Raw genomic sequence first — 109,095 nt, forward strand, 5'->3', positions numbered from 1 at the left:
AAAGTAATTTTGTGGTGTTTTGAAATATTTTAATGTGATTAGGTACTTTAAAAATTCAAAATTAGAATTTTCCTTTTCGGCACTTGAGTTGAAAATTTCACATTAACATGTTGTGAAACTTCCTCGTTTTACTGAGATTAATTTAAGTGTATTATAGCAACAACAACTTGTATTTATCTAGCACCTTTAACGTCGTAAAACGTCCCAAGGCGCTGCACAAGACTATTAAAAGACACAAAATTTGACACCGAGCCACATAAGGAGAAATTAGGGCAGGTTGTAAGGAGAATCTTAAAGGAGGAAAGAGAGGTAGTGCGGTGGAGAGGTTTAGGCAGGGAATTCCAGAGCTTAGGGCCTAGGCAACAGAAGGTGCGGCCACCAATGGTTGAGCGATTTTATAATCAGGGATGCTCGAGGGCAGAATTAGAGGAGTGCAAATATTTCGCTTGGGGGGGGTGAAGGAGATTACAGAGATAGGGAGGGGCGAGGCCATGGAGGGATTTGAAAACCAGGATGATAATTTTGAAATCGAGGTGTTGCTTAACTGGGAGTCAATGTAAGTCAGCGAGCATAGGGGTGATGGGTGAACGGGACTTGGTGCGAGTTAGGACATGGGCAGCAGAGTTTTGGATCAGCTGAAGTTTACGTAGGGTAGAATGTGGGAGGTCAGTCAGGAGTGCATTGGAATAGTCAAGTCTAGAGGTAACAATGGCATGGATGAGGGTTTCAGCAGCGGATGAGCTGAGGCAAGGGCGGAGACGGGCGATGTTACGGAGGTGGAAGTAGGCGGTCTTTGTTATGCTGCGGATATGTGGCCGGAAGCTCATTTCAGGGTCAAATATGACACCAAGGTTGCGAACAGTGTGGTTCAGCCACAGACAGATGTTGGGGAGAGGGAAGGAGTCAGTGGCTAGGGAACGGAGTTTGTGGTGGGGACTGAAAACAATGGCTTTGGTCTTCCCAATATTTAATGGGAGTAAATTTCTGCTCAGCCAGAACTGTACGTCGGACAAGCAGTCAGACCGTGGAGGGGTCGAGAGAAGAGGTAGTGAGGTAGAGCTGGGTGTCATCAGCTTACATGTGGAAACTGATGCTGTGTTCTCGGATGATGTCGCCAAGGAGCAACATGTAGATGAGAAATAGAAGGGGGCCAAGGATAGATCCTTGGGGGACACCAGAGGTAACAATAGCACTACTGATAACTCCTTCCCATCACTTTGTTACTGACTGGGAAGAGACTAATACGATGGTACTTGGCCACGGGGGAGGAGGCAATTGGGAGAAGGAGCACTTGGAACAGCAATTAAATGGAAATGAACAAGAACTCTATCGATTACTTCAGTACCTGGTTCTATCCTGTGCTTTCTATCTTTGTCTTTGGAACACAGTGAAATAGCACCACTAAAGTTTGTCTTACACTTAAACTACCAAATTAATTTAGAGCAGCAATGTACATTTTTACAGTAAAGTTAATACCATCACCTTAGCTAGTAAAAAAAATAGTTTGCAGCTCCTGCACTAAACTAGAATATAAAATAAGTGGTTCCTTTTAAGTTTCTCACCAACTAAGAAAATTATCCTCCAGATCCAATTTCTGCCACTTGAGGGCGCTTGAGCCTGTAAAAAATACATACAAGGATGTTCTCTTCGTATATTGACTTGGGGAGCTAAAATACATTGACATGCTCATGAATTATGCTGTATCTGTAGGTTGAGATCGACCTCTGAATTTAATATTTTGTCCCTTTGATGATTTTCCTGATTACCAGGTATTATCACGATACCCTGTGATTTCCTGTTTGGGGAAAGGGCAGCTCCCTGAAATTGTGATCCACAATCGTCCCCCTTTTTCAAGCAGTCGATAATTTTGTAGTGTAGCCCCTAACAGGATACATTTGAAATTTATACCATTATGTTGTATTACACAAGCCCTCTCTTGTCTCCTATTCCTTGTTAATCATATGGCTTACTTATCACACTTGTAGTATAAAGGATATTACTTGTATTTGCACTGAGAATCTGATATGATCCTTGCTCATGAGTTATCACTACAGAATATTATTTCTCATTCTATACAAAACATTTCCAACACAAAAACCAGTGAAGCTGCCTGCACTGCTAGCTGTGTGTTTGATATTAAGTTGTAACATACCCACTTCCATCAATGTTATGACATATCCAGTACCTAGCAATAATTTACATGTGTTGTTGGGGTTAACAAGTCACGTATGTTTTTGAATGTTCTAAGTGCTAAAATGGTATGTTAATACTGAAAAATGTATTTTTAAATGTTATGTTAATTTTTAACCTTTTTTTCCAAAAGAAAAACTCTAGGGGAGAAGGATTAGAAAATGAATAGCAAGAGTAATGGCATAGGGTATAACGGATAATTGCACCTAACCTTTTACACCAAAGCGAATTCTTCCCATCCAAAGAGCTCATTACTTTTCCCTGCTAGTTTTGTTTGGAGAGTCATCAGATTACTTGCCCTAAATAAAGAATGAGATGTTCTTGATCTGTGTGTTCAGCTCCACACCACTAAGCCATCAGAACAATTCTTACTTTTCTGGTTAATTTCTGTTAACTACAACTCACGTTTTCAGATGTTGATGGTTTTGCGACTTTTAAATCTATTTAAAATAAACATCTAATTCAGATCCAGCTTGAAAGAAACACAAGTGCATTATCAACACAACATTTGAAATGGATCATAAACCCGCATGACAACAATTGAACAATGTAAATAAATTTAATCCTCATGAGCTGCAACTAAGTTGGAAAATACCCCTTACCTGGAATGTGAATAAGTAAGAAATAAGCTGCTGCCTGCTCTGTGGTACAGTTGCTGTACTGTACCTATTTTGTCCTGTCCTCTTGTTTAAAAGAACAGACAATTTATTCACTGTTAAATATGTAAATGAACAGTATTCATGTACAAACAAACTTGTGTTAACTTTTAACATAAAATTGATGCTGGATACATGGTTGCTCACTTCTTACAGAGCATAAAGCTACCACAAAGTCACCACCTAGTCTGCTAGCTTCAGATTGACTGCTGAGCTGAGTACTAGCAACCAAATATAAGCCCATAATAATTGGAAACCCTGACCACAAAACTACTCATCAGAGGAACTGCTTATTTCACACACATCTTCACCCAGACACAGCAGCTCTGTGGTGCCTTGCCCAAGGAGTTATTATTTTGTGTGTGAACCTAGATTGTGACTGTCCGCAAACCAGGGCCATCACAGCTGAGCCCAATCTTGACATCACCTGAATTTCATAACGGAACATTTTCCTGCAGGGATTACCGGACAGTAATCAGGAATGAGAGCCTTTGCTAATTTTCTCTGCGCTAGACTGAGGGACGCGAAGGCCAATTGTAATTACTCACCATTGCCCTGGCTAAGATCCACTGCTGTAGTACTCAGCACGGGTACAGTAGTGTAGTAGTTATGTTACTGGACTAGTAGAGAACATGATTTTAATTCTTACAGTGAGAATTTGAGTTCAGTTTTAAAATATGGAAATAAAAAATGGGTTTCAGTAAAAAGAACCATGTCAGATGATCATAAATGCCCAACTGGTTCATTCTTGTCATTTAGGGAAGGAAACCTGATGATTACTCGGTATGTCCTATATGTACCTCCGGACCCACATCAATGTGGCTGACTCTTAACTATCCTCTGCAGTGCCCTAAAAAGCCACTCAGTTGTCATTGGTTTCTCAGGGCAACTAGGCAATAAATACTGGCCTTGCCAGTGACACCCACATCCCAAGAAGGAATAATAAAAACAAATTGAACCTGGGATCTTGCTGGTTTATATCACTTAATGTCACAAGTAATTTTTGTTCTCATTTTTATTCAAATAAGTAGAGAATGTAACATTAACATTTTCAAATACCTTGTGAAATGATTATGAAACTGATTTGTATGACAAGTTGTATAACAGTCAAAATTCTTCACGGGAAGATTTACTTTGGTACCAAGCAATGCATAATCTATCTCACAATGTTTATTAGATGGTTCAAGGGAACATTGTACTTGTTATAGAGATAGTCACATTAAGAGATTTCTACTTCAATATTTGCCATGGCCTGACCTTGTGAAAAAGGGATTGGGTACAATTTGCAACTTTTCTCTAGAACAGACCATTAACAAAAAAAAATCTAATCTACGTTAAGTCAATTTAAGTTCTATAATGCTAGAGTGCAGCCTATCTGTGATTAAAAGCATGATTAGGCAGATGGCTATTTTAGTAATTCAATTATATCTTCACCCAGTGCAAAGCAACATGCTGCGTGAGGTTGACGACAATATTGTATAGAGTGGGAGATTGAGTTTCTGGGAGATTAGGTTTCTGCAGGCTTCTAGTACATTCAGGACAGTTTTCTGCTTCAAATGATTTGGATAATGTACAGGAGATGGAAATATTAGTCAACTGTCTCCTTTAGATTTCATCTAATGTGGGAGATTGTGTGCAGAATTGTGTGGGGAGTAGGAACAAAGAACAAAACAGGATGATCATATATCAGCTGGGTGGCTGACAGTTAATACCTTTTCTTAGTTATTCAAAGCACCTGTTGACATTTATAGATTAAGAAGTTTAAATGAATATCTGAGGCCAAAAAATACAAAATTCAGTACATGTGAGCGCGTTTGTGGCCACAAATTCTAATCATCAAAATGTCCTTTATTAAAATTAGGATTTTAAAATGTTTTCCTTACATTGCTCCTAATTTGATTGGATGCAGAATACCAAGTGACTCTGTGTGTTGTATATGATGTGTGATATGTGCGAGATGTTTGTAAAGCCAATTCACTGTTAGGCTTATCCACTTGTTCCAATTTTTCAGAAGCTACTTATATTAGTAGCAACACAATAGGGAAAAAAATGGGGAATTAGTTGCCACATGTTAGATCAGGCAGTTGGGAAACATAGTATGAAGTGAATGAAATATTGCAATATATTACTAAGTCTAGTTTTGTAATAACCTCTCTGTACAAAGTGACAGACATCATGCAAGAATGTCTTGCAAGGAATATGTAGCTCATTTTTAAACAGAATTTTGGATAATATCATTGTGCAATGGCATCACTACATCTTTTATTATGAATATCAAAATCATTTGTTTTCTTTTGTTTAAAAACCACTGACGAAAAGATCGCATTTAAGTAGATACACCTGCTGCGGCATGATCTGTGAAAGTGGATAATTGCGGCTTTGCAGGTTAGACAGTTTGTTCCTAGTTGCTCTGGGAACAGAACCTAGTCTAATAATTCCAATAATGTTGACATACCGCCTTCAGAATGAGTTTTAATTTTTCTCACTTCTTAATGGAGCTTATATATGGTTTGCACTGTTTTCCTTTCCTTTTACCTCTTTCTGTCTCTATTGTCACAATATTTTGGTAGGTTTTCTGGCCTTATAGTGAATTATATTTTCAAATAAGTGAAAAATGATGCTTGACCAAAATACCAAAAAAAAATGGTAGGCTCAATACAGAACCAACGATTCAAATTTTAATAGAACTACAAGATCGCCAGTGAGGTTGCTCTTGGGTTGTTGTTGTAGTTCAGTCTGGGATGCAATTTAATATGGCTTCACTATGTAGCCGTGGATGGCCACTTACCCCTGTTATTGTAGCTCACTAAATTCCAGAGCCTATGCTGCTTCAAAGGACCGCTTATTGAATTGATGTGGTGCAGCCGAGGCAATGCCATCCCAGCTGGTTGGAAAGTATAGTTGTATAGCCGGCACCCTCTAGTGATGATAGAGCTGATACCTGGCTCTCAGATTGAAAGACCAGAGACAAGGCACCAGCAGGACAAGGGGAGGCTGGCATTCTAATATCTGCAAGGGTTGGAATGAGTCTTACCTGATGTTTTCCAATGTACCTGGATTAGGGGCAGTTTTGCCCATTTGAAATCCATTTTAAGGATATTGAGGAATAGATGACGAATAGTTGTTGAACCTTTTTTGACAATGTTATTGGCCCAAATATTTCTGGTGGAATTTGACTGGGAAAAAAATTAAAATTTGGGAGCAAAGTTTTGCACAATGGGCCGTATTTTGCGACCCCCAAAGGGTGCATACGAGCTGTGCACGCGCCCGTAGGGGCCGCGCAAGTTCCGGGTTTAGGCGTGCAAAGCGCATGCGCGAAAACCCGGCACTTACGAATCCTCTCGACAGATCCTCCGCATCCCCAGGAGCTGGACCTCTGCAGGTGGAGAGCTGCGATGTTTGCACAACTCCCGCCCACTGAATGCCTGTCAAATTCGTAAGGTGTAAGGCCTGCTTTTACCAGCATAAGAGTTTTAAAAAATAGAAAAATAAAATTTTAGCACTCATTTATAAATTAAAAATATTCTTCAATAAGGTAAGTTTATTTTTAGCCCTGTAAGAACATATTTTAATTCACCAAAAAATTAAATTTTTATTTAAAATACTTAATTAAATGGCATTTTAATTAATTTTAAATATGTAATTAAAAAAAAAAATTATTTCATGTGTTGGTGTATTTTTTAACTGATCCCCATTCATACTTATTGGAGTTCCGTACTCTGGGGATTCCCTTCTTTTATTGGCTGGGCTGGCCCACGTGATCCCAGAGACGCCTATGAACCACCTGTGCCCCTGCGATATGGGGACCTCTGCCCGCGCGGACCTGGAGAGGCCCAGGATCGCAAGCCTCCGTATCTCCCGGGCCACCAGGTACATTCATAGAATTTTTGCAGGTCGGAGGCATCCACCCGTGGGAGGCCTCCGATTGCAAATGTTGGCCCAATATAATTTGTAGAAAACAAAAGTAGCAAATTACCAATTAGAAAGAAGAAAAACAGGTAATCAATGTGGAAGAAAGAAAATTAAATATTTGCAACTGTGGTTCCCTCTCCTCAGGTACTGTCCGTCTGCTTTTCAAATCTGCCATTTGTTCTCGAAAACTGTACTGGTCTCGCTAAACGTGCTCCTATCTAGTTATCCAGCCAGCTAAACACTCATTCAAATAATTCCTCGAGAAGCCGGTTGCTGTTTTGAAGCTTTACTTGAACTTATTTTTGTGAAACTGTAAACAAAGACAAAGTATGTTTTGTACATAGAGCTGAGTACTATACATTAGATGTTACATAAGATATAAACATGTTTATGACAACAGAATAGACTAATTGTATAACTAAATAGCACTGAAGCTAAACCTCGGTAGCTAACAGCTAATAACTTCTTATAGACAAAGTATTGTCAAAATACTACACTGACAAGGTTGTTATCATGTTACTAAACAAGGATACTCACAGACATTGCGTCTTGCCTAGAGTATAAGAAGGGATGGCGTAGGATTAGAATGCCTGCCTCATGAGCTTTCTTCATAACTCAGCAGGTTCTTCCTGGAATACTACTTCTGGGTCAAACAGGAAGGTCAAGTAACACACTGCTATACAATAACACTGCTATACACTAACTACCACTAGAGGGTGCTATCTGCATGTAATAAGTCCAGAACACTCCCCGTCTAACGACCCCGCATAATCCTAACTCTACTTGTCACTGGAGTCCTCTGGCGACAAAAGAAGGACCATCTCTGAGAAGTCCGTCGGTGTCGACAATAGGATGCAGCTTCCGTAGACTGCTGTGAGGGGGTAGGTTGTGTTCTGCTGCTATGCACTTCAACTCTTCTGAGTAACACTCATGTTGGACGCTCTTCATCACAAGGATTTTGGCTCTCTTGAGCTCCTCTTCAGAGGGACCCTTATGACAGATGTGCCACCCATGGCAGCTACTCTCTTGTGTAGGCTGAGAGAAGGTATGAGCTATGTGGGTTAGGCGTGCTACTGTCTTTATGAGAGTGTTCCATTTGGAGAAACGCTCGAAGCGTTTGGTGCTCATCAGGTCCTTAGAGATTTGAGTAACGTTCGCTGTGACTTGTGGGCATATCTCGGAGTCAGAAACAGGGTTGAGGAGGTCAAATGACTCATTGAGTTCAGAGGAGTGCAGGGACTGATCCTGAAGAAAAGCAGGTCCTGACAGCCAAGTCGTGCTGCTGAGAAGGGACGCTGTTACAAATCTAGACCCATGGTCAGCTGGGTTCAGGTCTGTGGGGAGGTACCTCCACTGGTCGGGGGATGTGGACTGTCGAATACTTTGGACCCTGTTGTTCACGTATACGTAGAACCGTCTACTTTGGTTATGGATGTATCCTAGCACCACTTTGCTGTCTGTATAATACTTGATGCTGTCGAACTTCAGATCAATCTCCTCTACTATGAACTCTGCAATCTCAACTGCTAATACTGCTGCGCACAGTTCCAATCTGGGTATGGTGAGGTCTGGCTGGGGTGCCAACTTGGCCTTACCAAAGACGAAGCCGACCTTGCTTTGTCCATCTTGAGTGGTGACCTTCAGATAAGCCACACCTGCAATGGCCTTAGCAGATGCCTCTGCAAAGACACAAAGCTCTTTGAATTGGGCATTTGAGGGAGAGAAGGACATATAGGAATGAGGTATTTGGATCTCCTGTAAGGCTTGAAGTGAGTCTCTCCATCTGTCCCACTCTGCTTCCATCTCTTCAGGAAGGGGTATATCCCACTCTTCAGCGCATGTGGAGAGTTCCCTGAGGAGCAGCCTGCCTTGTATCATGACAGGGGCTAAGAAGCCAAGAGGGTCGTATAGGCTGTTGACTGTAGAGAGCACTCCTCTACGTGTGAAGGGTTTCTTGTCATCTAAGGCTTGGAACGTGAACGTGTCTGTTGCTATGTTCCAAGACACTCCTAGGCTACGCTGTAGGGGGAGGTCGTCAGTGAAGAGATCTGGATCCTTGACGTCCTTAGCACGATCTTCAGGGGGGGAATGCCTCCATCACTGCTGGTCTGTTAGAGGCTATCTTATGCAGCCTGAGGTTGGATAGTGCAAGTAGTTCCTGAGCTCATCCAAGGGTACTGATGGCCTCTGCTTCGGTCGGGAATGACTTCAGTGCATCGTCGACGTAGAACTCTCGTTCGATGAACCCTCTCACATCACTGCCAAAGTCATCTTCTTCCTTGGCAGCCCTCCTTAGTCCGTATATGGCGACAGCAGGGGACGGGCTATTCCCGAAGACATGGACACGCATTCTGTAGTCCACAATGTCTCTGTTAGGGTCGTTGTTGCGATACCACAGGAATCTGAGGAAGTCTCTGTGGTCTTCTCTCACCACAAAGCAGTGAAACATGTGCTGGATATCGGCAGTGATGGTGACGGGCTCTTTCCTGAATCTCATGAGTACCCCTAAGAAGCTGTTGTTGAGATCAGGCCCTGTGAGGAGTACATCATTGAGAGAGACTCCCTGATATGGTGCACTGGAGTCAAACACCATGCGGATTTGTTCCAGCTTTTTGGGGTGATAGACTCCGAAGGAGGGGAGGTACCAACACTCTTGGCCTTCCTGGAGTGGAGGAGCTATCTCTGCATGATCGTTGACAAGCATTTTCTTGACAAGCTCTAGGAAGTGTGCTTTCATCTTTGGCTTCTTCTCTAGTGTGCGACGGAGTGAGTTAAGACGATTATAGGCATACTCCCTGTTGTTCGGCAGCCGTCGTCTGGGGTTCTGAAAGGGTAAGGGTGCAACCCAGCTGTTAGAGCTGTCACGAGAGACCTCATTGTCCATAATCTGGAGGAATCTCATGTCGTCGATCGATGGAGCAAGTTTGTGGTCTTTGGTGGTGCGACAGAAGACTGACTGACCCGGGTTCTCTCCAGTGAGCATCATCTGTGTGCTGTTTGCGGAGATCGGCGCTGGGGGGTTCTGAGACTGGGCCGTATTACTGAACTTCTCTGTCACTCGGATCTGACTACTGCATGGGGTAAGGTAGCTTGGACGACCATTCTCCAAGATGGAAGTCTTGAGTGTGCTCACCTGAGATGGCTTGTGAGCACCCCTGAGGCACACGTCTCCAACAACGACCCAGCCGAGGTCTAGCCTTTGGGCGAAAGGGGTGTCATGTGGACCGTTGATCTGTTTCCTTATCTTATGTACCCTCAGGATGTCCCTTCCCAACAACAGGAGTATGTCTGCGTCTGGATCAAGAGGTGGGATCTCATCTGCAATGCGTCTCAGATGACGGTGGTGATGAGTTACATTCGGAGTGGGAATCTCAGAACAGTTGTCGGGGATTTGATTACATTCGATCAGTGTAGGAAGGGGGAGACTAATCTTCCCATCGGCTGACTCAACAACATAACCACAGGCCCTCCTGCCGGCTGTCTCTGAAAGTCCAGCACACGTCTTCAGCGTGTAAGGCGACGGACTTCCTTTGACCTTGAAGATGTCGAAGAACTCGGATCTTGCTAGAGAACGGTTGCTTTGTTCGTCTAGTATGGCATACATCTTTTCAGATTCCTGGCGACGTCCTGCCGGGTACACATTAACGAGGCATATCTTGGAGCATGCTCTTGCGCTCACTCCTTCTCCACACACCTCGGTGCACTTGGATGTAACCTCCGGGTAGGCGGCTCCCTCTCTCTCCTCGCCGTGCTCTGTGGCGGGAGGAGACGACTCTGACTTCCAAGGAGCTGGGCCTGGGTGGAGTGCTGAAATGTGCCGATCACTTTCACATTCTGTGCATTTTACATCTACCTTGCAGTTCTTGGCGAGATGGTTCATGGAAGAGCATCACTTGAAACATATAGAGTTCTCTTTGAGATACTGTTTGCGGTCTTCCAGGGACATCGCTCTGAAGCCTCTGCACTTCTTTAATGGATGGGGCTTGTTGTGGATGGGGCATTGTTTGCTCATATCCTCAGATTTCTTCTGATCCCTTGTGTTCTCGGTTGAAGACACTTGCGTTTTGTGGACAGATATTGGTGTCTTTCCATGTCTGTCAAACTTGTCTCTTCTGGCAAGTGCTGTGTGGGAGGAGAAGAGGTTGAAGCTGGGGTCTGTCCTGGCTTTGGCTTCTCTACGAATGAAGTTGGCAAACACAGAGAATGGAGGGAAGGTAACGTTGTGCTTTAGCTTGAACTCTGACCCGAATGATATCCACTTCTCCTGCAGATTGAATGGAAGCTTCTCAATGATGGGACTTACCCCTCTGGAAGTGTCTAAGTATGATAGGCCGGGTGGGTAGCCATCCTGCTTTGCGGCTTCGAGTTCCGACAGCAGATCTCCAAGGTTGCGGAGCTTCTGGGGTTCCTTATTTGTCAACTTCGGGAAGTTCTCCAACCTGGCAAAGAGAGCCCTTTCAATGGCTTCAGGCGAGCCATAGCTTTCTTCCAGCCTCGCCCAAGCCATCGTCAGCCCAGCTGGCGGATGCCTCACATTGACTGCTTTTATCCTGTGTGCCTGTCCGGCGGACTCTGGGCCGAGCCATTTGATAAGGAGGTCGAGCTCTTCTCCTGCTGACAGGTCTAAGCCCGATATGGCACCGTGGAAGGAAGACTTCCAGGCCCAATAATTCTCTGGCCTATCATCAAACGTGGTTAACCCTGTAGTCACCAGCTGGCTGCGTGCCAGGTATTTGGCAAGGTCGTAGGTGGTAGGGCCTGTGCCATGGTTGCCTTGAGTAGGGGCTCTGTTGGGGGTCTCAAGGAAATGAGAGGGGGTTTGCTGTTGACTTTCTCTCTTCAGTGCTCCATTCCTCTGCACGGTGTCCTCTGTTCTGCGGGGGAGGATCCTGTGACTTGAGGCACGCTGTCCATTTTGACCTTGGTTGGTGACATGGGGCATGTTATATGAAGTGCTTGAGTCTGTAGTAGAAATTTGCGGGTCTTCATCTCTCTCTCTCATAAACTGTGTCAGCTAGGTCGCTCACGTAATCTGTGGTGCGCTGTAGTCGACTCTGCCGCGGAACGGGAATTAAAGGTTTGTTAGCTGTCTCAGGATCAGCTTCCACCAAAACTGCCTCCAATATTTGTGCCCCAGCTAATGCAGCATCTATCTCTTTTACTTCCTGCAGAGCGTCTAATGTGGCTTGGAGATGGGCCTGTTCAACTTGGTGTCCAACTTGGAGACGGGCCTGGTCAGCTTGGAGTTCAACTTGGAGACGGGCCTGGTCAGCTTGGAGATGGACCTGTTCAACTTTTATTTCTATTTCTTTGTTGGCATAAGCAGCTCTGGCTTGGGCTGCTTCTAGCCTAGCCCGTGCTTTGGCGATGGCCATGCTTACCCTAGAACCACCTGATGACCGTGAACCGGCTGATGACCTGGTACCAGCTGATGACCTAGAACCAGCTGACGATCTGTAGTAATGAGAGCTTATAGACAGATTGTCACATTCTTCAGTTTCATCTAACTGTTTAAGGTCTTCTACTCGCTGAGTAGCGTTTTCGGTATTACCTTCTGCCATGATGATGTGAGGTAAGTGTGGTGTACAAGGTGAAGACTTAAGCTGGCTCTGTCGTGATGGCTTACTCTGCACCTAGATGACGGCCACTTAACTCTGAGTCCTTGCTGCTCCACGTGGAGGACCTCCTCTCTTCACAGCTAACCATAATGCTGTCTTTTCACTGTACTGGTCTCGCTAGACGTGCTCCTATCTAGTTATCCAGCCAGCTAAACACTCATTCAAATAATTCCTCGAGAAGCCGGTTGCTGTTTTGAAGCTTTACTTGAACTTATTTTTGTGAAACTGTAAACAAAGACAAAGTATGTTTTGTACATAGAGCTGAGTACTATACATTAGATGTTACATAAGATATAAACATGTTTATGACAACAGAATAGACTAATTGTATAACTAAATAGCACTGAAGCTAAACCTCGGTAGCTAACAGCTAATAACTTCTTATAGACAAAGTATTGTCAAAATACTACACTGACAAGGTTGTTATCATGTTACTAAACAAGGATACTCACAGACATTGCATCTTGCCTAGCGTATAAGAAGGGATGGTGTAGGATTAGAATGCCTGCCTCATGAGCTTTCTTCATAACTCAGCAGGTTCTTCCTGGAATACGACTTCTGGGTCAAACAGGAAGGTCAAATAACACTGCTATACAATAACACTGCTATACACTAACTACCACTAGAGGGTGCTATCTGCATGTAATAAGTCCAGAACAAAAACTATCGCCCTCATCTCCAACCTTTCTTTCCTCTCCAAAGTCCTTGAATGTATTGTTGCCTCACAAACCTTTGTCCATCTTTCCCGCCAGTCCATTTTTGAATATCTCCACAGCACTGAAATGGCCCTAATCAAAGTCACAAATGACATCCTCTGTAACTGACCATGATGCATTTTCCCTCCTCCAAATGGTGCTTAATTTAGATAAATATTGTTTCATGCACGTTGGTAGGGCCAACACAGGATACACGTATCATTTGCAGGGAACAATTCTGAAAGAGGTTAAGGGAGGAAAAGATCTCATTGTTATTGTGCACAGATCACTGAAGGCTCATGACCAATGTGGAGAAACTATAGCTGAAGCTAACGGGGTATTGGGTTGCATTAATAGAATCATTCAGTATAAATCAAAGGACACCATTTTGACATTCTACAGGTCGTTGGTCAGACCGCATCTGGAGTATTGTGCCCAGTTTTGGTCCCCCCACATGATGGGTGATATAGTGACCTTGGAAAAGTTCCAGAGTAGAGCTACAAGAATGATTCTTAGCTTAAAGAACCTCAGCTATTCAGATAGGCTCAAAGACCTTGGTCTATTTAGAGCAGTGTAGAGTTAGAGGTGACCTGATAGAGGTTTATAAAATAATTAAAGGGCTGGATAGTGTCCCTATTGATAGATTATTCCAGTTTAACAGATTGTGGCGAAAGAAGACATGAGTTTAAACTTTGTAAGAGTAGGAATAGACTGGATTTTAGGTAGTTCTTCTTTCCCAGAGTCTCTGGAATACATTGCCAGCTGGTGTGGTGGGTGCTGACTCTCTGTATGCCTTCAAGAGTGAGCTAGACCGGTTCTATGACTGGGGCAAAGATTGCATCATATAAAAGGTCTTTATAGAGAACACTTGGTCCATGTGACTTCCTGGACTGGTTTTGATCACCGGAAAGGAAATTTCCAGAGTATTTTTTCCCTTTTTGGCCCTGGATTTTTTCCTCTCTGTTTTTGCCTCTCCCAGGAGATTACATAGCTGTGAGGGTGGATTGGGGTTGGAAGAAGGACTTGCATTTATATAGCGACCACCAGATGTCTCAAAGCGCTTTACAGCCAATGAAGTACTTTTGGAGTGTAGTCACGGTTGTAATGTAGGAAACGCGGCAGCCAATTTGCGCACAGCAAGCTCCCACAAACAGCAATGTGATAATGACCAGATAATCTGTTTTTTTGTTAGTTGATTGAGGGATAATAGTGCCATGGGATCTTTTATGCCCACCTGAGAGAGTGGACAGGGCCTCGGTTTAATGTCTCATCTGAGATGACAGCACCTCTGACAGTGCAGCATTCCCTCAGCACTGCACTGGAGTGTCAGCCTAGATTTTTGTGCTCAGGTCCCTGGAGCGGGACTTGAACCCACAACTTTTTGACTCAGAGGCAAGAGTGCTAACCACTGAGTCACAGCTGACACTGACAGTGTTTAGTCGTGATGGTCTGGCCATCATGGTGTGGGGCAGGCTTGATGAACCAGTTGGTCTTTTCCTGCCTATCAATTTCGTATGTTCATTCTCCTTGCAGCCTTTGACTCAGTCGGCCAATATCCTAAAGTTAATCCAGCAAGTTTATGTCACAATTCTTTTTCTTTCTAGGGTACAAGTTGCACTGGATACCAAAAGATATTTGCACTGTTGACATTATGACACTTTAAACAGTTATGAAATTGATCTTATAACACTGAATATTTTGATCTAATGCTGTGTAACTTACTGTTAGTGGGAAGTTACACAATCTAATATACGCCATGAGATATTTTAACTTGGTGCTGTACCAAGTGGAAATATACCACTTAACCTATGCAAATGACTATGACTTGTAGTAGTTTGGTCGCACAAATGATGACTAAAGCCCATGTTTCACTGTTTGCTTTAGAGAAGCATTACAAAAATTTAAACAAGCATTTTTGGAGTCTGTTCAAAGACCTAAACCAGCATTACTTAAAAAAAGGTCAACACACGTTCTAAAGTTGTTGGAGCTGTAAGAATTGCAGAAATCATATTAAATATGTGATTAATGCAAGCTAGGTCACAATAAAAAAGATTCTGCAATCCAGTTACATAATTATTCTCACAAAATGCATTATATGGCAGGAAAAATATTGCTAAGTGGTTCAAACTTCTGAATGAAGAAATTAGCATATCCTCAGTCTTTCAATTCTGTTAAGCAACTTATACTGCTTTTTTATTTACTCTAAAATTAGAAATAAAAATCACAGCATTAATTGTTAACGTCATTAAAACATTAGGTAACATTGAGCTAAAGAAAAGATCATCAAACGTATTTCTTTTACAGACCTCATTCAATTTACCCTGTTGTAAAGACTGTTCGCCACTTATCTAATCCACTCCCCTCCCTTTGACACATCAGATCCATGAGTTATGTATTATTAATGTAATATTTCCATGTACGCCTGTTGGTATACACAAAACTTTAACACTTACAAGCCTCACAATCCTCTAGATTCTAAATTATATCTTTGTTTAAGATAATTATTGTCTTTTGCTTTTGAGTCCACAGTTATTATCGTCATGGCTATCAACTCTTGACTGTTAGCATTATTTAACAGATGTTGTGCTAAGAATAACTGGGAGCTCTACTTTTGAAACATTTTATGACCTCCTATTATCTTTCACAATATATTATATTAATGATCTAGACAAGGGAACTAGATGTAATATCTCCAAATTTGCAGATGACACAAAGCTGGGTGGACGTGTGTGCTGTGAGGAGGATGCCAAAAAACTACAAGATGATTTGGACAGGTTGGGTGATTGGGCAGAAGCATGGCAGATGCAATATAACGTGGATAAATGTGAGGTTATCCACTTTGGTGTCAAAAACAGGAAGGCAGATTATTATCTGAATGGCAATAGATTGGGAGAAGGGGAAGTGCAACGAGGCCTGGGTGTCCTTGTGCACCAGTCGCTGAAGGTAAGCATGCAGGTGCAGCAGGCGGTTAAGAAGGAAAATGGTATGTTGGCCTTCATAGCGAGAGGGTTTGAGTACAGGAACAAGGATGTCTTGCTACCGTTGTACAGGGCCTTGGTGAGACCACCTCTTGAGTATTGTGTGCAGTTTTGGTCGCCTTATCTGAGGAAGGATATTCTTGCCATGGAAGGAGTTCAGCGAAGATTCACCAGGCTGATACCTGGGATGGCAGGAATGACGTATGAGGAGAGATTGGATCGATTGGGCTTGTACTCGCTGGAGTTTAGAAGAATGAGAGGGGATCTCATTGAAACTTATAAAATTCTGGCAGGACTGGACAGACTAGATGCAGGGAGGGTGTTCCCGATGGTCGGGGAATCCAGAACCAGGGGTCACAGTCTAAGGATAAGGGTAGGCCTTTTAGGACAGAAATGAGGAGGAATTTCTTCACCCAGAGAGTGGTGAACCTATGGAATTCTCTACCACAGAAGGCAGTAGAAGCCAATGCATTAAATATATTCAAGAAGGAGTTAGATATATTTCTTAAGGCTAAAGGGATCAAGGGGTATGGGGAGAAGGCAGGGACAGGGTACTGAATTTGGATGATCAGCCATGATCGCATCGAATGGCGGAGCAGGCTCGAGGGGCCGAATGGCCTACTCCTGTTCCTATCTTCTATGTTTCTATGTTTAATTGTTTTCACCACCATTTTTAAGCAGCAATTTATTATGATTTGGAACGCACAGTCTGAAAGGGTAGTGGAAGCAGATTCAGTAATAACTTTCAAAAGGGAATTGAATAAATACTCAAAGGGAAGAAATTGCTGGGCTATGAGGAAAGAGCGGGGCGGGGACTAACTGGACAGCTCTTTCAAAGAGCTGGCACAGGCATGATGGGCCAAATGGCCTCTTTCTGTGCTGTAAGATTCTATGATTTTACAATTAATGTAGGTGATTGAATTACTGTATTTATTAGGCTAATGAATTAAGAATTAAATTGGAATATGAAAAAAATGAGTAGTGAAACTGAGACGTTTGAGTAATTCCTTTATATCGGAGATGGACCTTTCACAACAAACCTCGGTTTGACGTTGACCCAGGAGATCACAAGCAATATTTTAGAATCTACTAGGACTCCAAGTATAGTTGAACAATGGAAGATGAAAATTCTGTTTTAGCAGATTTCTTGGATAAAGAAGTTTTGTGTATTCTTCAAACATCTCACTATGAACCATAGGAATAAAAAATGTAGAAATTGAAAAAAAAACTATTAAAGGAGTGGGAAACACGGTACATAGCGAGTTGAGTGAAAAGTAATGGTTTGTTAAAAATATTTTTTAAATGCACACTAACCAGGTGGCAAGCATCTCATCTTTTTAACACTTTGTTGCTGCACTGAAACATATTTTTTAGTTAAAATCCTAATAAAGTAATTACTTGTATATTGGTATGCATTAATATATAATATTCATGTAGTTCTTTTAACAATTCAATGTAAGTTACCACCCACTGACTTTTAAAATATATATTGGGCCAGAATTTGTGGTGGGTATGACAGCGTACTCTCAGAGTATGCCATAATACCACCTTTGATATACACCAGAATGTAATGTAATGAATTGCAAAACTGTCTGAAAAACTTCCAATGATTAATGTACAGATTTTTCAGATCTAGGCTACTAATGCGATCATATTACTATAACATCAGCGCAGATTTTTATAATATCAGCGCAGAACATTGTAATCACTATTTCTGTGTTTTTACAATTAACTAATCCCAATTCTTCAGATCTTTGTTTGGGCTCTGTATTTATGTTTGTATCACCTGTCCATGTTTATACTGTCAGACATTTCCACTTCTTATAGATGCATTTTTAATGAAATTTCACAGAGCTTGAACCATTTATCAGAACTCCAATTCCTAAATTAGACTTAAAAATTAATTCCCAAATTATTTTTTTCGGTGGGTCTGTGTGAAAGGGAGAGAGCGGGTCATTTTGGAACTATTTATTCTCCTTATAATTATTCTGAAAATACATCCGAAATGAGAGACGCAAGGCAGCATAGTTTTAATTTGCGGTCAGTTCCGGGCCATTAATTCCTCTGTCTGTCGATAAGAACCTGCTCTTCAATTCCAAGAAATGGAGTGGGAAACTCAGTGCTTCCACTGATTGGAGCACCAGGCCAACGTGATCCCAGGTACTCTACCGCACACGCTGCGTCCCTGGGATCCGTGGGCCATTAAGCTGCCCTCAAGTACGCAGCACCGAAGAGCAAGTTCGCGCGAAGGAGGGGCCCCATCAGGTAAGCTCGTATTCTATTTAGATCCCGACAGCGTACTCCGTAGGTACGCCGCCGACCGCAAAATCTGCCCGTCATCATTTTCATAATTTCAAGGTGCCAATGTAAAAATTGCTGTTCTCTGGCAACAGTTGAAGAAAATGATTGTTGTGTATGAACATTACAAAAAAATATGTGAAGCACAAATGATCACACAGTGCCTAATTTTTAATAACTAATTTCACCATCTATCAATTAATGTAATTATGTATATGCAGAACAAAAAATATTTTATGTAACTCTTGGGGTAATTTTAACTTTTATCACCAGGTGAAAAATGGGTAATCGTGAATCAGCAGCCCATTTTACACCTTGAATGGAAAAGAAAATTGGGTGAGGTGTCAAATGGGCTGCCGATTCACTCTCACCCATTTTTCTCCCACCAGTAAAAGTTCAAATTACACCCTCTGTGTTTGAACGAGCTTAGAATGTATGAATTTTTATTTTATATAAAATCAGTTTGAGGCCTATCGCCAACTTCTGTAATGGTGCTGGGGGTTGCCTAGGAAGAAACATACATGAAGTGTTTCCATTCTGAGCTGCAAAAAATAGAAGGAATATTTCTACCAGTTATTAGATTTGTGTTTAATGAAAAATAATTGTCTGATATACTGAATTTCTGGAAGAGGCTTCCTGCGTGCGGATGCCTCCGATCTGAAAAAATCTACGCACTTACCTGCTGGCTCCGCAGGTCCCGAGACTTGCGATCCTGGGCCTCTCCTGGTCCGGGTGCGCAGAGGCCCAGGTATCCCAGGGGTGCAGGTGGCTCGCCAGCGCCCCTGGGATCACGTGGGCCCTGGGGAACCAATCAAAGAAGGGAACCCCCTGCACACTTTTGACAGGTCTCTACGCACAGATCTGTCAAACGTATGAATGGGGATCACTTAAAAAACAATTAAACATTAAATACATTTTTTAAAATCACGTATTTAAAATGAGTTAAAATTACATTAAATTAAATATTTTAAACAAAAATTTAATTTTTTGAAAAAATAATTAAAGTTTTTTACGGGGCTAAAAATAAACTTACATTTTTTTAAAAGTATTTTAAAATTATAATTGAGTGAAAATTAAAAAAAAAAACATTTTTTTAACTCTTATGCTGGTAAAAGCAGGCCTTATGCCTACTTTTACCAGGCGTAAGATTTTTAAAGGTTTTCAGCGGGCAGCGGTTGTGCAGAAAGCGGAACTCCCTGCCCGCAAAGGCCCTTCTCCCGGGCAGGCAGAGGATCTGTCAAGAGTGCCGGGTTTTAGCATATGTGCTTCGCATGCCTGAAACCGGCTCTTGTGAGGCCCCTACGGGTGCATACGCACCTCGTACGCACCCGTGGGGGTCAGAAAATCCGGCCCAATTGTTTGTTAAAAATGTCTTGGTGATCAATGTGCATGCAGTATATCTGAAAAAGTAATAACATTTTATTAACTTACACAATTGGATACTCTTTATTACACCGCAAATGTAGCAATTCTAATGCAATAAATCTCAATTCACATAATCACAAAATAATTATGGATGAGACAGACCATTTGGCCCATCTCAGCCCATCTATCAGAAAGACCCTAACATCCCCTTCTTAAAAAATCCAATTGAGTGATTCCAGGGGTTTTGCTTTCACTGCACTATCTGGAGGATTTGTGACTCCAAAGTTCTTTGCTTTTCTGTTAGTTGAGGTCAAGGCTAGTTAGTTCGGCCTCATCTGTGAGGATACCCAATGCTACCTCTACTCTTTACTATCCCTAGCATTACTACAAGAAGGTCAATTTTGCCCACATAGTCAATGTCGATGAATGCTTCCAAGCCCAGTTTAGCACCATTCATGCTTTGATTAACAGTGCGATCCCAAGATCTAGTCCATGGGTAGCAGAAACAGATGAAGGCCGATGACGCATCCTTGTCAAACTCTAGATCCAGTTGCACGAAGAAGGCGCTGGTATCATGGCATGCAACTGGACGTACCTTTGTAAAGAAGCCAAATGAGTCAGACCAATTTTTCCGAAGCGCCCACCCGCTTTAGAAGTAACCAAATTGAGTTCCTGTCCACCAAGTCAAATTCTGCCCAGAAATCGATGTATGTGAAACTATAGAGATGGCTGACAATCTCAACTAACTTGGGAGTTCAATATACAACTCAGGAGCCTCTGAAGGAGAGATACATCGGCAATTAGAGATCACCAGCGGTGTTAAGCAATCGCTTGATAAGAATGTGTGGAAGTCAAGAATCCAACTAGCAACCAAACCCAGATAATACAACTGTCTTGTTATCTCAGCCTTAACATATGGAGAAGACACATGGGTTCCTATAGTTAGTGAGCAATCAAGACTAGATGCCTTTGACCAATGGTGTCTCCAACAAATACTTGGAGTCCTCTGGCACAACTATGTCAGGAACACAGAGATCAGAAGGCACACAGCACAACTGGCTGTCTTCGACAATTGCAACTATTCGGGCAATCTCGTCTGCCCGGTCAGATGAGAACTTTGACGTGAATAGAGTCCTGCAGGCATTCCAGTCAAGGCTCCCTTACAGATTGAGTAGATCTTGAGGTGACCAAGAACCAGTTGGACCCATGCAGTCATGCAGGACCTAAAAAAACTCAATTTAGGCTTCCACACTGTGTACTATGCGCAAGACAGAGAAGCCAGGAAATGTCGCACACACTCCCATCGGTGGATTAGGGGATCAGTAGCAAAATTATTATGCTATTTGGGAGTCTATTTTCCCTATTATTTCCTAGTTTTCACTATGTTTTACACTTAAGAACATAAGAAAACAGAAAAGGCCCTGCAACTCATCAAGCCTGTTTTTTCCACAGACAACCTACATTCTGTTCTGCCTTGGACTCTGCCCATCTTACTTAATCACCTAAGGGAAAGTTCTACATAATTTCTCCAAATCCCAAAGGTAATTGAGAAATATCTTATGTACACTTACAACTTTATCATTCAAACCTGGCAACTTGCTTTTCACAGACAGCACTGGAACTATCTTGTTCTATTGAACATTCGATCATCTATGTCTAAATTTATCTCTTAAGAATTAATCTAATTCTAGGTCAGATATTTATCTAATTTGATTTTGAATACATTAATCCAGGCATTTTGCTGGCACTGCACCATGAAGAATAAAAATCTTGCTGGAGTCTTAACTTTGTGTGGTTGAGTCATGTAGTTCTGCATTCACAGTCCAATCTTCTGCTTGGTCAGATGCATACGGATAATGTTCAATCATAGTAACAGCTTCTTTCTGTGAGGAATCTGACAGAAAATCCCCTTTCATTTTCCGTTCTAAAATCCTGGCTTTGATATCCTACTTAGAACAAAAGTTAAATCTTAGGTCTACTTAGAAGAATACCTATTTTTTTACACCTTTTCATTTTAAGATCACTCTACTATTCTTCTGTCAATAACTTGCTGAAACAATAAAGTAATTTATTTTTTAAATCACTATCGATACATTTTAACTGAATTCAAATATCTAGAAAATGTAGCCTGTGCCTTTGACTTCGATTGGACCTGTTCTATAAAACCTAAGCTTCTTTATGGCTGATTTTATCATCAGGTGGCTTCTCGTGAGAATAAAATATAAGGACATTAATAAGTTGTTGATACATTCTAATTTACAGAGAGCTGCAACAGGCTGAGCTGTCAGCTGGTAGATCATTGGAAAGTATTCTAATTGAATTGTGGTTGTCCTCTAAGAATTTTTAATTCCAATCCCTTTCTCTGCCTGATAAATTCATCCATTCATGTTAAATTCATTCAACCTCACTTTTGTCAACAGCAGACACTGAATGTTGAGTGTTGTAAGAATGAATTAGGATTTTTCACTGACAATCAATATTGAAGTCACTTTTGGGTACCTCTGTTTTAACTATACGTGGTGTAATGTCCAATAAATAAATTCTGATTACTGGAGTTATTTTTAACTGTTTATTTGTAAAGAGTACAAATAATAATACAGCAGAGATTACAAATTGCAATGCCAGCAGTAATGAAGAATTTTCAAAAACAAATCAGAAAACAGCCAAACATTCAACTATTAAATATTAACTATTTATCCTTTGAACACTTGTTTCAAAGGATACACAAACAATATACTTATAACCCAGAAACCATAACAACAGTAATTAGCACTCACACTACATCTGGCTCCACCAGAACCAAACCACAAAGAGATTTAGTGCACCACTAAAGCTGTCTTAATTATCTGTTTATAATTAATTTTAATTAATTCTTTGACAGGCTAATTTTAATGTATGGTGTCAACATTTTGAAGATTCATGGAGTATGAATCTGCTTCAGACCAAAATTATTCTATAACTTTGTTGGGTATGAGTTATCAGATCAGCCCTCTTGTGGGATATATATCCTATCCACTTGTCTTCATAGTGTGTCCTCTACTTACATCATGTTAACTAATAACTGATTGCAACTTTTTGTGGAAATCTTAGGCATTACTGAAAGTGTAAGATAACTTCTCCCAGATTGATATAGTATGTGGCACATTCGGCATTAAATTTTACAAAATGTGTAAACAAATATTATGTACTGGATCTTTATATTGACTTATGTTCCACCTCAACATTGGCATTTATCTGAGTTATATTATCTTCTGTGACCTAGAAAATGGGATTGAACCCCCCAAATCCCAGGGGTTTTGTTCCTCCATTGTAATGCACTATAGAGTCAGATCACAAAAGTGAGAATATAACTGAAACCATAGGATTTGGGATTTGGGATAACTTTCTTCAGCCATCTTCAACTGAAATCCATCAGTCGCAACATTGGCTGAGATTGTCTCCTGTGCGCAGCTTAATTCAGTAGTGAATTATCTAGCTAGTATAAACTTGTACTGCCATAAACTGAGATAATACATTTCAAAAAATAGGTACTAATATTTACTATCAAGCAATGTACTGTTATATCATGTGTACCTCGCCTTTATGTATCACTACTGTATCATTCCTAGCTATCTGTTATTTTATCCCTGCACAATGATAAATGAAGGAGGATAAATGGGTAGGATGCCATGAGTAGCTGAATATGGAAATAAAAGTTTGATGATTGAAGCAATTGATGAATGGCACATTCTCAGCTAGTTCTGTACAGATGGTTATGTTATATGATATATTAGCATTAGAGCTGCCCAGCAATAAGATGCAAATCATATTTGGATAAAGGTGTAGTAATTACTTTCTGGCCAAACAACACCAACGCCACATTATGCACGGAAAATGGAGCAAAAAGGAAACACGTTTCCCAAAGCATTACCAGTGTGTACATTACCAAAGAAATACCAAGAGAGCCTGAAATCAGCCTTTATGATTCTGCACCTGACTCAATCATGTTCTGACGAAAGTTCATCGACCTGAAACGTTAACTCTTGTTCCTCTCTCCACAGATGTTGCCTGACCTGCTGAGTGTCTCCAGCATTTGTTCTTTTTATTTCAATCATGTGTTTATTGATTGCTAATGTTTTCCCTTCACTCAGTATTAATACTTTTGCATTACTTCCCAGAGATCAACTACTCCAATGCTGTTGAAGACGATCAGAATACAGAGGCGAATACTTGCTGATGTTCCCGAGTGGGTTTTTTTTTTGAAGCTTGATGAGTTTCTTTTAAATCGCGTTTCGCGTGTGTTCTTTTCATAATCTCCTAGCCTTTGTAAAACATAATGAAGAACTGCTGGTACAAAGGGTCGTTAATGGGGCAGAGCCGTGTTAGAAAGGCAAAGTAATCACAGGTGACCCGGAGAGAAAGAATAACGGTGAAAACGAACACCAAAGTCAGAAAATTAAAAAATAAATCACCAGATGCTCTTTTAATGACCCGGCGACAGATAATTAAAAAAGGAATCATACACGTGCGCGCTGCAAATGCCATATCGAATTAGCATAAGCTAATATTATAGTACAAACTATATTAATACAAACTGGTAAATAATCAACTAACGCGTATTCTAATTTACACTTGTTAATAGTCCTATTGTGTCGATTCTTTTGAAATTATGAATAGGTAATACTTCTATTACATATAATCGCGGTATTAAACTCAATATTGGAGTTTGAAATGAATAGTAATGTTGGCCATCGGTGATCTAAAACACGAAGAAGCAATGAACGAAAGCTGCAGGAGAGTTTAATTTTCTCTACAGTAAAAATGCGAAAGTTAAAATATCATTCACTCGTGCAGCGAAAGGCAAGGGGCTATTTATAAAATGATATCGCTGAGTAAACTTCATAGAGCTGGACTGAGGGAATAACAAGTAACGGTGGGTAAACTGACAGGAAATGATGGGTCGGGAAATACAGCAAGTTCCAAAGCCTCCGACAAACAAAGTACAACCGGATAAGAAAGGAAACAACTTAAAGCTGCACCTGAGGGCAGAGGCTTTTCTTTTTCTCATATACAATCAAACATACGATACAACCGTCGTCGTCTGAAATTATCAAAAGTCGCAATGAGCAGAGGAGAATCGTGTGAGCAACAAGGTGCGATTTACTTCCCGTATAAAATCAGTAACTAAACCCGCACAGACAGAAGCACACTGGCAGAAAGCGTAGCTCGTACAAAGAAAGGGCGAATGTTCAATTCAGTACGGTTCCCTTTAGGGGCCTGGGAAACAACGATTCACAATCTATTAAATTACATTCATAAACACGTTGGCTGAATTGAAATGATTAGTGATTATAAAGAAAATATCGCAGTTGGGTGCACAGAAAAAATACCCAATTATCGTTCCCCAGTTTTAACCTGCAAGATACCACCATATGTATATATTTTTGTCAATGTTACATATTAGCATTGCACAAGTCTTTACATTATGTCTTGAGTGATTAGTACACGAGGTCATACAGTTTGCCTCAGACAACCCGGCAGATTAAGATTTATATGTGTGAGTGTGCAAACGCTAGCTAAACATGTTTTATACTTCAGATTTGTTTCAACTTAATTAAACGACAGACAAGACAATATAACTGCACCTATTTCCGGACGGATCTGTGCAGTGAATAGTCCTGAAAACTCCACTTTATCAAGTAACTGCACATATTGCTTGCGGCAAACTTAATCGCACATGAATCAGACCGCAAAAGCGACAAGAAATTAGGTTTGGAGTATTTGGGTTTGGTGATATTGTGGGAAATTGTCAATGATTGTGATCATTAGGAATTCTTCTCATTGTTTGTTTATCTGGAATGTGTCTGACCATTTCATTGTCTTTTATGCCGCCGCTTTCCTCTAATCTAGTTTAGTTAATATGAACCTGGAGGGTTGAAATATTAATAACGGTGTAATATTCTGAACAGAGTGGGCTTTCTTTAGTGAAATTGTGTCACTGAAGTAGTTTGTGGCACCCGATTTTTCGACGTTATGTTGATCACAATAACGGCTGGCAACAAAGTCCTTCCTGTATATATCGTTCTTCGTTTAGGGTCAAACACGATAACATATGGAATTAAGTACCTATGGATGTAGACAAATATGTCTTATTTATGGCAATGCGACAACATCCACCAGTGTTTTTATGTGAAGGGCTGTCTGTATGTATAGGATGTATTCATGTATTATACTCGTACAGTCTATGTGTAATATATAAAGGGGCCACACTCTACAGCAGTGCAATAACATAAAGTCAAATAAAGATAATTCTAAATTACTCATAACTTTACAGAAATGAAAGTCACTGGAAGGTTACAAACCAAAAGAATTAAAATGTGTAAATAAAGTTTTAAAAAAACTATCTTCATCCCAAAATAATCGTCATCTTCAATTATTATTCATTAAAAAAATTATTTGAGGAAAAAGTGCACTCGATACTTTAGAGGTATTGTTTTTAAATATATATATAGCTGCAGACCCTTTAGCTATACTTTAAAATAACATACAGCTTTAATTTTAAAAAATCGTACATCCCTGCTGGGGACTAATTGAGAATGGTGAGCTCATTATAATGGCAGTGTGTAACAGATTGCTGCACCCGGACTACATAGAAAAGAACGAAATGGAGAATTTGTGATCAGCTGTCTGTGCAGCCGCTGACATTAATACAAAGAAACCAATAGCAATTCGGGCGAACGTCATGTGACAGGAGAAGCCAATTCGTGTAAAGTTTATTTTTAATCATCATCCAATGGTAGGCTTGACTTTTAATCGGAATGCTCAGTGCACTAGTCGCAGTGTTAGATTGTCTTGTTTTAGTTTTTTAATTTATTTCGGCTTGGCGTCTAAGAGTCTTGCCAGGCCAAGATGAATGAGACTGAGGGTAAGAGCAATATGGCTCGTTTGCTCAACGCTGTTGAGTGTGGGCTGGTGGCAGGCAGTGAGAAGGGGGATCCCACCGAAAAGCAATTGAAAGTCACTTTGGAAGATGCAAATCTCTGGCAAAAATTCAAAGCAGTCACCAACGAAATGATTGTCACCAAGACTGGAAGGTTAGTAACTTGTAGGAAAAAGCTAAAAAAAGATGGAATGGTTATATACCATACATACATATAAATATTTCTGATCTCACAAGGGTTCCAGATGTTTTGAATTGCTGTAATAAGATACATTCATAGTGAAATGGTGCTCTTGAAATTACTATTAATAACGCATTGTTTTGAATAATTAATAACACATATTCAATAGGCAAATTTCCATCGAGCATGGCACAAAAATATTGCTAAGAAATGCATTAGGATTGAGTATGCATTCTACAATGTTCACGTTCTGTATTCAGATAACATTGTTGTGTAATGTTACATTTCTGCTTTTTCCCTCAAAAGCTCCTCTCATGATTGGATTTTTTTATTTGATTGACATTTTGTTCATTGTATTTTTGTTCTGTGTGTTTGTCCATTAAAACAAGAAAAGCTGTAGAAGCAATGAGACTATTTCCATAAATTATGTTTTCACTCCTGTATATAAAGAATTTCCTTTCTTTTAATCTGAGATCATAATAGGCCTCAGTTTCTGTTTACTTCTCTTCTTAGCCCCTTTATTTCTCTTCGGTCAGTTTTCTTTCCTAACTCTCCTTGTGATTTCTGTATTTCTTTTCTTCTGGTTATTGGTTTTCTCTTTGATCTGCTTCTTGTCATTTCTTCCTCTTCATCTGTTCCTCTTGTTAATTTTACTTTTTATATTTTTACTTTCTTTCAGTCCCTGATTCTCTGCCTCCCAAGTGCCAAGATAAGCAGCACTTGAACACTGCAATGTTAATGGCTATTAAGCTTCCCTGTGAAAATACACAATTCGGTATATTTTTTCTGTGAATCTGGTTGGCACTGATTGTGTAGTTTCCATGAGCACTGAAAATATCACAGATCAGCAGTTCTCTGGGTTTTCTTGACTGTAACCACTTTTTGACTAACATCCTTAAAATACTGAAACCTTTTGTCCTTTTTATCGATAAATTTGATTGCCAAGGTTTGCTGGTGCTTGTCTCACCTGTTTCTAATTTCTATTAATATGGCAGGTCAGATATTCATATTGGCCACCTTAATAATGCCCCATTTTTCAATAAAATTATATTTCACAGTTTAAAAAGTGGTGTTTGTAATGTCATACAGCACAGAAGGAGGCTATTCAGCCCATCCTGTCTGTGCTGGTTGTTTGGTAGAGCTATCCAATTAGTCCACTCTGCTTGCTCTTTCCCTGTAGCCCTACGATTTTTTTCCCCTTCAAGTATTTATCCAAGTCCCTTTTGAAAGTTGCTATTGAATTTGCTTCCACCACCCTTTCAGGCAGTGCATTCTAGATCATAACATGTCATTACAAAAACAGTAGAAAACATTAAACGAACTCATCTATGGAATGAGTACTTTGAGGAATTGCAGGCAAAAATAACAAAGCAAATATTTTAGCTGTAGGCTATTGGCATGACCTCAATGGAAAAGTGACATAGAAACTAATTTCAAAATTAAGAGAAATGTGAAGCCTTGAATTAAATCTACCAAACACTAAATTCCCTTGCAATACAATAAGATTGAGGTGACCTGATTATTTGTATCTCCTTCTTTGACTATTTTATAAGAAGTAACCATAATATGGCACATAAGTTGGTGCGTTGCAAAGTAGTAACACAGTGAGAAATTGTGATGAGACCCTAAGATGCAAATGTGAAATTCAAACAGTTCATCAATGTCTTCAATGTTCTCGAAATATACTCCAACCTTTTCTATTCCATGTAATATATACAGATGGAGTTTGTGTAAGGTGGTTTTATTCCATTTTCAGGATTTCAATGTTGGTGGCAGCAGTTATCATGTTGGACAATGATGGATCATGTGAATGCTGCATATGATTTGATCAAAGTGCTACTGCAGCCAGATTAGGTTTTATTCCACTGCATGTTAAAGGAGAATAAACTACCCCACACTTATTACATCTTGAAGCAAAGTATGTGATCTCTGTAACATTAAATTCTCAAACTGAACCCCATTTTAATTTGTAAAAATGTTTTTCTATTTATTGACGAAAGAAAGAGTTGCATTTATAAAACAACTCTTGCATCAAAATGTCTCATAACAGATATGTAACGAATTACTTTGAAGTGCCGTGACCATTTTTGCATAGGTAAATATATTAATTCTGTTGTAATACTTGAACTAATGTTTTGATTACTTTTTTGTGATATTAATTTTGAAGTAACTTTCCTCCTTTTTTCCCTGTGATTCTAACCTTTTTCTTCCCCCATCAACTTAGAACGATGACTCCACAACTGAGACTCGGTAACTGAGAGAGTGGGTACATGGTCTGCTCTTAGGCTGCTGCCATGTAGGCAGCTTAGCTGGTTACTAAAAATCGGAAGTTTGTTCCCAGTGTGAGTTTTCCATCGGATTTTAACAGTTTGGAAAAATTATGCTATGTCTGCTGCTGGTAAAGGTAGTGTATAAATGGGTGGCAAAATAGAGCAGTACTTGTGAACTGGCTCACTTGTGGGTGCCTGAATATTGACAGAAAATGAGCAATGTACGTGAAGGGAGGCTTGTGCAATGCAATGACAGCATGCACAACCAAAAGAGGTGCACCTTTTGCACCCTTGATGGCAGTGCTGTCTCTAATGGCAGCATAAGCGGCATGCTTCTCTCGGTCATTGGTGGAGACAGTCATGTTTTTGGCTGTCGAGTGAGCTGAATGGCTGAAGGGCTCATTTCTACCCCTTTCTGACCAGTGAATGGCTGTGACCCTGGTAGCAGTTATGGCTCATTTCATGATGACCTATAGTTCCATCATTATTTGAAGAGACAGGAAGACTGGACAGAATACCTCCTTGTGGATTAATGATGTCTCCTTCAGCCCAAGCTCCTGACCCCCTTTGAGACGACATCCATGAACAAAAGCTGAAGAGCGATACAATGAAGGACACATTGCATCAGGATCATGGTTAAACGTGCCATCTGAATGTTGTAACCAAGTTCAACCGGGTTGGTGTAGTTGTTTGGATAGATGAGGCAGGCAGTTACACCCATTAAGGTCGCAAAAGATGATTGTATAGCAAAGTTGTGCAATAGGCAACAGATTACAAAGAGGCATCAGCATGAAGCAAGTAGCCCAGGGACAATCGCTGGCAGGAGAGTTCACTGAGACACAGCCAGAAGATGTACCTGCTGAGCCCATACATGCTAGCTGTCCGTTTTTACACAGACACTCAACATTTGGGACCATGCCTGTTCTTGCTGTTTGAGTTTGTGGTTAAATTAGTGGACAGTGTAAACTCCTCCACCCTTCATTCCACTCCTATCCAAGTTCAGTGGCTAACACACTGACTGGTCCCAATCCTGCTCTTTATGCGCTCCAGCACTATTGGCTCCAATTGCCACTTCTGTATACTGAAGGTGAAAACTTTATTTCTTCCCCATCCCCACCCCACCCTTAACATTTCTAAATCTATTACTACAAAAATTGCACTTTTGTGTATTCCAGTTTTTTCCCATAATGATGCAACTGATGGAATCATAGAATAGTACAGCAGAGAAGGAGGCCATTCAGCCCATCAAGTCTATGCTGGCACTTTCGAAGAGCAACCCAGTTAGTCCCACTCCCCTGCAATTTTTTCTCCTTCAAGTATTTATCCAATTCCCTTTTGAAGGCTACTATTGAATCTGTATCCGCCACCCTATCAGGCAGTGCATTCCAAATCAGTGCATAAAAAGTTTTTTCTCATGTTGCCTCTGGTTCCTTTGCTAATCACTTTATATCTGTGCCCTCTAGTTATCGACCCTTCAGCCATTGGAAACAGTTTCTCTTTATTTTCTCTATCTAAACCATTCATGATTTTAAACGCCTCTATCAAATCTCCTCTTAGCCTTCTCTGCTCCAAGGAGAACAACCCCAGCTTCTCCAATCTATCCATGTAACTGTAATCCCTCATCCCTGGAACCATTCTCGTAAATCTCTTCTGTACTCTCTCCAAAGTCTTCATGTCCTTCCTAAAGTGTGGTGTCTAGAATTGGACACAATACTCCAGCTGGGGCTGAACGAGTGTTTTATATAAGTTAAGCATAACTTCCTGGCTTTTGTATTCTGTGGCTCTATTTATAAAGCCCAGGATCTCATATGCTTTATTAACTGCTTTACTAACCTGTCCTGCCACCTTCAAAGATTTGTGCACAAACACCCCCAGGTCTCTCTGTTCTTGCACCCCCTTTAAAATTGTATCATTTAGTATATATGGTCTCTCCTCATTCTGTCTACAAAAAATGATCACCTCACACTTTTCTGCATTGAATTTCATAAGTCCACCCAGTCCACCAGCCTGTCTGTCTTCTCTTGAAGTCTCTTACTATCTTCCTCACTGTTTACTACACTTCCAGGTTTCATGTCATCTGCAAATTTCAAAATTGTGCCCTAGTCCAAGTCATTAATGTGTATCAAAAACAGCAGTGGTCCTAGTATTGAACCTTGGCAATGCCACTGTATACCTCCCGCCAGTCTGAAAAACACGCATTCACCACAACTCTGTTTTCTATCCCTTAGCAAATTTTGTATCCATGCTGCAACTTTTTTTTTCATTCACGGGATGTGGGCATCGCTGTAAGGCCAGCATTTATTGTCCATCCCTAATTGCCCTTGAGAAGGTGGTGTTGAGCTGCCTTCTTGAACTGCTGCAGTCCGTGTGGTGAAGGAGGGAGTTCCAGAGTAGGACCCAGTGACAATGAAGGAAAGGCCGATATGTTTCCAAGTTAGGATGGTGTGTGACTTGGAGGGGAACTTGGAGGTGGTGGTGTTCCTATGCGGCTGTTGCCCTTGTCCTTCTAGGTGGTAGAGGTCGCAGGTTTGGGAGGTATGTCGAAGATCCTTGGTGAGTTGCTGCAATGCATCTTGTAGATGGTACACCCTGCAGCCATGGTGTGCCGGTGGTGGAGGGAGTGAATGTTTAAGGTGGTAGATGGGGTGCCAATCAAGCGGGCTGCTTTGTCTTGGATGGTGTCTGGCTTCTTGAGTGTTGTTGGAGCTGCACTCATCCAGGCAAGTGGAGAGTATTCCATCACACTCCTGACTTGTGCCTTGTAGATGGTGGAAAGACTTTAGGGAGTCAGGAGGTGAGTCGCTCGCCGCAGAAAGCCACAGCTTCTGACTTGCTCTTGTAGCAACAGTATTTGTGGCTGGTCCAATTAAGTTTCTGGTCAATGGTGACCAGAATGTTGATGGTGGGGGATTCCACGATAGTAATGCCATTGAATGTCAAGGAGAGGTAGTTAGACTCTCTTTTGTTGGAGATAGTCATTGCCTGACACTTGTGTGGTGCGAATGTTACTTGCCACTTATCAGCCCAAGCCTGAATGTTGTCCAGGTCTTGCTGCATGTGGGCATGGACTGCTTCATTATCTGAGGAGTTGCAAATTGAACTGAAAACTGTGATGTTGGCTTTTGGAGGGTTCTCTGACTGTTTGTTTGTTATTTGAAGATGTTCATCAGCTTTTCCAAATTTTATAGGTTGGAATGTAGATCTATGTATGTATAATGTGAGTTATCAGTAGTATTCATAACTTAGAAATTATGGGGGAAAAATTCGGTTTATTTTCGCCTCCCATTAGCACCCTAAGAGGGCGCTAATGGGGCGCAGAGCAACTAGCGCCCGGGTGCGGCGATGTTTACGCCGCTCGCGAAATTGACCAGACATTTTGCGGCTGCGCTAAACACCACCGCCATGATCTTCTGCGCCCGCAGATCGTGACATCAGTCGAGCGTGTAACGCCCCGGTAGCGCTCTGGACTGGATATTGAGTGGCGCCCCCTGCCTTACCGCCTGCCGATAGCAATGACAGGTTGAGGGGAGCATTTTGCAGTCGGGAAGGGACTGGGGGAGCGCTATTTAAAGGCGACCGCTTCCTGCCTTTTTTTGTCAGCGACATTTTTGCACCACGCATTCTGAGAGAGAGAGAGATTCTGAGAGCGAGACTTCCGGAGAGATTCAATGCTGTGTGAAGGAGCTTTGGGTACTGAGCAGTACTTTGCAGGTTCATTTTGATTTGATCTTCCTTGCATCGATTTAGAAGAGACTATGGGGGCTGCACTCTGAGCTCCTTCCCATGGCCTCTCCATTGTTCTTTCCAGCAGAATTGATGTACAGGTCTCTCCAGGCCGAGATTCAAGGCTGCAATGAGCAGGGTGTGGATGGAGAGCAAGGTCAACCCTCCCCTTTAAGAACTGGCCGGCGCCAGTGTGTCTGTGTTCCATTGCTGACTGACATCACATGAGCTTCGCCAGCACTTTGAGGTTGTGCCTCGCTCCTCGGTGTTAGCGCCTTAAGAGAGGTGTGTAGCGCTTGATTTAGCGCTCCAATCACCTCCAGGGGCGATAGAAGCCAAGTTTGCAGACGGAGGCGATAATTAGCAGCAGGTGCTAAACTTTGCGGCCAGCCGATAATTGCGCCCCAAACGGGGCGATACCGAATTTCTCCCCCATAGGGTCCTAGTTAGAAGGGCAAGTAGAATCATCTTTTGATTGGGGTGGGAGTTGAAGAGATTGCACAAGACAGGTGTAAGTTTGGATGCACACATCTTTACTGATCTTTTCCACTATGGATTTTTTAAAAAGTCATAAACACATTTTAAAAACAAAGCATTTGTAGATTGGTTAAAAATACTGCTCAGGGGAAAATATTGGCTTTTGAGGAGAAAGGGAGAGATACCATTTTGAGTAAGTATCTTCTTGCAGTTCAGAGGATCAACAGGTCTGGCAGAGATAAAAATTGATGTTGGTCATAATGGCCAAAAAGAATGAAGCAGTGAATGAATTTTTTGTCAAGGTTATTGATATTTGTGTTGGAAAAGCAAAGTGTGCAAAAAAGCCCCCTTTCTTCATCATAGAAGATAGGTGAAAAAGAGGATTTATCAAAGTTACAAGATTCAACCTTGGCAAGGGACTAGCAGGAATGGAAGATGTAGGAGTAATAAGGGGAAGAAATAATTTGTATTTATATAGCAACTTTCATGTCCTTAGTGGCCACTGTTGCTATGTAGGTAAATATGGCACCTAATTTATACACAGTAAGGTTACACAAACAGCAATGAGATAAATGATCAGTTATTCTGTTTTTGTGGTGTTGGTTGAGGGGTAGATGTTGGCCAGAACAACTATTCTTCAAATAGCTATGAGATCATTTACATCATCTGAACAGGCAGGCAGGGCCTTGGTTTAACATCTCATCCAAAAGACAGCATATCCAGCAATTTAGCCTCCCCCAATTCTGCACAAAGTGTCAGCCCAGAGTATGTTCTGTAGACCCTGGAGTGGGCTTGAACCCATGTCTTTCTCACTTAGAGTCAAGTGTGCTACAACTGAACCAAGCTGCTAGCGGTTAATTTTTTTTCAATAAAGATGCACTTAGCTGCTCTAACAGTGGGCATATAGAGATAAGAACCAACGATAAAGTTGGCTACTTAACCTTTGGATTGATCAAGAAACCAGATGTAATAGACAGAATTTTTACGAGAGGTACCAGAAAAACAAGCTTGATTGAACCAAATATTAGTTACTTGACTCGCACAGGTGGAAGAGTCAAAAAAGTGAAAGCACCAATTGGATCAAGGAAAAATCAGGCAAGAATTTTCAAACGGCCATCCCAGCTGGCTGACTAAAGGGTTGGATTTGAAGAATTAACACACATCACACAGTGCTTTGCACAACAAAAGTGCATATTGTGAATTTAGGTGTGCAGGCCAGTGCACCATGCACAATTTTCAATTTACAACAGTGATTCCACTTCAAAAGTACTTCATTGGCTGTAAAGCGCTTTGAGACGTCCAGTGGTCGTGAAAGGCGCTATATAAATGCAAGTATTCCAGGTCTTCCTTTCATTATAATTAATGGACAGAAAATCATGACCTCCACATCTCTGTTTGCAAAATGCACTGCTGTCAATCAAAGCTCTGTACCAGGAGAGCTAATTTTTTTAATTTACCCCATTGTGCAAAGCATGATGGAATTAGTTTATCCAATGTGGCACACAGTAGAGATCGGAGATTCTTAGCCAGTCTGTGCTCGAATGGAACCCAGTTCCTATCAGTGAGGGGACAGTGTGCTAATTCACAGCACAGCCTAGTCCTCATAAATAATCGTTTGAATTCTGAAGGACATTTTTTTTTTAGTTTTAGAGAGCCAGTGGTTTACAACATGTATCCTTTATATTTAAAAAAAGCAAATTGCAGTCTGTGCCAAAATGATTTTCTAAACCAAAAACAATGCTAAATGCAGAAATGTATTGGATGAACATTTCTGTTAGACTATTGAGGATACATTAAGTGAAGGTTGACATATTTTCTCCCTTTTTAATGCACTCCCAGGAAAGCACCAATTTATTCTGTGCATTTTGTATGAGATGGGCTGTGTTGCACCTGACATCGAACTAAAGAACCAGTATATACTTGTGATCATGCTGTGGAGCTACTAGCCAAGCACTTATCGAGCTGGAATCTTCAAAACGTTTCTAATTTTGTTGTGCATAGTGGAACAGTCTAGTGCTTTTGTTCCGAATGGCTCCGCTGAAAATGTGGGAAACCCAGTTGGAGTGATTTTCAACTGACTCCTGTCCCATTGCCATTGGAAAATGGGGAGTCTAGCAGTTGAAAATTGAGAAAATTGGCCCACCCATCGTGATTTTCAGGCGGGCCTTGAAATGGGTGATTAGCAATTCTGGCCATAACAGGCGGGAGCCTTACTAAAATCTTTAAATTCGGGTCCTATGTCAGTTGTAGGACTCTACAAAATGATGCCATTTTCATGTAAGAATGCATGCTCCGTTTGTTGATACTGGGCATCAAGCAGCCTAACCTTAAAGGGACCACTGGAGGCCGCTCAGAAAACTGATTTTTATAAGGCCGGGGAGGAGCATTGAGGTCTGCTGCTGGCCTATTGGTGCTCCAGATTCCCTCCTTCCCTGTCCTAGGGCCTGACTTCTGGCAGTTCCATGGAGGTATCGCTGCATTCTCCGTGCCGCCACCTCACCCCCGAGCTGCCTGTGCGTGCTCCCTGAGTACTGGCTCTTTGCCCAAAATATTTAGATGAAGCCCAACCACGAAAATGATTCTGGCCTCTTGCAGGAGCCATCAGGCGGGTGTAGCGCACATCCTCCCCACCACCCACCCAATCTGTGCTCCATTTGAAAATCGTCCCCAATGTAACTAGAAGGTACTACATTCATTTGGCTCCATAAATGTAACACTTCTGCTTTTTGCAAATAAAACATTGTAGCCCATGCTAAAATTATTGTTAACGAGAGTATGTTTTGCTGTCCATTTTATTACCAGCTTCAATATACCTGGAATGGGTTAATAATTTTTTTAGACTGAGTAGAAAATCACTGAGTGCATCTAAAGGCATTTTGTATTATCAGTGCAACTTTTTCAATATAATGCAAAGAAAATGTAATTCAGATGTACCTCTTGAGTCTTAAAAGCTCAGGTACATTTTCTTGATAGATTAAAAATGTTGCACTAAAAGTAATAAAGGAATGAAGCATTCAAATATTACTGTATTGAATGGAATATGTGGTGCAAGAGGAATAATTACAGTTTTGCTTTGCCTTTTTTGCTAAACATTGGAACATTATGTAACAGGACATAGGGCATATAGAACATATTTTGTGGCCAGCGGTGAAGGGATGGCGCTCGCCACTGACCTCGAAGAAAGCTGCCCACAAAGATTTAGCAGGCTCTGTGGCATCAATTTCCCCTATTATGATCATTTCATTCTGGTGCCAGCTATAGGGGATCTGTGGCATCCAGGAACAGTGAAGTCATCAAGCTGACTGAGCAGCCAACCAGATTGAAGAATTCTCACAGACAGCAAACCAGGAAGTTAAAAGCACTTTTTAATCATTTTACAGAGAGCAAAATAAAGATTGGGATATACACATGGGATTAAGATAGAAGCAAAAAATCATAAACTTTTTTAAAAATTAAAAAATGATTTTTATTATATTTTAATAAATCATGGCATTTTTATCAGGAAATGGAGGGAATGACATTCCACACTGCTAAAATTAGTTTTTCAGAGCCAGAGAGGTTGTTCAGCAGTAATTATAACTTAGTACGCCATTTAAAAACTCAGTTACACCTCTTTGAACAAGGCTTAACTTTTTCAGAATAGTGCGTAAAAAGTTGTAGTTCACATCAAATCACTGATTCTGTGTTGATTGCACCTGCGAAGACTGCAACAGTGCACTCTGTGGAGGAGCAGGGTGTTACTGACAGCAACTTCTGGATTTCCCTGTTTAACTGTGCCTGTGCGGACGCCTTAAGTTGCTGTCAGTTTTACACAGTAATGATGGCAAATGCGTCATTACAACCGCAAATTCCGGGCCATTAAAATAACTTTTGCAGCTTGACACTGTGAACTGCATGGGTTTTCAGAGACTGGTGCCTCAGTATTACTACATCGCTACCATAAAAAGGATAGTATGAAGTCAAGAATACTAAAACCTGAATCATAATATTTTAGCGTACACCTTTGATAAAAAAACAACTGAGAATTAATGTGGATCAATGTTAGATTCCATACATCATGTAAAGAAGCCGCCAGTGAAACAGAATACTGCAAGTAATTGGTTAACACTGCAATGCCAAACCGCTTTAGGCTGTTGTAGCTGCTGGTACAGGCTAGTTATAGTACCATTTATTTCTTGTGCTCATTTCAGGAAAGAAATGACACATCACAACCTGTAAATGCATCTGAGGGACTATATATAATTTGAATAATTGTAGCCCATTGAAAAATAAAATACAATAACAATATTAGCTGAATATCAGCAAATTTAGTAAATTTCAGCAGTCCTTTTTAAGAATATGTTAACTCTGTGCACACAATCATTCATAATCCTACGTCAATGGATTATAAAGTTCTACTCGTCAGCTCTGCCTTCTCCTGTGAAGATCTGCTGTATTGCAGAAAGGTAACTGATACCTGGACATTCTTGACAACACGTAGCTTAGGCACCCAGTCATGGTGTTTGTGACCTGCTCCTATCAGGACAGCCTGTCTTTCTGCAGCCTCCTTGCCACTCTATCTGCATTTGTCTCGGCTACTCCACTGTGCCACATATCTGCGTTATGTGCATTGCCTTTCCTGTTGCTACTGTAATGGCAGCTCTGCACAGTCATTATATCCTCCCTGAAGAGTTTTGGAAGAAAATCTATTCTTAGCAAGAAGAAAGCAGTATTAAGTTAGAGTTAGTTTCCTAGTAGTGAGCATTACACCTGCTCACTACTAGGAGAAATTTTAGGAGATTGGCCAACCATTAGCAACCGCTTCATTAACATTTATGCACTTTCAGCATTTAATATCCATGGTACATCGAACATTTTTCCCCTTGAGTAAAGTATTATGCTGGTAGTTTTATTCATTTGTGTTATATTTAAAACAAAGGGAAAATCTTGTGTTCACTGTGGAGGTGGTGTCGTAATGCTACTGTAGTTCTGAAAGATTAATGCAAAAACTATTCCTTTTCCAAACTAGTTACTCCTCCTCACCACCCCCCTTGCATCTTGCATTTGCTTTTGAATCGATTGCTGAACACTTGTCAATCCATTTAGTTCCTATGTTGCCTATCTGTGTGCTTGGATTAATAGGAAAATTAGCCTCTGTATGTGAATGGTAGCCAGGCCTTTATTTTTGAAAAGGTTATTATGCTTTTTTCCTGGTATTCAGTGCAATTACCATTATGTGCTTCCCGAAAAGGAAAGGTTGATTTTTTTCTCCCCCCTTCTCTCCCTCTTTCAGGCGGATGTTTCCAGTTCTGAAAATAAGTGTATCTGGATTGGATCCAAATGCCATGTATTCATTCCTGCTAGACTTTGTTGCTGCTGATAGTCATCGTTGGAAATACGTGAATGGTGAATGGATTCCAGCTGGCAAACCGGAACCCCTGCCACAGAGCTGTGTTTACATCCACCCAGACTCCCCGAACTTTGGGGCACACTGGATGAAAGCTCCAATCTCTTTCAGTAAAGTCAAGTTAACAAATAAAGTCAACACTGGAGGACAGGTACGGCTTTCTCCTCCCATCTCATTTGCAATAACAAGCAGGGCAATTGGGAAATATCAAGTGTGCATTAATGTAATTATAGCAATCCTCTCGGCCTACTCTACTCATATAGGCTATTGTCTGAAAGGAAACCAAACGTAAACAAGAATAAACAGGTCTAATTGGCACTTTCAGAGTTTAATGGACATCGTGTTTTAGTCGGGGGGGGGGAAAAGGTTTTGCTTGATGCAGCCGAGCAAGCATTAAGAGATCTCCCAATGAGTACAATTTCATGTAAAAACGTTTGTAATGAGTTCAGTCATTTATGTTTTCCTTGGCACAGATTTTCCTAAAATTGACATAAACAAAAGTAAGTGCTTTACGCAAAATTACATAATTAGAGTTGTTTTGTAATTATGAAATTAACTGTGTATCCTTTTTTACAGCCAAAAAACAACAAACCATACTGAAAAATATACAACATATTTATTGGGGGCCAAATCTGTACCATTTTAGTTCTGGGACAAAGTTGCTTTAAAATAATTAACACCCAAGGTATAGTGCTTTTATTCTAGATTAGTGTTGTGTAACATTTTCAATATTTCAAAAGATCACGTGAAGTACCTTTTCTCTTTTACACTCTCTGTTTTAATAGGTTTACTTGTATACATGTAAATCCATTATAACTTTTGCTCATAAATTGGCATTTAATTTTTTTTGTGCTTATCAAGATTGGGTTGTCAGTAATAGAGAACAGAACACCTTTCCATTTTTGTCACTTACTGTCAGCAGCAAGTACTGATCTAACATGGCCAGATGCAAAGTTTAAAAATAAATCTTTAAAAAAAATTGAAGTTTATCGGGATGGAGAATGGCATTTTGCTGGGCAAGATCAGCTGTTACACTGCAGAGCTTACGTCTACCATGTAAGAGTAACTGGCTGCACAGTGTTAGTGATTTCCTTGTAATTATGTTCCAGTGCAGGACTAGGCATTCTCTCCACAGATTGCTTTGTGAGCGGCTGAGCCCACCTAGATTTAAATCTCCTATTTACTATTAAAGAAAGACTTGAAAGACTTGCATTTATATAGCGCCTTTCACGACCACCAGATGTCTGAAAGTGCTTTAAATAAATTAAGTACTTTTTTTGAACTGGAGTTACTGTTGTAATGTGGGGAACGCGGCAGCCAATTTGCGCACAGCAAGGTCCCACAAACAGCAATGTGATAATGACCAGATAATCTGTTTTAGAGTTGTTGGTTGAGGGATAAATATTGGCCACGACACCGGGGATAACTCCCCTGCTCTTCTTCGAAATAGTGTCATGGGACCTTTTACATCCACCTGAGAGAGCAGACGGGGCCTCGGTTTAACGTCTCATCCGAAAGACGGCACCTCTGACAGCGCAGCACTCCCTCAGCTCTGCACTGGAGTGTCAGCCTAGCTTTATGTGCTCAAGTCCCTGAAGTGGGACTTGTTTTTGTTTAATGTTTCCCCAATATTTTTTCCTGAAGGTGCTGACTTATGCCAGTGTACATTTCCTTCAATTCCTCAGGTTGCTCAGTATATCATCTAAATAGCCATTCTTCATGTGAGCTTAAACAGGAATGGGTTGCAGGCTATTTGACCAAGAGGGAAATCACAGCTGAAGTCAAATTATAACTCACTTGAACACCTCTCACACATTCACAGCAACAGCAGTCAATACGCAGCAATCAGGAGAAGGAACCGTTATCGATTTTAACAAGAAGTGTAGAGAGAGAGAATGACTTTCTTGAGATGATAGTGAGGGAGGGGTGTCGGAACTACACTTCAAAAGTACTTTATTGGCTGTGAAGTGCTTTGGGACATCTTAAGGGTATAAAAGGTGCTATATAAAGAAAGACTTTTAAAAAATTTGTTAATGGGATGTGGGCGTCGCTGGCAAGGCCAGCATTTATTGCCCATCCCTAGTTGCCCTTGTGAAGGTGGTGGTGAGCCGCCTTCTTGAACCCCGCAGGCCATGTGGTGAAGGTACTCCCCCAGTGCTGTTAGGGAGGGAGTTGCAGGATTTTGACCCAGCGACGATGAAGGATTGGTGATATACTTCCAAGTCAGGATGGTGTGTGACTTGGAGGGGAACTTGGAGGTGGTGGTGTTCCCATGTGCCTGCTGCCCTTTTCCTTCTAGATGGTAGAGGTCGTGGGTTTGGGAGGTGCTGCCAAAGAAGCCTTGGTGAGTTGCTGCAGTGCATCTTGTAGATGGTACACACTGCAGCCATGGTAGGTGGTGGAGGGAGTGAATGTTTAAGGTGGCGGATGGGGTGCCAATCAAGTGGGCTGCTTTGTCCTGGGTGGTGTCGAGCTTCTTGAGTGTTGTTGGAGCTGCACTCATCCAGGCAAGTGGAGAGTATTCCATCACACTCCTAACTTGTGCCTTGTAGATAGTGTAAAGGATTTGGGGAATTAGGAGGTGAGCCACTCGCCACAGAATAACCAGCCTCTGACCTGCTCTTGTTGCCACAGTATTTATGTGGCTGGTCCAGTTAAGTTTATGGTAAGTGGCGACCCCCAGGATATTGATGGTGGAGGATTTGGCGATGGTAATGCCATTGAATGTCAAGGGGCGGTGGTTAGACGCTCTCTTGTTGGAGATAGTCATTGCCTGGCACTTGTGTGGTGCAAATGTTGCCTGCCATTTACCAGCCCAAGCCTGAATGTCGTCCAGGTCTTGCTGCATGCGGGCATGGACTGCTTCATTATCTGAGGAGTTGCGAATGGAACTGAACACTGTGCAGTCATCCGAACATCCCCACTTCTGACTTTATGATGGAGGGAAGGTCATTGATGAAGCAGCTGAAGATGGTTGGGCCTAGGACACTGCCCTGAGGAACACCTGCAGCGATGTCCTGGGGCTGTGATGATTGACCTCCAACCACCACAACCAACTTCCTTTGTGCTATGTATGACTCCAGCCAGTGGAGAAATTCCCCCCCGATTCCCATTGACTTCAGTTTTACTAGGACTCCTTGATGCCACACTTGGTCAAATGCTGCCTTGATGTCAAGGGCAGTCACTTTCACCTCACCTCTGGAATTCAGCTCTTTTGTCCATGTTTGGACTATGGCTGTAATGAGGTCTTGCATTTATATAGCCCCTTTCATGACCACTGGATGTCCCAATGCGCTTTACAGCCAATGAAGTACTTTTGAAGTGTAGTCACTATTGTAATGTAGGAAACGCCGCAGCCAGTTTGCGCACAGCAAACTCCCACAAACAGAAATGTGATAATGATCAGATACTCTGTTTTAGAGATGTTAATTGAGGGATAAATATTGGCCAGGACACTGGGGATATCTCCCCTGCAGCTCTTCAAAATAGTGCCATGGGATCTTTTACATCCACCTGAGAGAGCAGATGGGGCCTCAGACATCTCATCCAAAAGACGGCTCCTCTGACACTGCTGCACTCCCTCAGTACTGCCCTGAAGAGTCAGCCTAGATTTTTGTACTCAAGTCTCTGGAGTGGGACTTGAATCCAGAACCTTATGACTCAGAGACGAGGGTGCTACCAACTGAGCCACTGGCTGACAAGTGCAAGTTCATTCGTTAATGTTCAGGTTGTATCTGACCACAACCAGAGTTCGTGATTTCCTTGTATTTATGTTTCAGTGCAAGACTAGGCATTCTCTCCATAGACTGCTGTGGAGCAGGTCAACAGTCAGTATACAGGAAGCAGCCACGATCCTCTTCCCGCTCTCTTCACCTGGTGGGAAAGCCACAACAGCTTCACCACTCAGACCAGAGTTAAATTTGCAGTCAAGGCCCAATGACATCATTGGACCCAAATCTGTATATTTAAACAAGGTCCCTGCCGGCTACAAGCCTCAAAAGACTAGGTTAAAATGATAGACGATGGGAAATCAGCAGATAAGTCAGTCAATTTTAACTGCGTCCCCACCCCGGCCTGGTTTCCACCGGGTGCGTTGGGTTAAAATTGCCCCTTCTGTTTTCCTGCTGCCATGTTCCATTCAATGGCCAGTGGTAGCCCTTTAAAAGCTGCTGCCTCACTAAATTTTGCACCCTCAGCCAACTGCTACAGGCTTGGCTCCCTGGGCATGTTTTTCATGCTGGAAGCCTGTTCAAATTGGGGGCGGTCTTGCATTACAAAATTCGGCCAGACTAGCTCTCTGAGCTGCCAGACCTAGTGCACCTGCACCATAGTTCAGCACAACCCCAATTTTGCTATCCTTGCAAAATCAGAGTTTACATGGGAACTTTTTTGCCATCTTTTTACAGGTAATTCTAAATTCTCTGCATAAGTACAAGCCTCAGGTTCATATAGTGCGTGTAGGGGGTCCTCACAGGATGATTTCTAATCACTCTTTTCCTGAAACCCAGTTCATTGCAGTGACTGCATACCAGAATGAAGAGGTCAGTACAATTGTCATTGCAGTATTAGTTTATATTGAGCTTTTCAGTTATTTTGATGCATTTCGTGTTTTAATTATTATGATTCATGATAGTTGGTTTAACGTGTTTCCCTGTTTACAATGGGTGTCATTGCAGGTTGTTCTATTTATTCAGCAATGATTATTGAAGGTTTAAGAAGAGAACACATTTTATTCCCTGGGGCAGCAAATCTAGGTCATAAAAAGTATATACAGAAGTGTCAGTTTGAGGCTCTGAATGTGGGGACAGGCCAGTGATTAAAATTGAGCCTTACCACTGCACTCTGGCATCCTGGCTCTCAAGAAATAGAGCATTCTTGCAGCAGTGCCTTCCTTCAGCTAGTACTTGTACTGCTTTTCCTTCCTTCTGGATCTAACTGCTTTCCCAGCTGGTCAACGGGAAAACCAGTTGTTTTTTATTCCAAATGTTTGCTGGGCCTGCCAGCATGATATTCCGAGTCACTTGGCTTTTGTCTCAACTGCTGACTTGGGACAGAGGTACGAATATCGGCATTCGGAGGACAAAGGGGAGCTATTGTTTTGGAATGATGAGGTTGCAGGCTGTGAGGAAGGACAGGTGAGCAGCAGATTGACTTTATTTCTCAGAAAAAGAACTAAGCACCTTCTGAGTTTAAAAATATCGGCGTTGCTGCAACAGTGTCCTATATGGCCAATGGCCAATTTTACCCTTTTTTTTTGGTTTGTTTACACCAAGGAGGCGTGGATGCAAGGTTTTCCTTTTAGACGCCCTGTGGGTTTTCAGCGAGAATGGGGGGGGGCTATTGCGAGCACCCTGTGGGCTTTTAGTGAGGTGGGGACTATTGCGAGCACCCTGTGGGTTTTTAGTGAGGATGGGGGGGCTATTGCGAGCACCCTGTGGCTTTTTAGTGAGGTGGGGGCTATTGCGAGCACCCTGTGGGTTTTTAGTGAGGATGGGGGGGCTATTGCGAGCACCCTGTGGTTTTTTAGTGAGGTGGGGGCTATTGCGAGCACCCTGTGGGTTTTTAGTGAGGATGGGGGGGCTATTGCGAGCACCCTGTGGGTTTTTAGTGAGGTGGGGGCTATTGCGAGCACCCTGTGGGTTTTTAGTGAGGATGGGGGGGCTATTGCGAGCACCCTGTGGGTTTTTAGTGAGGTGGGGGCTATTGCGAGCACCCTGTGGGTTTTTAGTGAGGATGGGGGGGCTATTGCAAGCACCCTGTGGTTTTTCTGCTGTTTAATTTTGGAAATCAGGAGGGTAGGGTGCTTTGTGCACCGTGCGCCTGTTTATCTTTTGCACTATTGCTTAAGTTTTGGACTGGACTCTGAGTATTTCTGGTCTAGCTATAAATCAGGAATTAATAGCTGCAGCACAGAGCCTGATCCCAGAGTGAAGCTGTAGCCAGGATCAGCAGTAAGGAGCAGGTTACGGGAGTAGAGTGAGCCCTTGTCTCCCCTCCCAACTCCACCTGCAGTTCAGTGAACCAAAGGGATCTTGGAGGGATACGAGTGCCTGTGTGAATTGGCTGGTAGGAGTGGGACAACACTCCTGTGAATTGGGAGGGCAAGGAGTGTGTACAAATGTAAATCTTCTCCCTGTGGCCCTGTTCAGATGCATATTAGTTGTAAAAGGAAGGAAAAAAGTGGCCTGCCACTATGGCAAGTGCCTTGCGCATTCCATCAAGCCTTGATTTTTAGTGTTAATTAGCTAATTACATAATGGCTTGCACTTTGGGTTTTATGTCTTTTTTTAAGGTTACAGCTCTGAAGATCAAGAATAATCCCTTTGCAAAAGCATTCCTGGATGCCAAAGAAAGGTAAGTCAATAGTTTGCAGCAGAACACACAATGACACTGTTTATTTATTAAGTTGCTTCTTGATATCTCTTTTGTTGTCTTTCTGATAGCACATTTAAAATAATTTTGAAATCGGTTGCATTTTGTGCATACTAGTAACACGCCAAGAGATTATAGGACAGTTACAGTTCATATAAACTCTACAAGTGTGGATACTGTGGGCCTAACTTAAAGAAAAAATAAACTGTACAAATCCAGGTGGGAGCAAATGAGAAGACATTCATTGGCATCAAAAGAAATACCAAGGTAAGTGTAGGCACCTTAGCATACATTTCTATTCCTTTTTTATAAGGCATGGCCCCAATGTATCTATCCGTTAGCTACACTCTCCGAGAGATTACCTGCCAAGCTAGCACATGACATTGATCCCTTTTCTCAGCACACCTTTGTTCCACAGAAGCTGCATTCCACATTGCCAGTTGGGACCAAATTCTCCATGTACAGCTTTCTTGAAAGGTTAACCATAAAAGGGGTGCCTCGAAAACCATTATTCAAACTCGTGGGAAATGATTGGGACTCAGAACTACTGTCTTTTCTAACCTGCCACTTTCTAACATCATAAATGTATTCTTTTATACCGGTCAGTGCTGCCTATAACTATTGGGAAAGAACCAGGACTGGGGGTGGGCCAGGAGTATTAAAGCAGTTCATGGATTTGAGGAGATACCACTCTCCTAATGTGGCTGTGAATCTGTTGATGTAGTTGGGGAGGGTCACTTGTAGTTATCATGGTACCATTCAGCAAGTATCTTCCATTTGCCATCCAGCAAGTATCTTCCATTTGCTATTATCTTTGATCTTCAGAGTCCATTTAAAAATCCTGACAGTAGGATAATCAGTTGCTAATCTGCTCTATAATGCATTAAAATCATATGAACTTGCTTGCCTTGGAAGCTGTTTGCAAGATGTATTGTAAAATGTGTTCCTTTCTTTTCATTTAGGTTTCCCAAGATGAGAACCTAAGGAATTGGTGGCTCACCCTCCAGCACTTGATAGCATATTGAGTCAAGAATTGTATCTGTCTGCATTCTTCTATCAGACGCAGATTATAGGGTCTGGGCCACCCAACATCAAGCCTCTGACTCCCTTTTGAGCAGGAAGCACTCTTCCTGCTAAAGTAGCCCACAGGTGTTGGGAATTGAAATTGGGAGAAGTGGGAGGGAAGGTGTTGGTTATATGTCGTTCATGGCATTCTACTGCTTTTCCATCTCTTGCTGCTGGAGCACACCAAGCCTGCCTGTAAATAGCCTCCTGTTTCTGCATCCTCTGAAAGTGACAAGAGAACCCTGTTCTTCTACCACCCATTGTGATATGTCTTTCTCTTCTCTAAATGAAACACAAAGCAAGAGGATAAGGATGAGGAAGATCAGCCACCACCCCCTACCTTGGGCCCTTCAAGCACCGACTTCCCCTTTCCTTGCCAAACAGCAACCCAGAGCAAAGCACCAGGGAGGGGCTTTAGATAGTGAGCATGAGGATATTACACCATTTGATGCACTGAGTATGACTGGGCTGTAGGAATGAGAAGGAGTGATTTTACAAAACTTGGCGGGTCCCGACCCCGTTTCTGGCTCCATCCTGGCCTCTGAAATGAAATTCCTTTGATTGGGCTTATTTGCCAACCAATTAGAAGAAACGGGTCTGGTGATGTCATTTGATGACGATTCATCAGCCGGTTTCCTTAAAGGGACCATGGCCAACTTTATTTTGACATTTGTGCTGTCAGTGTTCTACAGCATTGAGGTGCTGCAAACACTGACGAGCAATGCACAAAGGCACAGGGCTGCACCCAGGTTCTCCCAGGACTTCCTCCATATGCTTATGGAGGGAGTCACAGCACGCAGAGAGGTTCTCTTCTCTTCCCATGGGCAGAAAAGACCTCCCCAGGAGATCAACACAGCCTGATTGCACATTACAGAGGAGGGTACAAGCAAGGATGTGGTCAGGAGGACCTGGGTGCAGTGCCGCAAACGTTTCAATGATCTCAGTGGATCATGAAACGTTAGTACAAAGCCACACTCAACTGCATCCTGCTGTGTCTCTCATCACATCCCCATCACTCTGCCTTCCGTACCCTATTCCTGCACATCCTTACTCACACCAACTTACCTTGCACTTCCACCCATCCCTCTCTATCTATGTTATCACATCCCCATCTCACTAGCCCTCCTCACACTCACCCTCATCCTAGTGCAATCATACCAACTAACAACACACAAGGGTAGGCACTTGGGTGTTTTATGCAATGTTCATGTAAAGTTTCTGTTAATGTGGTGTCAAACATTGAAACCTTTATTTTCAACACTTTGGAGGAGAAATTCGGTATCGTCCTGTTTGGGGCGCAATTATCGGCCAGGCGCAAAGTTTAGCACCTGGCGCTAATCATCACCTCCGACTGCAAACTTGGCTTTTATCGCCCCTGGAGGTGATTGGAGCGCTAAATCAGGCGCTGCACACCTGTCTTAAGGCGCAAAGGCCGAGGAGCGAGGCGCCAACTCAGAGCGCGGGCGCAGTGCAGGTGATGTTAGTTAGCGATGGAACACAGACACACTGGCGCCAGCCAGTTCTTAAAGGGGAGGGTCGATCTTGCTCTCTAGCCACACCCTGCTCATTGGAGCCTTGAATCTCGGCCTGGAGAGACCTGTGACTACATTTTCCAGCCAAGGACTATGGAGAGGGTGAGAGAACGAGCTCAGTGCTTCGGCGAGCGGGCCTTGGAGGCTCTGGTTGGCACGGTGGAGCGCAGAAGATCTATACTCTACCCTGAGAATGGCAGGAGGCCTTTGCCGCGCGATTGCAGAAGAGTGTGGAGGGCGGTGGCTCAGCACGTCTTCTCCAGGAGCACGGTGCCCAGGACCCATACTCAAAGTCGCAAAAAGTTCAACGACCTCACTCGGGTCGTCAGGGTGAGTGGCTTTTTTTCAATACCTCTCCATCCCTCCATTTCAACCTCACTCTATGGCCAGAGGGTCGTAAAACCCCAATGCCCAACACTCATCCAACACCTATGGCCCTCTCATGAAACACACACGCGCATTCCACACCTTGCATACAGTAAGGGCTATTCAACTATGGGAGGCACATCAGGCAAGACCATGGCTGTATATTTACTCAGGCGCCATCCTTTTTCTTGCAGGCCAAGCTATCTCATAACAGGAGACAGCAGCAACGGACGGGTGGAGGGCCACCTCAGCTGCAACCCCTCAGCCATCTTGAGGCGTGCATCCACAGGATTGTGGCAAGCCAGGTGATCGGTCCCGTTGCCCCAGGAGAGGTTGACCCCGTTCGGGACAGCAACGGTAAAGTCATCAGCTTCCCCTCCTCTCTCATTCCACTTGTCCCTCACAACACCAGCCTTTGACACTTTCAATCCAATTTACTAAATCGCTCCACTCCTTCCTCCCTTACTGCCCCCCTGTCCTCACGCTAAAGCCACTCTTGTACCTCCCTGCTTTCAGATGGTGATTCACCAGCTGAGGAGATGGGCCCTCAAGCTGCCAGGGGGAGCAAAGCCGCAGGCGAGGAGGAAGAGGAAGCCGGAGCATCAGTGCCACCCTCTCCTGAGGAAGCCTGGGGCCACACTGGGACCACGTCTTCCCTGGAGGGGAGCAGAGAGGAAGGGTCTGATGAGGGTGAAGCTCCGGGACCCAGCAGGCTACAGCAACGCGAAGTGGCTAGGGAAGCTCGGGGGCCTTCTCCCCGAAGGGAGAGTAGGCCAGCGAGTCCTGCTGCACTGGACACAGAGGAGGAGCAGCTCATCGCTGAAATGAACACCCAGGCGGTGGACATGCACACTCAGCTCATGGGTGCAGTGGGAAGGGTGCCCGAATGCATTGATGCACTGGCAAAGAGTGTGGAGCACTTCGCTGTAGCACAGGCAGATGTCACGCAAAAGCTTAGTGCTGCAATTCAGTCACTGGCTGCCGTGATCCAATCTCAGACTGGCCTCATGCAGACTCAGATTGAGGCCACGCGAGCACTGACTGCTGCCAATGTCGCTGGTTCGGACACATTTCCCCGGGGCTCTCACTGCGCCTCAGCAGGCCAGCAATCTGTGCTCCAGCAGATTGCTCTGGATGCTGAAGTGCTGCCCCGTGGGTGTGCCAGTGTGTCGGTCGAGCAGGGAGTTGCTGTCCTCTCTCAAGATGACAGCATTCCTGCTCCCACCACTGTCACTTCCCCATTGTACTTGCCACCGCCTGTAGCCCAGACTGCTGCTGCCCATGCAGAGTTGGTGCAGTCTGCAGCCGGGCCCTTCAGGCCCAGAGCTGGTCGAGGCCGTCCTTCAAGGGCATCTGTAGTCTCAGGTTCTGACAATCAGCAGCCTTCCACCAGCCTTGCTGCAGCCACTGGGGCCCCATTACGGAGGAGCAGTACGGTGGGAAGGGGGAAGTGCGCAAGGGAAGGGGATCACCCTCGAAGGGCAAAAAGTAGGAGGTGTGACGAAATGTTGGAATTTTTTTTATTAAAGGCCGAGGTTTGTGTTCACACTTTTATTTAGTGTTTTGGACATTATCTCCGGGTTGTGAGAACCAGTTATGTTAATTAATAATTTTTTGTGTTTGTTTCTATTAGTTTGTCATGAAGAAATGACACACACTGACATGAATCTTGTCATTCATGTGGAAATGACTTATGAAATAATACTGGGCGGCCTGCTGGTGGCGCTGTCCAGGGAGAGTATAAATACTCGGGCATGGGCCCAGCTTGCTCAGGACATTCTTTAACAGGAACTAGTGAAGGACACAACTAGATCTCCATGTTGAAAAACAGTTGATTAAAGCTTTGTTTAATGCTTAGACCAAGTGCCTAGTAGTTTTCTTATGTCACACAGAGTTTGTAAAATAAAAAAGCTTTTGTATTCAAAATGTACAGGTTTGGCCTTTGGATTCATTGCTGCCTTGGCTGGCTTAGGAGTTGCGAGTTGCTTTCATTCATGTTGTTCTCCATGCCAGAAGCCATTTCCTCAGTAGGGGCCTAGAAGCGGCTTGTTATCAGTCGTTGACAGATGGCCCTTGCAGTTTCAACATTGTGGGCCTCCCTCCCGCCTTGATGCTGCTGCTGATCTTCCTCCTCCTCTTCCTCCTCCTCCTCCGGTGGTGCTCCAAGGCCTGGTGGCATTGGCTGGGTCCTGAGGATTGCCAGGTTATGAAGAATGCAGCACACAACTATGAAGAGGGAGACTTGCTCAGGCGAGTACTGCAGGGCTCCTCCTGAGTGGTCCATACAGCGGAACCGTTGCTTGAGCACGCCGACCGTCTGCTCAACGATGTTCCTGGTGGCGAGATGGCTCTCATTGTACCGCAGCTCAGCAGGGGTATTGGGGTATTGGGGTCACGGAGCGGTGTCATCAGCCAGGTGCAAAGTGAATAACCCTTGTCCCCAAGGAGTCAACCACTTGGCTGGAAAAGTTCTGGCACACCAATCTGGCGCAGGATGAAAGCATCGTGGCTGCTGCCAGGATAGCGGGCATTGAAAGTGAGTATCAGCTGTCTGTGGTCACAGACCAACTGGACGTTTAAGGAGTGGAACCCCTTGCAGTTTCGGAAAACCTCTGCATTCTTATGTGGTGCCTGCAATGCCACATGCGTGCAGTCAATGGTGCCCTGCACCATGGGGAAGCCCGCTATCCTCGCAAAGCCCAATGCGCATTCATGCTGTTTGGCCCATGTCATCGGGAAAGAGATGTACTGGCGTCTCCTTTTTATAGAGGGCATTTGTGACCTGACGGATACAGCAATGGACCGTGAACTGGAAGATATTGGCGATGTCCCCAGTAGTTGCTTGAAAGGAGCCGGTGGCATAAAAATTCAGAGCCACTGCGACTTTCACTGCCACTGACAGAGACGTCCTGATCCTCAGTAGATGCTGCAGATCTGGCTGCAGCAGGTGGCAGAGCTCAGTGACCACCTCCTTGCTGAAGCACAGCCTGCGCAAACACTGCTCCTCGGACAAATTAATGTAGGAGAATTGTTGCCGAAATACCCTGGGAGGGTAAGGTCTCCTGTACAGAGGCCTGTTGGCCCTCCTCCATCTGGCCATGATTGCCACTCCCTCTCTGTGTCTCTGCTGCCTCCGATTCTGCAGGCAAAGGACGACGCCCCGAATCAGTGCAGCCCCCAGAGTCTCTTGGCAATCGAAGTAATGAAAGTCAAATCCAAAAGTACCTGCAAAGTGATGCTCAGTAGCCAAAACTACTTCACACAGCGTTGACTCTATGTAGAAGTCTGTCCTTCTCTCTCTCAGAACATCTCTCTCTGTCAGAATGAGTGGTGCAAAAATGTCTACCACATAAAAAGCCAGGAAGAGGCTGCCTTTAAATAGCACCCCCTCAGCCCCTCACCGACTGGGAAACATTCCAGTCTCCCTGTCGTTGCTTGCGCCAGGTGGAAAGGAGGGGGGAGCCACTCAATATCCGGTCCGGGACTTGAGTATAAGAGTAAAGACATCTTACTGCAATTATATAGGGCCCTGGTGAGACCACACCTGGAGTATTGTGTACAGTTTTGGTCTCCTTACCTAAGGAAGGATATACTTGCCATAGAGGGAGTGCAATGAAGGTTCACCAGACTGGTTCCTGGGATGGGGGGATTGTCCTATGAGGACAGATTGAGTAGACTAGACCTATATTCTCCAGAATTTAGAAGAATGAGAGATGATCTCATTGAAACATACAAAATTCTTACAGGGCTTAACAGGGTAGATGCATGGAGGATGTTTCCCCTGGCTGGGGTGTCTAGAACCAGGGGTCACAGTCTCAGAATAAGGGATCGACCATTTAGGATTGAGATCAGGAGAAATTTCTTCACTCAAATGGTTGTGAATCTTTGGAATTCTCTACCCCAGAGGGCTGTGGAGGCACAGTCATTGAGTATATTCAAGACAGAGAGCGATAGATTTTTGAATATTAAGGGAATCAAGGGATATGGGGATAGTTCAGTAAAGTGGAGATGAGGTAGAAGATCAACCATGGTCTTGTTGAATGGCGGAGCAGGCTCAATGGGCCAAGTGGCCTACTCCTGCTCCTATTTCTTATGTTCTTATGTTCTTATATGGTCTAACCAGGGCTTTGTATAGCTGCAGCAAAACCTCCTCTCTATTATGTTTAAGCCCTCTAGATATAAAGGCTAACATTCCATTAGCCATTTTGATTGTTTTTTGTACCTGATCACTACATTCTTGGTGGCACCATCAGGGATTGCTTCAAAAACACTGAAGGCCACCCTGGAATATGTGGCAATTCCAGGCAGGACTATAGTCAATACGTCCAACACAGAGGTCCATGGAGCAGCACGTTTCCTGCCTGCCAACTCACACTGCCGCCATGGAACCTTGGGCAACCATTGAGTAGGCTGTCTCTTTCACGTTGAACAGAATTACAAAGTACAACTGGTTGCCGACAATCATGAGGTCGAATTTTACAGAACATTTTGGTATTAATTGTGTAGCATGCAGTACACCACCATTATCCAAGACCCACTAACCCTATCTAAGCACCTTGAGTGTGTCTTGAACATTCTAATTGTTTAGAAGCTTAGTAGCACAGTGGACTTCATTGTATTTCAGCTTGGCTGGGGCCCTGGGGTACTGCACAGATGGCATCAGCCAGAGATGACGGGGGTAGTCTTTATCATCCGGCCTGATGCTTGCCTCTTGTCATGGAACAATTGCTGGTACTATAGACTGCCTTAATATGAATGTTGTAGTAGCTCCTGATGGTCACAGATTAGTTGCATGTTGAAGTGGTAGTCATTCCTGTTGATGTAACACACAAATTGGTGAAAGCAGCATGCATGGTCATGTGGATTCCATGCATGGTCCTTGAACATTGAGAATCTTGCCAAACCAAAGAATTCCATGGTCCTCTCACACTGATGCCAAGCATTATTGGGGAAGCTGATGAGTATCTTGCTTAATCAAACAAAGCATCAGTTCAGTGGATTAGGTGATTTGCAGGTCAGCTTAGAGCAAATAGCACAACTCGTGGATGGCTTCCTTTGAGGAAAAAGAGGCTCCTGATGCACTGCTCCTCAGTGAGGTGCAGGTAGGAATGGCGGGATTTGTTTATTCTGGTAGCTGGGTACCACCATATGGTTTGGAAATCCTTTCTGTGCAATCGGACCTGCCTGCTTCCCCTCTGCAGCTACTCCTCATCTTCCTTTATGGCAGTAGGTACAGGTGTATTCCCAAAGGGAATGCCATCATGTTTAGACTGGAATGGGTAAGTTCTTCAAAATTTACCAGGCAGGTAGAAGTACACATGAAGCTAATGGTTAAAAAGGATTTAAGAAAAAAAATTAAATGGCTTGGTAACTTTTGCCAGGCACATCTAAATGCACTAATGTTACAAATGAAGGCACACGACTGTTACGCCCAAGCAGGTGCCCTCAATGTTGAGACAGCCAGCCCTGTTCCCATCCTACATCCTTATAAGGGACTTGCATAAAGAGAGATGTAGACTGGGTACATGGGTGGCTGTCTTATTGCTCTTCCAAAGGTTAACAGTTGTATTCTATTTGTGTGGTTTCAGAAGATTGCAGTACATAACCAGTGGGAGAGAACCTCCCAAACTTATACCCTTGTCCCGTTTCAAGCGATTGCCTTTCAATCTTAAGGTCTAAGTTTGCTGGAGGAAGAATTTAGTGGTCTGGTGCCAGTACACAGTAAGCATTCTCCTTTTATAGTCTCACTGTATTACAGAGTGAGAGTGCAACGGAGGTATATTTCGCACAATAGCGGTGTGATACACAATATATATAAGAACATAAGAAATAGGAGCAGCAGTAGGCTATTTGGCCCTTTGAGCCTGCTCCCCCATTCAATAAGATCATGGTTGATCTTCTACCTCAGCTCCACCTTCCTGCACTATCCCCATATTCCTTGATTCCCTTAATATTATTACTTCTGTTGAAAGGAATTCTTTCATAATACTGTTGTAACACATCTTTTCTTTTGCAATAGTGGCTTACCAAGCTAATGTGCCAGGTACAAGTGGTGCTGAAGAACTATTCTCTTCACAGAATACCATGTCACATGCTCCACTTGGTGCAAATGCCATCACGGATTCAAACATCTGAGGGCATTTTATACAGTGAGGTTAGTGAGGGAGCACTGGGTGAAGCACAAGCATAAGTGAGAAGAAACAAGTGGAGGTTATTACGTCCGTGTATAATTGAGACACAGACAGCAGGAGTTGATTTAAACAAGTCTTTACTGAATGGAGTCAATCGGGAAACTGAAACTACAGAGGCTTGCTAGCGCCTTTTATACAGGAGTGGTCACTGCCGGTACTGCAGCCTGAGACCAGTTATTCTCTTAAAGGTACATACACAACAATTCCTCCCCTTTTAGATAAACAGTACATAACATTCATTTAACAACTAAATGATAACTAATTACAATCACAATTACGGTTGCTAGATACATTGGTTGAGTTTAAGCAATTATAAGTTCAGTCTTTGAGGAGGCTTCCTGATTCTGTCTGGATAACGCCTCTTTGGGGTATCAGGTTCTTCTGGCAAGGTTGAGTCAGGATCAATGTCGTTGTTTGGTTCATCTGCTTCCAATATCACCGATTCTGCGGTAGCTGCAATTGGTGCGTCGATTTCATTGCCAGGTGTATCAGATCGTGGTGTGGAGTTGACGTTTTCCAGTGACTCTAGAATCTGGTCAGCATGGTGTCTTACAATGCTCTCTCCAACGTCCACGGTATACATGAGAGGTCCTTGCCGTGTACAAATCGTTCCTGGCTGCCATTTCTCAGTGCGGTAGTCCCGGGCCAAAACTGGTTGACCTATCTTAAAACTCCTGGTCGGCCTTTCATTCATATTCTGAAACTGCCTGTTCTCCACATCTCTTCGGACGTTTGGCTTAACCAAATCCAAGCGGCATCGTAGTCTTCGATTGAAGAACATCATGGCTGGAGTTTGGTTGGTAACCGCATGTGTCGCATTCCGGTAGGCAAACAAGAAGTTATCCACCTTGTGTTGTAGGGGTATATCTTCATTACACATTGCCTTGATAGCCTTCTTGAATGTTTGAACAAACCTCTCGGCCAATCCATTAGTGGCTGGATGATATGGGGCAGATGTGTAATGCTCAACACCATTGTTCTTTAAGAACCTCCGGAACTCTTCAGACACAAACTGTGGTCCATTGTCAGAGCAAATCTGTTCAGGCAGCCCATTCCTGGTGAATATGGTTCGTAAAACTGTGATAGTTTTTTCTGTGGTGGTTGAGGACATTTTTATTACCTCTGGCCACTTTGAATGTGCATCCACCGCAATTAAAAACATCGAGTCCATGAAGGGACCAGCAAAATCAATGTGCACCCTTTGCCATGGAGATGAGGGCCACTCCCATGGATGTAGAGGAGCTTGCGGTGGGGCGTTTTGGACCTTCTGGCATCCTGTACAGCTCTTGGTCATCTCTTCGATTTCTCTATCGATTCCCGGCCACCACACAAATGCTCTGGCTAAGTTCTTCATTTTTACCCCTCCCAGATGACCCTCATGAAGCTCATTGAGCACTCTATCCTGCAATTTGGGTGGAATTACTACTCTGGATCCACACATCAAGGTTCCTCTGCACACTGACAGCTGTTCTCTTCTCGGCGAGAATGCTGGCAGCAGTGGTTCGCCATGTGCTGGCCATCCCTTCACCGTTAAATCATAGACCCGGGATAGTGTCGGGTCATTTCGTGTTTCCTTTTCTATGTTTGCATTCATCACAGGGAGACATTCGACTATGGTCGAGTGGAATATCTCCATTGGATCCACTGCAAGGTCTTCTTCCACCGTCGGCAACGGTAGGCGCGATAATCCATCAGCATTCCCATGCTGTTTAGTTCCTTTGTACTCGATGTCATATTGGTGTGCCCCTAGGAAAAGGGACCACCTCTGCAGCCGTTGCGCTGTCATTATCGGTACGCCCTTCTGAGGGTTGAAAATGGAGACAAGAGGTTGATGATCAGTTAGTAGAGTGTGATAATAATAATAACTTCCGGGAAGTTATGTCATCACTTCCTGTGAACTGTGAACTATGAACTATGAACTGTGTACATATCTCACTTCCTGTCATGTGTCACTTCCTGTTGGACTGGTATAAATACTGGACTGTTCAGTATTGTAAGAGGCTTCTACCAGAGGCATGGTAAAGACCTCTCTTGTATATAGTGTGTTTGTAAGTTGCTTAAAGCTTACCTTAAAGTTACTTGATGTGTAAGACTCCTTTTCTTACATCAATTTAAGCAACTTAATATTTACACTCACAAATACTAGACCTTCGGACAAACTTGGAGTTAAGGATCCAGGGAACCACCCATCATGGAGAGAATCCTTAGACCTATTCGTCTGGACTTGGACCCGAATACACCAGCAGCTGGCAGGGTATGGAAGCATTGGTACCGTACTTTTGAGAATTTTCTGGATGAATGTGAAGCGGATGCTCCTACTAGATTGAGGATACTTATCAACTATGTGACCCCAAAAGTGTTCGAATATGTTGATGAATGGGATAATTACGACGAGGTGATTCGGGCACTTAAGAAACTGTATGCCAAGACTCCAAATGAGGTCTATGCTAGACATCTACTGGCCACAGCCCAACAAGGGCCAGGGGAATCGATTAACAAATTCCTTATAGAACTTCGCAGGCTCAGCATAGATTGTAACTTTCAGGCAGCCTCAGCTGAGCTGTACCGCGAAGAAATGATTCGTGATGCTTTCATCTGCGGGATTGCCTCTCCATTTATATGCCAGCGTCTACTAGAAAGTAAAACACTTGAGCTACAAAAAGCTTTTGACCTAGCTTGTTCTCTGGATTTGGCAAAGAGAAATGCAGACCTCTATCAGCTGCCCAGATCTCGATCTGCTGCTGTAACTGCAACCAGACAATTCAAGCGGTCTCAGGTGAACCCTATCATGGGGGAATCTAATTCTGATAATTCTGATGAAGAAGAGGAGGATGACCCCACTTTAGCAGCCTCTTGGCAATCTAGGAGGGAATGCTTCTTTTGTGGAGATGCTTTTCACCCTAGGAAAACCTGCCCTGCTCGCAATGCATCTGCAGTTATTGCAAAAAAAAAGGACACTTTGCTAAAGTTTGCCTATCAAGGGCCTCTGAGGGCCAATCCAGTGAAGGCCTACCGAACTGCCCCAATTAGGGCCTATCAGGATGCTCCAGCTAGGACCTATCAAGCTTCCTCTCGAGCTCTCTCCCGAAGAAGCACACCGAGAGTTTTAGCCACTCTCTGTGCAACGACACCAATTACAGCTGCTTGCCCACAGAACCTGTCTCATGCAGCTACAAAAGTTTCAATTAAAGGGCATACCTTAGATGCCTTAATTGACTCAGGAAGTACTGATAGTTTCATTAAGGAACAGATTGTTGCGAAATTGAAACTACATGTCTTCCTATCGGACCAGGCAATTGCGATGGCTCAGTCATCACTGAATACCAGAATCTCCGGCTTTTGTATTGTTGATATGACACTTAATGGTCGCATGTATCCCTCCACCCGACTTTCGGTACTCAAGGACTTATGTAGTGATCTCCTCTTAGGGCTGGATTTCCAGAAACAGCATAAGAAACTCACTATTGAGTTCGGCGGATCCAAACCTGGTCTTACTATTTCTAATATACCGTCTAAATTACCGTTTTGTGCATTATCAGCAGCTTCACTGGATGAACCCTCATTATTTGCCAGTATTCCGCCTCGATGCAAACCAATAATAACGAAATCGCGGTGCTTTAATCAGGAAGACCAATCTTTTATTGAGGCTGAAATCTCTCGACTTCTAGCAGAGGATATCATCGAACCATGTTCATCGCCCTGGCGGGCTCAAGTCGTCATTGTCAAGAACCCTCTAAAACCTCACAAACAGCGACTATGCATTGATTATTCGCAAACCATCAATCAATATACCGACTTGGACGCCTACCCATTGCCACGCATTGATGATATGGTTAATAAACTGGCCGAATACAAAGTGTTCTCAACTTACGATTTAAAAAGTGCCTATCATCAGGTACCCTTGAAGGTCTCAGATAAGCAGTACACGGCCTTTGAGGCTAATGGATGGCTGTACCAATTTCGTCGCCTCCCATTCGGGGTTACTAATGGAGTGGCTGTCTTCCAACGGGCAATGGATGGCCTGGTTAAACAGGAAAACCTAAGGGATACTTTTCCCTATCTTGATAACATTACCATTGCAGGTCACGATCAACAGGAACACGACGCCAACCTCCAAAAATTTCGGGATGCCCTCCATCGCCGTAATTTAACCCTGAATGAATCCAAATCTGTTGAGTCGCAACCGACCATCAACATCCTTGGCTACTGCGTAGGCAGTGGTATCATTAAGCCAGACCCAGAAAGACTTCGCCCGCTCCAAGAGCTCCCGTCACCTAAGAATCCGGCTTCTTTACGTCGGGCTCTCGGTCTGTTTGCATACTACGCTAAATGGATTCCTCATTTTTCGGACAAAATCCAACCCTTGCTGCATGCTAGATCATTTCCACTGGGAACAGCAGCTGTTGCAGCCTTTAACCTTCTCAAAAAACAGTTGGAGAAAGCGGCTCTTCACTCCATCGATGAGAATCTCCCTTTCGTGGTTGAATGTGATGCCTCGGAGGTGGCGATCTCGGCTACTCTGAATCAGGAAGGTCGTCCTGTAGCATTTATGTCCAGGACCTTACAAGGTGCCGAGCTACATTATCCTCCGGTTGAGAAGGAAGCCACAGCCATCATCGAGGCAGTACGGAAGTGGAACCATTTTCTAGCTCGCCAGCACTTTACATTAATCACGGACCAACGATCAGTCGCCTTCATGCTCGATAATCGAAAACGAACCAAAATTAAGAATAATAAAATACAACTTTGGAGGATGGAACTGGCCTCTTTTGGTTATACCATTCTCTATCGGCCAGGCAAGGAGAATGTGGCCCCAGACACCCTCACACGGGCATTCTGCTCCACTATGCCGTCGTCGACTCTCATGGATGTCCACAATGGATTGTGTCATCCTGGCGTTACGCGCATGCTACATTTCGTACGATCACGGAATCTCCCTTTTTCCACTGGAGATGTAAAGAAAATATGCTCAGAATGCCGGCTTTGTGCGGAATTAAAACCTCAGTTCTTCCGCCCCTCAGATGGTATACTCATACATGCAACCCAACCGATGCAACGACTTAGCATCGATTTTAAGGGCCCAGTGCCCTCTTCAACTCGGAACACATATTTGCTCACCATGATCGACGAATATTCACGTTTTCCGTTTGCCTTCCCCTGCTCCAATATGCTGGCATCCACAGTAATCTGCTGCCTTGAGCATGCCGGCTTATATTCACTCAGATCGGGGTCCATCCTTTATGTCAAGGGAACTCAAGGACTACCTCTCAGAACGGGGAATTGCTACAAGCAAAACAACACCATACCATCCCATCGGAAATGGGCAGGTAGAGAGGTATAACGGTATCATCTGGACGTATGTCTCGCTTTAAGATCTCTGGGCCTACCAGACCAGCAATGGGAAACAGTGCTTCCGGATGCATTGCACTCTATACGGTCCCTGCTTTCTACAGCCACAAATACTACACCTCATGAGCGGTTCTTTGGATTCCAGCGTCGCTCATCTCATGGGACATCACTCCCGTCATGGCTAACTACTCCTGGACCTGTATTACTCCGAAGATACGTTCGGACGTCTAAAAACGACCCTCTCGTAGACGAGGTCGAACTAACCGATGCCAACCCCACCTATGCAAACATACGATATTCCGACGGCCGAGAATCTACCGTATCATTACAGGATCTGGCTCCCTGCCCACCAGGACCTAGTGGGACATCGGGTGATGACATTTCACCAGGAAACTCTTGGGACCTATCGGGTACCCCTCTCCAGGATCCTGATCAGACACCAACTAGCTTGGTGCCGGTAGAACCCCTTACTCAAAGTTGCGACCCTCCCAGTACCGCGCATGAAAGTACTGATCCGCCACCGACCAGCTCTGCACCTCCCTCTGAACAGAGGCAGTCCGACTTTGAACCTATTGGGGCTCGTACACGGAGCCATGATCTCCCCAACCCTTCACAGGGTAATCCAGGCCACACAGACTCTGACCAATGGCCAACCGCATGTAAGCGGGCCAGCGACCCTCTACGACGGGAACCCAAACGGGTGCGACTCTTCCTCGTTCGGCGGCTGCGGAACAAAAGGTAGACCACAGCCTCCTAATCCTGCAGGAGGGAAGAATGTGATAATAATAATAACTTCCGGGAAGTTATGTCATCACTTCCTGTGAACTATGAACTATGAACTGTGTACATACCTCACTTCCTGCCATATGTCACTTCCTGTTGGACTGGTATAAATACTGGACTGTTCAGTATTGTAAGAGGCTTCTACCAGAGGCATGGTAAAGACCTCTCTTGTATATAGTGTGTTTGTAAGTTGCTTAAAGCTTACCTTAAAGTTACTTGATGTGTAAGACTCCTTTTCTTACATCATAGAGTAAATTTTTGACCGTGCAGGTAGTGATTGAACTTCTTCACCCCCCACACTAGGCTGAGGGCCTCTCTGTCAATCTGGGCGTGGTTACGCTCAGCAGAAGTTAACGAGCGTGACGCAAAAACTATCGGCCTCTCTAAACCATCACGGAATTTATGTGACAGTACCGCCCCAATGCCGTAGGGAGGCGCATCACACGCCAGTCTGATCGGCAGTGCTGGGTTGTAGTGAGCCAATATTTCTCTTGAAGTGATTAAGTCCTTACTCTTCTGAAAGGCCCGCTTACAGTCATTGCTCCATTCCCATGCTACTCCCGTTCGTAGTAGGGCGTTCAGTGGGTGCAGAACTGTGGACAAATTCGGTAAAAACTTATGGTAGTAATTCACCAATCCGAGGAATGACCTCAGTTGCGACACATTTTCAGGCGCTGGGGCCTTAACAACCGCTTCAATTTTGTCAGGGGACTTATGTAACCCCTCTTCATCAATCACGTGGCCACAGTACGATATCTGTTTCTTAAAAAACTCGCACTTGGGGCAGTTGGCTCGTAGCCCATGTTCCCGTAGTCTAGTGAGCACCTGTTCTAGGTTGTTAAGATGTTCACTGTCATCTTCACCTGTCACAAGGATGTCGTCCAAGTAACACTGAGTCCCCGGAATCCCTTGCAGGACTTGTTCCATCGCTCTTTGCCATATCGCCGGAGCCGATGCTACTCCGAATACCAATCGATGATACTGGTAAAGACCTTTGTGAGTGTTTATCGTGAGATACTTCCTAGAGGACTCTTCAACCTTCATCTGCAAATATGCTTGTGCTAGGTCAATTTTTGTAAAACGCTTCCCTCCAGATAGTGAGGCGAAAATATCTTCTATCCTTGGAAGAGGATATTGTACTGTGTGAAGGGCTGGGTTCACCGTCACCTTGAAATCCCCACAGATGCGAACCTTCCTTGGCTCCTCAGACTTATTGCTTAACGTTTTCTTCATGACAGGAATGATGGGTGTCGCCCACTCGCTCCAGTCGACCTTAGACAACACGCCTGCCTTCTCCAGATTCTCCAGCTCTGCCTCGACAGCTGGGCGAATTGCATATGGTACCGGTCTTGCTTTGAAAAACTTGGGAATTGCATTCTCTTCTATTTTTATCGAGGCGGTTACGCCTTTAAGAGTGCCCAGTTCTTGTTGAAATACCTCTTTGGCGTTAGCTAAGATTGTTGACAATCGTCCAGTAGTGACGTCTTCATCTTTTTTACCATCCACCGTCATTGCATGAATGGAGTGCCAATCTAAGCTTATCTTCCTGATCCATTCACGTCCCAATAACGGTGGTCCACCATTTTGCAGTATGTAGAGATACAATTTCCGTATTTTCTTGCCGTTGTATTCGACAGGCACCCTTATTTTTCCTCTGGGGTATACTTTTTGCCCCGTATACGTCGTCAAGACGATGGATGTCTCTTTCAAGGGTATGTGTGAGAATAGCCGCTCGTAGTCTAGTCGATTCATGACGGTTAGCGCTGATCATGTATCCAATTCCATTTTAACTTGGGACCCTGCTATCGTGAGGGTGACCCAAATGGTTCGGTGATCCTCTTTTGCGATTACATTGTAAAGTTTGAGACAGCTTAGTCTCTTGTTCCCGGATTCACTATCGCTCATCTGGTCTTCGGAACTACTGTCCATCATCTTTTGTACTTTCTTGTACGGTTCCTTAGTCGCCTTTTTGTTGTCGCTGGTCTTCTTCCCAGACCTGCAAACTCATGCAATGTGTCCCATCTGTCCGCATTGCCTGCATATTTTGTCCTTGGACCAGCAGTCCTTCTGGTCATGGTTAGTTCTGCCGCAGCGATAACATTTTGCAAATCCCCGTGTCATTTCGTGGGTGCCGTATTCCTGTGGCTTTTGTTATATTTCCGCAGCTCCCCTGGCTGCTGCTTCATACAATACTGCCACGCTGAAAGCCTTATCTAGCATCAACTCTTTCTCTGAGAGTAACTTCTTCTGTGTTCCTTCACTCAGGAGTCCACAGACAAATTTGTCCCGTAGGGTATCTGCCAGTCCTGCTCCGAACTGGCAGTGCTTTGATAGCTTGCATAGTTTCGTAAGGTACTCAGTGATGTAAGAAAAAGGAGACTTACCATCAAGTAACTTTAAAGTAAGCTTTAAGTAACTTATAAACACACTATATACACAAGAGAGGTCTTTACCATGCCTCTGGTAGAAGCCTCTTACAATACTGAACAGACCAGTATTTATACCAGTCCAACAGGAAGTGACATATGACAGGAAGTGAGGTATGTACACAGTTCATAGTTCATAGTTCACAGGAAGTGATGACATAACTTCCCGGAAGTTATCATTTTTATCACATTCTTCCCTCCTGCAGGATTAGGAGGCTGTGGTCTACCTTTTGGTCCGCAGCCGCCGAACAAGGAAGAGTCGCACCCGTTTGGATTCCCATCGTAGAGGGTCGCTGGTCCGCTTACATGCGGTTGGCCATTGGTCAGAGTCTGTGTGGCCTGGATTGCCCTGTGAAGGGTCGGGGAGATCATGGCTTCGAGTACGAGCCCCAATAGGTTCAAAGTCGGACTACCTCTATTCAGAGGGAGGTGCAGAGCTGGTCTGTGGCGGATCAGTACTTTCATGCGCGGTACTGGGAGGGTCGCAACCTTGAGCACGGGGTTCTACCGGCACCAAGCTAGTTGGTGTCCGATCAGGATCCTGGAGAGGGGTACCCGATAGGTCCCAAGAGTTTCCTGGTGAAATGCCATCACCCGATGTCCCACTAGGTCCTGGTGGGCAGGGAGCCAGATCCCGTAATGATACGGTAGATTCTCGGCCGTCGGAATATCGTATGTTTGCATAGGTGGGGTTGGCATCGGTTAGTTCGACCTCGTCTACAAGAGGGTCATTTTTAGACGTCCGAACGTATCTTCGGAGTAATACAGGTCCAGGAGTAGTTAGCCATGACGGGAGTGATGTCCCATGAGATGAGCGATGCTGGAATCCAAAGAACCGCTCATGAGGTGTAGTATTTGTGGCTGTAGAAAGCAGGGACCGTATAGAGTGCAATGCATCCGGAAGCACTGTTTCCCATTGCTGGTCTGGTAGGCCCCGAGATCTTAAAGCGAGACGTACGGAATTCCAGATGATACCGTTATACCTCTCTACCTGCCCATTTCCGATGGGATGGTATGGTGTTGTTTTGCTTGTAGCAATTCCCCGTTCTGAGAGGTAGCCCTTGAGTTCCCTTGACATAAAGGATGGACCCCGATCTGAGTGAATATAAGCCGCATGCCACAGAGAGAAAATACCTGCTCAAGGCAGCAGATTACTGTGGACGCCAGCATATTGGAGCAGGGGAAGGCAAACGGAAAACGTGAATATTCGTCGATCATGGTGAGCAAATATGTGTTCCGAGTTGAAGAGGGCACTGGGCCCTTAAAATCGATGCTAAGTCGTTGCATCGGTTGGGTTGCATGTATGAGTATACCATCTGAGGGGCGGAAGAACTGAGGTTTTAATTCCGCACAAAGCCGGCATTCTGAGCACATTTTCTTTACATCTCCAGTGGAAAAAGGGAGATTCCGTGATCGTACGAAATGTAGCATGCGTGTAACGCCAGGATGACACAAACCATTGTGGACATCCATGAGAGTGGAGGATGACATAGTGGAGCAGAATGCCCGTGTGAGGGTGTCCGGGGCCACATTCTCCCTGCCAGGCCGATAGAGAATGGTATAACCAAAAAAGAGGCCAGTTCCATCCTCCAAAGTTGTATTTTATTATTCTTAATTTTGGTTCATTTTCGATTATCGAGCATGAAGGCGACTGATCGTTGGTCCATGATCAATGTTAAGTGCTGGCGAGCTAGAAAATGGTTCCACTTCCGTACTGCCTCTATGATGGCTGTGGCTTCTTTCTCAACCGGAGGATAATGTAGCTCGGCACCTTGTAAGGTCCTGGACATAAATGCTACAGGACGACCTTCCTGATTCAGAGTAGCCGAGATCGCCACCTCCGAGGCATCACATTCAACCACGAAAGGGAGATTCTCATCAATGGAGTGAAGAGCCGCTTTCTCCAACTGTTTTTTGAGAAGGTTAAAGGCTGCAACAGCCGCTGTTCCCAGTGGAAATGATCTAGCATGCAGCAAGGGTTGGATTTTGTCCAAAAAATGAGGAATCCATTTAGCGTAGTATGCAAACAGACCGAGAGCCCGACGTAAAGAAGCCGGATTCTTAGGTGACGGGAGCTCTTGGAGCGGGCGAAGTCTTTCTGGGTCTGGCTTAATGATACCATTGCCTACGCAGTAGCCAAGGATGTTGATGGTCGGTTGCGACTCAACAGATTTGGATTCATTCAGGGTCAAATTACGGCGATGGAGGGCATCCTGAAATTTTTGGAGGTTGGAGTCGTGTTCCTGTTGATCGTGACCTGCAATGGTAATGTTATCAAGATAGGGAAAAGTGTCCCTTAGGTTTTCCCGCTTAACCAGGCCATCCATTGCCCGTTGAAAGACAGCCACTCCATTAGTAACCCCGAATGGGAGGCGACGAAATTGGTACAGCCGTCCATTAGCCTCAAAGGCTGTGTACTGCTTATCTGAGACCTTCAAGGGTAACTGATGATAGGCACTTTTTAAATCGTAAGTTGAGAACACTTTGTATTCGGCCAGTTTATTAACCATATCATCAATGCGTGGCAATGGGTAGGCGTCCAAGTCGGTATATTGATTGATGGTTTGCGAATAATCGATGCATAGTCGCTGTTTGTGAGGTTTTAGAGGGTTCTTGACAATGACGACTTGAGCCCGCCAGGGCGACGAACATGGTTCAATGATATCCTCTGCTAGAAGTCGAGAGATTTCAGCCGCAATAAAAGATTGGTCTTCCTGATTAAAGCGCCGCGATTTCGTTATTATCGGTTGGCATTGAGGCGGAATACTGGCAAATAATGAGGGTTCATCAAGTGAAGCTGCTGATAATGCACAAAATGGTAATTTAGACGGTATATTAGAAATAGTAAGTCCGGGTTTGGATCCACCAAACGCAATGGTGAGTTTCTTATGCTGTTTTTGGAAGTCCAGCCCTAAGAGGAGATCACTACATAAGTCCTTGAGCACCGAAAGTCGGGTGGAGGGATACATACGACCATGAAGTGTCATATCAACAACACAAAAGCCGGAGATTCTGGTATTAAGTGATGACTGGGCCATCGCAATTGCCTGGTCCGATGGGAAGACATGTAGTTTCAATTTCGCAACAATCTGTTCCTTAATGAAACTATCAGTACTTCCTGAGTCAATTAAGGCATCTAAGGTATGCCCTTTAATTGAAATTTTTGTGGCTGCATGAGACAGGTTCTGTGGGCAAGCAGCTGTAATTGGTGTCGTTGCACAGAGAGTGGCTAAAACTCTCGGTGTGCTTCTTCGGGAGAGAGCTCGAGAGGAAGCTTGATAGGTCCTAGCTGGAGCATCTTGATAGGCCCTAATTGGGGCAGTTCGGTAGGCCTTAGCTGGATTGGCCCTCGTAGAGGCCCTTGATAGGCAAACTTTAGCAAAGTGTCCTTTTTTCCCGCAATAACTGCAGATTGCATTGCGAGCAGGGCAGGTTTTCCTAGGGTGAAAAGCATCTCCACAAAAGAAGCATTCCTTCCTAGATTGCCAAGAGGCTGCTAAAGTGGGGTCGTCCTCCTCTTCTTCATCAGAACTATCAGAATTAGATTCCCCCATGATAGGGTTCACCTGAGACCGCTTGAATTGTCTGGTTGCAGCGACAGCAGCAGATCGAGATCTGGGCAGCTGATAGAGGTCTGCATTTCTCTTTGCCAAATCCAGTGAACAAGCTAGGTCAAAAGCTTTTTGTAGCTCAAGTGTTTTACTTTCTAGTAGACGCTGGCGTATAAATGGAGAGGCAATCCCGCAGATGAAAGCATCACGAATCATTTCTTGGCGGTACAGCTCAGCTGAGGCTGCCTGAAAGTTACAATCTACGCTGAGCCTGCGAAGTTCTTGCAGGAATTCGTCAATTGATTCCCCTGGCCCTTGTCGGGCTGTGGCCAGTAGATGTCTAGCATAGACCTCATTTGGGGTCTTCGCATACAGTTTCTTAAGTGCCCGAATCACCTCTTCGTAATTATCCCAGTCATCAACATATTCGAACACTTTTGGGGTCACATAATTGACAAGTATCTTCAATTTAGCAGGAGCATCCGCTTTACATTCATCCAGAAAATTCTCAAAAGTACGATACCAATGCTTCCATACCCTGTCAGCTGCTGGTGTATTCGGGTCCAAGTCCAGACGAATAGGTCTAAGGATTTTCTCCATGATGGGTGGTTCCCTGGATCCTTAACTTCCGAGTTTGTCTGAAGGTCTAGTATTTGTCAGTGTAAATATTTAAGTTACTTAAATTGATGTAAGAAAAAGGAGACTTACCATCAAGTAACTTTAAAGTAAGCTTTAAGTAACTTATAAACACACTATATACACAAGAGAGGTCTTTACCATGCCTCTGGTAGAAGCCTCTTACAATACTGAACAGACCAGTATTTATACCAGTCCAACAGGAAGTGACATATGACAGGAAGTGAGGTATGTACACAGTTCATAGTTCATAGTTCACAGGAAGTGATGACATAACTTCCCGGAAGTTATCATTTTTATCACACTCAGCATTGCTCTCATCTTTATGCTGCGTTCTCCTGTGGAATTTAAATCCTTCTGCTATCAGCAGCGGTGCAGGGTTTAGGTTTTTCCTGTAGAACAGCAACAATTTCGTTAAAACTCTTCGCCTTCGGTTTGGCTGGAGTAATCAGGTCCTGCAATAGGCCGTACGTTCTAGCGCCCATTAAGTTTAGCAATACCGATGCCGTTTTCTCATCGGCTATTTTGTTTGCCTCGCAATATACCTCGACTCTTTCCACATACGTGGTCCAGTCCTCTATTGTATTATCAAAGGCAGTGATACAGCCAGTCATCGGCATCTTGAAAATCTAAAATGGCGCCTCCCGCGCTTTGCCTTCTTCCCCGATTTAACAAAATGGCGCCTCCCACGCTTTGCCTTCTTCCCCGCTGATTAAGATGGCGCCTCCCGTGCTTTGCCTTCTTCCCCGCTGTTGCTAGCGCTGCTTTCCACGGTTTCCATTGCAACCTGCAGCTCCTCGCGGTTTCCCGCGCGTTTAATATTTCTTTTTTTATTATTTTTCCCGTCATGGAACAACCCTGTGGGACTCTTGCCTCCCTCTTCTCGGGTCTGTACGCAGCCCGGCTTCGTAGCACCGGCCGCGCCCTGTGTGCTCCACCCTCTCTCTCTCCTCTTCCCGACAACACTGCTCGGCCCCGTTGCAAGCCACCCGCTCGAGTTCGCGACCGCCGCAGCCCAGGAAGGATCAGTGTACTACCTGCCACCAGCCCGATTAGCTGAAGCACCGTCGACAGGAACCAGGCCCCGCTTTCGACAGCTTCTCCAGCAATCTTCAACTCCGCTGACTCAGGGGCAGATGCCCACGGTCGACGCCCGTTTCTACTGCTTCTTTCTTCCTTCTGGCCTCGACCTCTGCTCACTTCGCTTCAGGAATGGATCCCAGGAGGTGGTGCAGACTGTAGGTAAGTTCGTATCTGCTCGTCGCCAGTATTATGTCCGTGTATAATTGAGACACGGACAGCAGGAGTTGATTTAAACAAGTCTTTACTGAATGGAGTCAATCGGGAAACTGAAACTACAGAGGCTTGCTAGCGCCTTTTATACAGGGGTGGTCACTGCCGGTACTGCAGTCTGAGACCAGTTATTCTCTTAAAGGTACATACACAACAGAGGTGGCAGCAGATGAACTGGAAGCAGCTGGCCATAGTGTCGGCTCCAGGCTAACGATAGATGCCCCACTGGGTCTGCCTTCAGAAGGAAGTTATTGGATGAGTAAAAGGCATTCCTGATGTATTTTGAAAATGAGCAGAACACCCTGCAGTAGAATAACTCCTGACATCTCCGCAACAATGCTTGAGGGATTCACATGACTGCGGAGCACCTTGGGATACATGGCACTCCATGGCCATCTGCAAGGGAGGTCCCAGGATTGAGAGCCTAAGCCCAGACACAGTTTCTCATGAATGCTGTGACTGGGACCATCAAGACGTTGGGCTACAGCTTATAGCAGCATCTCAGTACCGAATTAGACAGGTACTTGATTGTGAACATCAAACTCCTCTGCTGTGCTCTACAGGGTGTTCCCATGCAGATCCCTGGCAGTCTAAAGAAATGCCCAGCAGTGGGAGCACAGACAGAAGGAGGGACAGGTGAGGTAGTTTCCTCTCTGGGTGACCGCACATCTGTCTAATGCAACTAGCCCTCTCCAAGGACTCTGGTAGCAGGGAAGGTCATGGGCACTACATTATAAGTAGTGACACCAACTCCTGCAGGACCATCTTCTGACTCCTCACCAAGAGCTACAGGGCCACTTCCATTCTGTAAGAACCCAAAAACAGCTTTTCCCCCAGCAGTACTTGGACACAGTGCAAGTTAGTTCTAGTAAATGCATATCATATAATGTCACCAGGAAGAAGCATGTGTTTTTCATTAGTTTGCATTCACAATTCATTAGTAGTGAATAAAATTTGGTGCACTTTTTCACCTACATCCATTACATTTCTTTGTGAAAGGTAGCAGCAGACAGAAGGATGGGCAAACCTGGTACTTAAGGTAGAATGGTTAGCATGGTGTCTAAGGATCTGGTTTCATAAAGTAGTAGTTATCTTCCCAGCTACAGGAAGAACTGTCGCTGTAGTTGAAGCTGTCTGCAGGTCAGCCTGGAGCAGATAGCAGAGTGAAGGTGGCAAAGATTGGTCTCCTCTGAGATGGCTAGGTAGGTTAGCCTTGGTCTGTAACTGTGCATTCTGGGGTAAGAAAGGGTCCATATTTAGCACCCGAGGTATAATTGTACCTGCCTGCCTTACCTAAGAACATAAGAACATAAGAAATAGGAGCAGGAGTAGGCCAATCGGCCCCTCGAGCCTGCTCCACCATTCAATAAGATCATGGCTGATCTGATCCTAACCTCATATCTTCTATCACTCTGCATCCACCCGAACCCATGTGATCTCCCGGGAGAGGCGAAAAACCAGATAAAGACCCAATGGCCAATTTGGGAGAAAAAAATCTGGGAAATTCCTCTCCGACCCATCTAGGCGATCGAAATTCTTCCAGGAGATCACTCTGTCCCTATATTTTCTACAGTACTTACCTTCTGTAAAGGCGATCTCCACCCCAGCCAGGAACAGGAATAAAACCATCTCCTGAAATCTAACAGAATTAGAACACAGTAGGAGCAGAACAAGGCTACACGGCCCCTGGGCCCACTCCACTACCCACAGGGCCATGACCATTCCGAACCTAGACTCATGTCCAATTTCCTGCCCGCTCCCCGTAACCCTTAATTCCCTTTACTTCTAGGAAACTATCTATTTCTGTTTTAAATTTATTTAATGATGTAGCTTCCACAGCTTTCTGGGGCAGCAAATTCCACAAACCTACCACCCTCTGAGTGAAGAAGTTTCTCCTCATCTCAGTTTTGAATGAGCAGCCCCTTATTTTAAGATTATGCCCCCTAGTTCTAGTTTCACCCATCATTGGGAACATCCTCACCGCATCCACCCGATCAAGCCCCTTCACAATCTTATATGTTTCAATAAGATCGCCTCTCATTCTTCTGAACTCCAATGAGTAGAGTCCCAATCTACTCAACCTCTCCTCATATGACCACCCCCTCATCCCCGGGATTAACCGAGTGAACCTTCTTTGTACTGACTCGAGAGCAAGTATGTCTTTTCTTAAGTATGGACACCAAAACTGTATGCAGTATTCCAGGTGCGGCCTCACCAATACCTTGTACAACTGCAGCAATACCTCCCTGTTTTTATATTCCAACCCCCTAGCAATAAAAGCCAACATTCCATTGGCCTTCTTAATCACTTGCTGCACCTGCATACTAACTTTTTGAGTTTCGTGCACCAGGACCCCCAGATCCCTTTGTACTACAGTACTTTCCAGTTTCTTGCCATTAAGATAATAACTTGCTCTATGATTTTTCCTGCCAAAGTGCATAACCTCACACTTTCCAGTATTGTATTCCATCTGCCAAATCTCTGCCCACTTACTTAGCCTGTCTATGTCCCTTTGCAGGTTTTTTATGTCCTCCTCACTCACTACTTTCCGTCCCATCTTTGTATCATCTGCAAACTTTGATATGTTACACTCGGTCCCCTCCTCCAAATCATTAATATAGATTGTAAAGAGTTGGGGACCCAGCACTGACCCCTGCGGTACACCACTAGTTACTGGTTGCCAATCTGAGAACGAACCATTTATCCCAACTCTCTGCTTTCTGTTAGAGAGCCAATCCTCCACCCACGCCAGAATATTACCCCCAATCCCGTGATTTTTTATCTTGAGCAATAATCTTTTGTGTGGCACCTTGTCAAATGCCTTTTGGAAGTCTAAATACACTACGTCCACTGGTTCCCCTTTATCCACCCTGTATGTTACTTCCTCAAAAAACTCAAGCAAATTTGTTAAACATGACTTCCCCTTCATGAAACCATGCTGAGTTTGCCCTATTAAATTATGTTTATCCAAATGTCCCGTTACTGTCTCCTTAATAATGGACTCTAACATTTTACCAACCACAGATGTTAGGCTAACAGGTCTATAGTTTCCAGCCTTCTGCCTACTACCCTTTTTAAATAAGGGTGTTACATTAGCAGTTTTCCAATCTGCCGGGACCTTTGCTGAGTCCAGTGAGTTTTGGAAAATTATTACCAATGCATCCACAATCCCTACCGCTACTTCCCTCAAGACCCTAGGATGCAAGCCATCAGGTCCAGGGGATTTATCCGCCTTGAGTCCCATTATTTTACCAAGTACCACTTCCTTAGTGATTTTAATCGTATTTAGTTCCTCCCCCCCTAGAGCCCCCTGTTTGTCCAGTGTTGGGATATTCTTAGTGTCCTCTACTGTAAAGACTGATACAAAATAATTGTTCAGTGTTTTTGCCATCTCCATGTTTCCCACCATTAATTTCCCGGTCTCATCCTCTAAGGGACCAACATTTACTTTAGCCACCCTTTTTCTTTTTATATAACTATAGAAACTTTTACTGTCTGTTTTTATATTTTTTGCTAATTTACTTTCATAATCTATCTTCCCTTTCTTAATCAATCTTTTTGTTATTTTTTGCTGTCTTTTAAAGACTTCCCAATCTTCCATCCTCCCACTAGATTTGGCTACCTTATATGCCCTTGTTTTTAGTCGGATACTATCCTTAATTACTTTACTTAGCCACGGATGGCTATCTTTTCTTTTACACCCTTTTTTCCTCAGTGGAATATATTTTTTTTGGAAGTTGTAAAATAACTCCTTAAATGTACACCATTGGTCATGTACCGTCTTACCCTTTAATCTATTTTCCCAGTCCACTCTAATTAATTCCGCTCTCATACCTTCATAGTCTCCTTTATTCAAGCTCAGCACGCTTGTTTGAGATCCAACCTTCTCACCCTCTAATTGAATATGGAATTCAACCATGTTATGGTCACTCATTCCAAGGGGATCCTTTACTAGGACATTTTTAATTAATCCCGTCTCATTACACAGGACCAGATCTAAGGTTGCTTGCCCCCTGGTCGGTTCAGTTACATACTGCTCAAGAAACCCATCCCTAATACACTCAATGAACTCTTCCTCAAGGCTGCTCTGCCCAATTTGATTTGTCCAGTTAATATGATAATTAAAATCCCCCATAATTATAGCTGTTCCCTTATTACAAGCCTCAACTATTTCCTGATTAATACTCCGTCCAACAGAGTTGCAACTGTTCGGAGGCCTATAGACTACACCCACTAGTGTTTTTTTCCCCTTATTATTCCTTACCTCCACCCAAACTGTTTCACTATCCTGCTCCTTTGACCCAATATCATTTCTCTGTATTATAGTGATTCCTTCCTTTATTAACATAGCCACCCCACCTCCTCTCCCTTCCTGCCTGTCCTTCCTGATTGTTAAATAACCTGGTATGTTTAATTCCCAGTCATGGTCACCCTGCAGCCATGTTTCTGTAATGGCCACAAGATCATACCCATATGTCATTATTTGTGCCGTTAACTCATTCATTTTGTTACGAATGCTACGTGCATTCAGATAAAGAACTTTCAAATATGTTTTGTAACACTTAGTTCCTGTTTTTTCCCTTTTTAGTACTTTACTTTTTACTCCATACCTTCTGTCCCTTCCTGACACATTCTGTTTTTTAATTCCCCCACTGCTACCTAAGTCTATGACCTTCTCTGTTGTCATTTCTATTATTTGCTCTCTAGAAACCTCCCCCCCACTAATTAGTTTAAAGCCCTCTCTACAGCCCTAGTTATATGATTCGCCAGGACTCTAGTCCCAGCACTGGCCAAGTGGAGTCCGTCCCAACAGAACAGCTCCCTCCTGTCCCAGTACTGGTGCCAGTGTCCCAAGAAGCAAAACCCATTTCTCCCACACCAATCTTTGAGCCACGCATTTAACTCTTTAATTTTATTTATCCTAGCCAAATTCGCTCGTGGCTCAGGTAATAACCCAGAGATTATTACCCTTGAGGTTCTGTTTTTTAATTTGACCCCTAGCTGCTCATACTCCTTTAACAGAACCGTCTTCCTTGTCCTATCTACGTCGTTTGTACCAACATGGACCACGACAACTGGATCCTCCCCCTCCCACTGCAAGTTTCTTTCCAGCCCAGAAGAGATGTCCTTAACCCTGGCACCAGGCAGGCAACACAGCCTTCGGGACTCCCGCTCTTGACTGCAGAGAACCCTATCTATCCCCCTAATGATACTATCCCCTACCACTACAACATTTCTTTTTACTCCCTCCACTTGAATGGCCCCCTGTACCACGGTGCTGTGGCCAGGTTGCTCATCCTCCCTGCAGTCCCCGCTCCCGCCCTCACAGGGAGTAAGAACCTCGATCCTGCTGGACAAGAACAAGGGCTGCGTCTCCTTCAACACTACATCCTGGATCCCTGTACCTTCCTCACTCGTAGTCACACCGTCCTGTCCCTGACCACGGACTACATCTGCAGTAATTAACTTCATAGGTGTGACCATCTCCTGAAACATAGAGTCCAGGAACTTCTCCCCCTCCCTGATGTGTCGCAGTGTCCGAAGCTCGGTCTCAAGCTCCATAACATGGAACTTGAGTTCCTCTAGCAGCAAACACTTGTCGCAGATGTAATCACCGTTAGCCTCAATGGGGTTCACCGGCTCCCACATCTCGCAACAGTAACACATCACCTGCTCCATTCTATATAATTAATTAAATTTCTTATTATTAGTTATGAAGACCCTGCCCGGATATATATGATAATATCACACCACTATTCAATAGGACTTACCAACTTAAAGGTATGAAAGAGAAGAGAAGGAAGAAAACCAACCAACCAGCTGATCACCAACCTCCTCCTTGAATACTGTCTGTGGAGCCTGTTTGGTTGACTCGTCTCGCTGCTCCGCCTCCGCAGTGCTGTCTAAGCCTGGGAGTGGGGAACAAAACAGAGCAAAAAACACACCCTCACCTCCCACTTATCCGAACTCTCCCACTTAGCAAAACTCCAACAGCACTCAATGCACAAAGCACTCCGTTCACCGCACTAGCCCCTCCCCTTTTATACCCGGATTCTACTTCCTGTTTAAACTGCCCAAGAGTTTAAAAAACCCTTAAAAAATTAAACTTACTTCAAATAATTGACTTCTTAACACACTAAAATTCACAAAATACACTTAAATGACTTTTCTCCCACTTAGCAAAACTCCAACAGCACTCAATGCACAAAGCACTCATGAATTCATCTTCCTCCTCCAAGTCTTAATGATGGAAGCCCCAAAGGAATTCCCAAATTGAGAACTTTGCTGTCAATCAAATTGCAGCTGTGCTTAAAACTGTTTAGGAAAGAGAGGTAACTAATAGTCTTGCAATACAAAAAATCTGGTGTATACAGTAATGGGAATTAACAGTGATAAAGCTAACTAAGAGTAAGTTTTTTTTTAAATGAAACTTTTATAACCAATGCTGAAAACTCTTAACACAGATTTAAGAAGGCGGACCAGCCAGCCAAACACTCATGCACCTGTTTGGTATGGGTAAGCTGCACTATGGGAGATCAGCTATTTGTTGGCACAGAAGGAGCCATACTGCAGCATGAGTCCCTGTCTTTCGGAAAGGAGAAAGACAGGGATTTAATTTTTTTTCCAGAGGATTGAACAGTTAAACTGCAAAGTTGTTCCAAGGTGCATAATGCCATATCTTTATTTGAACCCTTACAGAGCCAGTTATAAGGATAGCTCAGATGACCTTTCTGAAAATCAGCACATGAGTTACTCTCACAGTAAGTCTTTAACTTTGTTGTATACAAGCATGGTAGCATGTGATCAAGTTGGCGTAATAATGACCGCCTAGCTTATATTACACACACACACTCAAGGCTTGGTTCTTAGTTTCTGTGGATGAATTGTGGGGAGGAACGGAGATAGCCAGCAAACATATCTCTTGTTAATTGAGCAAGAAATGGTTAGAATACTGAGGAGCCTGTACATCAGTCATGTATAAATTATCGGTGGTGATTCCACCAAAAAATGTGCTTTTTTAAAAAAAAAAAACTATTTCTACTACTTTGTCCTTGTGTTACTTGGGAATCCAACTTCATTTTCTTGCTGTTTATTTTATTTAATTGTTAAAATCTTATCCCTAGCAAGAAACAGATGCAGCAGCTATGGTCCTACATTCAATTCTATATTTTCCCCAATGCCTCATGGAAATGTACTGTAGGACCATAGATGCTGCATCTGGTTCTTTCAAAGGTACATTTTAATTAGGTCATAATATTTATAGCTGAAACTATGTCTAGAGGTCAGTAGGATGCTGCAATGCAGGCATCGAAGCTATGTCAGGGCATGTAATTCTGCAGTTTAAAAAAAATACATTCTATATAAATAGTATGCCATCTTTTGCCAAATCCAAAACCTTAGGGACAGTGCTAGATTTGAGATCATGGCCTGATTCCTGGCAATTTATTCGATGATAGTCATTTAAGACCATATATTAATTTTAATAACTAATGCCTCCATATTCTAAGACATAAGCAGGTGGAAAAAAACAACTTGTATTTTAAAAACCATCAGATTTGCAAAGTCTGGTTTACATCTTGGAAAAATTTGGATAACCAATTCAGCTTTGACACTTCTGTTTTTGAATAGATGCCTATCCTATCTATAGAATAAACATAAAACATGCACATTTGTGTTAAGCCTTGTAAAATAATAGTTTTAAACTTTTGAAATTAGACAGGAGCATTTGAAGGAAGCAAAGGTGTAATCCATATTATGGGTTTGTTGAAGAAAGTAGTGTCCTAAAAGTGCCATCATGTTTTAAGTGTGAAGAAATCCAGAGAATGATAATGTGATACCCTACAAGGGAAATTACTAGCACACAGATTGCATCCAAAATTACATTGAAAACTTCCTTTTGGTTTTGAGGTTACTAAATGGTTACCTGCAGTCCATTTCTTTCTACAATTCAGCTTACAATATTGAGCCTCTGATGTAGCCATAAGGAAGTTATTATTGAGACAGAATTAACAGAATTTGCATTACAGTGGAACGTGACTCTATATTGCTTAATGAGTACTATAGTTCAGATTCAAAATATTCTAAAAATAATATAGCCCCCAAACTGTTGCTATATTGTGATCGCATCCATAACTCATCATACTATTGATATTAGCAACTGTTTTGAGGTTAGAAAAATGTAAATGAGCAATTTTCCAACCATAGATTCTTGTATTCCCAAATTTTGGTCAATATACTAATGGTTTGGAATTAATAAAGTTACTTTCGGACCAGATAATGGAAATTCTGTGGGGGTGGGACAGTTGACACATTCAGAAATGTTGTGAAACTTGCTGTATTATTATTTTTAATTATTACTGATTTCACCAGAACCATCTTTTTATTCTCCCAAGTAAGCGGCTGGTTGATACCCAATGCTGATAGCATTTGTGCGCCAACAAATCCGAATTATCAGTACCATGCTGCGTTACCACTTCCCGGTGCCCACTCATACCATAGCTGTGAACGCTACAGCTCTCGGCGCAGCCACCTTGCCACTCCATATCCAACATCCTACGTACACAGAAATTACCCAACAGGTATGCTCAAACTTATTAGTCAAGTTGCCAGTTGATGGATTAAACTGGTTAATTAACAACTGTGATTCACAGTTTGAAAACATACTTACAAAATTAATGAATCATAAAATATGTAATGGATTTAAATCTGTTAAAGCTTTAATTATCTCAACTGGTTTATTGATTTTTTGATATCCATCTTCTTCTTCTTTCGTATGGTAGTAGCAAATCAAATGTCAATATCTAAGTCAGATATCCAGGCCAAAGCTTCCGGTGTAACAGCGTGGATATCTTGTAGGCTGCCTGCGAATTTCCTCCCTGGGCAGTGCTCACTGATGTGCTCCAGGGTCTGATCAGGAGCTCCACAGTCGCATGATGGGGATGCTTTAATCTTCCATCTATGGAGAAGGTGGCAGCATCTACCATGAACCGGATCTGAGGTGGTTCATGGTTATCCACTGTTTGCGAGGAAGGTTTGATCCTTCAGGTTGTACTGTGGGGTCCTCTATAAGGTAAAATAGATAAGGGAGAACCAGTGGATGTGGTGTATTTGGACTTTCAGAAGGCTTTCGATAAGGTCCCACATAAGAGATTAGCGTGCAAAATTAAGGCACATGGGATTGGGGGCAAGGTATTGACTTGGATAGAGAACTGGTTGGCGGACAGAAAGCAAAGAGTTGGAATAAACGGGTCGTTTTCCGAGTGGCAGGCAGTGACTAGTGGGGTACCGCAAGGATCGGTCCTAGGACCCCAGCTGTTCACAATATATTTTAATGATCTGGACGAGGGAATTGGATGTAATATCTCCAAATTTGCAGACGACACAAAGCTGGGTGGGAGGGTAAGCTGTGAGGAGGATGTCGTGAAACTCCAGTATGATTTGGACAGGTTGGGTGATTGGGCAGAAACATGGCAAATGCACTATAATGTGGATAAATGTGAGGTTATCCACTTTGGTGGCAAAAACAGGAAGGCAGATTATTATTTGAATGGCAATAGATTGGGAGAAGGGGAAGTGCAAAGAGACCTGGGTGTTATTGTGCACCAGTCGCTGAAGGTAAGCATGCAGGTGCAGCAGGCGGTTAAGAAGGCAAATGGTATGTTGGCCTTCGTAGCAAGAGGGTTCGAGTACAAGAACAAGGATGCCTTGCTGCAGTTGTACAGGGCCTTGATGAGACCCCACCTTGAGTATTGTGTGCAGTTTTGGTCACCTTACCTGAGGAAGGACGTTCTTGCCATGGAGGGAGTGCAGCGAAGATTCACCAGCCTGATACCTGGGATGGCAGGAATGACGTACGAGGAGAGATTGTGTCGACTGGGCTTATACTCACTGGAGTTTAGCAGATTGAGAGGGGATCTCATCGAAACCTATAAAATTCTGTCAGGTCTGGACAGACTAGATGCAGAAAGGATGTTTCTGATGGCCGGGGAGTCCAGAACCAGGGGTCATAGTCTAAGGATAAGGGGTAAGCCATTTAGGACTGAAATGAGGAGGAATTTCTTCACCCAGAGAGTGGTGAACCTGTGGAATTCTCTGCCACAGAGGGCGGTGGAGGCCAATTCATTAAATATATTCAAGAAAGAGTTGGATATATTTCTTGAGGCTAAAGGGATCAAGGGATATGGGGAGAAGGCAGGGACAGGGCACTGAATTTGGATGATCAGCCATGATCTCATTGAATGGCAGAGCAGGCTCGAAGGGCCGAATGGCCTACTCCTGCTCCTATCTTCTATGTTTCTATGTATGGCTCAGTTCTTCCAAGCATTTTGCCATCGGTCATCACGGCTGAGGGGAGATTTCTGAAGGGCTTCGGCGACGGTCCAAAATGGCCTTCTAGATTTGAGCCGGGTTGGTGGTAGGTTGTTCAAGTCGGCCTGGATCGGCATGTCTTTGCTGGTGAAGCAGTTGTATTCTCTGGAGACTGCATATTCACGGCATAGGTGTGTGGTGGTGCGATGTTTGCAAGCACGGGCAGCCAAGGTGTTGGTGTCGATAAAAGCGTACCGGTGATAATTCTCATAGTAGAATTCAGCTGGACATCAACAGATTTGACATGCGGACTTGATAGCCATGCCGGAGAGGAGTACTCCGCTGTAGAGTACACCAGGGCGAGTGCTGCCATATGGAGGGTTTGAGCGCCTGCTCCCCCTGTGGATCCGGTGAGTTTCTGCATCAAGTTGCTCCTACTCTTTAGTTTCTTCTCAAGGTTCTGGAGATGCTGTCTATACGACAGGGTGCGATCGAGCGTGACTCCTAAATAGGAGGGTTTTTTGGCATGGTTTACCTCTGCGCCGCAAAAGGAGACTTTCAAAGCTTGGTTTGCTTGCTGGCTGTTGAGGTGGAATGTCGAGGTGACGGTCTTTTGATATCCATGATGTTCTGTCACAGGATACTACTAGAGGGATGAGATGAATGAGCTTTGATTTGCTATTATATTCTTTTCTTGTCTTTGACTTTGTTTCTTGTATTTGCTTTCAAATTTATGTTCTCCTAGTACAGTTTACTGGTTTTGTTAAAATTGCAGACAAAGGAATTTCATGGCCCAGAAATTTGTGTCGGGGGCTTCCCGCGGGTGCAAGCCCCCGACCTACACTTACATAGCGCGCCAACAGTTGAAGCCTGGCCCTGCGTGGATTTCCTCTCTGTGGCCCAGTTCAGCTCCCGGCGCGCTGTGTTTGCGTGATCCAGCGGCGTAGTTAGTTCGATGAGCCGGCTGGGATCACGTGAGCACTGGGCAACCAATCGGAGGTTGCAAAAGTTCATTCATGAGTTTGATAGTAAGAACTGTCAAACTCATGAAAACTCCGGGCGCCCAAAACAGTACTTAAACTTCAAATAAAAGTTTTTAAAAATCCCACTAATTAAATGAACTATTAATAACAGTAAAAAACGAATTTAAACAATTATTCAAATTTTTGAAAAAAATAATTTTTTTAAAAATCAGGTCTAAAAATACACTTACCTTACTGTAAAGTCTTTAAAAATAATAATCCTGTGGAAAAAAATTCTAACTTTAATTAATAGACCACTTACCTTTTAAAACTAAGTACTTACATCTGCTTTTTTCTCGCGTAAAAACTGGAGGCCTTATCGCACGGGCAACCCTGTAAAAAAAAAAGGAATTTCAGCGCGCACGCGCAGACTCCTGCGCGCACACGTTCCACCTCTGAACCCCTTGGTTCAGAGGAAAGGAAATGCCGGTTTTCCGTGCATGCGCTGTGCATGCTGAAAACCGGCACTTCCATCGGGCCCACGCGTGAGTACACGGTGCTTACTCACGCGTTGGGACCTGAATTACTGGGCCCATGTGTTAATGTGCTTGTTACTAATATCACAGTGTGATTGCAACCCACAAGTTTTTAAAGTAAAACTTGTATTACATTAAAAGTAATAGTACATTTTCTCTCATTGTTAAGAACATTATTAATCTATACAGTCTCTACATATTACTTGTCACAGGTGTTAAGTCCGTGAATGATTGTTTCTCTCCTGCTAGTCCGTGTCTCAAACAGATCTTTACTGGTGAAAGGCATAAACGAAACTAAACAACAGAGGTTCTCTAGCGCCTTTTATACAGGGGTGGTCACTGCCGGTACTGCAGTCTGAGACCAGTTATTCCCTTAAAGGTACATACACAAAAATTCCTCCCCTTTTAGATAAACAGTACATAACATTCATTTAACAACTAATGATAACGAATTACAATCACAATTACTGTTGCTAGATACATTGGTTAAGTTTAAGCAATTATAAGTTCAGTCTTTGAGGAGGCTTCCTGATTCTGTCTGGATAACGCCTCTTTGGGGTATCAGGTTCTTCTGGCAATGTTGAGTCGGAATCAATGTCGTTGTTTGGTTCATCTGCTTCCAATATTACCGGGTCTGCGGTAGCTGCAATTGGAACGTCGATTTCATTACCAGGTGTATCAGATCGTGGTGTGGAGTTGACGTTTTCCAGTGACTCTAGAATCTGGTCAGCATGTCTTACAATGCTCTCTCCAACGCCCACGGTATACATGAGAGGTCCTTGTCGTGTACAAATCGTTCCTGGCTGCCATTTCTCAGTGCGGTAGTCCCGCGCCAAAACTGGTTGACCTATCTTAAAACTCCTGGTCGGCCTTTCATTCATATTCTGAAACTGCCTGTTCTCCACATCTCTTCGGACGTTTGGCTTAACCAAATCCAAGCGGCTTCGTAGTCTTCGATTGAAGAACATCATGGCTTGAGTTTGGTTGGTAACCGCATGTGTCGCATTCCGGTAGGCAAACAAGAAGTTGTCCACCTTGTGTTGTAGGGGTATATCTTCATTACACATTGCCTTGATAGCCTTCTTGAATGTTTGAACAAACCTCTCGGCCAATCCATTAGTGGCTGGATGATATGGGGCAGATGTGTAATGCTTAACACCATTGTTCTTTAAGAACCTCCGGAACTCTTCAGACACAAACTGTGGTCCATTGTCAGAGCAAATCTGTTCAGGCAGCCCATTCCTGGCGAATATGGTTCGTAAAACTGTGATAGTTTTTTCCGTGGTGGTTGAGGACACTTTTATTACCTCTGGCCACTTTGAATGTGCATCCACCGCAATTAAAAACATCGAGTCCATGAAGGGACCAGCAAAATCAATGTGCACCCTTTGCCATGGAGATGAGGGCCACTCCCATGGATGCAGAGGAGCTTGTGGTGGGGCGTTTTGGACCTTCTGGCATCCTGCACAGCTCTTGGTCATCTCTTCGATTTCTCTATCGATTCCCGGCCACCACACAAACGCTCTGGCTAAGCTTTTCATTTTTACCCCACCCAGATGACCCTCATGAAGCTCATTGAGCATTCTATCCGTCAACTTAGGTGGAATTACTACTCTGGATCCACACATCAATGTTCCTCTGCACACTGACAGCTGTTCTCTTCTCGGCAAGAATGCTGGCAGCAGTGGTTCGCCATGTGCTGGCCATCCCTTCACCGTTAAATCATAGACCCGTGATAGTGTCGGGTCATTCCGTGTTTCCTTTTCGATGTTTGCATTCGTCACAGGGAGACATTCGACTATGGTCGAGTGGAATAACTCCATTGGATCCACTGCAAGATCTTCTTCTTCCACTGTCGGCAACGGTAGACGTGAAAATCCATCAGCATTTCCATGCTGTTTAGTTCCTTTGTACTCGATGTCATATTGGTGTGCCCCTAGGAAAAGGGACCATCTCTGCAGCCGTTGTGCTGTCATTATCGGTACGCCCTTCTGAGGGTTGAAAATGGAGACAAGAGGTTGATGATCGGTTAGTAGAGTAAATCTTTGACCGTGCAGATAGTGATTGAACTTCTTCACCCCCCACACTAGGCTGAGGGCCTCTCTGTCAATCTGGGCATAGTTACGCTCGGCAGAAGTTAACGAGCATGACGCAAAAGCTATCGGCCTCTCCGAACCATCAAGGAATTTATGTGACAGTACCGCCCCAATGCCGTAGGGAGACGCATCACACGCCAGCCTGATTGGCAGTGCTGGGTTGTAGTGAGCCAATACTTCCTTTGAAGTGATTAAGTCCTTACTCTTCTGAAAAGCACGCTTACAATCATCGCTCCATTTCCATGCTACCCCCGTTCGTAGCAGGGTGTTCAGTGGGTGCAGAATTGTCGACAAATTCGGCAAAAACTTATGATAGTAATTCACCAACCCGAGGAATGACCTCAGCTGCGACACATTTTCAGGCGCTGGGGCCTTAACAACCGCTTCAATTTTGTCAGGGGACTTATGTAACCCCTCTTCATCAATCACGTGGCCACAATACGATATCTGTTTCTTAAAAAATTCGCACTTGGGGCGGTTGGCTCGCAGCCCATGTTCCCGTAGTCTAGTGAGCACCTGTTCTAGGTTGTTAAGGTGTTCACTGTCATCTTCACCTGTTACAAGGATGTCGTCCAAGTAACACTGAGTCCCCGGAATCCCTTGCAGGACTTGTTCCATCGCTCTTTGCCATATCGCCGGAGCCGATGCTACTCCGAATACCAATCGATGATACTGGTAAAGACCTTTGTGAGTGTTTATCGTGAGATACTTCCTAGAGGACTCTTCAACCTCCATCTGCAAATATGCTTGTGCTAGGTCAATTTTTGTAAAACGCTTCCCTCCAGACAGCGAGGCGAAGATGTCTTCTATCCTTGGAAGAGGATATTGTACTGTGCGAAGGACAGGGTTCACCGTCACCTTGAAATCCCCACAGATGCGAATCTTCCTTGGCTCTCCGGACTTATTGGTTAACGTTTTCTTCATGACAGGAACGATGGGTGTCGCCCACTCGCTCCAGTCGACCTTAGACAACACGCCCGCCTTCTCCAGATTCTCCAGCTCTGCCTCGACGGCTGGGCGAATTGCATATGGTACCGGTCTCGCTTTGAAAAACTTGGGAACTGCATTCTCTTCTATTTTTATCAAGGCGGTTACGCCTTTAAGCGTGCCCAGTTCTTGTTGAAATACCTCTTTGGCGTTAGCTAAGATTGTTGACAATCGTCCAGGAGTGACGTCTTCATCTTTTTTACCATCCACCGTCATTGCATGAATGGAATGCCAATCTAAGTTTATCTTCCTGATCCATTCCCGTCCCAATAACGGTGGTCCACCATTTGGCAGTATGTAGAGATACAATTTCCGTATTTTCTTGCCATTGTATTCGACAGGCACCCTTATTTTTCCTCTGGGGTATACTTTTTGCCCCGTATACGTCATCAAGACGATGGATGTCTCTCTCAAGGGTATGTGTGAAAATAGCCGCTCGTAGTCTCGTCGATTCATGATGGTTAGCGCTGATCCTGTATCCAATTCCATTTTAACTTGGGACCCTGCTATCGTGAGAGTGACCCAAATGGTTCGGTGATCCTCTTTTGCGATTACATTGTGAAGTTTGAGACAGCTTAGTCTTCTGTTTCCGGATTCACTATCGCTCATCTGGTCTTTGGAACTACTGTCCGTCATCTTTTGTACTTTCTTGTACGGTTCCTTAGTAGCCTTTTTGTTGTCGCTGGTCTTCTTCCCAGACCTACAAACTCGTGCAATGTGTCCAATCTTCCCGCATTGTCTGCATATTTTGTCTTTGGACCAGCAGTCCTTCTGGTCATGGTTAGTTCTGCCGCAGCGATAACATTTTGCAAATCCCCGTGTCATTTCGTGGGTGCCGTATTCCTGTGGTTTTTGTTGAATTTCTGCAGCTCCCCTGGCTGCTGCTTCATACGATACTGCCATGCTGAAAGCCTTATCTAGCGTCAGCTCTTTTTCTGCGAGTAACTTCTTCTGTGTTCCTTCACTCAGGAGTCCACAGACAAATTTGTCCCGTAGGGTATCTGCCAGTCCTGCTCCGAACTGGCAGTGCTTTGATAGCTTGCGTAGTTCCGTAAGATACTCAGCATTGCTCTCATCTTTGTGCTGAGTTCTCCTGTGGAATTTAAATCTTTCTGCTATCAACAGCAGTGCAGGGTTTAAGTGCTCCTGTAGAACAGCAACAATTTCGTTAAAACTCTTCGCCTTCGGTTTGGCTGGAGTAATCAGGTCCCGCAATAGGCCGTATGTTCTAGCGCCCATTAAGTTTAACAATATCGATGACTTTTTCCCCTCCGCTATATCGTTTGCCTCGAAATATACCTCGACTCTTTCCACATACGTGGTCCAGTCCTCTAATGTATTATCAAAAGCAGTGATACAGCCAGTCTTCGGCATCTTGCAAATCTAAAATGGCGCTTTGCCTTCTTCTCCGATTTAACAAAATGGCGCCTCCCGCGCTTTTCCTTCTTCCCCGCTGTTGTTCGCGCTGCTTTCCACGGTTTCTTGCGCGTATTCTTTTTCTTTTATTATTTTCCCCTCGTGGAGCGGACCCTCTGGGACACTTCCCTCCCTCTTCTGAGGTCCGAACGCTGCCCAGCTTCGAAACACCGGCCGCGCCCTGTATGCTCCACCCTCTCTCTCTCTCCTTGCTTCCCGACTCGCTGCCCGGCCCCGTTGAAAAGCCACCCAATCGAGCTTCAGCCCGCCGCAGCCCAGGAAGGATCAGAGCACTACCTGCCACCAGCCCGATTAGCTGGGAAACCACGGACCGAGGAACCCAGCCTGGCTCTGGACAGTCTCTCCTGCAAGTTTTGAAATCGATGATTGACGGTCGACGCCCATTTCTCGAGTTTCAATGGCCTATTTTTTTTTTCTTCTTTCTTCTGGCTCCGACCTTCAACAACGTCGTCGGAGCTGCTGCTGAGTTGCAGGTAAGTTCGTTTCTAACTCGTCGCCAGTGTTAAGTCCGTGAATGATTGAGACACGGACTAGCAGGAGAGAAACAAACAGATCTTTACTGGTGAAAGGCATAAACGAAACTAAACAACAGAGGCTCTCTAGCGCCTTTTATACAGGGGTGGTCACTGCCGGTACTGCAGTCTGAGACCAGTTATTCTCTTAAAGGTACATACACAACAACAGGGTTTGGCTTGGTCAGCAAAGCATTAGACAGACAGTTACAAGCAATTGTCTAAGGGAAGGGGAGGGGGCAGTTGAACAAAAAATACCAAAAAGCCCACTGCATATCTTTTGATTGTGTGGATGGGAGTTTAAGTTAATGGTGGTTCAAGTTTATAGTGTCATATTTGAGTGACTGGTTCTTTAATGCACTGTGTGGTTTGAGAGTCTTTTTAAGGCTAATGTTTGCTATTGTGAATAAGATAATTTCAGCTTAAACGTTTCACTGAGAATTCCATGCATAATTACCAAGAAAAAAGTAGCAGCTATAATAAAGTAAATTAGTATCAGGTACCAGGAAACTCCAAATACTACCTCACGTATTAATTTTCAGAATGAACCACGTTTGGTATAATGCTGTGAGCAGTCCTCCCTACTCTCCATTACATGCTCGGATCCTATTTTCATTACCAAGTTCAGATGGGGTGTTAGACACAGTTGCACAAATGAAAGTTCATTGAAATACAGAAACCAGGTTATTTATAGCCAGTTTGTGTTGAGCTGGAAGCAATCATGACAACACACATAGTTTCACCAGATTGTTCTGCATACAACTGAGCAAGATGATTTGCTTCATGCTTAGAATTGTCTTGAGGTACTGATAGCTATACTGCTTGTTTTAGGATCTAATCAGGACTAGCTGCTGACCTTTCTAAATTTGGTGGCTGCCACTTTTGGCAAGTAATGTATGCACCAGAGGTGAAAATAGTGGGAATTCCACCAGATGGCAGCACTTGCCAGTCACGCCTCTTTCCCAGATGTCGCCAGAAAAAGGGATGGATGCAAAACCCTCCATTCCACTCCTTTGTAGTGTCAGCTGTGGCTCAGTGGGTAGCACTCTTGCCTCCGATGTCAGAAGGTTGTGGATTTAAGTCTCACTCCAGAGACTTGAGCACAAAAATCTAGGCAGACACTCCAGTGCCGTGCTAAGGGAGCGCTGTACTGTTGGAGATGCTGTCTTTCGAATGAGACGTTAAACCGAGGCCCTGTCTGCTCTCTCAGGTGGACGTAAAAGATCCCATGGCACTATTTCGAAGAAGAGCAGGGGAGTTACCCCCGGTGTCCTGGCCAATATTTATCCCTCAAGCAACATAACAAAAACAGATTATCTGGTCATTAGCACATTGCTGTTTGTGGGAGCTTGCTGTGCACTAATTGGCTGTCACGTTTCCTACATTACAACAGTGACTATGCTTCATTGGCTGTAAAGTGCTCTAAGCTGAGAATGATTAACAGATGGCTAGGTTTAACATTAGGATGGGAAGAAAAATTACCTTTTTTATTTCTTTTTAAATACAATTTTTTCAGTTTACTGATCAATATTATGTTTTTAACAAGTGTCCTTTGCAGAAAACTCTAGTAACAGCCTTCAGGCTTTACCAGGGCATGACGACTGGTCAACCTTACCACCTCCACCACATGCCAACATGTTACCAGTGACTCATACAGCTGGAACTGGATCCAATGCCAGGTGAGACATACAGGTCACAAATCTAAGACAGGATTGTTCCAGGTTTTACATTTTGTGGGGTGAGGAACTTCTATACATTTATTTATACTTGTAAAATTATCCTCATCAATGTTGCTCTATTGTGGAAATTAACTGATAATATGGCCCAGAAATTCGGGTCTCGACGGGTGAGTACGCACGGGGCACTCACCCGTAGGCCCGATGGAAGTGCCGGTTTCCTGCATGCACTGCGCATGCGCAGGAAACCGGCACTTCCGTTCCTCTGAACCAAGAGGTTCAGAGGTCGAACGCGTGCACGGGGGAGGCTGTGCGTGCGCATGGAACTTCGTTTTTTTTTACAGGTTTTTCCGTGAGGGTAAGTCTGCAGAATTTAGAAATATAAAAAGCAGGCGTAAGGCCTGCTTTTTACAAGGTAAGTGGTGAATTAATTAAAATTTAAACATTTTTTCCACAGGTTTATTATTTTTAAATACTTTAAAGCAAGGTAAGTTTATTTTTAGCCACGTTAGAATATAAAATTATTTTTTTCAAAAATTTAAATTATTGTTTAAAATAGTTATTTCATGTAATTTATAGTTTATTTAAAAAATGTGATGTTTTTTAAAAATGTATTTGAGGGTTTAGTGCTATTTTGGGGCCGTAGTATTTATAAGTCTTGACAGCATTCCCTGCTCCGATTGGCTGCCCATGGCCCACGTGATCCCAGGGGACGCATCGAACTAACTGCGCCCCTGGGACACACACGCACTGTGCGCCGGCAGCTGGACCAGGCCCTGGATCAGAATTCCACGGGGCCCTACAGCTCAACGGCCGGCGCGCAAGGTAAGTGCAGGTTGGGGGCTTACACCCGCGGGAAGCCCCTGACCCAAATTTCTAGGCCATTCAGCGCAGAACCAGCGATCATGGGCAACTAACCGTTCGGGGAGGAAGAAGAATCTGAAGGCTCTGATGTGGAGCTGAGCTGGAAGCCGGGATTTAAAGGGGTGGGGGAAAGAGACAATCATGGGTGGTGGGGGAGGGCATGCACTTCCTGACCCCCTCCCCCAACAATCACTGAAAATAACTTTTATTTGCCTTTTTCTGAGCGGCCTGCAGCAATCCCTTTAAGGACCATTTGTTACGCTGCTTAATACTTGGTACCAATGGCGGAGCACGCACCACCCACTGGTACCTCCACATTGTAACCAGTGTAGGACTCTGATTTGGCCACACCTGAAACAGGTGGATGCCTGGGCCGCCTTGAAGGTGGATGGGTAGCAGGAATGTGCCACAATTTTGGGGGGGGTGAACCACCCTGCTCCTGCTCGGTGAAGATCCTTAAAATCATGGTCTCTCATTTATAGAAAGTCAAGTGATGTTTAGAAATTTGATGTTTCGACCTGTTGTCAGTACTTTGGTTTGGTTTGGAGGTCAAACTTAGGACTTCTCTACTTCGCCTGATAGCTGACAGTGTTCCACATATAAAGTGTGAATACAGCTGCTGGAAATGAACATATCTGAATCTGCTTTATAATTATCCTAAACTTTATCTTGTGACTATATATTTGTTTACAATCAATGTAAAATAGCCTTGGAAAGGGTAAAATCACCTGCTAACTGGAAAATCCTTGAACAAAATTGCCGCAATCCATGAATATGAGATATGGCATTATCTCTTCAGAATGTTTTATAATGAACATTTATTTGTATTTTTTATTTTTAGCCAGTATACATGCCACTGGACAGTAGGTAATGCTTCTGTTACCCCAACCAACCAACTGAGCTCAGCTGCTGGCAACCCTCAAAGCCCATTTATTCGAGGAAGCCCGAGTTTGCCGACAACCCCTTCATCCTTAGTCACTGTGAAGACTTCAAGTGGAACAGCCATGGAGATGCTCAGTGAATCTCCACTAGCTAGACTTGCGGTATCTTCGTGGAGCTCAGCATCATCCTCATCATTCTAATGGCTTACTGCACATCACGTTTGATTACTGTAGTCGTCTATTCCAGGAACACTGGGAAGCAAAACATTTTCTACTGTTGTATACATTTATCTGTTTGTACTTTTAAATATTTCTACTGCAAATTTTCAGCAAGAATAATTTCTAAGGGAATAAATAGCGCACTAGGTTAGAAGACTGTCTTGGAGAGAAATTAGAATCAACGTTTCGGGTCTAACCCTTTTTCAAAACTGGAAAGGAAATGAAATAGATCGAAAGGCAGGGCTGGGGAGGGAACAAAAGAAGTAAAGAGACATTAAGAGGTATTCAAAACGAGACGAGATGGTGATAGGATTAGTAAAGATCTTCCCCCCGCGGCCACCAACCTCATAGTTCCCCAACCCCGCACAGCCCGCTTCTACCTCCTTCCCAAGATCCACAAACAGGACTGCCTGGTAGACCCATCGTTTCGGCCTGTTCCTGCCCCACGGAACTTATCTCTTCCTATCTCGACTCTATCTTTTCTCCCCTTGTCCAGTCTCTTCCCACCTACATCCGCGACTCTTCGGACGCCCTTCACCACTTTAACAGTTTCCAGTTTCCTGGCCCCAACCGCTTCCTTTTCACCATGGACGTACAATCCCTCTACACCTCCATCCCCCACCAGGATGGCCTGAGGGCGCTCCGCTTCTTCCTTGAACAGAGGCCCGACCAGTCCCCATCCACCATTACCCTCCTCCGCCTGGCTGAACTTGTTCTCACATTGAACAACTTCTCCTTTAACTCCACTCATTTCCTCCAAATCAAAGGTGTTGCTATGGGTACCCGCATGGGTCCTAGCTATGCCTGCCTTTTCGTGGGATATGTGGAACACTCTTTGTTCCAGTCCTACTCAGGTCCCCTCCCTCACCTCTTTTTCCGATACATTGATGACTGTATCGGTGCCGTTTCCTGCTCTCGCCCCGAACTAGACAATTTCATTCACTTTGCCTCCAATTTCCACCCTTCCCTCACCTTCACATGGTCCATCTCTGACTCTTCCCTTCCCTTCCTCGACTTCTCCATCTCTGGTGATAGGTTATTGACCAATATTCACGACAAGCCCACTGACTCCCACAGCTACCTGGACTACACTTCCTCCCACCCCACCTCCTGTAAGGACTCTATTCCATTCTCCCAGTTTCTCCGTCTCCGCCGCATCTGCTCTGACGATGCCACCTTCCACACCAGGCTTCCGACATGTCTTCCTTTTTCCTCAACCGAGGATTCCCCTCTACCGTGGTTGACACGGCCCTCGACCATGTCTGTTCTATCTCCCGCACTTCTGCCCTCACCCCTGCCCCTCCCTCCCGTAACCACGATAGGGTTCCCCTTGTCCTCACCTTTCACCCCACCAGCCTCCACATTCAATGGATCATCCTCCGCCATTTCCGCTACCTCCAAAGTGATCCCACCACCAAATGCATCTTCCCCTCCCCATCCCTTTCAGCATTCCGTAGGGACCGCTCCCTCCGAGACACCCTAGTCCACTCCTCTATCACCCCCAACAGCCCTTCCCCTTTGCCCGGCACCTGCCCGTGCAAGCGCAGGAGATGTAACACCTGCCCCTATACCTCCCCCCTTCCCACTGTCCAGGGCCCTAAACACCCCTTCCAGGTGAAACAGCGATTTACTTGTACTTCTTGCAATCTAGTATACTGTATTCGCTGCTCACGATGCGGTCTCCTCTACATTGGGAAGACCAAACGCAGATTGGGTGACCGCTTTGCGGAACACCTCCGTTCAGTCCGTAAGGGTGACCCCGAGCTTCCGGTCGCCTGTCATTTTAATTCACCGCGCCATTCCCACTCGGACCTCACCGTCCTTGGCCTCTTGCATTGTTCCACGGAAGCACAACGTAAACTCGAGGAACAGCACCTCATCTTCCGATTAGACACTTTGCAGCCTTCCGGACTCAATATCGAGTTCAACAATTTCAGATCATAACCTCGGCCCCTATCACATTTTTACTTAAAAAATTTTTTTTCCACCCCTTTGTTTTGGGTTTGCCCTCCCCCCCCCCCCTTCTCTTTTTTTTACATGGCAGCTGTCTCTCATTCTGCCAGTACATTTCACACCTAACCTGAGCCGTCTTTTGTCTCTTTACTAGTCCTATCACCATCTCGTCTCGTTATGAATACCTCTTAATGTCTCTTCACTTCTTTTGTTACCTCCCAGCCCTGCCTTTCGATCTATTTCATTTCCTTTCCAGTTTTGAAAAAGGGTTAGACCCGAAATGTCGATTCTAATTTCTCTCCACAGATGCTGCCTGGCCTGCTGAGTTTTTCCAGCATTTTCTGTTGTTATTTCGGATTTCCAGCATCTGCAGTATTTTGCTATCGTAGAAGACTGTCTTATTGGCTAAAAATCTCCTCGCTCTCTGCTAGTCGCTATGAACCCTAAACAAGTACAATTCAGTTTCCACTGAATCGAAGATCAAAGCACGGAATTAAATATAATTTGATACTGATCTTAAAATCTAACTCGAAGAAGCTATAATGATTGCTGATGTGGAAAGTGAACATGATGTAGTAGGGGTGCTGTCAAATCAGAGCTTTGAGCTGCCTCTAGCATACCCAATAGCAAAATACTGCGGATGCTGGAAATCTGAAATAACAGAAAATGCAGGAAATACTCAGCAGGCCAGACAGCAACCATGGAGAGAGAAACAGAGTTAACAGACCTGAAATGTTAACTCTGTTTCTCTCTCCACGGATGCTGCCTGGTCTGCTGAGTGCTTCCAGCATTTTATGCTGATACCCAATTTGGGAGTGCTTAATATTGACAAACCATGCAAATAAAAAGAAAGTTCAACTTCCAGTAGTAAGTAGTATCCTTCATCTTAAGCCCAAAATACATTGTTAATTTTGAAACAGATACTGACCTGGAGTTTCTGCTAGGTTGTGCTGTTTTATTTACCAGTGCAATTTGGTCAAATTGGCCAAACCAATGCAAAAGATTGAGGTATTTCAAGCGCAACTTGCGTTCAGTGCAAATCTAGTTTCCGTGATCTTTTGCGCTGGAAGGCGATCCCCACCCACAAAACTGGCCACGCCCCCACATCAAATTAAATACCATGGTACATTTCTGCTAATTGCGCTCGTTTGCGGGCCTTTGAGGAGGCTCTTAAAATTAAGCTTTTTCTTGGTGCAAGGATTCTGATGGGCATCTTTTAAAAGATTTTAAACATTTAATTTACTAAGAAACTGACTACTGTACAGTAATGAAACTAATAATTGGTTCTGTATAGTTTTTTTCAAAGTCATTTGCAGTTATTTAAAATCAGATTGCTTACACGTTTACTAAAAATGCTTTTTTTTTTGTGACAAACCCACTTTCAGCTGCATTAATAAAATTGCACCAGGTTATCACTCTTAAATATATCGGCCCAGAAATTCGGGTCAGAGGCTTCCCGCGGGTGCAAGCCCCCAACCTGCACTTACATAGCGCGCCTGCCGTTGTGCTGTGGGCCCGCGTGGGATTCCGATCCTGGGCCTCCTCCAGCTGCCGGTTTGCAGTGCTCGCGTAGCCCAGGGGCACAGTTAGCTCACAGCGTCCCCTGGGATCACATGGGCCATGGGGAGCCAATCAGAGCAGGGGACCTCCATTTATAGATTTGACAGGAAGTCTATGAATAGAGATCGGCCCCAAAACCTAAGTAAAACTTCAAATAAATTTTTAAAAAACACATTTTTAAAATAACTATAAATTACATAAATTAACTATTAAACAAAAATTTAAATTTTTGAAAAAATTAATTAAAGTTTTTAACGGGGCTAAAAATAAACTTACCTTTCTTTAAAGTATTAAAAAATGATAAACCCGTGGAAAAAATGTTTCAATTTTACTTAATTCACCTCTTACCTTGTTAAAAGCAGGCCTTGCTCCTGCTTTTTTCACGCGCAGCTGCTAGGGACTTACCCGCATGGAGAAAACTGTTAAAAAAAGCGGAAGTTCCAGGTCTATGCGCTGCCTCTCCGGCGCACGTGTTTGACCTGTGAACCCCTTCCTTCAAGGGAATGGAAGTTCCAGTTTCCAGCGCATGCACGAAACCGTCACTTTCGTTGGCCCTATGTGTGAGTACACAGCGAGTACTCACCCGTGGGGACCCGAATTTCTGGCCCAGTAAGAAATATTTTTTAAAGCGAGAGGGGGAAAAAAAAACCCAACTGTGTTCTAAAACTCTGCTCGATTGTGCTGGTCCATGGAAGATTTTACATTTGGTGATAGTAAATGAGTTTGAGCGGAAACTGGAGCAAAAATTTCCATTTAGAAAACTAGCGCAATTTGCTCCCGGATTGCCGATTGCGCCCAAAGTGGAAACTCTACTCCACTGTATGAAAGAATACACCCATATTTTGAAGATGAATGTGTGCTTCATAACTTAAAGTTGCCATTACAATATCAAATCTATTGACCCCAACTCCAATACTGGAAAGATCTCAATACTTTGTAAGTTACAGGGGAAAAGTTTTTTTTTGTTAAATTACAAAAGGAGTTTTGACAGAGTAAATAAAGTCTATTTTCTCTGGTTGGGGAGGTCAGAGTTGAGAGGTCATCAATTTAAAATGGCCACAGAGAGCGAGGAAAGAGGTTGGGAGAAATGTCTTTACTCAATGTTCTCAGGAGGATGGCATGCCTTGCCACAAGAAATAGTTGACACAGAGACCGTTACATCTTTTAAAAGGAAAACTGGATGAATATTTGAAGCAGCTACAGTTACATATGATAGTGTTTGAATATTTAGTTCTGTACAGTACCTGTTTAAATGTGCTTGTATAAAATGTTATGGTATTAAAAATTTAAAAATTAGTCAAAACTTCAGCATAAGCTACATTTGTCTGTTACAATTTCATGTTTTCATAAAACTGTTTTCTCTCAATGAATTCACAGTTCTTTGTCCCCTATCGTCAAGAAGTTGTAATATAATAAGTAATCTGGGTTTTGCAGAATTATGTGACCTAAGGATCAACAATTTCTCTCTTGCTAGCAATCTTATGCTACACCACACCTTAACTTCAGATTGGTGAAAATTATAGCCAGAAAGTTGGTGTAGCAATAACTTTGTTTACAAGTAGATAGAAAGTTGTAGCACAAAACACTTCAATACTAATCAGTCCAATATGAAAAACAAATACAGCATGAAAAGTGTATAATAGTCTAATTAGTCTTCATTAGAAATACATATGAAGAAATTAAATCATTTTGAATTTTGGAAAACAAAGTGCTGGTTACTGGCAAATTAAATTCAGTAGCTTTGGCTTCTCGTATCTTTCAGTATCATGCAAAACAAATAATCTCCCTCAAGTAGGGTATTAAAAAGTAAGCCTTCGTTCTGTTTACACAATAAAAATCTGGAGAATTGCAGTGGTTTTCGTGTTTTAGAATTGAGCATTCAACTCTTTTGAATTCAGGTTCACAGACACCATAGGGTCGATTTCCGTGGAGCCGTCAGGCGGGGTTTCAGGCATGTTGGGGGGGGGGGGAAATCCCGAATTTGGGGGTCCCGACACCATCCCGCCCAAAACTCCGCTCCACGCAACTTTCAGAGGCGGCGGGTACCCGCCCCGCACTGGGACCCGCTGAAACCAGGCGGGAAGGGATTAGTGCCAATTAACTGCCTGTTAACAGACAGTTTTTAGCCTAATCCCTATTTTGAGGGGTTTCGTGTGGGATTCCCGACAGCTCCAAACCACGCCAGGTTAGAGCAGGCGGGCCGTCGGGTTGACGGAGTTGGAGGGGTCACGATGTCGGTGCTCAGGTGAGTGATGGGTGCATGAGTGCAAAGGTAAGTGTGTTTGGTGTGTCTAAAGTGTGTAAAGAACTTTTACTTACCTGTACTTACCTTCACAGCCTTTCTTCCTGTAGCCGTCGGGAGCCCATCACTCAGCCGGAACGTAAAGCTGAACGGCTGCGATCTGTGAAAAGTGACAGCCTTCAGCTTTGAGTGCCGGTGTGAGTTCTAGCTGAGTCTGTGCAGAAGGACTCATGTTAGAACTCGGACTGTCAGTGTTTGACAGCTTCAAACAGCTGTGGAACACTGATATTTCATCTGTCAAGAACTCTCGACAGATGAAATTGCAGTCTGTGACATCACCTGTTGCCGGGTGGCCCTTAATTGGCCTGCTGAGCCCGCTGGGTGGACTCAACAAGGTCAATCAAGGGAAAATCGCGCGGATTGGCGGACGTCGAAGTAGGCGGGACTAAAACCCGAAAGTTGTAGTCCCGCCTTCTTCCCGACAGCTTCGGGAAAATCACTCAATTCACAAATGCAAAAGCCACAGTCAACACTACAAATATATACAAATGGAGATTGAGCTTGACTGGATTCAAAAGATTCAGTCATCAGAAAACAGGGCTGATAATGGCTCTGTGTGGACCATCAGGTCTATGGGTACCTTCACACAAATAAGTTAACCTCGCCAGACTATACAAAGGTCTGCTCATTTCGATGATTTTCTGAGACTTTGAGTGCATTGCACATGATCCACCAGAGTGCTAAAGTGACTCGGAGGAGGGTCTTCCTGCGCAACATTGTGGCACTATTGAGTAAGGGACTACCCAGGTGGAGAGATGCAGGTGGACTACCAGAACAGGAGAGTGGAAGTAGTGGAGGATTCTATTGTTGGGGGAATATTCAACCTTTTTTCTGCAGTTATAATGGGGAGGCCGAATCTTGCATTGCCTCCCTGATGTAGCAGCATGGAGGACATCACTGAATAGGTGGAACCACATCTGGGAAGGGAAGGAAAGCTGCTAAAACTTGTGGTGCATATTGGAACCAAGGACAAAGGTAAAAGTATCCTTGAAGTCTTGCTGTGGGAATTTAAGGATTTAGACACCAGACTGAAAAATAAGTGCTGTTAATCTTCTGATTGGAGTATTGTGGACACCACACTTCAGGAAAGATGTAAAGGCTGTAGAACGGGTACAGAGGAGGTTTACCAGGATGTTACCAGGGATAAGGGACTTCAGTTATGAGGAGAGGTTGGAAACGTTAGGACTATTCCCCTTGGAACATAGAAGGTTAAGAGGCGATCTAATAGAGGTTAACAAGATGATGAGAGGTTTTGATAGAGTAGATAGAGAAAAAGCTATTCCCTCGTGCGAGTGTGTCAATAACTAGAGATCATAGATTTAAAATCATTGATGAGAATTTTTTTTCACTCAGAGTTGTCGGGATCTGGAATGTACTACCTGAGAATTGAGTTTTGATTCTTCCTTTTACCACTAATGGGCCCTGGATAAATTCACTTGAGCCATCAGGGGAGCGCAGATCTTTAAATACAAGTCGTTATTTTTTTTAAAGGAAAGACAAACTTGCATTTATATCACACCTTTCAAGATCATGGGATGTTCCAAAGCACTTCACAGTAGTTAAGTACTTTATGAAGTATAGTCACTGTTATGTAGGCAAACATGACATAAGTTAAGAACTCAAATTTTCTATTCAATGACCACTATAAATATTTTTCTTGATTAACAGTAGTGTGTTGAAAACAGTAACTGTACCAATGACACTAAGGCCAGTATATTCCTATCCCTACGGGTGTGTACGGGTTGTATACACACCCGTAGGGACATCGGAAATTCCGGTTTCAGGCATGCGAAGCGCAAGCACTGAAAACCGGCACTTACATAAGAACATAAGAAGTAGGAGCAGGAGTAGGCCATACGGCCCCTCGGGCCTGCTCCGCCATTCAATAGGATCATGGCTGATCCGAACCTAGACTCATGTCCACTTCCCTGCCCTCTCCCCGTAACCCCTAATTCCGTTATCTGCTAGGAAACTGTCTATCTCCGTTTTAAATCTATTTAATGTTGCAGCTTCCACAGCTCTCTGGGGTAGCAAATTCCATAGATTTACTACCCTCTGAGTAAAGAAGTTTCTCCTCATCTCAGTTTTGAAAGGGCAGCCCCTTATTCTAAGATTATGCCCCCTAGTTCTAGTCTCACCCATCAGTGGAAACATCCTCACCGCATCCACCCGATCAATCCCCCTCACAATCTTATATGTTTCGATAAGATCGCCTCTCATTCTTCTGAACTCCAATGAGTAGAGTCCCAACCTACTCAACCTTTCCTCATACATCAACCCCCTCATCTCCGGAATCAACCGAGGGAACCTTCTCTGAACCGCCTCGAGAGCAAGTATATCTTTTCTTAAATATGGAAACCAAAACTGCACGCAGTATTCCAGGTGTAGCCTCACCAATACCCTGTATAACTGCAGCAAGACTTCCCTGTTTTCATACTCCATCCCCCTTGCAATAAAAGCCAAGATTCCATTGGCCTTCCTGATCACCTGCTGCACCTGCATACTAACTTTTTGTGTTTCATGCACCAGGACCCCCAGATCCCTTTGTACTGTGGAATTGCGACCTTGGGCCTCCTCCAATTGCCGGCGCGCAGTGCTTGCGTATCCCAGGGGCGCAGTTAGCTCAATGCGTCCCCTGGGATCATGTGGGCCATGGAGAGCCAATGGTAGCAGGGAATGCTTCATTCATAAGTTTGACAGGAAGAGCTGTCAAACCTATAAATAATATAAGCCCCAAAACATCACTAAAACTTCAAATAATTTTTATTTTAAATCACATTTTTAAAATAACTATAACTTACATGTAATAACTATTTTAAACAATAATTTAAATTTTTGAAAAAATTAATTACATTTTCTAATGGGGCTAAAAATAAACTTACCTTTCTTTAAAGTATTTAAAAATAATAAACCTGTGGAAAAAATGTTTTAATTTTAATTAATTCACCACTTACCTTGTTAAAAGCAAGCCTTGCGCCTGCTTTTTAAAAGTGTAACTGCTGGAGACTTACCCTCCTGGAGAAACCTGCAAAAAAAACGTAAGTTCGATGCGCACGCGCTGCCTCTCCGGCGCTTGCGTTCCACCTGTCAACCCCTTCGTTCAGGGGAACGGAAGTGCTGGTTTCCCGCGCATGCGCAGTGCATGCACGAAACCGGCACTTCCATTGGGCTTACGGGTGAGTACCCCATGCGTATTCATCCGCGGAGACCCGAATTTCTGGGCCTATATATTTTTCTAGATGAAAGCTCCATCAACTAGATAGAATTAACCTGCAAACACGACCACATAGTCCCTTTTTACATACAGCCAATCTGAATGGCATATGAAGAGATTCCCGCAGGGCTGCTAAATGCATTAGTCTGAAAATAGCTTCAGCCATTGAGTTAATCTTTGAATCACTATTTTAAAACCCCTTTCCTTTTCTCAGTGCAGTATGGCCTCACCTTTGTCCAATTTTATTTTTTAGTTCTTTTGATACTGGTTGGCACTTGTGATAAATCTGCATTATATCATAGCTAGCCTGGTATTAGATCAAGTTAAATGTGGTTAAAAAAAAGTGTCTGCTATTTAAATGTTTATAGCAATGAAAACATTTATATTTTGTAAAAGGTAATATTTTCTTTCCTTTATATTGTAGCATTTATTAAAAGTAATTCACATCTGTTGTAATGTGCAGCTATTGAGATATGTTTTGTTTTATTCTATCATAAACTAAATATTTAAAAAGATATATTTAAGGTAAACACAAATGAAATGAACAATAAAGTATCAAAAGTCTGTAGCAAAAGATATAACTTGTTTTGAAAATTGTCTTTGCTGAAGAGCTAGTATTGTAATATTAGTAAAGCTGAAGTGCCCGGCGGTGCCGAGGCTTTTTCGAGGGCATGTTGTTGTTGGAAGAGAGAGAGAGGGGGAGGGGGAAGAGAGAGGGAGGGGGAGGGGGGGAGAGAGGGAGGGGGGGGAAGGGAGGGGGAGGGGGAGGGGGGGGAGAGAGCGACTGGGGGGAAGGGAGGGGGGGGAAGGGAGGGGGAGGGGGAGGGGGGGGAAGGGAGGGGGAGGGGGAGGGGGGGGAAGGGAGGGGGAGGGGGAGGGGGGGGAAGGGAGGGGGAGGGGGAGGGGGGGAAGGGAGGGGGAGGGGGGGAAGAGAGGGAGGGGGAGGGGGGGAAGAGAGGGAGGGGGGAAGAGAGGGAGGGGGAGGGGGGGAAGAGAGGGAGGGGGAGGGGGGGGGAAGAGAGGGAGGGGGGGAAGAGAGGGAGGGGGGAAGAGAGGGAGGGGGGAAGAGAGGGAGGGGGAGGGGGGGAAGAGAGGGAGGGGGAGGGGGGTGAAGAGAGGGAGGGGGAGGGGGGGGAAGAGAGGGAGGGGGAGGGGGGGAAGAGAGGGAGGGGGAGGGGGGGGAAGAGAGGGAGGGGGAGGGGGGGAAGAGAGGGAGGGGGAGGGGGGGGAAGAGAGGGAGGGGGAGGGGGGGAAGAGAGGGAGGGGGAGGGGGGGAAGAGAGGGAGGGGGAGGGGGGGGAAGAGAGGGAGGGGGAGGGGGGAAGAGAGGGAGGGGGAGGGGGGGAAGAGAGGGAGGGGGAGGGGGGGAAGAGAGGGAGGGGGAGGGGGGGGAAGAGAGGGAGGGGGAGGGGGGGGAAGAGAGGGAGGGGGAGGGGGGGGAAGAGAGGGAGGGGGAGGGGGGGAGAGAGGGAGGGGGGGAAGGGAGGGGGAGGGGGAGGGGGGGGAGAGAGCGACTGGGGGGAAGGGAGGGGGGGGAAGGGGGAGGGGGGGGAAGGGAGGGGGAGGGGGAGGGGGGGGAAGGGAGGGGGAGGGGGAGGGGGGGGAAGAGAGGGAGGGGGAGGGGGGGAAGAGAGGGAGGGGGAGGGGGGGAAGAGAGGGAGGGGGGAAGAGAGGGAGGGGGGAAGAGAGGGAGGGGGAGGGGGGGAAGAGAGGGAGGGGGAGGGGGGGAAGAGAGGGAGGGGGGAAGAGAGGGAGGGGGGAAGAGAGGGAGGGGGAGGGGGGGGAAGAGAGGGAGGGGGGGAAGAGAGGGAGGGGGGAAGAGAGGGAGGGGGGAAGAGAGGGAGGGGGAGGGGGGGAAGAGAGGGAGGGGGAGGGGGGTGAAGAGAGGGAGGGGAGGGGGGGAAGAGAGGGAGGGGGAGGGGGGGGAAGAGAGGGAGGGGGAGGGGGGGGAAGAGAGGGAGGGGGAGGGGGGAAGAGAGGGAGGGGGAGGGGGGGGAAGAGAGGGAGGGGGAGGGGGGGAAGAGAGGGAGGGGGAGGGGGGGGAAGAGAGGGAGGGGGAGGGGGGGGGAAGAGAGGGAGGGGGAGGGGGGAAGAGAGGGAGGGGGAGGGGGGAAGAGAGGGAGGGGAGGGGGGAAGAGAGGGAGGGGGAGGGGGGGAAGAGAGGAGGGGGAGGGGGGGGAAGAGAGGGAGGGGGAGGGGGGGAAGAGAGGGAGGGGGAGGGGGGGAAGAGAGGGAGGGGGAGGGGGGGAAGAGAGGGAGGGGAGGGGGGGGAAGAGAGGGAGGGGGAGGGGGGGGAAGAGAGGGAGGGGGAGGGGGGAAGAGAGGGAGGGGAGGGGGGGGAAGAGAGGGAGGGGGAGGGGGGGAAGAGAGGGAGGGGAGGGGGGAAGAGAGGGAGGGGAGGGGGGAAGAGAGGGAGGGGAGGGGGGGAAGAGAGGGAGGGGGAGGGGGTGAGAGAGGGAGGGGAGGGGGGAAGAGAGGGAGGGGGAGGGGGGGAAGAGAGGGAGGGGGAGGGGGGGAAGAGAGGGAGGGGGAGGGGGGGGAAGAGAGGGAGGGGGAGGGGGGGAAGAGAGGAGGGGGAGGGGGGGAAGAGAGGGAGGGGGAGGGGGGGAAGAGAGGGAGGGGGAGGGGGGGGAAGAGAGGGAGGGGGAGGGGGGGGAAGAGAGGGAGGGGGAGGGGGGGAAGAGAGGGAGGGGGAGGGGGGAAGAGAGGGAGGGGGAGGGGGGGAAGAGAGGGAGGGGGAGGGGGGGAAGAGAGGGAGGGGGAGGGGGGGAAGAGAGGGAGGGGGAGGGGGGGGGAAGAGAGGGAGGGGGAGGGGGGGGAAGAGAGGGAGGGGGAGGGGGGGGAAGAGGGAGGGGGAGGGGGGGAAGAGAGGGAGGGGGAGGGGGGGGAAGAGAGGGAGGGGGAGGGGGGGAAGAGAGGGAGGGGGAGGGGGGGGAAGAGAGGGAGGGGGAGGGGGGGGAAGAGAGGGAGGGGGAGGGGGGGAAGAGAGGGAGGGGGAGGGGGGGGAAGAGAGGGAGGGGGAGGGGGGGGAAGAGAGGGAGGGGGAGGGGGGGAAGAGAGGGAGGGGGAGGGGGGGGAAGAGAGGGAGGGGGAGGGGGGGGAAGAGAGGGAGGGGGAGGGGGGGGAAGAGGGAGGGGAGGGGGGAAGAGAGGAGGGGGAGGGGGGGAAGAGAGGGAGGGGGAGGGGGGAAGAGAGGGAGGGGCGGGGGGGGAAGAGAGGGAGGGGGAGGGGGGGAAGAGAGGGAGGGGGAGGGGGGGAAGAGAGGGAGGGGGAGGGGGGGAAGAGAGGGAGGGGGAGGGGGGGAAGAGAGGGAGGGGGAGGGGGGGGAAGAGAGGGAGGGGGAGGGGGGGAAGAGAGGGAGGGGGAGGGGGGGAAGAGAGGGAGGGGGAGGGGGGGAGAGAGGGAGGGGGAGGGGGGGAAGAGAGGGAGGGGGAGGGGGGAAGAGAGGGAGGGGGAGGGGGGGAAGAGAGGGAGGGGGAGGGGGGGAAGAGAGGGAGGGGGAGGGGGGGAGAGAGGGAGGGGAGGGGGGGAAGGGGGGGAGGGGGAGGGGGGGAAGAGAGGGAGGGGAGGGGGGAAGAGAGGGAGGGGGAGGGGGGGAAGAGAGGGAGGGGGAGGGGGGAAGAGAGGGAGGGGGAGGGGGGGAAGAGAGGGAGGGGGGGGGGGGAAGAGAGGGAGGGGGAGGGGGGGAAGAGAGGGAGGGGGAGGGGGGGGAAGAGAGGGGGAGGGGGAGGGGGGGGGGAAGAGAGGGAGGGGGAGGGGGGGAAGAGAGGAGGGGGAGGGGGGAAGAGAGGGAGGGGGAGGGGGGGAAGAGAGGGAGGGGGAGGGGGGGAAGAGAGGGAGGGGGGGGGGGAAGAGAGGGAGGGGGAGGGGGGGAAGAGAGGGAGGGGGAGAGGGGGGGAAGAGAGGGAGGGGGGAAGAGAGGGAGGGGAGGGGGGGAAGAGAGGAGGGGAGGGGGGGAAGAGAGGGAGGGGGAGGGGGGGAAGAGGGAGGGGGAGGGGGGGAAGAGAGGGAGGGGGAGGGGGGGAAGAGAGGGAGGGGGAGGGGGGGAAGAGAGGGAGGGGGAGGGGGGGAAGAGAGGGAGGGGGGGGGGAAGAGAGGGAGGGGGAGGGGGGGAAGAGGGAGGGGAGGGGGGGGAAGAGAGGGAGGGGGAGGGGGGGAAGAGAGGGAGGGGGAGGGGGGGAAGAGAGGGAGGGGGAGGGGGGGAAGAGAGGAGGGGGAGGGGGGGAAGAGAGGGAGGGGGAGGGGGGGAAGAGAGGGAGGGGGAGGGGGGGAAGAGAGGGAGGGGGAGGGGGGAAGAGAGGAGGGGAGGGGGGGAAGAGGGAGGGGGGGGAAGAGAGGGAGGGGGAGGGGGGGAAGAGAGGGAGGGGGAGGGGGGGGAAGAGAGGGAGGGGGAGGGGGGGGAAGAGAGGGAGGGGGAGGGGGGGGAAGAGGGGAGGGGGGGAGAGGGGAGGGGGGGGAAGAGGGGAGGGGGGGGAGAGAGAGGGAGGGGGAGGGGGGGAAGAGAGGGAGGGGAGGGGGGGAAGAGAGGGAGGGGGAGGGGGGGAAGAGAGGGAGGGGAGGGGGGGAAGAGAGGGAGGGGGAGGGGGGGAAGAGAGGGAGGGGAGGGGGGGAAGAGAGGGAGGGGGAGGGGGGGAAGAGAGAGGGGAGGGGAGAGAGGGGGGGGGAAGAGAGGGAGGGGGAGGGGGGGAAGAGAGGGAGGGGGAGGGGGGGAAGAGAGGGAGGGGGAGGGGGGGAAGAGAGGGAGGGGAGGGGGGGAAGAGAGGGAGGGGGAGGGGGGAAGAGAGGAGGGGAGGGGGGGAAGAGAGGGAGGGGAGGGGGGGAAGAGAGGGAGGGGGAGGGGGGGAAGAGAGGGAGGGGGAGGGGGGGAAGAGAGGGAGGGGGAGGGGGGGAAGAGAGGGAGGGGGAGGGGGGGAGAGGGGGGAGGGAGGGGAGGGGAGGGGGGGAAGAGAGGGAGGGGGAGGGGGGAAGAGAGGGAGGGGAGGGGGGGAAGAGAGGGAGGGGGAGGGGGGGGAAGAGAGGGAGGGGGAAGAGGGGGGGGGGGGAAGAGAGGGAGGGGGAGGGGGGAAGAGAGGGAGGGGGAGGGGGGGAAGAGAGGGAGGGGGAGGGGGGGAAGAGAGGGGAGGGGGAGGGGGGGGAAGAGAGGGAGGGGGAGGGGGGGGAAGAGAGGGAGGGGGAGGGGGGGGAAGAGAGGGAGGGGGAGGGGGGGAAGAGAGGGAGGGGAGGGGGGGTAAGAGAGGAGGGGAGGGGGAAGAGAGGGAGGGGAGGGGGGAAGAGAGGGAGGGGGGGAAGAGAGGGAGGGGGGGAGAGAGGAGGGAGAGAGGAGGGGGGAAGAGAGGGAGGGGGAGGGGGGGAAGAGAGGGAGGGGGAGGGGGGGAAGAGAGGGAGGGGAGGGGGGGGAAGAGGGAGGGGAGGGGGGAAGAGAGGGAGGGGGAGGGGGGGAAGAGAGGGAGGGGAGGGGGGAAGAGAGGGAGGGGAGGGGGGGAAGAGAGGGAGGGGAGGGGGGGAAGAGAGGGAGGGGGAGGGGGGAAGAGAGGGAGGGGAGGGGGGGAAGAGAGGAGGGGAGGGGGGGAAGAGGGAGGGGGAGGGGGGAGAGAGGGAGGGGGAGGGGGGGGAAGAGAGGGAGGGGAGGGGGGGAAGAGAGGGAGGGGGAGGGGGGAAGAGAGGGAGGGGGAGGGGGGGGAAGAGAGGGAGGGGAGGGGGGGAAGAGAGGGAGGGGGAGGGGGGGAAGAGAGGGAGGGGAGGGGGGGAAGAGAGGGAGGGGGAGGGGGGAAGAGAGGGAGGGGGAGGGGGGGGAAGAGAGGGAGGGGGGAAGGAGGGAGGGGGAAGAGAGGAGGGGAGGGGGGGAAGAGAGGGAGGGGGAGGGGGGGAAGAGAGGGAGGGGAGGGGGGGAAGAGAGGGAGGGGGAGGGGGGGAAGAGAGGGAGGGGGAGGGGGGAAGAGGGAGGGGAGGGGGGAAGAGAGGGAGGGGAGGGGGGGAAGAGAGGGAGGGGAGGGGGGAAGAGGGAGGGGGAGGGGGAAGAGAGGGAGGGGGAGGGGGGGAAGAGAGGGAGGGGGAGGGGGGGGAAGAGAGGGAGGGGGAGGGGGGGAAGAGAGGGAGGGGGAGGGGGGGAAGAGAGGGAGGGGGAGGGGGGGAAGAGAGAGGAGGGGGAGGGGGGGGAAGAGAGGGAGGGGGAGGGGGGGAAGAGAGGGAGGGGGAGGGGGGGAAGAGAGGGAGGGGAGGGGGGGGAAGAGAGGGAGGGGGAGGGGGGGAAGAGAGGGAGGGGGAGGGGGGAAGAGAGAGGGAGGGGGAGGGGGGGAAGAGAGGGAGGGGAGGGGGGGGAAGAGAGGGAGGGGGAGGGGGGGGAAGAGAGGGAGGGGGAGGGGGGGAAGAGAGGGAGGGGGAGGGGGGGAAGAGAGGGAGGGGGAGGGGGGGGAAGAGAGGGAGGGGGAGGGGGGGAAGAGAGGGAGGGGGAGGGGGGGAAGAGAGGGAGGGGGAGGGGGGGAAGAGAGGGAGGGGGAGGGGGGGAAGAGAGGGAGGGGGAGGGGGGGAAGAGAGGGAGGGGGAGGGGGGGAAGAGAGGGAGGGGGAGGGGGGGAAGAGAGGGAGGGGGAGGGGGGGGAAGAGAGGGAGGGGGAGGGGGGGAAGAGAGGGAGGGGGAGGGGGGGAAGAGAGGGAGGGGGAGGGGGGGGAAGAGAGGGAGGGGGAGGGGGGAAGAGAGGGAGGGGAGGGGGGGAAGAGAGGGAGGGGGAGGGGGGGGAAGAGAGGGAGGGGGAGGGGGGGGAAGAGAGGGAGGGGGAGGGGGGGGAAGAGAGGGAGGGGGAGGGGGGGGAAGAGAGGGAGGGGAGGGGGGGAAGAGGAGGGGAGGGGGGGAAGAGAGGGAGGGGGAGGGGGGGGAAGAGAGGGAGGGGGAGGGGGGGGAAGAGAGGGAGGGGGAGGGGGGGAAGAGAGGGAGGGGGAGGGGGGGGAAGAGAGGGAGGGGGAGGGGGGGGAAGAGAGGGAGGGGGAGGGGGGGAAGAGAGGGAGGGGGAGGGGGGGGAAGAGAGGGAGGGGGAGGGGGGGAAGAGAGGGAGGGGGAGGGGGGGAAGAGAGGGAGGGGGAGGGGGGGAAGAGAGGGAGGGGGAGGGGGGGAAGAGAGGGAGGGGGAGGGGGGGAAGAGAGGGAGGGGGAGGGGGGGAAGAGAGGGAGGGGAGGGGGGGAAGAGAGGGAGGGGGAGGGGGGGAAGAGAGGGAGGGGGAGGGAGGGGGGAAGAGAGGGAGGGGGAGGGGGGGAAGAGAGGGAGGGGGAGGGGGGGGAAGAGAGGGAGGGGGAGGGGGGAAGAGAGGGAGGGGAGGGGGGGAAGAGAGGGAGGGGGAGGGGGGGAAGAGAGGGAGGGGGAGGGGGGGGAAGAGAGGGAGGGGGAGGGGGGGGAAGAGAGGGAGGGGGAGGGGGGGAAGAGAGGGAGGGGGAGGGGGGGAAGAGAGGGAGGGGGAGGGGGGGGAAGAGAGGGAGGGGGAGGGGGGGAAGAGAGGGAGGGGGAGGGGGGGGAAGAGAGGGAGGGGGAGGGGGGGGAAGAGAGGGAGGGGGAGGGGGGGAAGAGAGGGAGGGGGAGGGGGGGGAAGAGAGGGAGGGGGAGGGGGGGGAAGAGAGGGAGGGGGAGGGGGGGGAAGAGAGGGAGGGGGAGGGGGGGGAAGAGAGGGAGGGGGAGGGGGGGAAGAGAGGGAGGGGGAGGGGGGGAAGAGAGGGAGGGGGAGGGGGGGGAAGAGAGGGAGGGGGAGGGGGGGAAGAGAGGGAGGGGGAGAGGAGGGGGGAAGAGAGGGAGGGGGAGGGGGGGAAGAGAGGGAGGGGGAGGGGGGGGAAGAGAGGGAGGGGGAGGGGGGGAAGAGAGGGAGGGGGAGGGGGGGAAGAGAGGGAGGGGGAGGGGGGGAAGAGAGGGAGGGGGAGGGGGGGAAGAGAGGGAGGGGGAGGGGGGGAAGAGAGGGAGGGGGGAGGGGGGGGAAGAGAGGGAGGGGGAGGGGGGGAAGAGAGGGAGGGGAGGGGGGGGAAGAGAGGGAGGGGGAGGGGGGGGAAGAGAGGGAGGGGGAGGGGGGGAAGAGAGGGAGGGGGAGGGGGGAAGAGAGGGAGGGGGAGGGGGGGAAGAGAGGGAGGGGGAGGGGGGGAAGAGAGGGAGGGGGAGGGGGGGGAAGAGAGGGAGGGGGAGGGGGGGGAAGAGAGGGAGGGGGAGGGGGGGAAGAGAGGGAGGGGGAGGGGGGGAAGAGAGGGAGGGGGAGGGGGGGAAGAGAGGGAGGGGGAGGGGGGGAAGAGAGGGAGGGGGAGGGGGGGGAAGAGAGGAGGGGGAGGGGGGAAGGAGGAGGGAGGGGGGAGGGGGGGGAAGAGAGGGAGGGGAGGGGGGGAAGAGAGGGAGGGGAGGGGGGGAAGAGAGGGAGGGGGAGGGGGGGAAGAGAGGGAGGGGGAGGGGGGGAAGAGAGGGAGGGGGAGGGGGGGAAGAGAGGGAGGGGAGGGGGGAAGAGAGGGAGGGGGAGGGGGGGAAGAGAGGGAGGGGGAGGGGGGGGAAGAGAGGGAGGGGGAGGGGGGGAAGAGAGGGAGGGGTGAGGGGGGAAGAGAGGGAGGGGGAGGGGGGGGAAGAGAGGGAGGGGGAGGGGGGGAAGAGAGGGAGGGGGGAGGGGGGGGAAGAGAGGGAGGGGGAGGGGGGGAAGGAGGGGAGGGGGAGGGGGGGAAGAGAGGGGAGGGGGAGGGGGGGGAAGAGAGGAGGGGGAGGGGGGGGAAGAGAGGGAGGGGGAGGGGGGGGAAGAGAGGGAGGGGGAGGGGGGGGAAGAGAGGGAGGGGGAGGGGGGGAAGAGAGGGAGGGGGAGGGGGGGAAGAGAGGGAGGGGGAGGGGGGGAAGAGAGGGAGGGGGAGGGGGGGGAAGAGAGGGAGAGGGAGGGGAGGGGGGAAGAGAGGGAGGGGGAGGGGGGGAAGAGAGGGAGGGGGAGGGGGGGGAAGAGAGGGAGGGGGAGGGGGGGAAGAGAGGGAGGGGGAGGGGGGGAAGAGAGGGAGGGGGAGGGGGGGGAAGAGAGGGAGGGGGAGGGGGGGGAAGAGAGGGAGGGGGAGGGGGGGGAAGAGAGGGAGGGGAGGGGGGGGAAGAGAGGGAGGGGGAGGGGGGGGAAGAGAGGAGGGGGAGGGGGGGGAAGAGAGGGAGGGGGAGGGGGGGGAAGAGAGGGAGGGGGAGGGGGGGAAGAGAGGGAGGGGGAGGGGGGGGAAGAGAGGGAGGGGGAGGGGGGGGGAAGAGAGGGAGGGGGAGGGGGGAAGAGAGGGAGGGGGAGGGGGGGGAAGAGAGGGAGGGGGAGGGGGGGAAGAGAGGGGAGGGGGAGGGGGGGGAAGAGAGGGAGGGGGAGGGGGGGGAAGAGAGGGAGGGGGAGGGGGGGAAGAGAGGGAGGGGGAGGGGGGGAAGAGAGGGAGGGGGAGGGGGGGAAGAGAGGGAGGGGGAGGGGGGGAAGAGAGGGAGGGGGAGGGGGGGAAGAGAGGGAGGGGGAGGGGGGGGAAGAGAGGGAGGGGGAGGGGGGGGAAGAGAGGGAGGGGGAGGGGGGGGAAGAGAGGGAGGGGGAGGGGGGGAAGAGAGGGAGGGGGGAGGGGGGGAAGAGAGGGAGGGGGAGGGGGGGGAAGAGAGGGAGGGGGAGGGGGGGGAAGAGAGGGGAGGGGGAGGGGGGGGGAAGAGAGGAGAGGGGGGGAGGGGGGGGAAGAGAGGGAGGGGGAGGGGGGGGAAGAGAGGGAGGGGGAGGGGGGGGGAAGAGAGGGAGGGGGAGGGGGGGAAGAGAGGGAGGGGGAGGGGGGGAAGAGAGGGAGGGGGAGGGGGGGAAGAGAGGGGAGGGGGAGGGGGGGAAGAGAGGGAGGGGGAGGGGGGGGAAGAGAGGGGAGGGGGAGGGGGGGGAAGAGAGGGAGGGGGAGGGGGGGAAGAGAGGGGAGGAGGGGAGGGGGGGAAGAGAGGGAGGGGGAGGGGGGGAAGAGAGGGAGGGGAGGGGGGGGGAAGAGAGGGAGGGGGAGGGGGGGAAGAGAGGGAGGGGGAGGGGGGGGAAGAGAGGGAGGGGGAGGGGGGGAAGAGAGGGAGGGGGAGGGGGGGAAGAGAGGGAGGGGGAGGGGGGGAAGAGAGGGAGGGGGAGGGGGGGAAGAGAGGGAGGGGGAGGGGGGGAAGAGAGGGAGGGGGAGGGGGGGAAGAGAGGGAGGGGGAGGGGGGGGAAGAGAGGGAGGGGGAGGGGGGGGAGAGGAGGGAGGGGAGAGGGAGGGGGGGAAGAGAGGGAGGGGGAGGGGGGGAAGAGAGGGAGGGGGAGGGGGGGGAAGAGAGGGAGGGGGAGGGGGGGGAAGAGAGGGAGGGGAGGGGGGGGAAGAGAGGGAGGGGGAGGGGGGGAAGAGAGGGAGGGGGAGGGGGGGGAAGAGAGGGAGGGGGAGGGGGGGGAAGAGAGGGAGGGGGAGGGGGGGGAAGAGAGGGAGGGGGAGGGGGGGAAGAGAGGGAGGGGGAGGGGGGGGAAGAGAGGGAGGGGGGAGGGGGGGGAAGAGAGGGAGGGGGAGGGGGGGAAGAGAGGGAGGGGGAGGGGGGGGAAGAGAGGGAGGGGAGGAGGGGGGGGAAGAGAGGGAGGGGGAGGGGGGGGAAGAGAGGGAGGGGGAGGGGGGGGAAGAGAGGGAGGGGGAGGGGGGGAAGAGAGGGAGGGGGAGGGGGGGGAAGAGAGGGAGGGGGAGGGGGGGAAGAGAGGGAGGGGGAGGGGGGGGGAAGAGAGGGAGGGGGAGGGGGGGGAAGAGAGGGAGGGGGAGGGGGGGGAAGAGAGGGAGGGGGAGGGGGGGAAGAGAGGGAGGGGGAGGGGGGGAAGAGAGGGAGGGGGAGGGGGGGGAAGAGAGGGAGGGGGGAGGGGGGGGAAGAGAGGGAGGGGGAGGGGGGGGAAGAGAGGGAGGGGGGAGGGGGGGAAGAGAGGGAGGGGGAGGGGGGGAAGAGAGGGAGGGGGGAGGGGGGGAAGAGAGGGAGGGGGAGGGGGGGAAGAGAGGGAGGGGGAGGGGAGGGGAAGAGAGGGAGGGGGAGGGGGGGGAAGAGAGGGAGGGGGGAGGGGGGGGAAGAGAGGGAGGGGGAGGGGGGGAAGAGAGGGAGGGGGAGGGGGGGAAGAGAGGGAGGGGGAGGGGGGGGAAGAGAGGGAGGGGGAGGGGGGGAAGAGAGGGAGGGGGAGGGGGGGAGAGAGGGAGGGGGAGGGGGGGGAAGAGAGGGAGGGGGAGGGGGGGAAGAGAGGGAGGGGGAGGGGGGGAAGAGAGGGAGGGGGAGGGGGGGGAAGAGAGGGAGGGGGAGGGAAGAGAGGGAGGGGGAGGGGGGGAAGAGAGGGAGGGGGAGGGGGGGAAGAGAGGGAGGGGGAGGGGGGGGAGAGAGGAGGGGAGGGGGGGAAGAGAGGG

At 46.6% G+C, this 109,095-nt stretch overlaps 1 protein-coding gene across 1 annotated transcript; it reads left to right on the top strand.

Annotated features, from left to right (window-relative positions):
* Nucleotides 1-26,600: 26,600 nt before the first annotated feature.
* On the top strand, nt 26,601-88,895 carry LOC147107738 (T-box transcription factor TBX19-like). The gene is made up of 8 exons (XM_086006076.1): nt 26,601-26,785; nt 38,555-38,819; nt 43,075-43,209; nt 44,961-45,022; nt 74,932-74,993; nt 76,626-76,811; nt 86,617-86,749; nt 88,452-88,895. The coding sequence occupies exons 1-8, from the start codon at nt 26,601-26,603 to the stop codon at nt 88,690-88,692; spliced, it is 1,269 nt and encodes a 422-aa protein (XP_085862202.1). The 3' UTR covers nt 88,693-88,895.
* Nucleotides 88,896-109,095: the final 20,200 nt, after the last annotated feature.

This window comes from Somniosus microcephalus, chromosome 14, assembly GCF_052327205.1.
Source record: "Somniosus microcephalus isolate GS21.2 chromosome 14, FLI_Smic_1.0, whole genome shotgun sequence".
NCBI classification, from domain to species: Eukaryota; Metazoa; Chordata; class Chondrichthyes; order Squaliformes; family Somniosidae; genus Somniosus; species Somniosus microcephalus.

Coding starts and splice junctions, on each gene's coding strand:
- LOC147107738 (XM_086006076.1), top strand. CDS start 26,601: ATGAATGAGACTGAGGGTAAGAGCAATATGGCTCGTTTGCTCAACGCT. Junction 26,786..38,554: donor ATTGTCACCAAGACTGGAAG/GTTAGTAACTTG, acceptor TCCCTCTTTCAG/GCGGATGTTTCCAGTTCTGA. Junction 43,210..44,960: donor CTGCATACCAGAATGAAGAG/GTCAGTACAATT, acceptor TCTTTTTTTAAG/GTTACAGCTCTGAAGATCAA.